This window comes from Gossypium raimondii, chromosome 1 (genome assembly GCF_025698545.1).
Source record: "Gossypium raimondii isolate GPD5lz chromosome 1, ASM2569854v1, whole genome shotgun sequence".
NCBI classification, from domain to species: Eukaryota; Viridiplantae; Streptophyta; class Magnoliopsida; order Malvales; family Malvaceae; genus Gossypium; species Gossypium raimondii.
In genome coordinates, this window is record NC_068565.1 from 45181268 (window position 1) to 45325446 (window position 144179).

General features: G+C 33.1%; 9 protein-coding genes and 3 long non-coding RNA genes across 21 annotated transcripts; 9 read left to right on the top strand and 3 right to left on the bottom strand.

Annotated features, from left to right (window-relative positions):
• The first annotated feature begins 7503 nt into the window (after nucleotides 1-7503).
• LOC128039752 (uncharacterized) lies at nucleotides 7504-9375 on the top strand. Its single transcript, XR_008194285.1, has 3 exons — nucleotides 7504-7560; nucleotides 8031-8113; nucleotides 8886-9375. It is a non-coding gene; the product is annotated as an uncharacterized LOC128039752 (long non-coding RNA).
• Nucleotides 9376-15992: 6617 nt separating this feature from the next.
• On the top strand, nucleotides 15993-20797 carry LOC105786023 (protein SUPPRESSOR OF GENE SILENCING 3). Its single transcript, XM_012612268.2, has 6 exons — nucleotides 15993-16127; nucleotides 16950-17943; nucleotides 18153-18447; nucleotides 19102-19346; nucleotides 19662-19816; nucleotides 20257-20797. The coding sequence occupies exons 2-6, from the start codon at nucleotides 16984-16986 to the stop codon at nucleotides 20534-20536; spliced, it is 1935 nt and encodes a 644-aa protein (XP_012467722.2). The 5' UTR covers nucleotides 15993-16127; nucleotides 16950-16983; the 3' UTR covers nucleotides 20537-20797.
• Nucleotides 20798-21814: 1017 nt separating this feature from the next.
• LOC105786024 (basic blue protein) lies at nucleotides 21815-22652 on the top strand. The gene is made up of 2 exons (XM_012612269.2): nucleotides 21815-22067; nucleotides 22198-22652. Exons 1-2 carry the CDS (start codon nucleotides 21896-21898, stop codon nucleotides 22395-22397), a joined length of 372 nt encoding a protein of 123 aa, XP_012467723.2. The 5' UTR covers nucleotides 21815-21895; the 3' UTR covers nucleotides 22398-22652.
• Nucleotides 22653-34771: 12119 nt separating this feature from the next.
• LOC128039753 (uncharacterized) lies at nucleotides 34772-36172 on the bottom strand. The gene is made up of 2 exons (XR_008194286.1): nucleotides 35647-36172; nucleotides 34772-35127 (listed from the first exon to the last, which is right to left on the bottom strand). It is a non-coding gene; the product is annotated as an uncharacterized LOC128039753 (long non-coding RNA).
• A 2993-nt stretch (nucleotides 36173-39165) lies between these two features.
• LOC105786025 (probable plastid-lipid-associated protein 4, chloroplastic) lies at nucleotides 39166-41684 on the top strand. The gene is made up of 6 exons (XM_012612270.2): nucleotides 39166-39537; nucleotides 39660-39773; nucleotides 39847-39942; nucleotides 40187-40261; nucleotides 41092-41159; nucleotides 41406-41684. Exons 1-6 carry the CDS (start codon nucleotides 39226-39228, stop codon nucleotides 41476-41478), a joined length of 738 nt encoding a protein of 245 aa, XP_012467724.1. The 5' UTR covers nucleotides 39166-39225; the 3' UTR covers nucleotides 41479-41684.
• A 489-nt stretch (nucleotides 41685-42173) lies between these two features.
• Nucleotides 42174-48129, top strand: LOC105786026 (uncharacterized). Its single transcript, XM_012612271.2, has 11 exons — nucleotides 42174-42717; nucleotides 43009-43237; nucleotides 43395-43542; nucleotides 43997-44104; nucleotides 44268-44425; nucleotides 45013-45178; nucleotides 45609-45745; nucleotides 45901-46585; nucleotides 46680-46792; nucleotides 47066-47321; nucleotides 47437-48129. Exons 1-11 carry the CDS (start codon nucleotides 42543-42545, stop codon nucleotides 47737-47739), a joined length of 2478 nt encoding a protein of 825 aa, XP_012467725.2. The 5' UTR covers nucleotides 42174-42542; the 3' UTR covers nucleotides 47740-48129.
• Nucleotides 48130-48310: 181 nt separating this feature from the next.
• LOC105786027 (elongation of fatty acids protein 3-like) lies at nucleotides 48311-49588 on the bottom strand. Its single transcript, XM_052634312.1, has one exon. The coding sequence runs from the start codon at nucleotides 49333-49335 to the stop codon at nucleotides 48511-48513; it is 825 nt and encodes a 274-aa protein (XP_052490272.1). The 5' UTR covers nucleotides 49336-49588; the 3' UTR covers nucleotides 48311-48510.
• Nucleotides 49589-53715: 4127 nt separating this feature from the next.
• LOC105786035 (prefoldin subunit 5) lies at nucleotides 53716-61064 on the top strand. Of its 2 annotated transcripts, XM_012612283.2 has the most exons (4): nucleotides 53733-54479; nucleotides 58050-58153; nucleotides 58267-58344; nucleotides 60816-61064. In XM_012612283.2, the coding sequence occupies exons 2-4, from the start codon at nucleotides 58058-58060 to the stop codon at nucleotides 60882-60884; spliced, it is 243 nt and encodes an 80-aa protein (XP_012467737.1). In that variant the 5' UTR covers nucleotides 53733-54479; nucleotides 58050-58057; the 3' UTR covers nucleotides 60885-61064. The 2 variants fall into 2 exon arrangements, 1 of the variants encoding a protein (XP_012467737.1); XR_001131302.2 differs by lacking the exons at nucleotides 58050-58153; nucleotides 58267-58344; nucleotides 60816-61064 and adding an exon at nucleotides 54906-55112 and having other exon boundaries at nucleotides 53716-54479.
• An 11781-nt stretch (nucleotides 61065-72845) lies between these two features.
• LOC128034924 (transcription factor KUA1-like) lies at nucleotides 72846-74102 on the top strand. Its single transcript, XM_052624358.1, has 3 exons — nucleotides 72846-73044; nucleotides 73368-73639; nucleotides 73722-74102. The coding sequence occupies exons 1-3, from the start codon at nucleotides 72846-72848 to the stop codon at nucleotides 73995-73997; spliced, it is 747 nt and encodes a 248-aa protein (XP_052480318.1). The 3' UTR covers nucleotides 73998-74102.
• Nucleotides 74103-74551: 449 nt separating this feature from the next.
• LOC105786028 (RHOMBOID-like protein 10, chloroplastic) lies at nucleotides 74552-77151 on the top strand. The gene is made up of 9 exons (XM_012612274.2): nucleotides 74552-74938; nucleotides 75055-75320; nucleotides 75398-75452; nucleotides 75569-75649; nucleotides 75735-75831; nucleotides 75918-75985; nucleotides 76132-76230; nucleotides 76479-76520; nucleotides 76679-77151. The coding sequence occupies exons 1-9, from the start codon at nucleotides 74783-74785 to the stop codon at nucleotides 76820-76822; spliced, it is 1008 nt and encodes a 335-aa protein (XP_012467728.1). The 5' UTR covers nucleotides 74552-74782; the 3' UTR covers nucleotides 76823-77151.
• Nucleotides 77152-80041: 2890 nt separating this feature from the next.
• Nucleotides 80042-83213, bottom strand: LOC105786031 (RHOMBOID-like protein 10, chloroplastic). The gene is made up of 12 exons (XM_052624396.1): nucleotides 83144-83213; nucleotides 82723-83065; nucleotides 82591-82645; nucleotides 82394-82474; nucleotides 82227-82323; nucleotides 82073-82140; nucleotides 81829-81927; nucleotides 81603-81644; nucleotides 81269-81501; nucleotides 80970-81036; nucleotides 80421-80708; nucleotides 80042-80185 (listed from the first exon to the last, which is right to left on the bottom strand). The coding sequence occupies exons 1-9, from the start codon at nucleotides 83211-83213 to the stop codon at nucleotides 81355-81357; spliced, it is 1002 nt and encodes a 333-aa protein (XP_052480356.1). The 3' UTR covers nucleotides 80042-80185; nucleotides 80421-80708; nucleotides 80970-81036; nucleotides 81269-81354.
• A 19997-nt stretch (nucleotides 83214-103210) lies between these two features.
• On the top strand, nucleotides 103211-109115 carry LOC105786033 (uncharacterized). Of its 9 annotated transcripts, none has more exons than XR_008198488.1 (10): nucleotides 103223-103407; nucleotides 103951-104047; nucleotides 104322-104363; nucleotides 104522-105607; nucleotides 105693-105789; nucleotides 106085-106148; nucleotides 106619-106772; nucleotides 106851-106911; nucleotides 108236-108281; nucleotides 108357-109115. It is a non-coding gene; the product is annotated as an uncharacterized LOC105786033 (long non-coding RNA). The 9 variants fall into 9 exon arrangements; XR_008198489.1 differs by having other exon boundaries at nucleotides 106860-106911; XR_008198484.1 differs by having other exon boundaries at nucleotides 103211-103407; nucleotides 104522-104673; nucleotides 105378-105607; nucleotides 106619-108281.
• The last annotated feature ends 35064 nt before the right edge of the window (nucleotides 109116-144179 follow it).

Sequence of the window (144179 nt, forward strand, 5' to 3'; positions counted from 1 at the left end):
GACACCAACTATGTATTTTCATTATTGACCTTTAAACTTTAAAATTTTACAATTCAATCTCACTATATTGTATTACATAGATAGGTCCGTGTAGAAATCAAAAAATTTAATATGTTTGATTTTATATATGATTTAATGATAAAGAATTGAGTTTTTGTTATTTAAAGTATTTGTTATTTGTTGGATTTTTGTAGTACCATTTTATTACTCTTGTCCGACAACCGAATTGAGTAAGGGATGTTACACACAGTTTTGATAGAACTTTCTCGATCCACTCTATCCGACAAGCATTCATCAAGAAAAAACTCGAGTTCCTGCCTTCTTCGTTCAGTCAGTTGGAGCTTACGCAGGATGGCAAATTAGTCTAGTTGAGCCGGGCAATTACTTCCATCCAATTAAAAAAATCAACAAAAGGCATGGAATAATTTAGAAAAATTAATGAGTAAAAGAGTAATTTACTCAAATTAAAAATAAGTGCTATAGATAGCATATGTGTAAAAAAACTATAATTTGAATATGACTATTTACTTTTTTTTTTTAACCTCATATTGTTATAGTATATATATTAGTTTGTATTCCTATGTGATGCATGGGTCAGTAATGTATATTAAATTTATAATATTTTTACAATTTTAGTTTTTGTTTAAAACTTTTAATGAATTTCTTCAAAAAATCATTAATAAGTTGAAAAATAATGTAATTACAAATTTTTTTAAATTTCACTAATTTAGAGTTAATTATATGAATGTTATTTAATTTTAAAATTGTTTAATATTAAAATAATACAAAAATATAATGATTTGAGTATTAATATTATTATAATATAATTTAAATAATATTATTAATAACTTATTACTTGTTATTTATTTTATTTATATTGTTAGATTAATTTATTTTAATGTTAAAATTGTTAAAATTTGATTTTTTTGTAATTTTATTTTTATCTTTGCTCTCCTTTAATAGCTGAATGTAATTATCTCTTATCATATTTGAAAAATATAAGTTTAATTTGATAAATATTATTAATATGTGTCTTTTTTAACTATATTTTAATAATAATTTAATATTTATTAATTTTAATATTATTTAAAAGTTAATTCAATTAAGTAAAATCTTAAAACAAAGAGATAATTCATTTAAAACTAACTTTATATTTAAAAATAAAAATTATAAAGAAAAATTAAACAAAATATATGGAATAACTTAAAAAATTAAAAGAAAATGAGTAAAAGAGTAACTTATCCAAATCGTAAACAAGTGTTTCAAAGAGTAAAGAGTAATTTTGATAAAAGATGAATATACCATTTTATTATTTATTTTATTTATTTTCTATTTTAATTAAAAATAATCAAAATTAATTACATATTAAAATATTATTAAATTAAATGTATTCGATTTATTTCATAAAAATTATATTTAACTTCAATTAAAATTCAAGTATTTTAAATTTATATTTAATTCAGTTATATAATAACCTTTAAATGAATTCCTTAAATTATTTTATGAAGATTTAATTAATTATCATTAATTATAAAATTTTAATGAAAAATAAATTGATTAAAATATAATAAATTATTAAATATTTAACATGTATTTGCTTAGAAAAATCTTAAAAAGAAAAAAATGTAAAAGATAACACAAAAACAAAACATAATTATTATTTATAACATTTAAAAAAATTTACAATCGATGAGACCTTCGCTTAATAGAATGGTTAACACTTTTGGAACTTTAAGATCTCAAATTTAAGTCTCATTCTGTATAAATCATACGTGGATTCTCATTTCATATTTATTTTGATTTATGTCACATCATGTATGAGTATTTTATAGATATATCTTGATTATTTTTCTAATTGTACTTTATAACAATTAATTCCAATTATAGATATTTAGATATATTCTTTGTAATTACAATTGCCGTTAACTTCAAAAAAAAACTTTTGAAAATATAGTGTTTAATATATAGTTAGATTAGAATATAAATGTAATTTATAATTTAATTTAATAATAATTTAATTAATTTTTATAATTAATTAGATTTTATTATTTTCAATTAAAATTATTGACTATAAATATTGAAAATAAAAATAAATAAAATAATAATTAATTAATAAATGATAAAAATATTTTTATTTAAATTCATTTAGTTAAATTAAGATTTAAGTATTTAATATGTATTTGCATCAAATTTTTTAAATAAACAAAAAGTAAAAGAGAAAATAAACATCATAATTAACAATTTTCTTTTAAAATAAACTTATGGCCAATGAAGCCTTAACTTAATGTCAAGATTAAGACCTTAAAAATTTTAAAATTCTAAGTTTGGGTCTCGCTCTATATAAATCATGCGTAGATTTTTGGTTCATATTTATTTTCGTTTTTCTTCTACTATATTTGGGTCATGTATAGATATATTCTAGTTTAGATCTGGTTATATTCTTGTTATTAGTTTGGTCGCACTTTAAAATACTAACCCGTATCTGTCGACGAATTAGGGTTATGAGGCATTACCGGACAAAACACAACTCAATATAGACGTTCAGTAGAATTCAAGATTTTAACATTTATATGCAAATCGTTTGAATACAGGTTTAAATCAACTATTTCCAAATCAAAATATAAACATTGTTTATATTTATATATATATATATATATATATATAAATTTAAATATATTAAGCTTAGTCAAATTTTAAGTAAGTATAATTATAAATTCTACTTTAACCTTTTAAAACAAAACATAACATTTCAATCCAGTTAAACCATAAGAAAATAAGCTATTTTCATATGGCTATTAATTATATATACAGTACATTAAAGTACGACTTCCAAAACATTATCTAGCCTATACATGCCATAAGTTAAAATTTAAACATTTCAATACCGAGACAGTAGATAGAGTGATGATCTTTGCTGACGATCCCCGAGTCTGCAGCTTAGTTTTTATCTATAAAACAAATGGACGAAAACAAACAAAATAAGCTTTTATAGCTTAGTAAGTCTATAGCATATCTAAAATACATATAAAAGAATCATATAATTCCTTAAGTAAATTTATTGAGATCACAAATATCAAATATAATTACTATTCAAACATTGCTATCTTAAGTTATTTTGTTGATATCTAAAAGAATGTATATTTAACTAATACATATAAACGAACATGTGTATATACATTATATGCATATAACCAAGTTACAAACATAATCATTAACTGCATATCTTGATTGCTTGTGTACTTATCGCTTGCACTTCATTGAATGCATTTATATATATATATATAATTTTTCAAATACATATGCCAAAAGCACATATTTATACTTATCAACTACATGTGCCGAATGCACATATATACTTATAATCCACATATGCCGAATGCATACATATATATCCAAAATTTCATGACAACCAATATATGTACATACTCACTAATCACAAAGATCAGAACGTTTATATGCTCATCAAATACATTGAAACAAATGTTCATATATTTATCCATTACATATAACCAAAATCATATATATATATATATATATATACCCAATGCATATAATCACTTAATTTAAACAGATTCATCGGCACTTAGCCTGCTAGGCTTATAACCTGATTCAGATCATCGGCACTTAGCCTGCTAGGCTTATAGCCTGATTCAAATCACCTGCACTTAGCCTGCTAGGCTTATAACCTGATTCAGTTCACCGGCACTTAGCCTGCTAGGCTTATAGCCTGATTCAGATCATCGGCACTTAACCTGCTAGGCGCTAAGCCTAAAAACCTCAATTTATATAAGTTGTAACTCATATCCGAACTATTTACGTATATGAATTCCATACATCATAATTCAACTCAAAAAAAATTATAACTTATATCTTTGAACCACCTTGGTATATAAAGTTCAATCACAAAATCCATCTCGATAACTCAATGATCCAACCGAATACTTATATATATAACTTTATACTTTAGATCCTACTACTAGTATTATACTATTTTCTTATAACATACCTTAATTAATGTATATTTAACTGCGAATTACTTAAATATATATACATTTCATGGCATCAAATTTAATCCAAAGAAAACATATCCTACATTTGAAGATATTAAAATAATCTAAGCTAATAATTTCATTCCTTTGATTCAATATAAAACTTATACATGTATAACCATACACATTCGAACCTCACATATACATATATAAATTCATATCTAATTTCAATACAAAAATTTATACATGTATATTTATATATATATTCGAGTCTATCATATACATATATAATTACATACTTATAATCAAAACATGAACTTATACTTGTATACTCATACATATTTGAATCTAATATATACATCCCTACTTTCATACTCAACTCCATATAAGGAATCATACATGTATATACATGCTTATTCGATCCACATATATATACAAATATATATATATATATACCTTTGATTAAAACCAAAATTATACATGTATATACCTTAATGTATTCGAACCTTTTATGAACTTATATAAAATTCATACTTCAATTAAGGTCAAGAAGTTATATATATTACACACACACACATATATATATATATATATATATATATATATATTCGTACATTATATATACACAAATATAACATCCAAACTTTTAATTAAATCCAAAAACTTATACATTTTATATATACCTATTCGAACATCTTATATATATAAGATTCACACATCAACTAAAATCAAATTTTATACTTTTAGTTATAGCTCATTAATTATAAAATAGATATACATATTGATAACATGAATTTGCTAATAGACTTACCTCGGACAGTGTAAAATCGAAATCGGACGATTAATCGACGACTTTAGCTTTTCCCCGATCCAACTCTGATTTCTTTGGTTCTTGATCTAAATATATTCAAAATGAGCTAGCTTAAATATTATTACATTCAATTTAATTCAAAAACACATAAATGGGTAAATTATCATTTTTCCCTGACATTAACACTTTTTGCAATTTAGTCCCTATTGCATAAAACACAAAATACACAAAATTTGTCCATACTATACAAGGGAAGAATGTACCTAGTGCTCATACAAGTCCACACATTTCATTTATTTCACATTTTACTCTCTCAAAAATTTAATTTCACAATTTAGCCCTAATTACTCAATTTCACCAAAAATTTAAAGACAAAACATGTTAATTTTTCACATATCTTTCATATTTCATCATCAAGCTCAAGCATTCATCAATGGCATATCTCAAAACCAACACCAAATTCAAAAATTAAAGCATGGGTCTTGTAGTACACAAAGCAACGATCTCAAAAACGTAGAAATTATCAAAAACCGAACAAAAACGAACCTTAATTTAAACTTCCTAATGGCCGAACCCTAGCTTGGATGTTTCTTTGCTTTTATTTTCTCACTTTCGGTTTTGAGGAAGATGATAACATAAGGATTTTTGTTTAATTTAATTATCATATATTATAATATATTTTTATTTACTTAATTAACCTTATTTATCTAATATATAATATTAAAACACTAAGGTTAGTCTTGTCTTCAACCGTCCACTATCTATATAGTGGTTAAATTTCACTTTTAAACCTCCCATTTAAAAAGACATCAACTAATAGATGCTTTTAAATTAAATCCTTAAGTTTTCATTTTACGCGATTAATCCCCTTTTTATCAAATTGAGCACTCAAACGATCAAATTTTTATACGAAATTTTCGCACATAGTAATTCACATACTGTAAATACCATAAATAATTTTAAAATATTTTTCTGATTCAGATTTGTGGTCCCGAAATCATTTTATCCGATTAGGGTCAAAATCAAGCTGTTACAAAAATGATTTTGTATTTGTAACTTCAAAAATAAAAACTTATATATTAATTGAAATATACACTATATTTACATGTGATTATATTAAAAATAATGTAATTTTAATTTAATTTAATAATAATTAAAAAATTATAATTAATTTTTATTTTTATTAAAATTATTGAATATTGAGATTGATAACAATTAGAGTTGTGTGACTCAAGTTCTAAGAGATTGCTTGCAAGTCAAGTTAAATAAAATGTATTTTCTTTCTAGAGGATTTAGTATTTATTAGTATAATATATTTAGCATTTATTAGCATAGTTTATTTGACTTACTAATTTATCCTATAAATAGGTTCTTTTACAACCTTAGAATACAAACCCATTAGAGATTAGAACTCATAGCACATTTAAAGAATTTGTGTTTACGTTTTGAGGGTTCTTTATTTTCAGGTTTTTTGGGGTTTAGTTTTTTATCTCCATTTTTTGTACTCTTCGTTCTTTTGCCATTATAGTAAAATTATCTTTGTCCGTAGTTTTTTATCCTCTTTGGAGGGGTTTTTCCATGTTAAATTTGTGTGTTCAATTTCTCAATTTATTCCGCTATTTTTTGTTATTTGTTGTTTAATCGGGTCGATCCTAATAAGTGGTATCAGAGTCAGGTTCAATTTTCATAGATCAGCCTATTCAAAGATGGCAGCAATAAGGTTTGAAATTGAGAAGTTCGATGGTGAGACAAATTTCAATCTGTGGCAAGTTCGGATGATGGAAATTCTAGTTCAAATCGGATTAAAAAAGGTTGTTACCGGGAAAAAGCTTGAGAACCTAAATCAAATAGAATGAGAATAACTTGATGAAAAGGTCTTGTCTGCAATCCAGTTGTGCCTTGTGAATACAGTATTACAGGAGATATTGATAGAGAAGACCTCATCTGCCTTGTGAAAAATGTTAGAAACTCTTTATGCGACTAAGTCTCTGGCTAACCATTTAGTGTTGAAACAACGTCTATTTATGTTTCGCATGAACGAATGTGAGCTTTTTAGAGATCACATCAGTCAATTAATTACTCTTTTAAATGATTTAAAGAACGTTGAGGTTCATAATGATGATGATGATCAAGCTATGATATTATTGTGCTATTTACCCCCTTCATATAAGTCTTTCAAGGTGACCCTGATTTATGGCAGAGAAAAACTCTTTTTCGAAGATGTGAAGGGTCATTTGTTGAGTAGAGACAAATTTGACAATGAGTTTGGTTTTGTGACAGCCCGATTTCGACCCTAATCGAACATAGTAGTTTCGGGACCACAAATTCAAGTCAAAAAAATATTTTAATATTATTTTATGATTTTATTATGTGTGAATTTGATTGTGTGAAATTTTTGTGTTTAAATTTTGTTGTTTGAGTAACTGATTAAAGAAAAAGGACTTAATCGCGTAAAAATAAAAATTTAGGGTTTAAAGCTAAAAGTATTTAATTGTTGTTGTCTTTTAAATTGGGAGGTTTAAACATGCAATTAGACCACTAAATAGTTAGTGGATGGCTAAGGACAAAACTGACCTTATTATATATATAAGTTATATTTATTTAAATAAGGTTAAATTAGTAATTAACAAATATTATAATATAAGATAGCTAAAAGCATTAAAAAATTATATTATTATCATCTTTCTTAGCCGAAACCAAGAAGGAAGAAAGTCATGAAAGCTTAGTTAAGTTTCGGGCATCTTCAAGCTTAAATTCAAGGTTCGTTTTTGTTTGGTTTTCGATAATTTTTACGTTTTTGAGATCGTTGCTTCGAATACTTCAAAACCCATGCTTTAATTTTGTGAATTTTTGATAATTTTGAAATGTACCATTGATGAATGCTTGAGTTTTGTGATGCTTGATGATGAAATATGAAAAATATGTGAAAGATTAGCATGTTTTGTCTTTGAATTTTTGATGAATTTGAGTAATTAGGGTTAAATTGTAAAAATAAAATTTTTACGGGCTAAAATGTAAAATAAATGAAATGTATGGGCTTGTAAAGACCCTAGGAATATTCGGCCCTAAAGGAGTGTAGTCAAATTTTGTGTATTTTGTGTTTTGAGCAAAAAGGATTAAATTGTAAAAAGTGTGAAATGTTAGGCAAAATTGTAATTGGCTCATTTATGTGTTTTTAGGTTAAATTGAATAGGATGGTGTTTAAACAAGTTTAATTTGAATACGTTTAGATTAAGAATTAAAGAAATCAGTTTTGGATCGGGGAAAGACAAAGGTGGTCGAGTAGCCGATTTAACAGTCGACGACATCCGAGGTAAGTCTCTAAGCATTTAATTGATGTTAAATTTGATAATCTATAAATATCACATTATGAATGAAAATTTTTGTGAATATATTGTGTATGGCCGAATGTGTATTGAATCAGAGAGATGCATTTTTGAGTTCGATTTGATCCGGTTTCTGTATTCAAAAGCCTCGTATGAACCCCAGGAATAGATAGGATACTTATTTCATGACATTGGATTTTCGATATGTGTTTTCGTGTAAGACCACGTCTGGGACGTTGGCATCGACTTGTGTTTACGAGTAAGACCCTGTCTGGGATAGTGGCATCGATTTGTGAATACATGTAAGACCACGTCTGGGATGTTTGCATTGTACGAGCTTTTCGACTATTCCACGTATCCTTTTTAATTCCGTACGGTTCAACGGGCAATGTTAATTAATGACCGAGTGTGGAAACAAATTTAAAAGTTCAGGTATGTATTTATGCCATGCTATGAAGTTAAGGTAAGTTTATATTGAATTGATGATTCAAGATTAATTGATAAATGTATAATGTGTAAGTAGGTTTGTATTTATAAGTGATTTGGATCTATTAGTACAATTATAATTCATGACATGAATAAGATACATGTATTTAAGTATTTATTCATTCGACTTTTATAAAGCTAATTGTATATATAAATATTTTATTTAGTAGCTTGGCAAATTGGTTGATATTAATGTTAACGTGAAAAATATTTGCTTATGACTTACTAAGATGCTAAAGTTTACTGTGTGTATATTTATTCTTTGTTTTATAGATTTTGGAAGTGGTTACGAGCTCGGGGATCGTTAGCAAGACTTATCACATATCGACAGTTTCCTTCGGTACTTTACTAAGTTGATCTTGAGTATATGGCATGTATAGCATAGTTAATATGTTGATTTTGGAACTAATGTGTATGTGTAATTAATGGCCATGTGAAAATGGCTTATCTCTTTTTTGTTTGGGTTTGGTATTGATGCATATGGCAAATTTGGTATTCTTGATTTTTCTTATTTTGTTTATGTTATAAAAAAATTATAAGTTAACTAAAATTACAAATAGGCTTTATGTCCGGTAATATCTCGTAACCCCAATCCGGCAACGGACACGGGTTAGAGGTGTTACAAGTTTGGATAGCAAGGCAGATAGGCAAGCTTCCGTTTTGGTAGCATTAAATAAACATGACAAAAGGTGTCGCTATTGTAAAAAGTTAGGTCATGTCAAAGCAGATTGCTATAAACTATGAAATAAAAGAACTGCTGAGAGTAACGAGGAAGATGTAGCTGGTGCTAATTTGGTAGATGAAAGCGGTGATGATTTCTTGTTAGTGTCAACGAGCGATAACTCCAAGCTCACATCCGAGTGGATCCTAGATTCGGGATGTTCTTTCCACATGTGTCCCAATAGAGAATGGTTCTCCACATACAGTTCGGTTGAAGATGGAGTTGTGCGCATGGGAAACAATTCATCAGTAAGGTAATTGGTATTAGTACTGTTAAAATTAGGGTACACGATGGGACGATTAGGACACTTTCAAATGTCAGGTATGTACCTGATTTACGAAAGAATCTCACCTCATTGAGTATTTTAGGCTTGAAAGGATGCAGAATCAACGTCAAGTCGAGCGACATTAAAGTATCTCGTGGAGCTCTCGTTTTGTTAAAAGGTAAAAAAACGACAGTCTTTATATTCTGGAAGGTTCTATAGTGACCGGTGAAATCGGACATCCCTCGTCCGTTACAGAGTCGAAGTCAACTCGTTTGGAGCGAAGGCAACTTGGTCATAGGAGGGAAAAAGGTATGATCGTTTCGTTGAAGAGAGGTTCTCTTTTAGATGCAGGTTTTGAAAAGTTAGGGCACTGTGTTTGTGAAAATCAGACCCGGGTTAGTTTTGATTTAGCAGTGCACAAGTCGAAGGCTAGAAGTCTTCCAACTTCTAAGCACAGATTTGACTCAGTTAATTCCCTACATAGTTCAAGATAGGCCCATGGTGGGCTTTGGCAAAGATGCCGTTGTAATAATTCGTGTCAAGGTGGAGATTGTTAGAGTTGTGTGACCCAAATTCTAAGAGATTGCTTGCAAGTCAAGTTAAACAAAATATATTTTCTTTCTAGAAGATTTAGTATTTATTAGTGTAATATATTTAACATTTATTAGCATAGTTTATTTGACTTACTAATTTAGCCTATAAATAGGTTCTTTTACAAGCTTAAAATACACACCCATTAGAGATTAGAACTCATAACACATTTAGAGAATTTTGTGTTTACGTTTTGAGGGTTCTTTGTTTTCAAGTTTTTTGGGGTTTAGTTTTTTATCTCCATTTTTTATACTCTTTGTTCTTTTTCCATTATAGTAAAATTATCTTTGTCCGTGGTTTTTTATCCTCTCTGGAGTTTTTCTACGTTAAATTTGTGTGTTCAATTTCTTAATTTATTCTACTATTTTTTGTTACTTGTTGCTTAATCAGTCGATCCTAATCCTTCAAAAAAAGTAGAATAATAAATAATTAATAAATCAATTAAAATTAATTTGATAAAATACATTTTCTATTTAAATTTGATAACTTTATCTTTTGTTATTAAATCAATTCAAGTTATCCTTTTATTTAAAATTGATTTAATAAATAAATTTTGGAGAATTAATGTATTTCTCATTAAACTTTAGTGAATTAGGTGGATATTTTTCAAATTTTAGAGTATAAGTATACTTTTTATTTTTATTTAGATGCAATATTGGAGGTAGGGGATGGGGTAATACAGTTTGAACATGTGTTAAACAGATGTTTGCTAAGAGATTTAACCACCATTTTATACAAGTTAAAGACAAGAATACTTTTTTTATTAAATTTTGAGCTTTTGTTTTAATCTATATTATTATTATTTAAGCTCTTGATCAGTGTTGTTTGAATCAGACCAGACGTTCAAAACAAGAATCGGCTAGGGTACAGTCTAAATAGTGGCATTAAACTAATTAGATCAAGAATCAACATGAACCGGTTGAACCAATTAAAAAATCAATAAAATTGGCGGTTGAATCGACCAAAAAACTAATTGAACTGGTGGTTGAATCGACTAAAAATGATTGAATCGAAATTTTTAAATATTTAATTTTTATAATTTTTTAATTGAACCGGTCGGACCGATCAAACCGATGGCTAGACTAGTTCGATCATCGACCCAATTTAAAAAACATTGCTCCTAACAGAAGTTGGTGTTATGAGTCAATCAGGCACTAACTCGGTTAGAGAAATTACGAAAATATTTTTATGTAATTAAAATAAGTTATATTATTCGAGGATACTTTATTCTTTTTATTTAAAAAATCAATAAAATATGTGTATGATGAGATTTGAACTTATACTAATTACATTAGTAAATCCTTATAACTTACCACTCAACTAAAGCTTTATTTTATTATACATAATTATTACATTCATTAATTATATTCATTTAATATTTTTAGCTTGATATATTTATATGTTAAAAATTTTATTTTACTCACATTTTAATCTTTTATTTATTTTAATATCATAGATATTTAATATGTTATCATTAATGATTTTTTTTTGAAAAATAAGCAAAATCACATCAACTCAATTGTTCAAAAGCATCATAAACTGTACCTTGTTGAATAGTCCCTAATACATCATTGGGAGACACATCGAAAATCTATAGGCTTGACTTCCATGCTAGACAGGGTTTAGCCAAGTGGTTCGGAACTAAGTTTTCCCCTCTAGGAACATATCGAATCCGCCACTACCCTTCAGATTGCATAGTCTTTTGGACCCTTCGAAGCACCGTGATGCCTGAATCTTCCATCCACTTATCCGTTAAGGCCTTAATCATCTCTAAATTATCTGTTTGAATTGTGGCCCATTTAAATCATTAATAAATTTCAAACTATATATTTTTAAATATGTGATTTTTTCATACATTAACTGTTTTAAGATTTGTACTAAAGATTAACTGGCTTACTTTTCTTTAATAAATGTTGAATGGGCGCACTCAAGGGACGACATTGATGAGCCGCTCTTTACATGCCTAATAAATTACTCTAATTATTAATTAAGAACAAAAATCTAAATTATATTTTAACTCCTCTCCCATTTGGATGTCTAATCATATTGCAACATCCTTACTCGCCATAACAATAACCTTATTATAACAGAAAAGTAAAATATATGAAAATTCAATTGAAGTATTGGGTAGAAATAGAGATGTTAGGGATTGAATTTAACTTCTTATGTTATAATCATTATTGATTTGTCGATTGAGTCTTAATTTAGTTTGTATTGACATTATTGTCAGTGCAATAGGACATGAGTTCGAACGTGTTGAAGCGCGTTTATCCTCCTATTTAAGGGTTTAGAAGAACTATGGGTAGTTCTAAGCATTGTATCAACTTCAAAACTTTTAAATACTTTCGCAATTGAATTAGATTATAAAAAAGAAAGCGTTTGTCCACTGAAAGATTATTAACTCTAAATCATGTCATATTCGATATTCGAGTCAAAGAAAATATTTTACTTGAAAAATATAATTTAAATGAATAATATCTTTTTAAAAATAGTTTTGTTAAAAAAGAAAGACTGTTTTTGTGTTAGAAAAATAAATATAAATGATGAGAATAATAAGAAATAAAATAAAGTTGGTAAAATATGATCGCTTTGAGGCGTATAGAACATTTTTAAGACTTTTATATGCCCTCAACATCCTAAGTAGAATAGTGAAAATGATTCGTAGAAAAGTCTTTTATATAGGCATTCAATAAGTGTATCTTTCCACGAGATACCCTTTAATAGGAATATATATTTTAATAAGATACATTTTATAAGATTGTGTTGTTCCACATGATAATTTTACATAAAGTTGTATCTTTATAAGATAAAGATACAAATTTATGAACAAAAGATACATCTTTACAACACAACTATTTGGTCAATAATTATAATTTATTAGACTTTCCTAGATAATACAATATTATTACCTACCAACATTTTAAGGGTAAACTAACCCCATTTCACTAAACTATCAATAAATTTACATTTTGTCACTCAACTTTAAAAAGTTACAAAATAGTTATTAAATTATTTGAAAATTTTCATTTAAGTCATTGAGCAGTTAAAGTTGTTGTTGTATGGACTTCTTTATTCTTACTGCTTACACCAATAGAAAGTTATTTTTCTCATTTTCTTCTACAGTTTAATTCTTTTCATGAATTTTTTTGAAAATGATGAATCTATAAATGCCCTACTCTATTAACTAAGAATTTATAAGAAAATTTGGATTGAAAAAGAAAATAAATTTTAATTAAGTTAGTGTAATTTAATAACATCAATTTTGCTAAATTAGATAAATATTTAATACTTTTTCTTATAATTTTTTTTATGAGTTAGTGTAAGAAAACAAATTGCACGAGTCCCATGGTTGTGCTTTCAACAAGACTTGGAATGTGAGAGCCTTGCCCTTTGGCCCCCACCAATCCAATGATATTTCTCACCTTTTTTGTTTTCCTTTTCACTCACATTCAATCTTCTTCTATGGGCTTCAATCAAATCTTATTTGCTGGAGATTTGTATGACTCAATTTAGGGCTTATATTACTTTCATGCAATATCAATTACGAGGGCTGTTTTCTAAATATAAATTTTAGTAATTTTAAATATATCTTAAATAATTATTTTTAGACCATCTTTAAGCGGGTCGATCTAATTTTAGGTTAACTTAATTTAAATTAAGTCAATTCATAGTTTAAAATTTTGAGTTTAGTTAATTTTGAGTCTGAATCATTTTAAATTTATTATTATTAAAAGAAATTATTTAAGTTGGAGTCACATTTCTGAGTTATTCAATTTGAATTTTCAATTCAAATCGATTTTGTATTTATTTGAATGCTAACCTTGTTTTTTTTTTTGTAATAATTTTTGTTCCCTATATGATAATAAGAGTGAATTTTACCATTTTGAAATTTGAAACAAAGATAGGTTAGAGGGTAAAGTGAAATACACATAGGGATGCTAGGGGCTGACAAGTGACAAGGGCCCGCCCTCCCTAAAATGGAAAATTGTTATTTAGGCTTTTAAATTTTTTCTAAATTTTAAATTAGTAAAGATAAAATTTTACTTTGTCCCCTTAAAATTATAAAAATTTGATTTAATCCTTTAAAAATTATAAATGTATAGACTATAAAAAATTAAAATTTTATTCGGCTCCCCTAAAAAATTGTTCTGGCTTCACCCCTGGAAATGCAAAGGTCAACATTCTATTTATACTATTAAATTAATTGACTTCAATGAGATGTAAGTTAAATTCAACCTTCTTGATTATCAACTTTAGACAATTTGAGAAGATTATTAATTTTTTTACAAGAGCAGATAATATTAAAATTATATATTTATTTAAATTTTTCAATACATAAAGTACGATTATTTTTGTAGTCTTAATTCAATTAGCATGAACATTGTTCCCAATACAAGAGGACGTGAGTTCGAGTATTTATGGGTTGAGGAGGGGGTATAGATAGTTCTAGACATTGTATCAAAAACAAATATAATCAGAACTTATAATGAAATTATTAAAAAAAGAAAAACCATTAGTTTTACCTATTAATTGAATATTCAAATGACTAGTCAATTTATGGCTCAATCCACATTTTGTTTTCTCTTTCTTCTTTAACAAAAGTTTGATCCTATAATTTATAAATCTCAAATTCAACACAACACAAGTCTGTGTTTAAGTTTGAATAAGAATGATTAAATTTAAAATATTATACCTTAGATTCAATCATATTCTAAATAAATTAAATTATGTAATTTTTTTATTTTGAAATACTCACAACGTGAGTAAAAATATAATTATTTAATTTTAAATGATATATAGTTCGTTGACATGGTTGTTATTGTAGTAATTAGAAAGACGCGCTTTCTAGCGCATTTAAGTATGTATCTTCTTTTGCTTTTAAATTTGAGATGTTTGTAGTTAAATGTTTAAGTAAGCAATATATATAAAAGGAATAAGGTTACATTTGGTACTTATACTTTCATAGAATGTTTAATGTAATATTTGTACTTTGAAAATGTTTAATGTGATACTTGAACTATCAATGTGTATTTCATCATTGTTCTTGTACTTTAATAAAATGTCTAATGTGGTATCCGAACTATCAATATGTGCTTTGTGTCATATTTGTTGCAAAGATGGCACGGAAGTCCAAGGGTCATACACTTGAAGAAATACAAGCATCACTTACTACTTCTCCGTAGTCAGAACCAAGTGTAATGAGTTACTTTCCTGTACTAATTATTATGGTACATGGTGTTAACAACATTAGTGAATTGTTAAATAAAATAATAAAAAATTGACACATAATTTCTTTTCCCAAATCATAAGTCCTTACGGACAATATAAAAATTATATGGAAAACTAAATAAAAAAATTAAAGTAAATTAACCATGTTTAGCTCTTTGCTTTTAATTTAATTTAATTCTTTTTTATCTAGTTTTAACGTAATGTTATATTATCTACGAGTAAATGATGATTTGCAAAAAAGTTACGTGTCGAATTTATATTGGTTGGTTTAACAATTCACTAACGATATTAACGTCAAATACTATAATAAAACATATATTGATGGTTTAGAAATTACATAGGAGAATTTCAAAGTAGAGGTACTACATTAGACATTTTATGAAAGTATAAGTAATGTAATAAAATACATAGTGATGGTTCAAGTACCACATTAGACAATTTTTAAAGTACAAGTATCAAATTGAATATTTTAGAAAATTACAGATACCAAATATGATATTACCCTAGATAACAGAAATTCCTCGCGAGGAGTTTTATATTAGGTAAGCTTAATTAGTTAAGATATCCCCATTCTCAACAATGCGCGTGCAACACAAATCTCCTTCTTGCACTCAGCTATTTTTATGGTCCTCACTCTCCATTCACTTCTACACCACTGCCTTTTCTCTGCAGGTATCTCCTTCTCTCTCGTGGCTCTTACGATTATCAGGTAAAAATACCCATTATTCTTTGATTTCTCTTAAAAGTTATAGTGCTTTTAATCTATTTTTCTATTTTAAAGTGTTTTTCTTTTTTAATTTTTTAATCTCTCGCCATGCATGGCTTTATTGTTCTTCCCAGTTTCATAAAAAAAAAAAAATAGAGAACGTTATTTCACGTTATGATTTTGTTTTTTAATGTATTGTTTATCAATTACTTGTGCAAATGTGTACGTTATGTAGTCTGATGGATTCCAGTTATTCGCATTGTTATATTCTGTAATCTTACACTTTGAATTGGTGCTTTATTATTATTTTTTAAAATTTTATTTTCAAGTTTTAAGCTTTTTGAGAAGATCTCTTAAAACCCATATAGTGAACCCCAAAGTGATTGCTGAAATATGGGTTTTACTCATTTATAATTGTTTTAATCTGCAACGGTTAATTTGTTGCTTGTCCTTGCTTATGATCAGCTACAAAGAGATTTATTGAGATAGGTTTAATCTTGGTAAGAACAAAAGATACATTTATCCTGGGGAGATTATTCAGTTTTTACTGTACAATTGGCCTATTTGGATTCCACATTGGTATTTTATTTTTGTTTTAAGTGCTTAAAGAATCCTTGCCTTTTGCTATGATGGGATACAAAAGGAAGGATTTTTCTGAGGAATTCTTACAGTTGGGACGTTTTATTGATAAGCAAATGGGCGGTATTTATAGGTCGTTAGGTCGTTAACTCGTCGCCAACTTGTCATATTAGTTTTGGTTATAACATAGGCTTTTTTGATTGTGGCATCGAATATGAAAATTGACCAATCTTTTCATTCAAACAGTGATCTAGGACTAGAAAGCGTTTGAAAGATCTTAATGGCAGATGCTACTGATTCATTTCCTGACTTGCGGAGTGTGTATAAAAGTTCTGGTCACCAAGTTAATCGCCTAAGTCAGAATGTGGCAAACATGAAGCTAGCTTCTGCGCAAGATGGTGAAAAGGAGAACTCATTGGGATCCAATAACAAAGGTGCTGAAAATGTTGGGTTTCCTCAAGATTCTACCCCTAATGTATGGGGACATCCGAATGTGATTCAGAAACTTAGGATGCAAGGTAATCGTGGTTCAGAAAAGGTTACTCACAAAGCCTGGCCAACTCAAAATGCTGTTTCTAGGACGCAACAAGGTGATAGAACATGGGGAAATAGTAGTATAAAATCTCCATCCTCAGAGTATGGAAGGAATGACCCTGATCAAGCTGGTTTTACTTTCTCTAATAATTCTTGGGATGGTCAAATTAAAACCGACCATGAAGTGGGTGATAAGTTGGATGATGAAATTGGAGATAATGAAAATGTTGATGATGAATATGGTAATGGTGTCTCTAATATTGAGTACGATAGTGATGATATCGATGATTATGTTTCCGGTTCAGATGAAGATGAGAAGAGCCATGAAGCACGCAAGGAGAGCAAGTGGTTCTATTTTTTTTTTGAAAGTTTAGAGAAACTGACAGTTGAGGAGATTCTTTCTCCGGTTCGGCGGTGGCACTGTCCAGCATGTCAAGGTGGGCCAGGAGCCATCAACTGGTACCGAGGTGTGCAACCCTTATTGACTCATTCCATGACTAAAACAACACGGAGAGCTAAGCTGCATCGTGTATTTGCTGGACTTTTGGTTGAGGAGATGCGCAGGAGAGGAGCTTTCATTAAACCAGTCAATGATGCATTTGGCAGGTGGGAAGGGCTGACTGATAGAGTTGCAGATCACGAGATAGTTTGGCCTCCAATGGTTATCATTATGAATACAAGATATGAACAGGATGAAAACGGCAAGGTACTATATGGCTATCATCTTTGTTTTCAGAGATCTTATTTTCCTTATTTTCCCCTGGTTTCAAGCAAAATGTTACCACTTTTTCAGTAAAATATCTTGTAAAAGAAAACCCAAGAAAATGCTACGTAGCATTTATTGCTTTTTTGGTAAAATATCTCTTGTACTCTTGTATTAATATACTCTTAATATCTCTTGTATCATTTCATCAGTGGATTGGAATGGGAAATCAAGAACTTCTCAATTACTTCAGCTCGTATGCTGCAGTAAAAGCAAGACACTCATATGGTCCACAAGGGCATCGGGGGATGAGTCTTCTGATCTTTGAGAGCTCAGCAGCGGGATATTTAGAGACTGCACGCCTGCATAAGCATTTTAAGGAGCAAGGGAGGGATAGGGATGCTTGGGATTGTTCACGGGTTCCATTCTGTCCAGGTGGCAAGCGCCAACTCTATGGCTACATTGCCATGAAAGAAGATCTGGATTTATTTAACCAGCACTCTCAAGGTCAAATCACTCTCTCTCCTCTCAAAATATCGTGTCTATGTGTATACACTTGTGCTTGCATGTGCTAGATAAAGAAATAAAAGGAACTCCATAGTAGCAAGGAATTGAATGCCTATACCTTTATAATTTTTAAAGGATTAAATCACATTTTTATCATTTTTTTTGGGGGGGTGGGGGGTGGGAGTAACTTTGCTATTTGCTAATGGGAATATTATTTAATTTGTTAATATAAAATTTTCAACTTTTGGTGCCATTGCAAACTTAAAAAGATGATTTGTAGTTCCTTTTTCTTTTGGCTTCTTTGCAAAGTTTTGATTACTTTGATAGTCACAGCCTTACTTGATTATGGAGACAGGAGGTAATCCTCAAAAACAACTCTTACCAGTTCGTGACAGTTTGTTCTTGTTTAGGATAAAGCGACATTGCCTTAAATTATACTCTTACTTTAGTAAGAGAAGTAGTTAAAACATGCATTTAAATTTGCCGAATTGGCTGGTGTTTTGTTTCTATAATTTGTTTTAAAATTTAAATATTTCCTTTTCTTGAAAGAAAAAATTTAATGAATGATTGATGGTGGAAGATGCATAATTTAATCTGTATTGGCAATGTAGTTTCCTTTTTCAGTCATGTTTGATACTCTATGCGATCAAGCAGGAAAGTCCAAGCTGAAATTTGAGACGAGGTCATATCAAGAGATGGTTGAGAGTCAGATAAAGAAGATAAATGATGATAGTCAGCAGCTTAACCTACTTAAAAAGAAGGTTGCTCAAGAGCAGCAGCACTCACAAGTCCTTGCAGAGTCTCTAGGACGATTGAGTGAGAAGCTGCGCCAGACGACAGAGGAATATGGTATCATGAGGCAGCAAACTAGATTGCAGCATGAGCAGAACAAAGAAGAGGTAGCATTTTTAAAACTTTGTATTCCTTTACTTTTATTGCCAATCATGGTTGCCAAGTTAGGACAAGAAGGGTGCCCTGGGACCACCTTCTCCATGTTTCACTATTTGGTAAAATGGTGATCATACTCAGTGGATGCTATTACTGTTGTCATGTTGTTTCTTAATAACTTGTAGGGAGGCTGAACTTAAGGTAAATCTAAGAAGTCAATTCAGAGGCATGCTTGTGCTTGACATTGAATCTTCTCCATGTTTTATAAGTATATTTAAGTTGACATCGAATCTTCTAATTTGTTATCTCAATGCATTGATTTGCAGTTGGGCGCCAAAGAACAGTATTTTAAGGAGAAAATTAATGTTATTTACCAAGCCATAAAGTTGAAGGAAGATAATTTTGAGAAGCTGCAGAGGGCAGCGAGGGAGAGAGTTGAGCGGTCAAATGCAACTCTGATAAATAATGAAGATCAGCACAGGTAACAGTTATGATTCAAAATATCTCGTTTTGTCACACATGACCTACTTCATGCTGTAATGAAGATTTTTCTTTTCTGAGATGGAATGTCTATACGATCTGACTACCTTGAGAAGGTTTTTGTTTTCTGCTGACTTGATACTGCTCTGTCCATCAAATAAAATATCTGTCTCTTTATTTTTCCTTTAAGTTTCTGTGTTTGTCTTATGCATATTTAGACATAAAATGAGGTATGATCTTTCGAACATATGCAAAACTTAGAAAAAGATTATTTCTATACCAGTTTTAGATGCCTACTATATCGGACTCTAAACCTCCGACCGTGGGTAATTCAAGGTCACTTGCTGCTACTAGGGTCTTGTTTTGTTGAAACTGAAACTTGTTGACTTTATACTGTAATTATGATCTGATAATAGTTTTCAACAAAATTTGAACATTCAGTGCTACTGAGTTGGAGGAAAACTCAAGGTCCATAACAATCCAGGAGAAGAAGATGGAGGAATTCGAGGCAGAGAGGGAGAAGCTAATGAAAAGTCATCAAGATGGAAGATTGGCAATCACACAGCGGTACTGGGAAGAGCTGATTGAGCTTGAGGAAGGGTTTGAAAAAGAATTGACCCTGCTTATGGGAAAGTACAACCCCGATCGCCTCGAGGAAGAGACTACTGACAGCCTTGAAGGACGAGACAAGAGAGGAGCAAGAGATATTGAAACAGAATAGACAACAATGATCCTATTTGTCGAGGGTAAGAAGCAGCATATTATGTTTTGGGTAAAAGATATACACCAGTTTTATTACCAAAGATACTTCAGTTTTGGATATAGAGGGCTAAAAGTGAAGCCTTTCTGGATCGGTACAAACATTGGAATAATGAAACTTCAAGTGCTTTATTATTATTATTGAACATACATAGCTGAGGATTCTTTTGTGTTTAAGCTGTCTTGCAATGACAATTTTTGCAGTGGCATATATGTTTGATGATTCGATGTCTGAATTTCCATGCAAAAAGAAAACATTTTTGTTTGCTAAGAAATCGACAAAAAAATTGGGGTTTCTGCAGATTTGCTCTCTCTCTCTCTCTAATATTTTTTCAACAAGTTAACTAAATATAGAAATTGGGTTTTGTCCATGCAGAAAACCTGCTAATATTGTGGATTGGGTTCTGCAAGTTATTAACTTTGACTCTTAATTTTAATGGAGTTATAATTTGTTTTTGTTTGAAGTTATGGAATTATAATCAGTTGAGCAACTGTTAAAAAAGGTCAGACAAGTTGCTGTTTTTTTTTTTTAGTTTATTAAAATGGTTGCAGTTGAGATTAGTAAAATGATCTTTGCGAATCTCAGTTTTACTAAGAAGAACCCACTATAAGCATCGAACTCATTATTTTTTTCATAGAAAAGAGAGCTTAAGCCCTAAGAAAGTTCATAACATAGTGTGCACTGTATGCATCCAACTTTGAACAAAAAAATTCTTCAATTTTTTAAAAGAAATTGGGTATCTCTATTTTTTTTATCGGAGGTTCGGATGGTTATGAAATATATTTTATTTATATGAATGAAGATTGAATTTCGATCTCATAATTAAGGGATGAAACGAGTAATTATAATATTATAAAAAAGTATTTTTAATAAAAAAAGTTAATTTAATTTATATATGTATGTGCAGGCAATGCTTCAACCATTCTGTAGTTAATTAGCTTTTTCACCGCCGGGGATCAATTTAATCTAAACCTACCATCTGGCATAAGGTTATGATTTGCTTTGATCACTTTTCTTTTCCGTGTTCTCCTTTTTTGCTATATTTATTTGGTTCTATGAATTCCTTAGAATTTAGGAAACTTTAATTCCACAGCTAGCTTTTTCTTTCTCAATAATATCACACTACCATTTCATTAAAGGTTCTTTTTTTTCCTTAACCGATTTTTATGCCACTGACTTGATCGAAACAATGGGTCCTACTCAAGTCACCCTAAACCAACAACCCCATTATAAGGGTCCAACTTCCCTGGTCTAGCTCCTCCTCACAAGCTCACCCAGTGCACCCCACTCTTATTTTTTCCAAGTTGTAGAGAAATAGGAATGGTTCAGGGAAGATGCAGTGCAGTGGCAGCCACAGTGCTGCTCTGCTGCTTGTTGCTCCACTTTGAGGTGGCTCAATCAGCAAGTTTCACTGTTGGAGGAAGAGGTGGGTGGACCTTTAACGCCGCTGCTTGGCCAAAAGGCAAGCGCTTTAAGGCGGGTGACACTCTCGGTAAGCATTTACACATGCTCCAATCGTTGCTTTCCCCATTAGATTCAGCAGTCTCTATATAAACTGTTTAGCATCATCAGTGATGTTGAACTCCATGAACGTTGGCTAATATCGTGTATGTTATTTGCAGTGTTCAATTACAACCCTTCAATCCACAATGTGGTAGCTGTGAACAGAGCAGGATACAAATCATGCAAAGCACCAAAAGATGCTAAAGTTTTCAAGTCAGGCAAGGATCAGATCAAGCTTAAAAAGGGCCAAAACTTTTTCATCTGCAATTACATTGGCCATTGCCAAGCAGGAATGAAAATAGCAGTCACTGCTGCCTAATCCGAGATTAGGCATTGCCATATGATATCTTCAGTTTGCTTTAAAGTATTAATGTAAGATTTGGTGTCACAAAGTCTACTCTAGTGTTAGATTTGCTTGCTTTGAGTGGGTAGGTGGTGCTCCAAACACTAAATCTATACTATAATAATGATGGGTTTAAGTGGAAATCTTTTGTGTAATGCTTTGTGGCTAAGGTTTTACTTGTACTCCCCTTTTGCAATAAAATATATACAGATGCTTCTACCAGTTTTATTACTTGGGTAACTTCTTGAAAATTAAGCATCATCATTTTGTTGTTCATCTTTCATATTCAAGGGTTTTGCTCATAGAGGAAAAACTGAAACTGAAGTAGGTCACCCATTATCTGCTATGCTTTTGCACTTTTAAACCATGATCCAGCACTCCACAACTTGATTTGTGTGTGAGAGAGAGATAGGTTACAGGCACAGTTGAGTTAAGTTTAAAGCATAACATATATCTAAACCTCATCATAGGCTAGGTCTGTTTGGACCAGGTCGATGTAGAATTTTAGGTTCGCTTTCTAGACCAAAGTCTGACCTGAAAAATAAGTTTAAATTTTATCTAAGTTCGGGCCTATATTAAAAACGCTAAACTCGAGCTCGATTGTAATTATTTTTTAAAATTATTTTTTATATAAAAATAAATTTTAAAATATAATACATCAAATACACTCAAAATATTAAAATAAATATTTCTCAATAAATTGAAAATACAAAAAAAAAATATAGGCATGTGATTCTGGCTGGACCTCGGGCAAAGAAATCTACCTGAGGCCCAACCCATTTAAAAAACGGATCTTAATTTTTTGTCTAAGCCTATTTTTCGAGCCTATATTTTACTTAAACCCTCTTATTTTTTAAGCGAACCTTCAAACTTGATGGATCCGACCCATGATTAAGTCTACATAAATACGAGACAAGATCAAATTGTGCTCTACAATATGAATGAAGATTTCAGGTGAACAAAGTAGACATTACCTAAATTATTCATACTAGTAAAATCAACATGCTTAACACACCAAAGCTACCTAATCACCTAGGAGAAGTTTGAAGACTTCATAAACACTTTCAATAAATTATAATGTATATAAACTTTACATTCTTATAAACCTTATCTATTTTCACTGCTTAACTCTATGAAATGGTCATGCAAAATCTTATAAATATGCCAGCATGAAATCAAATCCGATTTATTTATAAAAAGTAGTAGGGTGTTATTTTTCTTATCAATTTATTATATCCGAATGAGTAATACTAGTTGCAACTTAAAGAGCATTTATAATTTATTTTGTTTGATTGGCTCGTTTGTGACACCTTATATCTGATATGAAAAATAATTAGATGCACGATTTTACATTGTTTATCGAAGTAACCTTAAACTAGGATGATGGATAGAAATAAAAAATAAAAACCTTGAAAATTGTTGAGAATTTTGAGAGAAAAAATTGAGAGTAAAAAGTTGTTCGTGAGAAAGAATGAGACTCAACCATTCAAAAACTACCTAAGGTGGTCCTTGAGAAAATTACCATTCAAAACCTCCTGCGTCTCAAATTCCAACTTTTATTTATTTATACAATTGCCTCAAAAATTTTACAAATCTTACGATTTAGCCCCAATCTCTCATCCCATCAATAAACACTAATTAAAACTTAATAATTACTCTAATTAAATACCCATGACTTAACCCGAAACTAATTTTTGAAAACCTCTCGATTTGGCTTCTCAAAATAGCCCGATATACAAATTTGGCCCCAAATCAACTTTTTCGATAGCGACAAAAAATATGAAATGTTGGATGTTTTGACCAAATTTGTTTATACCTAGAATTATTGTCATTTGAAGATTATTAAAATCTAATTAAAACAAACAGGGATAGGATCCAATCTTGAAGGAGTTAAGAAAAAAAACGTCTCTATTGAATATACACTTTGTTAAACATTTTTTTAGTGCGATTAACAAGCTTTTTATGCTTATATACTTTGCCCCTCCAGAATAGCACGTGTTGGATAAATTGCTTTAAAACCATCTCAAAAACTTTATAACTACTTGGGATCAATTAAAATATTTTGTATAAAACAAAACACTTTTAGAATATGCTTTAGAGTATTTTAAAGCTTTGAAAATGTTTAATGAGATTTTCAATAAATTTTCTACAAAATGACTTAAAATTTATCTTAAATGTGCTTATACTTTTATAAATTAATACTTTCATACTTTTTTTATTGCTAGATTCAAGTGCTTGTATTCTATTTTTTTCAATTTTTCTTTTTTTCTTTAGATCTTAGGATTCCACACCGCCCAATCTATTAAAACAACAGGAAAAAAAAAAGCTTCACTCTTATATTTTTCCCCAGATCTTTTGAGTCTTTTCACAATTCTTTCAACGATTTTTTTAAAAATTATCTTAGAATTTTATGCATGCTCTTTTAACTTTGTTAGGCTATTATTTTTCTGTGTTGATTTATTGATGTTTTTTTTTGTTATTGATACTGTGATGCTTTGTTTATTCAATCAATACATGAATGTATTTTTCTGGCAAAAAAAAACCTTAATGACAAGAAAAGTAAGATACACAAAATGCAATTGAACAAGAACGATGAAAACACAATAAACAAAGATAAGAGGGAAAAATAACAAGATTCAATCAAATAAGAAATCAATTTGATTTAGAAGTGTTACAATTGAGTGACCCGAATCTTTTATTTTATTTTAGAATAAGGTTTTTCAACCTTATTACACTTCATCTATTTGATATTAATTAGAATAAGGTGTTTCAGCCATACTACACTCCTATTAGAATATGGTTTTACAAGCCTATAAATAGACATAGTCTATTTCTCTTGTAATTATTCGAATTCAACATAGTGAATTATTTTCTCCTCTATTCGTGGTTTTTTTCCTGAAAGGGTTTCCACGTAAAAATCCGTGTGTTATTTATTTTTCTTTCTATTTTCTTTGCAATACATTGCCATTATCAACGTTCTATTTTTCACAAATTGGTATCGAAACTTCTAGGTTGTTCATCTCAATCACGGTAATGACATCTTTGAAGTATGAAATTTCGTTGTTGGTTTACAACACCAGATTCGCGTTGTAGCAGATAAGATGTAGGCAATTCTTGCGTAGATAGACTCAAAAGATGCCCTGCCAGGGATAGATAAGATGCCTTCGACATTGGCAGAAGAAGAGAAGACTCATAAAGATCGAAAGGCATTAACACAATTACATTTGCATTTGGCTAACGACATTTTGCAGGATGTGATGAAGGAAAAGACCGTCATTGCATTATGGAAGAAAATGTGTCTTTATGCTTATCGTTTGAAGGAAGGTTTATGATTCTCAGACTTAGAGGCCATGGAGGTTCAGTATGATAAGAAAGATTTAGGGTTGATTCTACTTTATTCGTTGCCCCCATCTTATTCAACCTTTAGAGGCACGATTTTATATAGCCGCGAGTCTCTCACAGTTGATAAGGTTTATGATTCTTTGACCTCATATGATAAGATAAAGTATCTTGTGGTTAAACCTGACTCTAAGGGAGAGGGTCTTATTGTTTGTTGGAGACAAAATCGGAATGCTAATAATGATCGTGGAAGGACACAATAACAGAATCCTCACGGTAAATCTAAGGGTAGATCAAAGTATTCAAACATAGGTAAAACTTGTAACTTCTGTAAGAAGAAATGACACATTAAATCTATGTGCTATAAGCTGCAAAACAAGATCAAAAGGGAGACTGCAAATCAAAAGGGAAAACAATCAGAAAAATTCGGTGAAGCTGATGTTGTAAAAGACTACAGCGATAGTAAACTTCTAGTCGCTTCTATCAACAATTCTAAAGTGAGCGGGGAGTGAATCCTTAATTCGGGCTACACCTTCCACATGAGTCCCAATCTGGATTGGTTTACAACTTACGAAATAGTGTCTGAAGGTGTTGTTTTGATGGGAAATAATGTTTCGTGTAAAATTGTAGATGTTGAAACGATTAAAGTTAAGATATTTGACGGAGTTGTCAGAACACTTAGTGACATGTGACATGTTCTAGAATTGAAGAGATATTTGATTTCATTAAGTACTTTTGATTCAAAAAAGTAAAAATACACAGCTGAAAGTGGGATTTTGAAGATTTCCAAAGGTTCTCTCATTGTGATAAAAAGGCAGAGAAAGACTACCAAGTTATATGTTTTGCAGGATTCTACAGTTATTGGTGGTGCAACTGTCGCTTCCTCTTCCTTATCAGATAATGATGTTACTAGACTTTGGCATATGCGCTTAAGGCATATGAGTGAGAATGACATGGCATAATTGAGCAAAAGATGACTTCTTGATGGGTAAGAAATATGCAAATTGAAGTTTTATGAGCACTTCGTTTTTTGGAAGCAAAAGAGATTTCGATTCAACAGAGGAATCCATAACACGAAAGAAACGTTGGAGTATATTCATTATGATCTGTAGGGGCCATCCAGAGTGCCTTCGAGAGGTAGAGTTAATTATATGCTAACACTTAATAATGATTTTTCCAGAAAAATTTGGGCACTTTTCTTGAAGCAGAAAAACGATGCGTTTTCTGCATTTAAGTCTTAGAAAATTATGATTGAAAAATAAACAGAAAAATAAATAAAACACATCTACACAGACAATGGCTTAAAGCTCTGTTCTGATGAGTTTAATAAACTGTGCAAGTCAAAATAGATTGTGAGACACTTGACAGTTCGTTATACTCCACAGTAAAACAGTATTGTAGAACGAATGAGCAGAACGATCATGGAGAAGGTTTAATGTATGTTATTGAATGCCAACTTACCAAAGTCATTTTGGGCCGAAGTAGTCTCTACTGCATGCTTTTTGATCAACCGATCTCTATCCGTTGTCATTGAGAAAAATACTCCACAAGAGGTAAGATCTGGTAATCTTACTGATTATTCTAATTTAAAGATATTTGGGTGTCCTGCGTATGCTCATGTTAATAATGGAAAATTGGAACCAAAATTCATTAAATGTGTTTTTCTTGGTTATAAAGCTGGTGTAAAAGGGTATAAGTTATGGTGTCCTAAAAATAGAAAAATTGTGATTAGCAAAGATGTTATTTTTTATGAAACTGTTATGCTACCTAACTTATCTCTTAAAGACTCTTCCAATAAAGAACAACAAAAGCAGGTGGAGCATCAAATTAATCTGGAATCTACAACAGAGTCAACTCCTCATGTCAGTACAGAAATTCAGAACAGAGTTGCTTCTCCACCACAATGCTCTATCGCCAAAAATAGAACTAGAAGAGAGATTAAACCTCCAAAGAAGTATGTTGAGGCTGATCTAGTTGGTTATGCTTTAAATGTGGCTGAAGATATAGATGCAAACCAAGAGCCATCTAATTATTCTGAGGCAATTAGCTGTGAAGACTCAGAAAAATAGATGTTTGCTATGCAAGAGGAGATGGGATCACTCTACAAAAACAGAACATAGGATCTTGTGAAATTTTCTAAAGGCAAAAAGGTTGTTCGTTGTAAATGAGTGTTTAAAAAGAAAGAAGGGACTCCAGAAGTTAAAGAACCGAGATATAAAGCAAGGCTTATTGTAAAAGGTTACAGTCAAATTCCAGAAGTGGACTTCACAGATGTATTCTCCTCAGTTGTGAAGCATAGTTCGATTTGAGCTTTACTGTAATACCCCAAAAGTTGCTATAGTAAGAAAGTGAGATATTATCATTGACATAGTAAAATAAAGGAATAAAGTGACAAAAAAGGGAATTTTGAGTTATGTCAACAAAATCTATTTGGGAAGTATATTATGATATATTAATTCAAGAAATGACTAAATTGAAAAAAGTAAGAAAAGTTTTGTGGCCCAAGAGTAAATGCTCAAAATTTGAACGGTTAAAGTGTAAATATGAAAATTTTAAAGGACCAATAGTGCAAATATTTTAAGGGTAGAAGGATCTAAAAACTAAGAAAAATGGATGAATTGGGCCAAATTGAATAAGTGGAAAAAGTATGATGGGTTACATCACAATTTTACTAAAATGAGTGATGAATCAATGGAGGAAATTTGAAGGATCATAAGGGGCAAAATGGTCATTTAGCAAGGAAGATAATTTTTGAAGAGCAATAATGATCTTGGTGATATTTTAGAATAATTAAATAAAAATATTAGTTTATTAATATATTGATTTGACATTTATTTATATTTTATTTAGTATATAAGGAAAGAAAGATTTATCTTCATCTTTCCATGATACTAACATGAAAAGAAGAAAAGAAAGAAAGAAATTTTTTTTCTTTACAATTTGGTCATTTCACCAAAAATTCACCATTTTCACTTAGAAATCAAAAGAATTTTCATAGCCACCAAGAGAGGAAGATAATAAGGAGACTATAGGGAGCTAGAATATCAAGTTAGATTCAAGAAATAGAAGCCAGAGGAGAGAGAAAGTTGCATTAAAGTTTGGTTTCAAGAGAATAAGGTATGGATGTTAAGATTTTATGTTATTTTTAAGTTTAGTAGTGATAGAAAAGCATAAAAATGGGTTGTATTGAAGGCCATGAATATTTAGCTAGCATGAGCTTGTATTAAAAATGGTAAATTTGCATGTTTTAGACTCAGGGACTAAATTAAATAAAATTAAAATTTTAGGGGCAATTTTGTAAAAATGTAAAAATGATCAAATTGCATGAAATGAATTATTTTATTGTCTAAATTAATATATTGTATGAAATTATTAATTTATATCAAGGTTGAGTGGAAAATCGAGGAAAATGGAAAATTTTTAAAATGCCCGTGAATATTGGTAATTCTGCAATTTAACCAAGCAAGTTCGTATGAACTGTATTATGTATAATTTTGATTAAAGTGAATGTTAATTGGTGATTGGTAATATATATATATATATGTTCTATTTTTTAAATTAAATTATTGTTGGAAAAATATTATCGAAATTAATACTCAGTTTGGATTGAACGCAGGATTTGAGTACATTCGGCATTCGATGAATTGACGGCATTGGAGGAAAATGGCAGCAAATTACCCAAGTAAACTGAGGTTCAACATTTGTTGCGAACTTTCATGTTTACTTTTCGTTCAGCTTTTTTGAGCTTCTGTTTAACCCTTATGGGTTTCCACTCAGCTCTTTTGAGCTTCTGTTTAACTCATATGAGTTTCTGTTCAGCTCTTTTGAGCTTTTGTTTAACCCTTATAAGTTTCCGTTCAGCTCTTATGAGCATATGAGTTTCTGTTCAGCTCTTTTGAGCTTTTGTTTAACCCTTATAAGTTTCCGTTCAGCTCTTATGAGCTTCTGTTCAACCCTTATGAGTTTCTGTTTAGCTCTCATGAACTTCTGTTTAGCTTTCGAACTTCTATCAACGATGTACTTAAATTCGTAAGTCGTTTTTGGAAAGGTAAAATATCGAGAGTTGTCTTGAATGATATATGTATATGAAGAAATGGTAAGAGAATGATATGTATTATGATATATATACCAATATCTTGATATGTTGATACATGAAAATCATGTAAGTTGAGATGAGAAATAAACTCAAGTGTAACATATTGAGATAGTAAGGTTATCGATATTGAAATTATATGAAATATATTCAAATACGCTAACAAGTGTTGTTGTTTGATGCTTAGTCAAGTGCCAAGCTATTGGTTGAATGGTAATATGTTTAATTATAAGATGCATTGAAATGGTAAGTGCTCAAATGAAAATATGCTTGTGTTCATGAAAGAGTGGTATGTTTAAAGTTATGCAATTTCTTATGAAATGATTTATTACAAGATTAATTCGAAAAAGATTATGTTTAAATGCATTAGCTTGTGGCTACGATTGAATGATATGTTTATGACTGGTGTGTTGTGTATATGGAATAAATGTAGAAAGTAAAGAAATTCAAATGAAAATAAAGAAACTTAGAAGAGTTAAAGTTAGTTTAAAATCCTACTATGCTAGGGATAATATGTATTAGTGATGTTGTGCATTTATTTACCTTGTGAGTTGATGAATATAGCTACATGAGTATTGTGATATCAATTTTAGATCATTCTTGATATTTATAAATTTCACATTTGAAATGAATGGATATGATTAAAGTATATATGAGCTTACTAAGTATTTATTGCTTACGTATTTGTTTTTCTTTACTTTTCAGAGTATCGAAAGCTCAATTGGGTTGGAAGTTTGTCGGAGTTATATCACACTATCCATCGGTTCTATCAGTACTTTCGAATGTTTTAATTTTGGTTATAATGGCATATATAGGTAACTTGTTTACTGTTGGCCTATATGTAATTTGTTGAGATTAGCCACTTATTTTGGCTTGTTTTGGATGCTTAATTATGGCTTGATGATAAGTATAATGTTGATTGTAGGTTGACACAAAATTGGGTGAGAAATATGGCTTGTAAAATAACCTATTTTTGTCCACACAGGTAGAGACACGAGCGTGTGAGCCACACGGCCTGACCACACAGGCGTGTGTCCCCTGCTCCTTTGAAAAGTTTTGATATTTTCTAAAAAAAATTTTTGAGTTTCCGATTTAGTCCGGATTTATTTCAAATGCTTATTTTGGGCCTCGAGGGCTCATATAAGGGACAATATGATTTATTATGACTGGTTTTCGATATGTATGTTAAATGATATGAAATGTCTGTATATGATCTGAAAAGTCTGGTAATGCTTTATAACCCTGTTCCAACGACAGATAAGGGTTAGGGGTGTTACATTTACTTGGTATTATGGTCATGCATGATTTGGAACTTGAGCAGTTAGATGTAAAAAATTGTATTTTTGCATGGAGAACTTGAGGAGGATATTTACATACAACAACTAGAATGTAATTTTACAGTCTCAGAAAAAGAGGGCTATGTTTGCTTGCTAAAAAAAATCCTTTTTACAGTTTGAAACAGTCACCAAGATAGTGGTACAAAAGGTTTGATTCATTTATAACTTCTCATGATTTCAAAAGAAGCAGTTTTGACAGTTGTGTTTACTTTAAGAAAAACAGTGATGGTTCTTTTGTGTATCTACTCCTCTATGTTGATGACATGTTGATAGCAACGAAAGATAAATCAGATATAAGAAAGGTCAAAGCCCAGCTTAGTGAAGAATTTGAGATGAAAGATTTAGAACCAGCAAAGATAATACTTGGTATGGAGATTCTCAAAGATAGAAAAACAAGTAAATTGTACCTAAGTCAGAAGGGGTACATTGAGAAAGTTTTTTGCAGGTTCAATATGCAGAGTGTTAAGCCTGTTAGTACTCCTTTAGCATCCTATTTCAGGTTTTTATCGATTTTGTCTCCAAAATCAGACAATGAGATTGAATACATGTCACATGTTCTATATTCTAGTGTAGTGGGATCTCTCATGTATGCTATGGTTTGTTAATATTCAGATTTATCATATGCAGTTAGTGTAGTTAGTAGATACATGGCTAATCTCAGTAAAAAACACTGGAAAGTAGTTCAGTGGATTTTAAGATACTTACGAGGTACTACTGATGTTTGCTTACAGTTTGGAAGAACTAGAGATGGAGTCATTGGGTATGTTGATGCTAATCTTGCTAGAGACCTTGATAGCAAAAGATCTCTTACAGGTTATGTCTTTACAATCGGAGGCTGTGCAATTAGTTGGAAAACCACTTTGCAAACTACAGTCGCTTTGTCTACAACTAAATCTGAGTACATGACGATTACTAAGGCTTGTAAAGAAATCATTTGGATGAAGGGACTCTTTAGTAAACTCAATGAATACATTCAAATCAGTATAGTATTTTGTGACAGTCAAAGTGTCATCTTCCTTACAAAAGATCAAATGTTTCATAAGAGAACAAAACACATTGATGTTCGGTATCATTTTTTTCGTGACATTATTGCTCGTGGTGATATTGTTGTGAGAAAAATAGTACTCATGAAAATCCTACAGATATGATGACTAAGTCATTTCCCATAACCAAGTTTGAGCATTGCTTAGACTTGGTTGGTGTTCATTGTTGAAAAATACCCTTTAAAAGGTTTCATGGAAGAGGTGGAGAACTTGTTCGTTGAGAGTTCGTGGTGAAGAACTTATTCATTGAAAATTCATGTCAAGGTGGAGATGGTTAGAATTAAGTGACCCGAATCCTTGTTAAAATAAAATACAATGGTAAAATAAAATAAAAGTAAAATCCATATAAAACTACACTTCTTTTATTTTATTTTAGAACAACCTTATTACACTTCATCTAGTTGATACTGGTTAGAATAAGATGTTTCAACCTTACTACACTCCTATTAGAATATGGTTTTACAAGCCTATAAATAGACATAGTCTACTTCTCTTGTAATCATTCGAATTCGACATAGTAAATTATCTTTTCCTCTGCCCGTGGTTTTTTTCCCGAAAGATTTTCCACGTAAAAATCTGTATGTTCTTTATTTTTCTTTCCCTTTTCTTTGCGATACATTGTCATTATTGATGTTTTATTTTTCACAAGAAGAATATACTACAAGAAAGTAAAATGCATTTCTAGAATGTAAAATGCATTTCTAGAAAAGAAATGCAATTGAACAAGAACGATGAAAACACAATGAACAAAGATAAGAGAAAAAAATGAGCAAGACTTGATCAAATAAGAAATCTATCTTATTTAAAAGAATATAATCCAAGAAAAGCAAGATGCAAAAAAAAAACTAATTTTAAAAATAAATGCAATTGAACAACAACGATGAAAACACAATGAACAAAAATAAGAGGAAAAAAATAAACAAGACTCAATCAAATAAGAAATCTATCTGATTTAGAATAATTCTAAGCTTTGGATACAAATAATGCAAACCTCAAATACCTTTTGTGAAATCCAACAATAATAATTGAAAATCAACTCTTAGGGTCTGTTTGATTGACGGAATTGATTTTCCAGAAAATCATTTCCAACTTTTCCAGCGTTTGATTGGCGGAAAACATTTTCCATTTGGAAAATGAACTCCAAAACAAGGGAAAATGGGTTACATTTTAGGGAAAATGTCTTACCCTTTCAATTTCCGTAAGACATTTTCCGTGCTCTCCTCTCTATCGCCTCCTTCATTCCTTCCTTCATTTCCGGTAGAAAACTGCTTCTATTTATCGATTTTCCAGTAACTTATTTTTTTAATTATTCAATACTTGTTTTTTAACACAATTACAAATAATTTATTTGATATTAGTTTTTTTCAATTTATAACGATTAATATTGTAGCTTAATAATTGAGTATTATTATAAATAAATCATTGCAATATATGTAAAAATAATTTAAAATATAAAATTTATTAATATATATTAATATATGTAAAACAACTTTTTCGAAAATATTTTTCGGGAATCGCATAAGCAATGAGAAAATATTTTACAGATCCAATCAAACACCGAAAATATTTTCCTGTACATCATTTTACAGAAAAGTAAAACATTTTCCAGAAATCATTTTACGGAAAACATTTTACTGGCTATCAAACAGACCCTTAGATTGTCCAAGGATAGGTTTTCAATAACAAGGCTTATAGAGAAATAAAAATTAATAATATTAATTTAACGAAATATAATATTATGAAGAGATTGAAAATTCACAAGGTTTTACCCTTGCAATTGCTAAAGAATAAAAAAGGATTCTTACAAAAAGTGGTTAATGTGAGGGTAAGTTATGCCCAAGGTGATTAAACCATAAATATTAAAAAAATTATAAAATGATCACTGAACTATTCGAAAGTTTTTATTTAAGTCATTGAGCTATTTGAATTATTGTTGTATGGTCTTCTCTATTTATACCTCCTGCATTAATCGAAAGCTCACATTCCCTTTCTCTTCTACGGTTCAATTTTTTTCATAAAACAACTTTAAACATTACTCTATGAATTAAAATCTAAACAACTTTCTTCATTAATCATTGATACTATTTGTTAGATCGACTTGGATCTAATATATGTTCTTCTACTCATCAAATAGGTATTGATCTAGCATACCGATTGTCGCTTGGAGCTCACTACCCAGATTTAAAAAAAAAACTTAATATCTCAATGATTTAAATAAAAGCTTTCTAATAATTTAGCGATTTAAATGAAAACTTTCGAATAGTTTAATAACCATTCGTAACTTTTTGAAATTAAGTGATTAAAATGTAAACTTATTAATAGTTTAATAACTTTAGGTATAATTTAGTGTATTTAAAAATAAAAGTAGGGTATAGACTACAAGTCTAACTTTGTAGATTAAAGTCAAATTAAAAGTTTGGCATTGTTGGAGTGGAAATGGAGCGTGCTCATATAACACCAAAATTAGCGAGGATTCCTTTAGGGCAAAAAAGATCACTTCGGTGAAATTTAGGGTGAGTTTGAATGGGTGGTGAGGTGTGGTGCAGTACAGTGCGTTTAGTTTATTTTTTTGTTTCATGTTACAGTACAACAGTATCTAATAGTACAACAAATAAATATATTGTCCATACAAACCCACCCTTACTCTAATAATTATTTACTTTGAGATTCTTCTGTTGAAGCAAATTATCCTGTCCGTTTTAGCAAAACGGCATGTTTAATTTTCCCAACTCATGATTGTGTGTTTGGTTTAGGGTTTTTTTTATTGCAAACATAAATTAGTTTGAATCATCTGCGAACCCTCAATTACCAGAAGAAAAAAACACTACTTTCACCAAAAATGGAACTCTGGGATTTACGCCACTTTCCAAGATATTGCTTCCGGGAATCCAAAGCTAAAAAAAAAAAAAAACATTCTAAGAGCCATTGACAGTGGAACACATGTTCACTATAAATAATCATGAAAGATACTTTAAAATCGTGAAAGTTATCATCTTTACACCATCATTACATACAATGAAAAAGGTCAGGAGCAAAAACAAAAGTCGAATTTTACGTAGTAAATTTGCCTGCTTTAATTTTTTAGCACTATTGCAGATGGTTGACTTATGTTCATATTATTATTAATCTGAATTTTCTTTATATTTTTATATTATGTATCTGTTTAACATATGTACTTAGACACAAATAGAAAAAAAAAGTATAATGTTTTAAACAATATTAGAAACGGATATGGAAGAATTCTGGAAGCCATTGCCAATTACCAGCCAAAACAAGTGATAAGCATATTATAAAAAAAATACAAGAAGAAGAAGAAAGAAGGGAACATTTTTAAAAGGAAAATTTTTGAATATTTAATGTTCTTCACTCAATTACCTATGCAAGCAATAAGACAAGATAGATATGCGTATTACCTTGTCGGAATTGTATACCTTAAGAGCTTCAGTACGTGCGCAGAAATTCAAGGTTGCACTTGCAGCAGCAAATGGAAAAAAAACGAAAAGACTGATCCTTGCCTCGGCAAACATGAAAGGGTGAAGGGGTATTTCATTAACCTCTCTTAGGGTTTCTCAGAGAGAAATTTACAGAGTCTATTTGACATACTGGCCGCCTCCATTACTTCAAAGACAAATCATTTTATAAGTTGGGTAGGTAAGAAGAAGTACATCAATGGAGGTGGACAGAATGCCAAATTGGCTCTGCAACAAAGCCTCTAAGAACCCCTAGAAAATACCCCCAAAAAGAAAACAGCATGGAAAGACAAGTACTTCAGCTGGAAACTTGAGGGTAAAACTTAAAAAGATAGTTAGGTTTGAGCCTTTGAAAAAAAAGGAAGGGTTTATATGTAGAAAGAGGGTGCATGAGCGTGCATGGTGTTGTACGACTTAATGAATACGGTGGTTGGCGTTTTTGCCTGCAGTTTTTTCCACAAATGGTCAATTATTCAACTAATACTAAATGTTGTCTACCTTGGAAAAGAAGGTTGCCCTAGGCTTTGAGCCTTTGACAATGAAAACCCAACTGTAACCCTAACAAAGAATATATGTATATAACTTTTTTTTATAAAAAAAATCTATATATTTCATTGCAGACGGCAGACAATTTAGTTTCATTGATTATGGGATTTCAATTCATACGTCAGTTTTGGGGTTTGGAAATGCTTTATTATTTGGTCCCTAGGTTCAAGGCAAAGAATGGGTTGTGAGCTGTTATTGTCTTCCACTCAGTACTGTTGCTGGTTAATCACTTTGTCAACTCAGCTTACAATTCAAACTTCCTTTGATTTAGTATTTTGCGAATGATTAGTGTTTTGCTCAACGAATTTAATGGTCATTTCAAGCTTACTATTTAGATGATGCCCGAAAGCCAGATTATTCCTTTCCCATTTCAGTTTTCATAGCCCCCCTCCCTTTTTTGTTGGGGAGGGGAGGGGGTTGGTGGCATGCAGATATGCGCTTTTCAATGCCATGCTGCACTGTAGCGCATGCTGTTATACAAGGGAATCCGTGAAGTGTGTGTTAGATTAGAAAATGAAAAGAGATTTGACATTGAGGAATCAACTTTATACAGCTCTACTTCAAGCTTTCTCATGGGAAGAATGAATGAGCCTTTCTCATTACTACACGCATAATTGAACAGAAGTCAGAACTTGGTTATGTAAAAGACTAGGAATAGCAATGGGTTTAACTTTTTATTTATTTTTTAGTTTTAAAATTATTAGTGTCTCCCAAAATACTTTCATATGAAAAAATATTTTTTAAATAAATTATATTATAATGTTCCTAAAAGTATAGTTTTAGATACCAATAAAATAGTGCTACACCATTAAATTTTAAAGATAATAGAATATTATTATACACTCATCTATATCTAATATCTTCTCCAATTTAATTTAATTTTAATTAAATTACTTAAAATAATTAATTTTTAAATTATAAACAAACATTTTTTCTTCTTTTACAAATTTTAATCATTTTTTGTTAATATTTTTTTATTTTTGTGCAACCAATTTTAAAAAATAGTAATTTTTGTACAATTTTTTCAATGTCATTAATACATAATTTTGGTAATTATTTTACTCTAAACCCGAACCCAGAATCCCAAATCTTGAACTTAAACCCTAAACATTAAACTTTGAAGCCTGAGGTTTACGGGTTGGGATTTAAGCTTTAGTGTTTGGGGTTACGGGTTTGTATTTAGGGTTTTGGATTCTATATTCAGGGTTTAGGGTAAAAAAATTACCAAAATTATGTGTTAATGGCATGGAAAATTTTGTTGGAATGTGATTAAATAGTTGAAAAGGGGTCATGAATAATGTGGTGAGAAAGGTCCATAAAATAATTTCTCTATGGATAAACGTATAATAATAATTTAGTATATTTAAAATTTGATGATGTGGCAAAATTTTATTGGTGCCTAAAAACCTTAATTTTTAGGATTATCCTTATGTATGTGATTCCCTTACTATAAAAATTCGCCTTAGAAGTAATCGTTAATAGTGCAACATATAATTAGAGGTGAATAAAACTCGATTCGATTCGAAAAAAGTTTAGAATTTTGAATTAATAGAATCAAGTTATTTGAATTATTCGATTTTTTTGAGTCAACTCAAATAAGTAATTTGAGTTTTGAGTTCGAGTCGAGTTGAATTTTACAATTCGAATAACATATTGGTGTAAGTACCCCTTTGGTCATTGTCAATTTTGAAAATGAGCAAATTGGTCTCTCTCTCAACAAAAATTACAAAAAAAATTCAAATTTTATATTTTAAAAAATTATATTTTTTTAAATTCTAAAGAATATATAAAGAAAGTTTTTTTTTCTAAAATAATAATTTTAGGGTTTAGTTACATATTAAATTATCTTATTTTTTCTTATTTTGCTTTAAAATTCTTTTCAAATAATATGGTTTTAAATTTACATTCTCTAACATGGAATAAGATTTTAATTTGGCATGTTTAATTTTTTAATTTAACTTGAATAATTTCACTTGATTCGACTCTAAATATTTTTAAATCAAGTTAGGATGATAAAATATGACTTGTTAACTCAACTAACTTGAAAATTTTTCACTCAATTCAACTTGGCTCGATCAAACACTCACCCCATGTATAACTCTATATGAGAAAATATTTGAAAAATATAATCCTATCAAATTTAAAGATTGGCGGTTGCTCTTATTAATTGTTGTAGCAAAGCATGGTTCCAATAGATATTAACTCTAGCATGATATCCAGTAATTAATTTATCTTAACCAATTTTATTTCTCAATAATGTAAATAAGACCAAATAAAGCAATTAAACCTTAATTTATAAAATTGTTTTAGTTAAATTAAACATGTTAAATTAAAATCTTGTTATAGTATAATTAATTTCATGTTAGAGCACATAAATTTGAAACCATGTATATTTGAAAAAAATTCAAAGCAAAATAAGAAAAAAATACTTGATAAACTTGTATCATTAGTTAATTTATTTAGGTCCCCAAATTATTGTTTTAGAAAAAATTAATTTTTTAACTTTCTTTATACATTCTTTAAATTTTTTTAAAATATATAAATTTTGGCATTTTATAAATAGTTTGAATTTTAAAAATTATTTTGAATCTTTTATAATTTTTTTAGAGAGATCAATTTGCTTATTTTAAAATTGACAAGGACCAAAAGGGTATTTACACTAATTTATTATTTGAATTATTCAAATTATTTGAATTGTAAAATTCAACGTTGAATAAAAAATTGAATAATTAAATTTGATTAACTCAAAAAATTAATTTTTCAATTTTTCGAATAGAAACCCTAAGTATTTCGGCTTCTAACTTGAATAGCTGGCTCAAGCATAAGATGGAACTTGAATAGAAGGCCCATACAAATCAAGGTGCAAGGAGAAAGAAACAAAGCCCATGAAGCAGTACAGCAAGCAATGCACGTGTGATGATGGAAAATGTTACGTTTCCAACGCTGGGGAGCCATTGAAGACAGTTGAGTTGAGCCATGGCCTTATCTCCAACCTTCCATACAATTCTCACCACCTCTCTCTCTGCCCCATCCCCTAAGCTTCCCCCTTCTATCTCTTCACCCCAACGCTTTCCCTTCTTAATCAAACCCCTCCACCCCAATGCCTTCAATCTCTCAACATCATCATCTGCTCCTGATCAGAAATGGAGGGTTAACGTTTCTTTCTTCCCAGCCTTTTTAAACAAAGGCAAGGATGCTAAGGTTCTCAAGCAAGACCTTCTTGATTGCATTGCACCACTTGACCGAGGTGCCGATGCCACCCCCGAGGACCAGCAGAGAGTTGATCAGGTGGGTTTTCTTCCCTTTTACCCCCCTCATTTAGAGAGAGTGAAATTCTCAATTTAAACCTGGTTTTTTTCATTGATTTTGTGTTATTGAATTTGAAAGACTTGTGTCTATAATCCTAACAGTTAGCAAGCAAACTTGAAGCAGTTAATCCCACAAAGCAGCCTCTGAAATCTGATTTACTAAATGGAAAATGGGAGCTTATTTACACCACTTCCAAATCTATTTTGCAAACTCAGGTTACTAAACTCACTCTGCTTTCATGTTCTTTTTGCCATTTCTTTAGTTTAATTTGAAGTAATATTTTGACAGAGACCGAAATTCCTAAGATCTTCTACAAACTACCAAGCAATCAATGTGGATACACTTAGGGCCCAAAACATGGAATCTTGGCCTTTCTTCAACCAGGTAATTTTTAAATGGCTCTCATTCCACCATTGGGTTCCAATTTTGTAATGAACTTCTTGTTTGTTGTCTTTTTTTTGGTTACTCATAAATACCTTTTCATGGACTTAGGGGTCTATTCATTGGCATGCCTAGTGATTTTTTTTAATTTAGAGGATATGAAATGATTAAAAAAATAGTAAATTTTGACTTCCTTCTTAAATATCATCTGATTAAATTGTGAAAATCGACTATTATGCTTTTGTAGGTTACAGCAGATTTAACACCTCTGAATGCAAGGAAAGTGGCTGTAAAATTTGATTATTTCAAAATTGGAGGTTTGGTAAGTTGAAATGTTTGAATCAACTCATAGTTTGGTATCTAAAATCTTGTTTCTCTTTATAGTACATATTATCAACTTTGCTTCTCCTTCTGTGTTTTAACCTGGATTTGCTGTTTGTAGCATGAATTCCTATATTGCTGTATTAATTAAGAGTTTTGATATCCATAACAAGATCAGCTTTAACGGTGGAACTTCTTTTCTTTAACATGAAAAGCCTCCAAAATGTATTTTTGGAATTTGGGTGTTTGGGCTAGGGAGCTGTGACAACCCAACCTAACATGCGGGGCATGAGTCTTGTCGTGAGAACATAAGTTTGAATTGTTTTCTTTAGGCCCTCCTAAGGTCTCTCTTGTTGAGGAGTTTACGCATTTGTGTTATGATATAGAGTTCGAATCTCTAGAAGCACACCTGAGGATGACAAAACCTTGAGGGACCTGTAGGGGCTTAAAGAGGATAATTTCGGCTTATGTTCTCACGGTGCAGCCCGTACTCAACGAGCTGGCTAAAGATATTCAAACTCACACCACAACACAAAAGAGTGCACTTTGCAAAACAGATGCTTGCCGATTTCTTTTTGAAGTTTGGATTTTATTAGAACATGTAAATGGCTTGTAAAAGGACCTCTTTTAGTTCCAGTACTTACTTTACAAAGCCATGGACAACATATTGAAGGTGAAATAAACAAAAAATTGCAGAGAGGGCATTTTCTTTGCCTTAACTTATTATTAGCTCTCCTCGTCTCCATTCATTAATTGTAAAGGAACAAGAAGCATAGAATATTGTCTAAAAGCCTATTGTATTGCATGCTTCATATTTATCTTGATTTGCAGATACCTATAAAGGCACCTGGAAGAGCTCGTGGTGAACTAGAGATTACTTATTTGGATGAAGAACTGAGGTGAGTTAACATCCCGAGATCAAAACGAAATTTAAGTATTCCCGAGCCAATATAAACCTATTTTATTCAAACTCGGATAGGTCTCCGACATGGGTATGCTCAACTTTTCCCGAGTTTTTCTCTATATATATGTGCCAAATATGAGTTCCGGAAACGAGTACTTTTAAGTAAAAGGAAAGTCCCGAAACAACAATATGAGTGTTGATTTATAATAGTTAATTGTTGGTGTGTTTAAATTGTGAACAGGATATCAAGAGGTGATTTAGGAAACTTGTTCATCTTGAAAATGATCGATCCTTCTTACCGCGTCCCTGTCTAGTGAAATGCAGCATTAGCATCATCGCTCTGCCATTAAGCTTTACTAGCAATGGATCTACTCTTACAACAGTGGTCTTGTATTTGATACACAGCAGACAGTCATTTTTTATGTTTTATGGCTTTATATATATTTAATGTAAAGATTTGTATTCGATACGCATACACTATATTACAACACATTTTTAATAAATAAATCATATTGACTTATGATTTATGTGCATGTTTTATCAGTATTTTTTTTCCTTACCTTTGTCGACGGTTAATATAAATCGACCAAAACAATCATCAGAAAAACATAAACAAAATATATTTAAGACAGTCTTTTTGACCAATTTAAGACAAAAAGAAAAAAGAAAAGAAAAAGAATAACAAAGATTTAAGACAAGGTGGTCAACTAATGTTTTATGAAAAGGTCATTATCGGATAAAAACCTTGAGAAAAACAAAGTAAAAGTTTTGCCAAAAGAAATGCTGGGAAATCTATGTAAAAGAAATAAAGAACTTTTATTTCAAGGAGTTTGGATTGTGGATTAAGAAAATATTTTTTATTTTCATTTAAAATTCGATTTTAAATTTAATAAAAGTTATTTTTGAGTATCAGATACAGAATGTTGTGTAAAAGGAACGGTTATGATTATAAATATAGTACAAACTTTGGGTAGTAAAATCAATCCAAGGTAAAAATATTTCAAGTTTGTACTTGTTTGTAGCAAGTTCGTTTTTGTCGTGTCCTCAAATTGGCTGGGTAGTAAAAGGAAAGTTATGCCCAGCTCGCTTTCTATATTTTTCTTCTCCTCTCTCTAATTCTCGATTCCTTTGATTTGATTTCCAGTTTTCTTTATTAGAATTCTGTCTCAAAAACAAGTCTTTTGAAACCAAAAGCTAAAGCAATTTTTTTTTTAACTCAACAGCTTGATTTTCTTAAAGTCATCCCCAGCTTATTTTTTTAATTCCATTCTTTAATAATTGTTTGTAACTACTTGTTTGATTGAGTCTACTACTTAATTATGGACCCAATCTTTGAATCTTGAAATCCAAACAAAAAAGAAAAGAAGAAGAAGAAGAAATGTTTGCAAAGTTGCCGGTTACCCACCAAAAAGCTTCAACTTTTGGGTTTAGTCATTTAATTTCCAGCAATAAAGATGTTTCCAAGCTTGGGTATTTCTCAATAAACTCTGCTTCACGCCATAAGCTAAGGTTCAAGTTTGTGGGAGCTCATGGGGATAGATGGAAGCATACCAGTATGTTTGAATTCTTTTTTTTAAGCTATATTATTATTGTTGTTGTCAGGTCTTATCATTTTAGCTAGTAAGATGAGATGCTGTCTAAATTGTTTGGTTTTGCTGATTATAGTTGTCCTAATTGTAGCAGTTTACAGTTAATGGAATTATTCTCAATCCATTGAATTCAGTGCAGATATCTATAATATAGAAAATAGTTAGCAAAACCCAAGACGCTTTCGATACTTTAAAGTGGGATTTCCTTTTTCTTGATTCTTAGTTCTATATTTATACCTTTTGTTGTATTGACAGATGCTGTGCAAGAAAGCATAAATTCGTGGTTGTCAAAAACCCAGCATTTTTTGACTGAGGTAACTTTGCCTCTAGTAAAAACTGGTCAAATTGGAAAGCCTGATCCTGGAAATGAGGTTGACACTCAAGACATGGATGACATATTCTTGGGAGAACAGACTATTACTGGTAGTATGCCTAATGGAAATCTATCAGTTACTGCTATTGTGTCTATTGAGCAGTTTAGCAGGTGAAATTATCTTTTACATCTTATACTACATGTTTCTAAGCATTCTGTGAAATACGGATTTCGACATGAATATTTCAAAATCCAGTGGTTTCAATTAAAAATAAAAGGAAGCAGCTGAAAGCTATTGGATTAGGGTTTGAATCTTTGAAGTTTGCAGGTTGAATGGATTGACTGGACAAAAGATGCAAAACATATTTAAAGCTCTTGTTCCTAAACCTGTGTATGATGATGCTCGTAATTTGGTGGAGTATTGCTGCTTTAGGTTCTTGTCCAGGGATGCCTCCGCTCTTCATCCCTGCCTGAAGGTCTGCACTTTGTACAACTATGATCATATGAAAAATTTATGTTCTTTATTTTTATTTATTATGCTCATCATCGTCATCATTTTCTTCCTAAGATCATACAAGCCAGCTCAATGAATGATATGAGTGAGGATGATCTTATGACCTTTTTTGTAATTTCTGACATTTGTCCTTGTGTTTCGTACTGGTTGCATGTGTTTTGTGTCATCAGTGTATGACTTTTGCAATATTCACTTTTAGTTCTACACATAAAATGTGAAGACAAGAAAGAAAATTGTTTTGATTATTAATAATTTTGAGAACTTGTAAATAGTGTATGATTGGCATTTCCACTACCACTATCACCAGTTTCATGAGCTGCATAATGAGTAGCTTCCCCCTCAGTTCCATCTATGTCTTGGGTGTCATGAAGTTCCTGAGTAGCTGTTTTTTGGAACAAATTTTGTATTATTTACAGGAACCTGCATTCCAGAGACTAATTTTCATCACAATGATTGCTTGGGAGAATCCTTACAGTGGTAAAAATGATTTGCGTGCTCATGCTTCGAGAAAAGCTTCTTTTCAGGTTCCTTTTGCTATCTTTTGAAGTATTCTGAAATTAAATCGCACACCCCCGCCCCTCCTTAAACACAGAGTGAGAGAGAGGGAAAAGTGCCTTTCTTATCATTCAACATGGAGTTGCAAGAGCATGAGTCATGAAATTAATTATTTTCTTGGTGATATTGAAGGGAAAGCTGGTGGGAGAAGAAGCCTTCACTCGGATCGCTCCTGCAATTCCTGGTGTAGCTGATCACCCTACAGTGCATAACCTTTTCAAAGCTCTTGCTGGTGATGAAAAGGGCATCTCATTAAGAGTGTGGCTAACTTATATTCATGAACTTCTCAAGTAAGTTCTGGTTTCGTTCTACTATTTGTTCACATTAAATTTCATGGTCATAGGTGAATCAATATGAGATAAACAATCAGTAATAGCTCAACCTCACAATTTTATAAGCATTACTGAAGGAAAGGGGGAAACCCTACATGACTAATGTAATAATAAGAATATTAATTGAGCTGATCTTGCCTTTTCATGAGTGTTGGCCTGCATTTTTGCATTTGTTCAACTCTTTCCACTCGTAGAACCATCCAAACTCCAATATAAATGGTATGGTGTTAGAACAAACAGATCCAAACTTGCTTAACTAGAAAAGGTCCAGTTTGTTTTTCCCTTATCGTTTGCTCTATGCACTAAATTCTTAGCTTAAGCTTCTAAATGATATCGTTTTGTTTCTGTTTTCGTATTTCTCTTCTATTTCATTATTTCAACACTTGTACATTTAGTAATAATAAAAAGTGTTTAAAATCGTTATATCGGTTGGTAGATTCTGCATACATTTTAATGTGTATCTTTTGTTAGTTAGGCTCATTTCTGTTAATTAATTCTTCTTAAATTCATTATGGTAAGCTTGATTCCTGCTGGTTTTAGTGTAGAGTGCATGAAGCAAGGAAATCATATCAAATCCATGAATATCCTCAGCTCTCAGAGGAAAGAATTTTGTACACTGGTTCTAGCAGGAAACAACCAGTTCTAAAATGGGAGAATAACATGGCATGGCCAGGAAAACTTACTCTAACAGATAAAGCACTGTATTTTGAGGTACTTATCGTCCGCCATAAGGTGTTTATTGATTTTATATTGCAGCTTATAATACCATTTTCATGAGTTGGCTGATGTTGCTAGTTAATAAATGCATAAACATTTTTCCTCTTTGTTTTTTGTTTATTTTACTATCCCTTCCTGCAAATAAATGGGGAGTGAGGACCTTTAGCATACAAAGAAGAACGGGGTGCAGGTATCCTGCTCCATTTAGAAATTTAATTAATTTATTGGTTTCAATCATGAAAATGAGTAACAAGGTTTGAAATTTTTTAGCAAGTTTGTTAGGGAACTTAGAATGATTGTATGATCTATTGGAGCAGTCCTTATATTTGATTTAAGGGTAGAACAGCTGCAGTTCACTATAGAACTGTTCCAATTTTTGGGCATAAAATTGTATTTGATGTCAGTGACTGTCATGTTCTCGCAGGCAGTTGGAATTCAAGGTCCGAAAGAAGCAATAAGACTTGATCTTACAGAGCATGGATTGCAAGTGAAGAAAGTGAAAGTTGGACCTTTCAATTCAGGGGTTTTTGACTCTGGAGTAGCAGTTTCATCTGGCCCAGGGTGAGCTTCTCTAGTCTGGTTTTAGTGGTGGAAAGTACTAAGCTATATGTAAAGTTTCTTTTTTCAGTGATGTAGTTTAATTTAGATCCTTTTTATTTTTCTATTAGAATTACTGCCATATGAATAAATAATTATATATTTGAACTTTTATTCAGGTCAAAGTGGGTGCTGGAGTTTGTTGACTTGGGAGGTGAATTGAGACGAGATGTTTGGCATGCATTTATCAGTGAAATTATTGCTCTACACAAGTTTCTTAGCGAGTATGGACCAGATGATGATGACCAATCGCTATTTCAAGTATTTGGTTCTCACAAAGGGAAGGACAAGGCAACTACAGGTGCCATTAATGGCATTGCCAGGCTTCAAGCACTCCAATCTTTGCGAAAGTTGTTGGATGATCCAATCAAACTTGTCCAGTTCTCCTTTTTGCAAAATGCACCCCGTGGGGATGCTGTTTTCCAAACTCTAGCTGTAAATTATTGGGGTGGTCATTTAGTTGCAGAACTTACAGATGCAGGTTATCCACAAGCTCAAGGAATGAGCCCTTGCACAGAGGAATATGAAATCAGTGATCACGTGTTTGACATAGATGGTAGTGTTTACTTGCGGAAGTGGATGAGATCTCCATCTTGGGGTTCTAGTGCTTCCATTGGTTTTTGGAAGCATTCCTCTGTTAGACAAGCAGTTGTGTTAAATAAAAATCTTGTTATAGCTGATGAGACCCTGGTAGAAAGGGCAGCAACAATCTGCAAACAGAAGTACCAGGCTGCAGAGAGAACTCAAGCCACAATTGATGCTGCAAAACTTCAAGGAATACCCAGTAATATTGACCTTTTCAAGGTTCGGCATATATTTCCCTATGTTTTGTGTTTCTTATTGGTTCCATTGAGTTTATACATATAACCTTACATGTCAGTTGATTTTCTCTATGCAGGAACTTATTCTTCCCTTCGCATTAATTGCTAGGAATTTTGAAAAGCTTAAACGCTGGGAGGAGCCGCACCTGACTCTCTCTTTTCTTGCATTCACTTATACGATTATTTTCAGGTACACACTTTGCATAAATTATTTCTAGGCAAACAATACCAACATTCTAAATGGCTGATATATATATATCATTGGAGCAAGATGATGATTCATTCATGCTTTAAGAACAGAGATGTTACAAAATGTTTACAATGACCAAATTTGTCCATTGCTCTTGAGCTTCGGCTCTCGGGGAACGGAATGGGATGTGATATAAATGCGATTTTGTTGTTTTTCACTCATATTCCTCTATGTTAGCACACTAAGCTGATTGCTTCAACATTTACCCCGTAGGAATCTGCTACCGTATGTGTTTCCCGCAACATTGATTGTTTTAGCCATTGGCATGCTAACCCTTAAAGGGCTCAAGGAGCAAGGTCGTCTGGGTAGATCTTTCGGAAAAGTCACGGTCTGTGATCAGCCACCTTCGAATACTATTCAAAAGATTGTAGCTCTAAAAGATGCGATGCGTGATGTGGAATGCTATCTCCAGAATCTGAATGTTACTCTACTGAAATTACGCACGATTCTCTTAGCAGGTCAGCCTCAGGTATGATGTCATGAGCCTTGAGGGAACTAGTAAAGAGTGCAAATGTACTAAGAACCTTTCGTTCTTTTATGGTCCAAATTTGAATTAAATTATACTGGTTTAATCATTTTAACAGGTAACAACTGAGGTTGCACTGGTGTTGTTATCATCTGCAACCATTCTTCTCATTGTTCCTTTCAAGTATGTTATTGCCTTTCTTCTATGTGATCTCTTCACTCAAGAGCTCAAATTCAGGAGGGAAATGGTTAAAAAGTTCTTAAGTTTCTTGAAGGAGCGTTGGCTCACCGTGCCTGCAGCCCCTGTAATAGTATTACCGTTTGAGGACAGGGAATCTGGAGCTGCGAATCAAAGAAGCCAAATGGATAGGAAAAGCAACCAGAAAGAAGGCAGATCAGTTACGCGGCTAGAAAGTTTTTGACATCCAGTGTAGTTTTATACCGAAAAATCTGTTCAATATTGTATACAGAGAAGGCAAAGTTACATCGAGTTTCTTCCTCCATTTTTGTATAGGCATCATCAGGATGGCCGATGCTGTCACTCTTCCAGGTGGGTGGGGGGGGTGGGGGGGGAGGAGGAATGCGGCCTGGTCCTGGTATGCCCAAGATTCATCTTAGGAGTGCTTACCCTTTGCTTTTCTGTTGTTGCTTGGCCTGTGGTCTCAGTGATGGGACCAATTTTTCTCCATCATGTCTCTATAACAAGCTTTTCATGTAAATTAAGTTATCTGCTAAACGATAATGGAAAGAAGAAAGAGCATAAAGATAAATTTAGTTTTTAACCTATGCTCATTTTCTCACTTTGGTCATAATTTAACTCCCTTTTTTTTATCACTTGGGTTAATTTCTTTGGAACGAAAAAAAAGTTAAAATTTTAGTAGCATTGACAGATTGTTAAAATTGTGTACAATTACTTTTCCAAGAAAATATATTGTACTTAAAAACCGGTGCATCTGAAAGCAATTTCACTCAAAAATACTTTAGAGAAAGCAATGGAAAAACATATCCTTATTGAGCTCATTAACAATGTTCCAATTATACAATAGTTCACATGCTTCTTTATTGAAAAAACAAGTTGACACTTTACAGTAACATAATGCACAATTCAGAATCATTAAAAACAAGTAACTGATGTTAATAGGATAAGAAAATGTGAAGCTTTTTCTCTGATTTATTTACCAATCGTTACAGGATCATGAACGTTTATCCTTATCAACAACAACAGCAACCTTCTTCTGTTTGGCAGCATAACTCTTGCCATGGAAATCAAGAAAAAGAGCCAAAAGAGAGGCATTGAAAACAGCATTGAAGCACCAACCCAACATCCCTGAACAACCCAATCCACTAAAATGGTAGTACAGCATCAAAACAGAAACCATAAAGCTAAACATGAACTGCACAATCTGGCAATTTGTAACCAATCTCTTCCACTTGGGACGAATCCCCATTGCAGACAACAAATAGTAAAAGTACATTATTACATGTACGGTGGCATTGGTGACGAGTGCTACCGGGAACAGCGTCTGGGATGTGCGTAACCAAAGGTAGCACATAACGACAACGGTCCCATGGTGGTAGACGTGGAGAAATGTCAGCCTTTGCTTGGAATTACTTAAGATAATCAGAAGGGTATCGATGAATTCGAGAAGCTTGGAGAGATAGAAGATGTTGGCCCAGAAAAAAAGGGGACCGGTGGGAGGGGTGTTGGGAGGGAAGCAAATGATGTGGGGTAAAGGAGATGGAAGGGATATGATGGAGAGGGTGCATCCAACGGCCATGATGAGGGAAATAAGGAAGAGATTGAGGGAATGAAGGGCTGTGATGGGTTTGAGAATGTTGGGACCAAGGGAAGGGAGCGTTGATCGGGAGAGGAGGAGCGTGAGTGTGAGGTAAGAGAGGACTGTGAGAGCGAGGAAGAGTGGGGTGGAGCCGAGGGTTTGACCTTCCGTCCATTGGAAATGGAGGATTTTGGGGTGGTTCACTAGCCAATACTGGAGAGACGAGTAGATTCGGTCCATGTTGAAGCTCAAGCGCCACCAGTTCTGATGGTAGAGACTGCCGGCTGTGGTGGTTGGACGATGGATGAGGGGGTGGTTCAATGCTCTATTCAATGGTTTCTATGCTATCCTTTCGTTTCACCTTCTTTAATGTCGGGAGACTATTCCTCATTTATTATTTTATTTATTGAATAAACTATATTCATGGTCATATCACTAGCTAAGCAAAAAAAGAAAAGAAAACCAGAAACGGTGCTTTTATCGTCTTGCATTTTTTTTCATCAACAACAAAATCGTATTAGGTTAGGGGCAAATGTATTTAAATATGTTGAAAAAAATAAAAATTGAGAAAGTATATCATTTTTAAAAAAAAAATATTGATCTATGTTATTTTTTGGAGAAGAAAGGAAATCGTTTTTTAGAGGATGTATTTTCACTCAAATAGTAGAGAAAACACGCAACGTAGTTTTTCTCCCATCCTAAAACACGCATTCTATGTGGTGCATTTTATCTGTCAGTTCAGTAAAAACGTGCCCTGTTTTCTCTCCAACGGTAACTTTTTTTAACGACCAGAAACCCTCAAATTCTCATTTTCTCCCAACAACCATTTTTTCCCTATATAAGCCCTCAAATTCTCATTTTTTCACCTCAACTCTCAATTTTCACAATTTGATTCTCAATTTTCTTTTTCTCGATTTGTTATTATTTGTCAATTCTCGATTTTTTTAAGCCAAATTCTCAATTCCAAACTTCTTTTAAAAAAATTTCTTAGTTCTTTGATTTTATTTTATTAATTTTTCGATGGCATATCAGCTTATTCGTTTAGATGACAAGCACATATCCGGCATTCAATTACAAATGGTAATAAAATATTATTTAATTATTTAATTTTAATCCGTTAATTATTATGATGTTAAGAAAATATTATCAAATTATTTAATTTTAAATAGTTACTTATTACGCTGTTCAAATTAATTATTTTTTATGTTTATATACTAAGGCTGAAGATTGAATTTTGAAGACATACATAAACAACTTAAGCGAAGGTGCACCGGAGGTCATTCATGGACACTTGCGAGATGTAGGCTTTTTATACGCGACTCATATACTTAGGGGGATTAAATTGAATCCCCTATTCATTAATGCTTTGGTCGAGAGATGGAGACTGGAGATGCATACGTTCCATCTCCCCTGCGGCGAGTGTACATTTACACTCGATGACGTCAGTTTACAACTTGGTCTACCGATCGATGGGAATGTCATTACGTGGCCAATTATTAGTGTCGGTTGGAGTGCAACATGCGAGCAATTGCTGGGGAAGGTGCCAAGCTGATTTAGGGGTAGTTGGATCGAGATGAGATGGTTGGATGACAACTTTCAGACTATCGAGGCTTTAACAAGCGACGTTGAAAAGGAGCAATCCGCATGCGCATTCATCTTAAGGTTGATGGGGGATCTGCTAACGCCAGATAAATTTCGCAATTTGGTACACTTGAAGTGGCTACTACAACTAATCAACTTGAGAGAAGCAGGACGACTTAGTTGGAGATCAGCGGTGCTGGCGACATTGTACCAAGAAATGTGTCTAGCGACGATACCGAGAAAAACTAAAATAGGCGATTGCATGTTCCTTCTTCAATTGTAGGCATGGTATCGACTGCTATTTTTATACCATCGAATGCAAGTCCCTTATGAATTCCCACGCGTAACATGGTAAAATTTATTTAATAATATTGTCACCGTTTTGGAATTTTCATTGTTGTAATTTTGAAATAACATATTTTTTAAATAGGTGGAACAACCTAGCAAGCCATAGTAGTATACCGACAGAGTTTAAAGGCATCTGACTAGCTTTAGATGAAGAAATCAACGAGGAGGTTAGTTTATTAATTTCATAGTTATCGGTTTTTTATTCTAGCGTTTGAAATTAAATATTAGGCACTTGCTAAAATTTATAAATTCGTACTGTAGTTCATATGGATGCCACACACATATCCGAGGATTTAAGAATGCGTCCCGGAGAAATTTTTGGCCAACCATAGCATCTGGCACGTGAAAGTGTCATTGGTCATTTTTGCAACGGTCGAGATGCACGAATCCGACCGAGTGATGCGGCAGTTTAGGTGTACGTAATGTATTCCGCGACAACCTTAAGAGCTCGGTGACCTACAAAAAGACCGACATGCAAGGGAGACCAGATGAAGATTAACATTCCGCAAGAAGTATATTGAGTTATGGCAGCACAGGTACGATTACTTGCCAACGTGTGAACCGTATCTGACATCAGAGTTGGTGACATCTTCGAATTACATGGATTGGTTCAGGCATTATGGGAAACTATGTCTACTGCTGACTTTAGAAAGGAGTAAGCAATATCTCCGTAAGAGGCCAATACGAGGGCCTATCAATCCCAGGTCAAGAGGACATGTCGCAGACGATTGACATTTGCTCCACATGCACACCCGGACCCAGTTCCCGTGCAACCTCCCAGTCAGTATGGTTCATTTATTCCTGTCACTAACCCATTTTATTTTACACCATCATCACAACACGCACCAATTTATTTTACACTTGCACCACAACACGCGCAATCATTCATTGCACCAACATAGTCAGCACCCTTTTATTTTACACAAGCATCACAACATGCACAATCATTCCCTGCACCAACACAGTCATCACCAATTTATTTTACACAAGCACCACAGCATGCTCAATCATTTCCTACACCGATACCTTCTCTAGTGATATATTTCACACGAACACCACCCCCTACATCGTATTATACGCCTTATGCATCATCGCCCCATGCGACACCATATAGTGGTCTGCTGATAATGTCGCAAACACCCCCAACAACGTTATTCTTCCGAGTTGGGTCATCCTCGCAAACGCCGACTAGGTCAGGGAGGGATGCACTACGACTTCTGGGACATGGTCCCAATCATCCACGGATGGAGGAGATAAGGTCACTGATCAACCCCAACGTGCACATGAAGACGAGGCCGAAGTCCCAATGGAGTCGCCAACTTAAACAATGTAACGAAACCCTAGGCGTACCCGATGTGCACCCGGTTGTGGCATACATTCGGGGGATCGATGATTATGTCCATTTGTAATTTTACGAAATTGTTTACTTTGTTTTACATTCACAATTTACATTTATTTAAAAAATATATATCTTGTTTACTACAATTTGGATGCATATACATAAGTTTTTAAGTTAAGGGTTTTGAATATGTTAGGTCATGCTACAAACATTATAATTCTTGAAGGATTTAAATGAAAATTTAGTAAATTAATGTTGCATATGGTTTGTGTGTCTTTTACGGTGAATTTTTTTTTGGTAAATTCAAATATACCTTAAAACTATAAAAATGTCTATCTTTATAGAAAACGGGACCTACAGGGTGCGTTTTCTTTTCTCCCTCCAAAAACAACATAGATCGATAAATTTTAAAAAAATGCCATACTTTCTCAATTTTTATTCTTTTTCAGCATATTTAAATAAATTTTTCGATTTTAGGCATTTTCTTAAAAATATATTTTTAACTTTTATGAATTTTTACTTTTAATAATTTTTCAGTATAATTATGATTTAAAAAATTTAAGTATAGAAAAATAAATCATGAATTTTCTAACTTTTATTATAGCTTTTTTTTTTATAATTTTAGTTTTTATATTTAATGTTAAAAAATTCTAAAAGAATCAAATTGATATTGTAGTTATAGTTCAATGACCAAATTAGCTATTAAGTTTGAGTTAATGTGTCAGTTCATCAAATCCGTTAATGATTATTTTATAATTTTTCATAGTTAGGTCATCAAAACAAAAACTTACTAATAATTGGATGATTAATGTTTTAGTTTACCCAAATATATTTGAGGAATAATGTCTTAATGACCCACGTTAAGATCCATTAGCGAGTAAGTGATAAAATTGAAATAATTTAGTGATTAAATTGTAACTTTTTACAATTGAGTGATCCAAGTGTAAATTTACTAATAATTGAGTGACCATAGGTATAATTTAACAAAAAAATGATCTATTCGGTTATTTTTCTGGTTTTCAATTTTCAATTGTGATTTTACCTTTGATTAAATTTTCAATTGGTGTCTATCTTTCATAGAAAATGACTGATGAAAAATATTTTGTACTTTCATAAGTTTGTTTCATAGAAAATAGCTTAGTTAATGAAAAATAATTTATTAATGAATAAAAATAAGTAAATTTTTTAAATTTGACTTTTTAAAACCATAAATCATTTTTGAAATGAATCATTTATAAGTTACTTGATTTTTATATAAAAATTTACTTGACTCAAGTTTAAAAATGTTATAGTAATAATAAATTTTTAATTTCAATTTTTTAAAAGGACATTATTTAAAATTGTAAGGAATTTGGGTTATTTTATTAATAATAATAGGAACATAAACAAACCACACAATTTGAAAGAATTCAAAACCAAACAAACAAATAAATAAAATAACGAAACTAAACAAATAAAATAACAACCCAACATTGAGCAGGCATCCACTTTCCCTTTCCATGGGCAATCAGCAACACCATGGAATCCAAAACGGCAACCTATGTTCCTAGCCAACATCATACCGTTCATCTCCCCTGATCTCAACCGAAACCCCCCAAACATTGTCGAACACTCAAAGAATTTAGCAACCCATCACCACCTCAAAAGTAACCCACCGGTCTTCGTACCCCCACCCTAGATAGTAGTAGCCCTCAATACCCTTCCCCCCTTCAAACCCCATTAAAGTTTCTTGCGATGCCATCAGAGAACATCTCCACCATTTCTTCCCCCAACTGTCATTCGCGCCGATCGTTGTCCATCGCATCCCTCGCAAAGTCCAACACACACCCTTCCAGATAAGTGCTCCCACCTCTCATCAACCCCTCTGTTGATAGTATATGTGCAACTCTATTCGCATCCCTGGGAACATGTCTAAATGAGCATCTTGTGAAGCCTTCTATTTTTTTCTTTGCATCGTATATATAAGCCCCTATAACCGGCCCATCTTCATTGCAGGACCTCATCTTTTTTATCACTGACAAGGCGTCCCCTTCTACCATCACCTATTGAATCCCTAAATCTATCCCCAAACTTACTGCCTGAAGACATGCAAGGGCCTCTGCTGCAAAACTCGTAGGTATGCGGCAATTTACTATTGTTTTTGAGCCTACCACTTTACCCTCCCAATTTTTGATAATTACCCCCGAGTATGATCTCCTATCATTCCCTTGAAATGCTGCATCAAAATTTATTTTGAGGAAAGGATCCTTTGGAGGCTTCCAACTTTCATTCTCAACCCTTCGAACATGTAATTTCCTTTGAACCACATCAACATCTCTAATGTAGGACTCAACCCTATGAATTATGTCTTGAGATAATAAGATCGTCCTGTCATGAATTAATCTATTTCTTGTTGACCACATATACCATAGGGTACAAATCACAATTCTTCATATAGTAGTAGAGAATGTGGAAACAATGTAATTAAGCCATTCTTGTAAAGATCCATTAGCAATATCATTAGGCTATTCGAAATCTAACTTTCTCCATATTTCCGCTGTAGAAGGACAGTCTCTAAAAATATGCTCAGAGGTTTCGACATCTCTTGTACACTTCGGGCACATTGTTGAACTTCACAGCCTCTTGTTGTACAAATTATTGTAGTTAGGGATGTAATTTTTATTTTCTCTAGTAAATTGATCTACCAAAGTCTCTTAAAGAAGGTTGTATAATTATTGTTTCTACCAATAGACTCAGCATTCTGAACTAAGATCTTATAGCCACTCTTTACTGAAAATATAATAAATTATTCAAACACACATATTTATATTTAAAAATATAATAAATAATTAATATAATTTATTATCTTAATAAAATTATTTAATGTTCTAATTTTATTTAATAATAAATTTTAACATTAATAATAATTTTAATAGTATCTTTAATATTTTATTAAGTATTTTAATAATAAATACTAGATTATGACACATTTACTATGTGGATGAAAACAAATATAACAAATTTATAAAATATATATATAAAAATCGATTGTAATTTTGGTTGAAATGTTAATGTTGATATTGTGAAGATTTTGATGTCTTGAGTTCAGTTCTCATGTGTATGTTTTTTTTTATAGTTTTTATAAAAGTATAAAAACAAAAATAACCTCAAAATAATATATTTTGCTTTATAAAAATAATAAATTTTGATAATTTCACAATTGAGTTAAGATTCAATTGATTAGTGACATCAATTCAGTTAAATAATTAAATAATAATATAGATATATTATAATTTATAAATATCTAGTAATAAATATTTTAAAGTATAAAATATGAATATTTTAGTAACATAAATAATAGTATCTATTTAAATCATGCTTAGTATTTATCATTTATAGTATCAATGTGCCATTATCCACTCTAATATATGTAAGTTTTAATTAGGGATTAGTTATTATTGAATTTATATAAGATATTAGTTTTTACTCTTGTAATGCAAGTGTTAATTTTATGTATTAATTTAAATACATGAAATTATCTCATAAATAATTATAATTGTTTATTTAAATCAATTATTAAACTGTAACAACATAGTATGAACAGAAGTGACTATGGGAGCGAACACTTCTAATCAAATTGTGACAGCAAAAGTGAAAAATAAATGGACAACAATATTGTTTACGCAATTTGGTTTCTCTACATCTCCAGAGCCTAGCTTAGTGAGATGGGTCTATTATCTTTGAACACAATAAAATAAATGATCTTAAATCTAACACACCCAAGTAAAGAATCCTCACTTTTATAATTCAAAAATTAGACCTCTCACCACTAAATACTTTCCTATGAGAACTTAGCTTGTAAAATCAATCACAAAAAAGCCTTATAGTCAAAATGCACTCTCACAAATAACATTCATTACTAAATAGATAAGTGTCCTCAATAAATCAATACATGAACCTATACAAGTCTCGAAAATCTATCTAACCTACTTAAAAATCAATTACAATCCCTTTTAAAAGGCAGCTAAATACAATATAATATTAATGACCAAATTAATGTGCGTTGTTGGTAGATAAGTCTTTAAGTTTCTCATTCGATCCAATATCCTTGATTTAAGAGATTTGGTACAATTGATCCGATATAATCCTCAATATACGTTTTTTCAAGTGAATTGATTTTCATTGATGGGCTTGAATCATTCCATGATATCAACACAACTCAAAGATTTGCTTCAATAAATTACCAATCTAATATTTGTTTCAATAAATTCTCAATATTTCAAATATGGTAACGTGTTGTTTGTCGCAGTGGTGATGGAAGTGGACACTTCCATTAGCACATTGCAGCAACTTCAAATATTTTAAGAATAAATATAAGAGTAAAGTACATCATTAATCACTAAATTATTGGTAAATTTTTGTTTTAATTATTTAACTAAAAAAGTTACAATTTTGTCACTAAACTATTTGAAAGTTTTCATTTAAGTTACTAAACTATTCAAAAGTTTTTATTTAAGTCACTAGATTGTCAAGTTTTTTTTTCAAAGTTTCGCCAATGAGCTCCAAGCAACGGTTGGACGATCAGTATGGTGGATCATTACTCATCGACGAGTAGAAGAACGTACCTAAATCCAAGTCGATCTGACAATCAATGTCGAAGATTAAAAAAAATTGTTTGAATTTTGGTTCGCAGATTTCTGACAACCAAAGTTGTTTATGGAAAAAAAAACTGAACTGTATAAAAAAAGGGGAAAGAAAGCTTTCAATTGGTGCTAACAAAGAAAGCCATATGGTATCAATTTTAATAGGTCAATTACTTAAACGAAATCTTTTGGGTGATCAAATTGTATTTTTTTTAATTAAGTAACCAAAACAAAATCTTATTCATAATTTAATAACTAATGATTTAATTACTCTAAATATAATAAATTATAAAATTATAAAAAAAAATTGAAACTCAATTCAAATTTGACCTTAACTAGACCATATGTAACATATAGCTACCACAACAATTAAACGTTCTAATTTTAATATCCCGTGATTTTTGTTGAAGTTTGCGTCAATGCTGCTAAACCTTGAACCACAAAAGGTTAATTGACTAAATTTATTGAGGAAAAGAGCGGAGTACAAAATAAATTTAATAGTGTTGAAGAACAAAAAAACATTATAGAGAAATGAATCGACGATTACCTTCAATCTCTTTGCCAAGTATCATATTAAAGAAAACTATAAAAGAAACGAAAAAACAAATTGAAGATGATTTATCATTTTTATAATTTGTATATTCCTAGTGTTCTTGCATTAAATATGATAATTTTTTATCTCTACTTATACCACATTAAATTTACTTATATAAACACTCTTATTAGATGAATAATTTAAAATTTAAGTATAGATTAATTTAATTTTTATCTGTTTTAAAAATATCACATTTTAACAATTAATTTAAGTAAAATTTTGTGATTGATATTTTAAAACGTTCTTCATTAGTAGTTAAACAAAATTAAGTGATTTAGCTTTAAAATGATTTATTTGATTTAACAGAAATTTGATATTAATTTTTCATTGTACTTATTTTAATAAAAGAAAACTAATTTTAAAATCATTCTGCAATGAGAAATTTGAATCCTATCAATCACCTCTTTCGTTTCCTTATTTTTAGTATTAAAATATCTTAATTGCTATAATTATTATTTTTGGGTTTTAGGGAAGAAAATGTCGGTTCCTCTCACTGCTTCCCTTTATGTTCCTGGCACACTCGATGATGCCGACAAAGTTCTTGCCGATATCCGCACCGGATACTTCGTTGAGGTCCCTATATGAGTTTTCCCTATTTATTGCTTTCTACAACGCTTGCAGTTGCTGCTGGAGTATGATCTAATTTGCCCTCAATTGTTTTGTATTTTGAATTTTTTTTTCTACAGAAAACAATGGATGAAGGCAGAAATTATTGCGAGCGTAAGATCAACTTAGTGAAATCCAATTTCGATCTACTTAATGAGGTACCTTTATCTCCCTCTTCATCTACCTTTAATGGGATGAAACATATAACACTATAAAAAGTTAGATGGGTACTTGTTAGTTCTTGTTTTTGGTAATAAAAAAAAAAAAGATAGGATAAAGGGTTTTGTAGATATTGTGATTTAAATTCGTGACCTGCTAGATAGTGAATGTATGAATTAACTAGGTTTGAGTCTCGGTTCATGAGTTTTTTTGTTTGTTTGTTTACTTAGATTTGATTATTTTAAAGCTTATTTGATTAATATTGTTCGATGGAAAGCCTCATCGTGCAGAAGGAAGGAAGAGTGGCTTTTTCTTCTCATTAATTGATGGTTGTCGAGACTATCAAATATAAATTTCTTATCCTCTAACTAAACTAAACAGTAATATAGAGAAGCAGGGTTGATCTCTCAGGGACTTAGATTTTTAATATCGTTTTTTTACGTGACCAACTTCTAAAGTCGTGGTAGCTGTCATAACGTGCTGAGCGAAATTAAATTAGATAATCAAATGTGTGAATTCTTAACCTTAGGCTCAGAGTATTTCAGGTTCAAGTCGATCCTTAAAATTGATTTTTTCCTTTCAAACGATATGTTGGTTATAGCAATCAAGGAAACTTTAACCCTCAACTCTTCCTTGTGTAGTTGATTTCGATACGCCGTGCAAATCAATCCTTACCGACTATCTAACCATGCAACACGCTTTCGCAATTTAAGATATCAGTAGCCTTGCAATCTAAAAGATCTCAACTCGAATTAACAGTTTCAACTGTGTGGGTCGTTTAAATTCGATCACTATCTTCCTTAATGGAATCCAATTGGCCTTTTTCCACTTGGACACGCCAATTTGTTACCAGGAACCCGAACGCGGCAGATGGCCGTCTCGTTTTCCCAATTGTACGCCAAACTACTCTAACCCAATGTGCATTTTTAAGTTGAAATTGAATTAACTTTAAGGGACAATTGTAATTATTCCATATTTCGGAGAGATAATGAATATCGTGCTGTAAGGTTTTAGTATGGGTTCATTTCTCACGATTCTCGATCGGAATAATAACCGACCTAAAGATAAATAGATATTAGTCGAACATGAATTTAATCATACTTGATAGGACTATGAAAGTGAATTTTAATGAAAAATAATAGGTGAAGAAGGGAGGGAAGGGTGAACTTACACGATACCGCCGAAGGAAAGACTTCGGGGATTTTTAAATTTTACGACCCCAAAGCACTGAACAAGATACGATGAAATTTGATATCACCCAATCCCAGTCTGTAAGAGCATCTCTCTTTTTACCCTCGATACACTTAATTTTCGTGATGTTGTGTTAAATGATTTCGATACTATTAGTTGGAAATCATATGCAAATATTAAATGTGTTGTATTCTTCGAACTCGTATATGAATTTTATGCAATATTTAGTTTCGATATAAATGTCATTAGGACTGTTAAAACTTAATACATCATCTGCTTCTGATTGCTTAGTAATACTTTTAGAATGTCAGTTTCGGATTTTAACATAGCCATGGGCTTCACTGACTCTAATGATGTTCAATCCAACTCATACAATACAACTTTACTTGATATACCTAGCGATTTTGATGTCTATGTCGCTTACTCGGCTCTGATTCACTCTATACACTGCGCTTACAATTCTAAGACTTCTAAAATCTTACCAGTGCATGAACTAGCCCTAAGATACATTCATAGATTTCTTTCTTTTAGTTATTCGAGTCGAAACAAATCTTCGTATACCCTAACAAAGACAAAATTATTTTTCTTATAGTGTATGCACTTCATTTATAGAGTCAATTTATGATATTGGTTTGCGTGAGGTTTCCATGTTCTTTTATGTACTCATCAACCATTCATTCTCGATCCATATATCACGCATTTAGTCATTAAATTTTGGCATTGTTGTCGGGGAACTGGAAAATAATTCTAATTTTCGTTTCTTTTACTTATGACTAGGTCAGAACTAATGATCTTAGAGTTTGAACCGAAAATTTAGAAGTTAGCTAAATTACTGCAAAGAGAAGCTATTCGACGCGAAAAACAACTGTAAGTGAAAGAATCCAAAAATGAAACACTGTCTTACACAAAAAATTAACAATACACTCAGTGAACTAGATAAAATGGCGAATGAAACCATTCGACAGCTCGTTGCGACACTAGATGAGCAATAACTTTTGTGCATAACTTATCCAAAGCGAAAAACATCGTTTAAGTTAAAATCAGACTTAATTCATCTATTACCCACTTTTCGCGATTTGCAAAAGGAGAATCCTTACACTAATCTCAAGGAGTTCCACATGATTTGCTTAAGCATGAAACCTCAAGGAGTAACCGAAGATCAAATTAAACTTCGAGTTTTTCATTTTTCGTTAGCAGACTTTGCTAGAGAGCAACTGTTTTATTTACCTTCAGATTCAGTTAATACATGGTCTAACATGTCTTGCTTGCTTTTTGACAGGTTCTTTCCAGCAACTCGAGCAACCGAATTAAGAAAAGATATTTTCAAAATATGACAAAAGGAGACTGAATATGACTTCTGGGAACGATACAAGAAGTTATGTGCAATCTGCCTACAACACGACCTAACTGAACAATCATTTCTTCAATACTTCTATGACGGGTTACTTTGTATGAAAATGAAGATAATTGATGTCACCAATAGAGGGGCACCTGTTGGCATGACTCCTCAAAGAATAAGGGAATTAATTTCAACCATGGCTACGAATTCCCAACATGACCAACTATTGAACCTACGAGACGAGTTCATGGGCTAAGTACTCTATAATTAGAAGATAAAATTGACAAGCTCACTAATGTAGTTCAAAATATACTTGAAGGAAAAACGAACCTAATTCAATTGTGTAGGATATAATAGTACAAGTAGATGCCATTGAGAACTTCCCGGGGCCACCCTAAAGGCGTTATGATCCACATTCAAATACTTACAACACGAGGTGAAGAGATCACCCAAATATGAGCTATGGATTGAATCCTCGGTACAACTAATTGTATCAACCAAAGCCACCTCCAACTCAACAATTTTAATCCACAGAGCCATCTCTTGAGGCCATAGTGGAGAGATTAGTTGGTAGTACCGAAAATTTTCAATAGAAGATTGAAGCGCACTTACAAGAACTAGATAAGCAAATAAGTAAGTCCCAATGAAAGTTGTCATCTCAAACATAGCCAAATCCACGACAAAATGCAAGTGCTATAACCTTAAGAAGTGGACCAGATTTGGAACCAGCATCTAACATGAATCGTGATCATGACATTGAATGGGAAGAATAGAAACTTGATCCAGCAGCTACTTCGGATTCGGCACAACATAAACTGTTCATGGTACCACCCCTATTCCCTGGAAGGCTCGCCAAATGTAAAAATGAACGAAAAGAGATAAATCCTAAAGACGATCCAAAAAGTTGAAATTAAAATATCCCTGTTATATGCAATAAAACAAATTCTACGCTATGCGCAATTCTTAAAAGAATTATGCACTGGCAAGAAGAAGCTCTTAGGTAACAAAAGGGTAAGTGTAGGAGAAGATGTTTCTGCGGTTTTACAAAAGAAAATTCCGCCTAAGTGTAAGGACCAATGTATGTTTGTTATATCTTGCAAAATAAGTAATGTTGGAATTAAAAAGGCCATGTGTGATTTAAGTGCATCTATTAACGTTATGCCTCTATCTATTTATAAATTACTAAACACGGGTCCATTGAAAGAAACAAGGGTGATCATTCAATTAGCGGATAGGTTAGTTATGTATCCGGAACGGGTGTTGGAAGATGTCCTCGTCAAAGTAAATGAACTAATCTTACTTATAGATTTATACATCATTGACATGAAGGATGACAACTTAATAAATTCTTTCGATATTCTACTAGGGAGATCATTTTTAAGCATCGTGCGAACAAAAATTAATGTTTGGAGTAGAACACTTACTATGAAATTCGACAGTGAAGTGATCAAGTTTAATGTTTATAAGGCCATAGGTCGCCCCAGTGCAATGACGAATGTCTCTAATGTCAATATAATTGAACCATTGACAAAATTACATTTTGAATATCACGAAGAGAATGAATTACAAACAATGTTTTGTAGTTTAGATCTCAATGCTATGGAAAAACTAGAAGAATTATTGACGATCAAAGAAACAATATGTGAAGTTCTCATTTGCATGGAGGCACCATAGTTCCCCAGAAGTCTAGGTAAAAATTATAACGGCACTAAAGACATTCATCATTACACTAAGGCAGCCCACGGCCTCATAAACATTGAATGTGATCACTTCACCATTGAATTCCATAGTGAGTGTTCCACTCCGAATATCAATTTTCGTATGCGCGTGCTTAAAAATGATCTCCCAAGTAGAATATCAAAAACAAATTTTGAGTTTCATCCTCCATGCCAATGATGTATAAATCTGCAAGAAAGATTAGTTTATTTACTTTGCTAAAGACATCTTCCAACATCCGTTCTGGATACACAACTGACCTATCCGCTATTTGAATGATTACCCTTGGTCTTTCAATGAACCCGTGTTTAGTAATTTATAAATAGATAAGAGGCATAACATTAATAAATGCACCTAAATCACACATGGTATTTTTAATGCCAACATTACCTATTTTGTAAGATATAGCAAACATACACTGGTCTTTACACTTAGGTAGAATTTTCTTTTGTAAAACTGTAAAGACGTTTTCTCCTACACTTACCCTTTCGTTACTTGGGAGCTTCTTTTTGCTAGTGCATAATTCCTTTAAGAATTTCGCATAGTGTGGAACTTGCTTTACCGTATCGAGCAAGGGGTATGTTAATTTTAACTTTTTTAGAACGTCTCTAGGATTTCTTTCTCTTACCATTTATTTTTACATTTGGTGAGCCTTTCCAGAAATGGACATGGTACCACGAACGGTTTCTGTGGTCCTGACTTCAAAGTAGCTTCTAGATTAAGTTTTTATTTTTCCCATCCAGTGTCGTGATCATGATTCGTGCCAGATGTTGCTTTTAAATATGTTACACTTCTTAAGGTCCTAGCACATGTATTTTTTCATACATTTGGCCTGTTTGAGACGATAACTTTCATTAGGGTTCCAAATGACTAACCGTAAGTGCAAGTTTACTCATTTGCTTATCTAGTTCTTGTAGGTGCGTTTCAATCTTCTGTTGGAACTTTTTGGTACTACCAAGTAACCTCTCCACTATGTCATCAAGAGATGATGTTGGGGGTTAAAATTGTTGAGTCGGAGGTAGTCTTGACTAAAACGGTTGGTTGTACTGAGAATTTGATCCAAAGCTCAAATTTTGGTGATCTCTCTACCCGCACTATAAGTATTTGAATGTAGATCATAGCGCCTTTAAGGTGGTCCCAGGAAGTTTCCAACGACATCTACTTGTGTCGTACCCTCGTGTAAAATCGAACACGAGTCTGTTGGATGATCAGGCATAACACAAATCCTACACAATCGAGCTGGGTTCGTTTTTCATGCAAGTAAATTTTGAACTACATTATTGAACTTGTCAATTTTATCTTCTAACGATGGAGTACTCAGCCCATGAACCCATCTCGTAGGTTCTATAGTTGGTCGAAATTGTTGGGAATTCTCAGCCATGGTTGAAATTAATTCTCTTGCTCTTCATTTCCATAGGGAGTAACCTTTCTTAGAAATATTGAAGAAGTGATTGTTCAGTTAGGTCGTGTTGTGGGCAGCTTGCACATAACTTTTTCTACTGTTCCCAGTAGTTATAGAGTGATTTGTTCTCCTTTTGTCATATTTCAAAAATATCTTTCCTTAATTCGGTTGCCCGAGTTGCTGGAAAGAACCTGTTAAGAAACAAGCGAGAGATGTTAGACCATGTATTAATTGAATCTGGGGGTAAATAAAACAGTCATTCTCTAGTAGAGTCGGCTAACGAGAAAGGAAAAACTCAAAGTTTAATTTGATCTTCAATTACTTCCTAAGGTTTCATGCTTAAGCAAACCATGTGGAACTCCTTGATATGAGTGTGGGGATTCTCATTTTGCAAATCGCAGAAAATGGGTAATAGATGAATTAAACCTAATTTTAACTCAAACGGTGTTCCTCGCATTGGATAAGTTATGCACAATGGTTGTTGCTCATCCGGTTTCAATGAACTGTTGAATGGTTTGATTCGTCATTTCTTCTGGTTTACTGAGTGTATCGTTAATTTCTTCTATGTAAGACAGTGTTTTGTATTCAGATTATTTCACTTACTGTTTTTTTCATGTTGAATAGCTTCTCTTCGTAGTGACTGGGCTAACTTCTCAATTTCTGGTTCAAACTCAAAGGTCCCTAGTTCTAACTTGGTCATAAGTAAAAGAAAAAAAAATAAAATTATTTTCTAGTTCTTCGACAACGGTGCCAAGATTTGATGGTTGTCGAGGCCACTAAATATAAATTTCCTACGCTTTAACTAAACTAAACTAAACTAAACAGTAGTATAGAGAAGTAGGGTCTATCTTACAAGGACTAGGATTCCTAATATTGTTTCTTACTTGACTAGCTTCCAAAATCATGGCAGCTATCGTACCCACGACTTGCAATGTGCTGAGCTGAAAATAAAACGAATGGGGTTTTAGTTGATCAAGGTTTAAAATATAAATAGAACAAAATAATAATTGAATTATAAATGCAAAATTAAATAACCAAAATTAAATTAGATAATGAAATGTACGAATTCTTAGCCTTAGACTCAGAATATTCCATACTCAAGTCGATCCTTGAAAGTGAATTCTTCTTTCCAAACGATAAGCTAATTATAGTGATCAATGAAGTCTTAACCGGCAACTCTTCTTGTGTAGTTGATTCCGGTATGCCCTACAAATCAACCCTTACTGATTATTTAATCATGCAACATGCGTCTGCAATTTAAGATCTCGACAGCCTTACGATTTAGAAGAGCTCAACTCGAATTAACAACCTCAACTACGTGGGTCGTTTAAATTTGATCATATCTCCATTGACAAAATCCAACTGACATTTTCCCACTTGGACACGCGAATTTGTTCGCGAGAACCAAAATGCGACAGACGACCATCTCGTTTTCCAAACTGTACATAAAAAAAATCTAACACAACGTACGCTTCTTGAGTTGAAATTGAATTAACTTTAAGAGACGATTGTAACTATCTCATATTCCGGAGAGATAATGAATACAATGTTTTAAGGTTTTAGCGTGGGTTCATTTCTCACAATTCTTGATTGGAATGATAACCGGCCTAAAGCTAAACGGAGATTAGTTAAACATGAAATTAATCATACTTGATTGGCTTATAAGAGTGGTTTTTAATAAAAGACAATAGGTGAAGAATGGAGGAGACTAATAGGGTAATTGCACCAAAGTATAAAAAGAGAAAAGAAATGGTAAAATGCTCAAATACTACTGACACAAGAATATGCTAATTTCCTTTTCAATTCAAGTGTTTTCTCATGCCACAATTACAAGCCTTTATATACACCTCTCAAAGAGCCAATTTCACATGATTTACATCTAGGATCATACTTAACAACTAACCACTGAATTAATTTTTTTTCTAAATATAGATTTGCCAAAGTCAAAATTCTAATATTTTTTTCATCCCAAAAATAATTCTGCAATTTTCAATTCAGTCCCAACTTGCTTTTTGTGCCAATTAATCTCGATTTTTGCTTGTTTTTGAACTTCGGCACTCCAATTGCATCCCTGATAAAAATTAAGCAAGAAATCACAAGCTTAGTAGCATTCTAGTAAAAAATTGACAAAAATTAGGTATATTCAACATATAAAATTAATTTGTTAACCAAATATAATTTTTTTACGCTCCAACTAAACTAAGCAGTAGTGTAGAGAAGTAGGGTCGATCTCACAGAGACTAAGATTCCTAATATCTTTTTTTGCGTGACCAGTTTCCAAAGTCATGGCAGCTGTTGTGCCCACGACTTGTAACGCGTTGAGTAAAATTAAAGTAGATAATCTAATGTGCGAATTCTTAGCCTTAGACTCTGAATATTCCAGGCTCAAGTCAATCCTTGAAAGAAAAATTTTCCTTCCAAATGATAAGCTGGTTATAACAATAACGATCAATGACGCCTTAACTGCCAACTCTTTTTTGTGTAGTTGATTTCGGTATACCCTACAAATCAACCCTTACCGACTATCTAACCACGCAACACGCATCCGTAATTTAAAATCTCGACAGCCTTGCAATCTAGAAGAGCCCAACTCGAATTAATGACCTCAACCACGTAGGTTGTTTAAATCCGATCACTATCTCCCTTGACGAAATTCAATTGGTCTTTTCCCACTTGGACACACCAATTTGTTCACAAGAACCCAAACGCAGCAGACGACCGTCTCATTTTCCCAATTGTACACCAAACTACTCCCCTAACGTACACTTTTTGAGTTGAAATTGAATTGACTTTAAGGGACGATTGTAACTATCCTATATTCTAAAGAGATAATGAATATCGTGCTGTAAGGTTTTAGCGCAAATTCATTTCTCACAAATCTTGATCGGAATAATAACCAGCCTAAAGCTAAACAGAGATTAGTCAAGTATGAAATTAATCATACTTGATTGGATTATAAGAGTGGATTTCAATGAAAGATAATAGGTGAAGAAGGGAGTGGACTGAAAGGGCAATTGCACCAAAGTATAAAAAGAGGAATGAAATGAGAGAATGGTTGTTAATTGCCTTTTTCAATTCAAGTGTGTTTTGATGTCACGATTACAAGCTTTAATATATACACCTCTTAAAGAACCAAATTCACATGATTTACTCCTAGAATCATGCTTAACAACTAACCACAATATCAGGTTTTCTAAATATAGAATTTTTCAAAGTCAAAAGTCTGATATTTTTATCAGCCCAAAAATAATTATGCAATTTTCAATTCAATCCCAACTTACTTTTTGTTCCAATTTAGTTTGATTTTGCTTGTTTTTGAACTTCGACACTCTAATTGCGTCCCTGATAAAATTGAAGCAAGAAATCACAAGTTTAGTAGTATTCTATTAAAAAATTTACAAAAATGAGGTACATTAAACACATAAAATTAACTTGCTATCCTTAGTTCTGTTTCGTTCAGGTGCATGTGGATACGTTTTTGTAGTTTCTCATTGCAGGATGATATCCATGTGTTTTAAGAACTTAGGTAACTCATTCATGGAGGGTTTTGACTTATAAGTCAACTCATTTAAAGAAGATGAAGTTGTAGCTTCACCTAAAACGGATCCTTTTTGGTTTAAATTAGTTTTTTATATAAAATATAAAAATGATTTTGAAAATATATGAAAGAAATTAATTATTAATTTTTAACGATTTTGTACTAAAAGATTTTGAAATTTTTAAAGTCGAGAAACTTAACAAGAAACTTTCTAATAGTTGGGTGAGCATTTATGTAGTTTCTCTAAAATTATATGTTTAAAATAATAAAATAATAATTTTATTCAATTAAATGAAACCCAATGAATTAAAAATATTAAAATATTGTTACCAAAAAGTATTAAAATATTTTGTTCAATTCAAATTTTATATTTAATTTTTAATAAAATACTAATAATTTTCTATTAAACTATTAAACTGTGTTATGTATTATTTTAATTAATAAAATTTTGAAAATTTTGATTTCGTTATTATTATTTTGAGACGAAATTTGTATCGCATATATATAGTGAAGAACAACATTATGATATTATGTTAATACCATATAATGAATGAAACAGAAAATATTAAGAGCAAATTTGGAGAAAAAGTTTATTTTAAAAAAATATTTAGGGAAATATACCCTTTGTTCGATATTTATGGAAATAGCCCGATTTTGAAGAGAGAAACAGAAAACACATCCTATAAGAAGTGTTTTCTGCGTGTTAGTAGAAACGCGTCCTATAAGGCGTGCTTTTTGACTTTTTTAACACATTAGCTTCTTTGGTCAGATGGTTAAATGTTAGTGGTTTATCCTTGAGTCCCAGGTTTGATTCTTCTCCTACTCACATTTGTATTTTTATTTCATGTTGCTAATATGTTAAAAACAATAATTAAAAATAAAAGCAAATCTTGAAACAACACGAAATAAAAAGAGGAATCAAACTCGGGACTCAGACAAAACCACTAATATTTAACCATTTGACCAAAGGAGCTAATGTGTCAAAAAAGTCAGAAAGCGCGCTTGTAAGTCGTGTTTTTGTCTTCTCTTGTAACACCCCTGCACCCGGTCCGATTGTACGGACCCAATATAAGACTATTACATTTGGTGCCAAAACGGTTTTGGTTAGATACTGTTTAATTTAAACATTTAAACATTTATACATAGTATTTTAATTTAATTAATCCAAAAATTATTAATATAAATGTGAGGGGGTCATTATTGGATGTTAGAATATGTTTAGAAATGGTTTTAACATTGTTTTTACTCAAAATAGGGGGAAAATATCGATACCAAAACAAAAGGTATCTATACCACTCCACAAAATCAATACCAAAATGACATTCTGAAACTCTGAAACTTCAAATTTTGATAAAGGTATCGATACCTTAGACTTAGGTATCGATACCTAGCCTTCAATATCGATACGATGTTAAAAACAATACCAAAATCATATTCTGTTTTGGAAATTTTGTACTTCAAAGCTTAGGTATCGATACCTATACCCTTGGAACCGATACCTTGTGTAAAATTTGGGAAAAATCAGTTTAAAAGTTCACTAAACCCCAACAATATATATATTCTTCTCAATACTCAAGACCAATTCAAAATGTATTAAAACTACTTAAAACCACTTCAAAATCAATCAATATCTACATATTACCAAACCATATTTGCAAACATACTTATAGTTTCCCTAATTCATTTTATATAGACCAAAATACTTTAAGTAAACCAAAATAGATAGAATTTCAAGAGTTTGCATTTTAGTCCCTAACACATGGGAACACATTTGGTCTACATATGTACATGTCATTTTAATTCAAAATATGGTACCTACTCTTGAAGCTCTTGAGGATGTGATGAGATGAGAGATCTCCTAGCTTGACTCTACCTCTTCGAGTCTAACTGTACCTACACGTTAAAAATAAACGCGTTAAACCGGTGAAGGCTTAGTAAGCACTACAAGAATTAAATAGATAAATGAAACATAACATAATATTTTAAACTTATTCAACTAATACACATTTACACACAAACAAGTTTCTTCAACTATACATTACTTTAATGAAATTTAACTTACCTTTTGTAAGTTATCAAACTTACCTCAACACATTGATGATTCACTTTTGTTCACAACTCATATTCTTAGCCCAAAGTAGACTTTATAGAACACACCGGATATACAGAACAAATACAGAGGTGTATTATTATGCACTATTAAACAAAGAGCACCAAAATGCTATACAGAGAGCACAAATGTGCTAAACGGAGAGCACTAATGTGCTAATAATAGGAGAGCACGCTAGGGTCCCTTAATGGCATGCGACTAATATCCTAGTAGTTCTAATTTTTGTCTACTTGGGCATAAAAGTTGAATTTCATACATTTAAATTCTTTACATAAGTATTTCAGAAAAGATTTCACATTTCTCCATCATCTACAATTTAGTCTCCATTTCACAAATCACAAATATCACATATTTTTCACACATATACTTTTACCACAACATCATTACTTAATGCTCAAACAAATATACCATTTCATATTCTCCATCTATAAATTTTTTACAAATTTCACAATTTCATAATCTAATCCCTTTTATTATCTATTTACAAATATAAATATGTATTCTACATTTTTATTCTAAGTAATTCCATATTACAATATAAGCATTTAAATAAAATAATTTAAAATCTTGTAGTTCTTACAACAAAAGATTGAGATAATGTATTTTCTTCTTCCTTCACTCCTTGATCTTCTCCTTTTCTTTTCCTTCAATTTTAGCCTCTCCTTCTTTTCTTTCTCTTCAATTTTCATATCAAACACATAACATTTATATGTTAAAACTACAATTAAGTGACTTTCCTATACTATTTAATATAAATAAACATGTATAATACGATAATTTGACCATTTCTTACCTTATCTCTTTGAACACCCAAAAACCTAACTCATGCTTTTCTCTCTTTTAACCCATCTATGGAAATTTCTCATGAAATAAAGTTGTTCACTAGCCTTCTTTTTGATTTTTACTGAGGAAATTTCAAAGAAAAATGAAGGTTTGAAGCTTGGATGGTTCAACAATGATGGAAAGACATAAAGGGAATTAAAAGAAAATATCTCACCTTTTTAATTAAAATGGTCAAATTGTTAATAAGTCCTTAAGTCATCCATATTTATACTTTTACCCATCATCATTACATCTAATAAATATCTACCTGGCTAATTACCACTTTGTTCTTCCTCATCTTTCATATTTCCTAGGATAACTCATACCACACTTTGGTTAAATTTCTTTTTAATCCTTCCTTCCTTTCCTCTACTACTATATATCTCCTAACTTAATATTTTTCCTACTTTGGCCACAACAATTTCTTTATTCTTTCAACTAAATCAAAGTATCCATTTTAAAATTTCCTATCTAAAGAGTATATATTTTTAATTTCTTATTGGATCTATATACTTCCTAATTTAATACTCAAAATTCCTATTTATTATATTTCAAAAATTTTATACTAATTCTTGACCCGATCCATCACTGTACCCAACCCCGAGTTAAAACGTGGATATTACATCTCTCTTCAAAATCAATCTATTTCCCTAAATATTACAAAAAACTAGCTCATTTCCCTAATTTTTCTTTAAAATTCGCTTTTTTCATCAAATTTGACCAAAATATTAATTGTGCTTGTCAATTGTAACAAAAGAAATTGTATTTGAGAAAATCAATTTAGAGAGTTTTCAAATATAGAAATAGATTTAGCTTATCGAAACTAAATAAGTAATTTGATCATTCTTCCTTTGGTTGCTTTCCTTCTCTAAATTAAACAATAAATATTAGAGAGTAGACCTAAAAATGATTCGAGTTAATGTAAAATTTTAGGTTTGAGCTTGACTTGAAAATTGAGCCTAAAATTTTGTCCATGTTTGACTTAAATTAAAAAATGTTAAAATCCGAGCTTGACCCACCTATATTAATTTTTTTATATACAAACAAATTTAAAAATATAATACATCAAATACACATAAAACATTAAAATAAATATTTTCCAACAAATTGAAAATACATTACAAAAAAAATACTCAAATAACATTAAGATAGTTGCAACTTAGCAAGCAAATGCATCTAAAATAGTAACAAAATTAATGATAAAGTAACAGTTATACAATATCCAGATAATAATAACAAAATAGTAGCAATATAATAGCAAAATGACAACAAAACAACATCAAAGTGGCAGCAAACACAACAGTAAACAGTAGTGAAAAAAAATTAAGAAAATTCGGGCTGAGCCCAAGCCAAAAAAAAATCTTACCAGAGGCTCGATCCCTTATTTTTTTTATCTAAGCTTATTTTTCGAGTCTATATTTTTGCTTAAACCCTCCCATTTTTCGAATAGACTTTTAAGTTTGAGCGCGTGATCCAACCTATAATCAAGTGTACGAGAGAGTAATTGATTTATAATTTAGATAATATTAATATGTTGCAAATATTGTAAATATGTGAGCCCTTTTGATTGTAATAGATATGTATTATTTCTAAAATTAAAAATTATTTAAAATTTTATTTCTAAACTTACTTATATCATATATATATATAATATACACAAATATCTTGAATCATTAATTATATATACATATTATAATTGTTTTATGTTTCAAAATTTCTTCCTCGTAATTAATAAATATATATAATATTGCAAATATATTATATTTCAAAATTATATTTATATTTTTAATTTATTTATATTATTCAAATATTATTTCATCAATAATTTTAATTATTATTTAAATAATAATTTTATAAAATATATAAGCAAGATATACATCCCAGGAGATAGAAAATTAGTTCCATAATATAATCAAAAACTATAACTAAACCCAAAGTGTTAATAAAGCTTTAATTATCTGTTAAACTTTTTAGTGAGAGAATTATCTTCCATTTAATGTACTCTTAATTAATAATAATTACCGGCGGCTAAATTTGGATATTCGATGAATAAAGTTAAATCATAAAATATATATTTGGGTTGGCAAACGTTATTTATTTTTATTATTAGTTGATAAAATAAAAATAAAATTATCGATAATCTAATATTAACCTTATTTTTCGAATGCATAATGCTTGGAAACCAAGTTTTAATATTAATGAAACTTGTCCTAAAAGAAAACTAGATTAGCTTTGCATATCAAAATCTTGCGACTTTGGAAACAAAATCCTTGCTTTGTGTTTTCAGAGAAAAATAAGACTTATCTTCTTTTCACTTCATACATGGTATATATGTAATGGAAAGTAAAGCAAATTTTCCAGGAAAATTAAGAGAGAGAGATAATGGTGAAAGGAAGAGGGAGAAGGTGTAGCTATTGTGGACATAATGGCCATAATTCGAGAACTTGTAATGGGAAGGGAGATTATGTTAAACTTTTTGGTGTTAATATAGCTGCTATGGGAGAAAGTTTTAGTCATAACAATGGTGCTCAACCACAGATTCATTCTAAGAAACACAATGCAGCCCATAAATTTAAAAGAGGTATTCATCCCTCTGTGTACTTTTTTTTGTTATAATTATTGTATGAGTTTGTACAAGTATTTTTATGATTTTTCACGAGTAAGATCCTAAAACCTTAAATACTATACCTACTGATGAAGCTTTGGTAGTAAAAGCCTGAGGCATTGGAGTTCTTAAGTATTTAGGTTTGAGTCCAACATGTTCAATATGTGTGATTATTATTTGTGGGTCTCGAGTTTCATCTTGCCTAGTTGTTGTGTGATATTTTGTTTCTTTTTCCATTATGTTTTTTATTTGTTTGAATTTAGTTTGTAGTTGTTTAAACATGTATTTATAATTTTATTATTATGGTGTATTATATGTGCAGTCGTCAACTTTTGATTATGAAACAGGGAATCCATGGACAGAAGAGGAGCATAGAATGTTTTTGGAAGGTTTGAGAAAGTTGGGAAAAGGTAACTGGAAAGGAATTTCAGAGAATTATGTAACCAGTAGGACCCCAATTCAAGTTGCAAGCCATGCCCAAAAATATTTTCTCAGGCTGCAGCATGCCAGTAACAATAAGGAGAAACGCAGACCTGATTTTCCAACCTATCAGTCAAGGATTCAACCCATGGTAAGAACCTATCTGCAGTTCATTTCTTACTCTCAGATTACCATTGAGATAAGATAACCTCACGAAATTAATGTTTTAACAGGCAGAAGAAGTAACTCCAAATGTGATGCAATCTCTGCCATTTCTGCATACAATGAATTATGCTGGACCGCGCCATGGTTACATCGGTAAAGCCCATGTAGCCGTCTGTGCGCCAGCTGATCACCCTTCGCCGAGGTTAGTTCAGGACAACATGTTTCGAGCAGGCCCTGGTGCTTCATCAACAGAAAAAGATCTTTTGGAGCTCAAGATTGCTCCCCCTCAATCATCAAATAGCACAACTCTACAATCTCAGCCGTTCATTAGGGTAATTAATTAGAACAAAGTTGCAATGTCGAGTTTAAGACAATAGTTGAGACAACATTGAGCAATAAGGAATGTGTTTCTATGGCTACTCCCATGTAATCGTCAAAAGCGAGAAACATATGGCCAGCAAATAATAAATTTAAAGCCAACAACATAGAAAAACAAACAAACTATTTTTTAACGATTTTATTATAAATTTGATATTTTACATAATACTTAAAAATATACATATCTTCTCTCCAATTCATAAATAATGTACTTGAGCACAATTAAATTCATATTCTCCTATATTGAAAATAATATTTATACCGAGCTAAAACTGAAGTGATACAAATAAACAAATTTAGTTTTGTCAATTTATATTATATATATATATATATTGTTATCATTCAAATTTTTCCATGATTTTGTCGAAAATCCAACTTACTATATTATCCACACAAATGAGATGACATAATCTTTATTTTTTTCCAAATAAAAGCATGTCTTTATTTTAATTTGGGTTGATTCCATCGAAAATCTTCACATTATAACTCATTTTAATTTTTTATATAAATTTAAACATTTCTAATTCATACTATATTAATAGTTTGATGATTCAATTAAAATTTTGAAATTTGGGATGAGTTAAAATTTGTAGCGTAATTAATTTTTTTTCAATTTTATTTAATTTATAAATATAAATATATATTTTTTAAAAAGTGCAAATTATTGCTTACTGCCAAGGCTTTCGGATCACTGGAAGAGCAGTTCAGTTTGGCCGAGACACTGCTCCGCTCTGGTGTGGGTGTTGGGTTGATGGGGTCAACTCTGCCTCAGCCATTCCCCTTCAAGTGGGATTTACCAACTGAAGAACCCACTTTTCATCTCATCACCACTGCCGCTTCTCTCCGCCTCGGCAACCTTCTCCGCCATCAGCTCCACCTAGGGTTCCACCTCCGCTCCTCGTTCAAGGTACTCCCTCAATTACTTTCCATTTCCACAGCTGGGAAAATCCCATTAAACTAATCTTTCAAGAAAACACAAAAAGGGAGTAAAAAGATTGATTTTTTGATTCGTATGTCATACAGAAACTCTGTCATCTATGTAATGTGCCTAGATTGAATCATGTATGGTCTGAAACAATTTCCAACTTCATGGGAATTGGCAATTTTCGGTTTGCAAATGATGTTGTCTGTTCCTCGTGTTCATCTTACTTATGTTTCTTCAATGGGGGAGAACAAAGAAAATATTTTGGAAATGAGGGTAATAGTGGATCATCCAAGATGAATACTTCCAGGAGAAATTCATTCAACACAAGGAAATGGACCAACATCCTTTTAGCTATTAATGTCTTGTAAGTTTTCCATGATGAACAAAACATTGAATTGTTTTTGAAAAAAGAAAATGAAAACTAAATTATACTATTTGCAGAATTTATGTTGCACAACTGGCAACACAAGGGAAGCTCTTGCTTTGGGGAGCTAAGGTGAGATTCTGATCGATTCGTGAAGGAAATTTCGGAGTCGTATCTATTTTAGTTTCATTGTAGTTTTGGAAAATGTGGGTTGATATTTGATTACGGGTTATTCATATTGTATACAGATTAATAGTCTTATTGACAAAGGACAGATTTGGAGGCTGGCCACATATTCTCTTTTGCATGCAAATATAGGGCACCTTATGGTTTGGTTTCAAATTATATGGTTTAGGATTTCTCAACTAGGAAGTTTATTTCTCTATATGATTGATTAGAATTTGTTGTTTTCAGGTCAATTGTTATTCTTTGAATTCTATTGGACCTACTGTGGAGAATTTAAGTGGTCCAAGGAGATTTCTTGCAGTTTACTTGACATCTGCTATTTCAAGTAACAACTCGTAAACTCATTACTGTAGATTATACATTGCTTGCCTGCTAGTACAATTTTGACTCGATCAGTTGAAAGAAATCTAGGTGCCGCTACAAGTTACTGGTTCTGCAAAGCACCCGCAGTTGGTGCATCAGGCGCAATCTTTGGATTGGTAGGTCCTCTCAAACTTATTCACAGAATAAGATAAATGTTCATAAGAAGCTGTTCCATCTAATATTTGTCTGCCTTGGAATACTTAGCTTTTTTTTTTACTCCGAACCTCAATTTTCTCATTTTGTAAATCTTTTGGTTGTCTAGGTTGGTTCTGTTGCTGTGTTTGTCATGAGGCATAGATATATGATCAGAGATGCCAAAGAAGATCTGCAACACATAGCACAAGTTATTTTCCTAAACATGGTATGATTCAAAGCTTTTGCTACTCAATGTATGAGAACCCTAAACCGTATAACAGCCTATTGGAAATCCCGTCTCATACATACCAAATTCAGTCCCTAGAGTTAGATTTAAGTTTCTGCTATTTGCTTTCGAGAAAAAAAAAAGGGTTTCTGCTATGTTACTGCTTGATACAATGATTTCCTTGTAGCATCAAATGCTTTTGCTCTTATTTTTTCCGAGCTCAGTGGTAATGAATGTGGATCATGCAGGTTATTGGACTAATGTCAAGAGGCATTGATAATTGGGGTCATGTAAGTCTTAACTACCATGCCTTCTTACACGTGTACTTGTAGTATACCTGCATTTAAAGTAGCAGTTGTGTATCATAAGAATCTCCGTTTACTTCATCAATACCGACGTTTAAAGTTTTACTTCTGAGATTGTTTAAAATCTTAACTTACAATTTCAGCTAGGAGGCTTGCTTGGAGGAGCAGCAGTGTCTTGGCTTATAGGACCTGCATGGAAGTACGAATCTATGGCCAGTGATGGCCGAAGAATATTCTCAGACCAACCACCACTTTTTTACCTTACTGACAGAAAATGGAAACCTTGATGAACCAGTGTAAGTATTGAAAATTGTGACACAAGCTCTGATTTAAATTAATTCTAGACATACTAGACTATATGCAAAGTATAGTAGGGGGGTTTACAAGGTAGAAGTGAATTCTAATCGAATCAGTGATTTTCCAGAAAATAATCAAAGGGGAAATGGTGATTTCCCTACCTATTTTCTGATACATCACTGGACGCTCAGAGTTCACCACCATTTCTGTATTGCATTTTACCAAAACAATCTATTTTCTGATATCTGTAGTGTAGTGATGTTTGAAGTGAAGATAGCCCTTTTCTTTATAATGAAGCTAGTTGAATCTTGACCGTTCATTTATGTTTCTTACACTTCATCATATCCGTTGAAAAAAAAGGAAAACTAATTAATGCTAACATTTATAAAATGTCCTTATATGGCAGTATGCATATCCACCATCCACCATTAGCCTTGGATTATCCTTTACTGTTGGTAAAACAGAAGTTGCTGTCATCTCTACTAATACAAAAAGATTAACCGAGTTTGATGCACGAGTTAATTGTATGAATTATTTGAGAGTTTGATTCAGTTTACATATAGTTTTAAATCATTTGCCAACGAGGCATTGGTTCTTTGGTTTAATGGCAAGGAAGAGAGTTCAAAATTCGAAATTTTAAGATTTCAAGTTTAAATTTTTTCGGAAGAGAGTTAGAGAACTCTAATGTTTCAAGATCAAATCTTTCTTTGTGGGTAAGTTTGGTTCAAACGTATTTTGATGAGTTATTTTTTGGTTTGTGAGTTGGAACAGTGAACAACTTGAGATAAGCATAAGCAATTCTAAGCTGTCACCATGCCAACCAATAGAATTTCAGTTAAGCTATGTTAGAATATTTTTTTGTTAAATTGTCGAGTTTGGTCTACAATGAACAGGCCTCATTATCACCAAATTTGCCTTCGTTTCTTTGACTGGTTTGGTCTATTTGCAGCGTTGGCATTGACAATGGTTACTCCTATGCTACTTATTGCTTTCTTGTTTTGATCTGTCAATAGTACTTGAACGAGTGAAGGACATGATTGATTTCACCAAATGCCTTCATATACTATAGTTTAGATTTTATAAAAATATTCTTTAAAATTTAAAATATTTTAGTTGAGTTTTCAAATTATTAATATTAATTTAATTTAAGCTGAAATTTAATACTCATAACAAATGATTAAACTGATGAATGACATAATTAATGCGAGATATTGATCATTTATAGTATTTTGAAGTTGAAAAATCAATATGCAATTGAGTTGTTTAGTAGTAGTGCACTAATATTGTTTTCAATGCCATATATTAGCATGTTTCCAAATTGCTGAATCATGATTCAATGGATCTCTTTTGAGATGAGAAGCTGTGAAAGATTACCCATTTCAAATATAATTGTGATATGTAGTTTTCAGGAAATTCTATTTGTTAAAATACTTGATGGGTTTATTATAGAAATTAATTAGTCTCTAGCATTTTAAAATTAATTGAAAAAATAAGCATTTAAATTTATCGATTTATCTTATTTTAAAGTAGTACATAAAAAATTAAAATTTAACATTTTCTAAAATACAGTAATGGAAGGCAGCCATGCTATTGCTGCCATAAATCTCTCCTGCAACAATGTAGATAGGTGTACTGGAAGGGTAACACGTTGCCTTGAGGAACATGGCTGCTTCTCTAGGGGTCATTGGACAACCCTCCTGCCTTCGCCGTTCTTCGCTATCTAGCTTTTTTTCCTTCCAATGTCTAACATTGTATCTCATAACCGTGAGTTCATTGCTCTCTTCTACAGTCAGATTATGGATGCAGCCTGTGAATGCAAGCATATCTTTCTCATACCTAAGCAATCAAGATTATTAGGCTCAGAGTCTTCGTTGAGAGAAATACTACCAGAAACCAAAGAATGATTGTGTACCTTAAGTGTCAAGCAATATATGGGTCATTCTTGCTCTTTAGTCTATCAACTAAAGTACTTCCGAGATCCTCTATCTCTTTTGCATACCAGAGAGCCTTATAATTGGCTTGGCACCTTAGCCTTTGAATGGAGTTTGGAAGGTCATTATTAGCAAGCCTTGAAACTGTATACATGAACTTGAACTTGATCACCTTGTGTAGCTTTAGTAACGGGAGCACTTCCCTCCTGTACCAATTAGTCTGCGAAAGAAGCCATCTAAGCCACCTTTCCAAAAACAATAAACCAAATGGAATATCACCATACATTTAACGCCAAATTTCGATCCTTTCAATACCTTAGACCAGGAAACAGGGGCTTTATTGTTGAGTATTTAACGGGAAGATACTCAACAATATCAATATCATCTTTCAATGCATTAATGAAGTGCCTCCAGTCAAAAATATCATTGAAATCATTGTGCACAACGTATTCAAAACATTAATGAAGAGTCGGCAAAATAGGCTGAGGTGAACTGGTATGCTTGCAAAACTGAACCCCTTTAGCCCTATGGAAAATCTCGTTTGGAATCGATGCTGCGCCACTTGTTCCACTTTATGGGTTGAAAGTGTCTTCCTATCAAATAATTCAAGGTCCATTTATAGAAAGCAAATGCAATTCATTTGACATAAATATAGCAAACACATACATCCTGATTTCACAGATCATAACATTAAAATATCCCTCTAAATTGAGTTTCACTAATCATTTAAATCAAACTCAGTTGATAGAAAATATTTCCAACAATAGTATCTTAGAGGTAGTGCCGGTGTATAACTATACTACCAACATAGATAAGCATGTTTACCTTTTAACAATGGCGATTTTGTGAATCAACAGAGAATCGCTTCCATTGCATGTCTCGCATTTAAGTAAGCCACGAGATCCACAAGGTATTTTTCCTTTTCCATCACATTTTGTGCATCTATGGAGATATAATCAATCATCGGCGAAAAAATGGATCATGTAAAGAACTCATACCTCAACAATATATGTTCAGAAGAAAAGAAATTAACAAAAAACCAAATATAAAACTAATGTTTACAAAGTTCAATATGGGGATCATTAGGCAAAAGTTTCAAACTTAGAACACCCAGATAACAAATTAGGAAGGATAATTACACGCAAATATGGTGTCTTGAAAGAATGCATGGTTGTGAACTACTAGCTCAACCATATTAGTCATATGTTGGAACCAGTAACCAACTATCTTGGATAATAAATATAGGTTTTGTAGAATTAAATAAAGTAGAAACTGCTCACATGGTGTCTGATCCGTCTCTGTGAGCAATTAATCCCCTTCCATAGCAAGCAGGGCACTGGGACATCTGATTTTCCTTGTAAAATCCAGGATCTTTGTCTGCATTGCATGTAGGACATGGAATATCTCCTCGTCCTGCACAATCTGCATATTTTTCTTTATACATTAAATCAAAGCTAAGCACTACTGACCATGAAGGCAGGAATCATATAGGAAATGTAGAACTAATAAAGCACAAAGCATTAGTATAACAGGAAAGAGACATATGAAGGAATTAAAGGATCATCGAAGTGGCAAATAACTTTGTGTTTATAAAAAATTAAGATTTTAAATCCTTCAGTTTTAACCCCATAGACACCAAATGTTTAAGCAGTATTACCTGAACATTTCTCAATGGTCTCACTATGAGGAATCTTGACTCGGGTTTTTTTATACGGCACAAAGAGAACAGGGAATTGTGATCTTAAATCCAATTCCCAAATGTCAAGTTCCCACCAAGGTAAGGTTCTGTTTCTCTTATCACTTCCCTTTCTTCTAAGAAAGTTTCAAGAGTTCCCACATAAACTTTGTAATCTTCAACAGCATGAATCTTCCAGGTACGAGCAGGGCGACTCCCCCAACAGCATCGATGACTGATATGGTTGATGAGCAACTCTTTTATCTCTACCTAATTCAATAAATGCCTACACTTAGATGACACATTTTAATCAATACATGCTAATGCTTGATGCTTTAGAATTCACATTGATAATTCACACTTAGAGGACACATTCTAATCGGTTCAAAAATAGGTGAAACCTTGATTTAGAGACACTTTATATTACTAGTATAGAATGCTGCTGCTATATTTGTCCTAGCTCCTAATTCAAGAACATATGACAACACCGCAAATTAAAGCAAGGGAGTCCCGACTTTCATTGAGCCATACCTCTGAAAATCATTGGAGTATGCGCCATAATCTGCTGCGTGAGGATTTTGGCGAGGAATAGTTTGCTCTGAGACATACAATAGAACCGGTCAACAGTAAAATCTACATTGACAACTCAATTTCAATGCTTAATTACGGAATTAATTTTCTTGCATCCACTAAAAAGACCAAAATTGAAAATTTAAAGCCACTCAAAAAATTCCCAACTATGAACCAAAAAAGTTATAAAACCATTTAACGAAAGAGACTGAAACACTAAATAACCATGTACTAAAAGAAGTGGCTTGTTTTGGAGATACCATTGGGAAGGGCCTCAGGGGAGCTGATCAAAGGAGCATGAATGGACGGCGGGTAAGAAGTAGAAAAAGAAGTGGCTGATCGAATCTCATCGAGGTTTCCGTTTTCTGTCAGTAAGGTGAAAAAGTTGTGGTCGGTCTGAGAATATTCTTGGGCCATCACTGGCCATAGATTCGTACTTCCATGCAGGTCCTACAAGCCAAGACACTGCTGCTCCTCCAAGCAAGCCTCCTAGCTGAAATTGCAAATTAAGATTTTAAGCAATCTCAGAAGTAAAACTTTAAATACAGGTATACTACAAGTACACGTGTAAGGAGGACGGTAGTTAAGACTTACATGACCCCAATTATCAATGCCACTTGACATTAGTCCAATAACCTGCACGATCCGCATTCATTACCACTGAGCTCGGAAAAAATAAGAGCAAAAGCATTTGAAGCTACAATTCCTTCAAGGAAATCATTGTATCAAGCAGTAACATAGCAGAAACTCTTTTTTTTAAAGCATTTGATAGGCTGTTTAGGGTTCTCATACATTGAGTAGCAAAAGCTTTGAATCATACCATGTTTAGGAAAATAACTTGTGCTATGTGTTGCAGATCTTCTTTGGCATCTCTGATCATACCTCTATGTCTCATGACAAACACAGCAACAGAACCAACCTAGACAACCAAAAGATTTACAAAATGAGAAAATTGAGGTTCTGGAGTAAATAAAAGCCAAGTATTTCAAGGCAGACAAATATTAGATGGAACAGCTTCATACGAACATTTATCTTATTCTGTGAATAAGTTTGCGAGGACTTACCAATCCAAAGATTGCGCCTGATGCACCAACTGCGGGTGCTTTGCAGAACCAGTAACTTGTAGCGGCACCTATATTTCTTTCAACTGATTGAGTCAAAATTGTACTAGCAGGCAAGCAGTGTATAATCTACTGTAATGAGTTTACGAGTTGTTACTTGAAATAGCAGATGTCAAGTAAACTGCAAGAAATCTCCTTGGACCACTTAAATTCTCCACAGTAGGTCCAACAGAATTCAAAGAATAACAATTGACCTGAAAACAACAAATTCTAATCAATCATATAGAGAAATAAACTTCCTAGTTGAGAGATCCTAAACCAAACCATAAGGTGCCTTATATTTGCATGCAAAAGAGAATATGTGGCCAGCCTCCAAATCTGTCCTTTCTCAATAAGACTATTAATCTGTATGCAATATGCATAACCAGTAATCAAAGATTAACCCAAATTTTCCAAAACTACAATGAAACCAAAGCAGATACGACTCCGAAATATCCTTCATGAATCGATCCGAATCTCACCTTATCTCCCCAAAGCAAGAGCTTCCCTTGTGTTGCCAGTTGTGCAACATAAAATCTGCAAATAGTATAATTTAGTTTTCATTTTCTTTTTTCAAAAACAATTCAATGTTTTGTTCATCATGGAAAACTTACAAGACATGAATAGCTAAAAGGATGTTGGTCCATTTCCTTGTGTTGAATGCATTTCTCCTGGAAGTATCCATCTTGGATTTGAAGAAACATAAGTAAGATGAACACGAGGAACAGGCAACATCATTTGCAAATAAAAAATTGTCAGTCTCCATGAAGTTGGAAATTGTTTCAGACCATACATGATTCAATCTAGGCACATTACATAGATGACAGATTTTCTGTAGATGATACGAGTTACTGAAGAACAAGGGGCTTCGGGACAAAGTGATCACGTTAACATAAGATGAGCCCAGAACAGGGTAGATGCCGTGGCTTAGCGCTTGATGGCAGAATAGCCAACGTTCTTAAGGTATTAGGTAAATTGGTTAACACAATCAAGCAAATAGGATGTCTTCGGGGGATTAAAATCGGTGATGAATACCATTGGAGGGGTGAGTAGTGTGTCGTTGGGCTTGACTATAACTTTCAGAGAGCAATAGATTATATTTCATCAGTTAAAGGCAAAACCTTGGCGACTAGCATTGTCGACTCCCGCCGATATGACACGGGTATAATAAGTAGAGTTCCTTATCCTAATTTGGCATACACGGGAGAAGGTGAAAATAGAGATGAAAGGATTGAAGATGGAAACCTTGCATTGAAAAATAATTTACCTTACAAAAGAGCTACGAGAGTGATATATAAGTATGACACTGATAATAATGCGAATGCTTCTAAGTACAAGTTTATGTATGAAGGATTGTACCAAGTGAACAGATGTGACAATGAATTTAAATGCTTAAATTGTTTTAAGTATTACTTTAAAATAAGAAAAATTAATAAATTTAAATGTTTGTTTTTTCAATTCATTTTTATAATGTAAGAACTAATTAATTTCTTATAATAAACCCACCAAGTATTTTAACAAATAGAATTTCCTGGAAACCACATGCTAAGTTACGGCATTGAAGTCAATATTAGTGCACTACTACTAAACAACTTAATTGCATATTGATTTTTCAACTTCAAAATGCTATAAAATCTAAACTACAGTATATATTATGGCATTTGGTGAAATCAATTACGTCCTTCCCTCGTTCAAGTACTATTTACAGATCAAAACAAGAAGGCAATTAGTAGCATAGGAGTAACCATTGTCAATGCCAAAGCTGCAATTACTTTATACTACTATTTATAGACCAAATCAGTCAAAGAAAAGAAGGCAATTTTGGTGATGATGATGCCTGCTCATTGTTCAATTGTCGAGTATCAAATGCCAGCTTCATCAAAACTAATGCCTCCAGATTCGTTTCTGCTTCCATTTGGAATCATATTGTTGATGATCCTCCAACATATCAAGTTGGAACTTGTACACAGAAAAACCAGACTCAATTTCTTTGTCAAATCTGGTCACTCGGTACAATCCTTCATACACAAACTTGTATCTAGAAGCATTTGCATTATTATCACTGTTGTACTTACGTATCACCCTCACAGGTTTTTTGTAATGTATATTATTTTTCAATGCAAGGTTTCCACCTTCAAGCATTTGATCTCTATTTTCACCTTCTCCCGTGTATGTCAAATTAGGACAAGGAACTCTACTTATTATACCCCCGTCATATCGGCAGGAATCGACAATGCTAGTCGCCAAGGTTTCGCCTTCAACTGATGAAATATAATCTATTCCTCTCTGGAAGTTATAGTGAAGCCCAAAGACACACAACTCACCCCTCCAATGATATTCATCACCGATTTTAATCCCTGGAAAACATCCTATTTGCTTGATTGTGTTAACCCATTTACCTGATACCTTAAGAATGTTGGCTACTCTGCCATCAAGCGCTAAGCCACGACATCTACCTTGTTCTGGGCTCATCTTATGTTGGTTTGAGAACTTGTCCCGAGACCTCTTGTCTTTCCATAACTTTTTGTAGCATCTCAGAGCATCAATGATATTTCTACGACAGTTATTCCATTCCGAAGTAAAAGTAGTGTCTTCGTCTTCGCTAGCATAAGAAGCCTTAACATTTCGCTTTTTTTTGCCAACAGATCTTGCTTGGTTGGACTTAGATAATGCCCTCCCTTTTACTGGTTTTCGATGCGATGGCACCATGGTTAAGCCTGGTTACACCCCAAAAGAACGTTAAAAAGCAAGGCCATTGCAACACTAAAAAAGTAAAAACAAGGTAAAGTCCATAAAAACAAACATTGAAATCAAGGGAATAAGTTGAAAAAAGAAAGCAAGAATGCCATTGCAGCACTAAAGAAGTAAAAACGAGGCAAAGCCCATAAAAACAAATATGGAAAGCAAGGGAATAAGTTGAAAAAAAGAAAGCAAGAAAATCTAAAACAATGTTAAAAGGAGATAAAAAATGAAAAGTGTGTAAGGAAAATATGAACATGCAAGAAGTGAAACCCAACACAATAAAAACCAGAAACAAGTAAAAGTTCAAGGTTTTCAAAGAAAGGTTCAATGGTAAAATTGTTGGAACTTAGAAAATAGATTGAAGAAATTTTGACAAAAGCTTGAGCTAAAAGGCTCGACATCTTGCTAAACAATCAAGCAAAATCAGACAAAGAACTTGAGTAAAAACCAGAGAATGAAGAAGAATTTTTGAGTGATTTTTATTACATTTGAAATCAGGCATAATGCCAATACATAAACCAAGCATTCAGCTGGTCAAAATGATACAATGTCACCCAATCATCACCTAACTCCACTAATAACATAGTAAATTGATAAACTTAACTTGCACACTTAGTAAAGCTGATTTATCAGCTCAAACATCACCTAATTACATCAAGTACATTACCAACTTAGTTCTAATCTAACTAAAGTACAAAACAAACACTTGAAGTAACAAAATGAAAATTAGCAGCATGAGCTTCAGCTGCAATTGCATGGCTCGGCAGCTTAGTCTTCTTCTTTGCCTGTATGGAGGCCAACTTCAACACTCTTCCTTGGCTTCCATGCTGCAAACTCTCATTTTGGTTCTCAAATCCTTGAACCTTGACACCCAAAAAGGCTTTGTCAAGATATCAGCAAGCTAATCTTCAGAACTGCAATGAATCAGTTTAACTTCTTGAGATTGTTCCATTTCCCTAACAAAATAAAAATTTATCTTGAAATGCTTTGTTCTCCCATGGAATACTAGATTGTTTGCAATTGCAACAGCAGATTGGTTATCAACTTTGATCTCTATTGCTTCCCTTTGGTGTAGATTCAAATCTGCCATGATTTTCCTAAACCAAATTGCTTGGTTAACAACTCCTGCAGCTCCACATACTCAGCCAAAAAATGACTGAACCAAGGGTAAAAAAAAATGGTTGAACCAAGGGTAAATAGATACCCTGAGGTGTTATTCATGTCATCTACCGATCCAGCCCAATCACTATCTGCATAACCAAGTAGCTTCATGCTCTCAACCTTGGTAAACATCATTCCAAAGCTCAGTGTACCTTTGATGTACCTGATAACTCTTTTGCTAGCTTGAAAATGGCTCACATTACAACAATGCACGAACCTGGATAGGAGACTTACAACAAACATGAAGTCTAGTCTTGTGGCTGTCAAGTGGAGCAAACAACCAACCAAACTTCTGTAGGTTAACTCAGCTACTTTCTCGAAATCACCTTGGCTAGTTAGCTTTTCTCCAACAACAACTGGTATGCTTGTTGCTTTACAATTTAGCATGGAGAACTTGTTCAGAATTTTTAAGGCAAATGCCTTTTGACTCAAGAAAATTCCTTGTTGAGTCTGTGACACTTTCATGCCAAGAAAGTAGGACATTTTTCATAAGTCTGAAATCTTAAACATCCTCTCCATCTTGTTTTTAAAATCAGCCAACATGATATTATTTCCTCCAGTTGCCAGCAGATCATCCACATACAAAGAGACTATGAGCTGTGTTTCATCACCTTCCTTCTTCACATACAAGGTTGGCTCATTGATGCTTCTCTCAAACCCCAAGCTAGCTAGGTAGCTGTCGATTCTGTCATACCAGGCTCTTGGTGCTTGTTTTAAGCCATACAAGCCTTTTTCAGCTTATACATATTGTCTTCCTTGCCTGCAACTTTGAAACCTTCAGGCTGTTCAACATAGATTTCCTCATCAAGAAAACCATTGAGAAAAGTAGACTTAACATCAAGTTGATGAATTTTCCATTGCTTTTATGCAGCCAAAGTAACCAATAGGCTAATTGTATTAAGCCTAGCCATTGGTGCAAATGTTTCAAAGTAGTCTATGCCATACTTCTAACTGAATCCCTTCACTACCAGCCTTGCCTCATAGTTCCATCAGTATTGTACTTAACTCGAAACACCCATTTCACTCATATGACCTTCCTGTTGGCTGGCCTTGCAACTAGCTCCCAGGTTTGGTTCTTGTCAATCATGTTCATTTCATCGAGCATGGCATGTTTCCATCCTTGTTGAGCTTTAGCTTCTTCAAAGCAGCTTAGTTCAACAGCAACCATTTTAGCCCCCTTATATATCTCACTTAAAGGTCTGGTTCCCCTAATTAGTTCATGGCCAATGTCCATTTTAGGATCATTTTGATCAGCTTCAGTCTGATCTATCATTAAATCTTCAGGAGCACATTCTGGTTCATTCTTATCCCAGTTCTGGCTCGATTTCTCATTAAATACTACATCTCTTCTTATAAAAACTCTGTTGGATGTAGGATCTAAAATCCTATAGCCTTTCTTCACACTGTTGTAGCCTACTAGGATGCCAGACAGAGCCTTTTTGGCCAGCTTGTCTCTTTTGACTGCAGGTATGTGTGCATAACAAATGCAGCCAAAGACCTTCAAATGAGCAATTGGTGGTTTAAATCCAAACCAGGCCTCAAATGGAGTTTTTTGAACCAAAGCCTTGGTTGGTAGCTTGTTTTGGAGGTAAACTGCAGTGTTAACTACTTCAACCCAAAAAATCTTAGGCAAATTCCTTTCAAACATTAAACATTGAGCCATATCCATCAAGGTTCTATTCTTCCTCTCACTGACACCATTTTGCTGAGGTGTGTAGATGTTTATGAGCTGGTGCTTAATGCCTATCTCATCACAAAAGCCTTGAAACATGGCTGAAGTATACTCTGTGCCATTATCTGACCTTAGTATCTTCAGCTTGCAATCTGATTCTGTTTCTGTTGCAGCCTTGAACTTCCAAAACACTGAGGCCACTTCTGACTTGTGCTTTAGGAAGTAAATCCAGAAAAACCTCGAGAAATCATCAATGAAAAGGATGAAATACCTGTTACCATTCAATGACTGTGTTTTCATAGGGCCACACACATTAGTGTGGACTAGCTGTAACTTTTCTAAGGCTCTCCAGGCCTTGTTTAAAGGAAATGGCTATCTACCTTACTTTCCTAGCTGACACACTTCACAAACATCCTCTTTCTCAACTAACTTTGTGAAGTTTTCAACCAAGTCCCTTTTGGTTAGCCGATCTAGAGACTTGTAGTTGGCATGGCCTAGCCTTTTGCGCCATATCTTAGACTCATCTAAGACAGTTATGTAGGCACTGTCTGAACTTTTGTTACAGTCCACAACAAAACTTCTATCAGTCATGGTCACTGACATGAGTTTGAATCCACTTGGATCACTGATTAGACATTCTTTGCCTTTAAACACAACTGAGTATCCTTTTTCGAGTAACTGAGCAATGGTAAGCAGATTTCTAGCAATGTCAAGTACTAACAAGACATTAGAAACAAGTTTGGTACTTGTAGGGGTGTTAATCAACACATCCCCTTGCCTTCTGCATTGATAAAGTGTTCATTGCCCACTTTTACTCTTGTGTTGAAGCTTCTATTTATGTTCTTGAAGATAGCAGCATCAGGTGTCATGTGGTTTGTGCAACCATTATCAATCAACCACCCTTTTGTGGTCCTTTTTTTGGCAGCTGAGCAGGACACAACAAAGACTTGTTCCTTTTGGTCACAGTCTTCTTCTGCCACTTGAGCCTCAGCTATTGGCTATTGAGGCTGGTTTTGCCTCTGCTTGCCTCTGTTTCTACAAACCTTTTCAACATGGCCCATCTTTTTGCAAACTTTGCACTACACATTAGGCTTGAACCAGTAGTTTGCTTCTAGATGACTGAGCCTTTTATAATGTGGGCAAGGTAGATATCTTCTTCTTACTCCATCTCTTCTAGGCTTGTCTGACCAAATCTTCTCCCCTTTGTAGCCAGAGGAGCTCGATGTTGGTCTGCTCTTGGCTTAGAAGGCACCTTCTTGATGCTCTTCCTGTCTGCTGGCTCTTCTTTGCTCCTAAGCATAAAGAGAATTGATCAGCTCAGTTAAAGAAATGCTTGACAGATCTCTTGAGTCTTCAAGGTATGAAATCTTGGCTTCATATCTCTCAGGAAATGCTGCAATAACCTTTTCCACTATTCTTGCTTCACTAAACTTGTCCCCAAGTAATCTAATGTTATTTACAACAGACATAATCCTGTCTGAGTATTGCTTCACTGTTTCTTCTTCCTTTATCTTCAAATTTTCAAAGTCCCTTCTCAAATTCAAGAGTTGTTGCTGTCTCGTTCTTTCAGTCCCTTGAAACTCCTCCTTGAGCTTATCCTAGGCCTATTTTGGAGACTCACAAGCCATGATCCTTGTGAAAATCACATCAGACACACTATTTTGGATGCATGACAGGGCCCTGTATCTCTTGGCTCTATCATCAGAGTGCTGCCTGATCTGAGCCATTGTGGGATTGGCTCTCAAGGGTGGTGGTTTAATATTCGAGTTGACAACCTCTCACAAGTCAAATGCCTACAGGAAGGTCTTAATTTTCACTACCCAAATGTGGTAGCCTTCACCATTGAACACTGGTGGTGGTGCTGGAGAGAAACCGGATAAAGACATGGTTTTTAGGATTGAAAAAATGACAGGTCCACTAAGAAAATGAGCTATTGATACCAATTGTTGGAACTTAGAAAACAGATTAAAGAAATTTTGGCAGAAGCTTGAGCTAAAAAGCTCGATATCTTGCTAAACAATCAAGCAAAATCAGACAAAGAACTTGAGTAAAAACCAAAGAATGAAGAAAAGTTTTTGAGTGATTTTCATTACATTTGAAATGAGGCATAATGCAAATACATAAACCAAGCATTCAGCTGGTCAAAATGATACAATGTCACCTAATCATCACCTAACTCCACTAATAACCTAGTAAATTGATAAACTTAACTTGCACACTTAATAAAGCTGATTTATCAGCTCAAACATCACCTAATTACATCAAGTAAATCACCAACTTATTTATAATCTAACTAAGTTACAAAACAAACACTTGAAGTAACAAAATGAAAATTAGTAGCATAAGCTTCAGCTGCAATTGCATGGCCCGGCAGCTTGGTCTACTTCTTTGTTTGCATGGAGGCCAACTTCAACAAAAATGCAGTAAAATAAAAGAGAAAAAGAAATGTTACCTGAACAAGCTTTTGCAATAATGGAGAAATGGAGTGAAGCTTCAAATTTCACTCTTAAGCAAGAATTAATAGAAGTGGAATAGTTCAATATGGAGTGGTACTGTTTCTTGGCGCATAAAAGGCGAGATCAAAAAAATCATTAAAGAAATACGAAAAAGGGTCTATTTTTATTTTATAAAAATTAATTAATGTGGGCTTTTGATTTTTTTTAATTTCCAAAAAAGCATTTGATACTAGATCTATTTATGGGTCAGGTTATCTGTCCAGTTCTGAAGGTTTATCCAAAATTTGAAAAGATTTAAGTAAAAATATCAGGCTCGAAAAATGAATTTAGGCAAAAATTTATGCCCTTTTAAAATATAGGTCGGGCTCAGGCTTGAACATTGAATGCCCGAGTTTGACCTAGCTCGATTTTAAGTTTATAATTTGTTGTGTAACTTATAACACCTAAAAAATAAATCGATACTAAATATATAATACTACTATAATTTAAAATAATGTTAAAGTGACCATATAAAAAAGTCAATAAATAAAAATTATTAAATATTAAATTAAAATCATATAAATATTTTTTAAAAATAAAAAATTAATATGAGCATGCCTAAAATAAGCTTGGGTTACTCTTTTACAAATATTGGTGGACTTAAATAAATTTTTTTACTTTTATTTCGGGTTGACCGAAGCTTGAACAAGCATAAAGTATATTACTATCATACTTAGACTTGACCCGAAACCTATCCAACCCATTAACACCACTATTTCACACTGCAAAACAAATAAACTAAAATACAAAGACATAGCAAAAAAACCCTGCTTCTCTATGGTGTTGCACTGTTGTTGTAGTGTTGCTTGGTTGATTGCTATTGCTCCCCACTCCTTGTATTTGTAGCTTGCTTACCATCTTTTGCTCTGGACCATTTAGCTGACTTCTTTCAATAAACGTGTTCTCTCCTTTCCATATTTGTCTTTCAAGGCCATTCTCTTACACTTTTGTTGTACAAATAATCTCAGTTCCTAAAGTGAATTCTTCTCTTATTATTTTGTTGTCCCCACCAAAAGTTGATTACGATTTTGCTCATTTGATCACATATAGAAAATGGAACTTTAAAACACGACATTTGTTAAATAGAGATGCTGGCTGACGTGAACTTTATCAATGTTTGTCATCCCCTTCCAAGTTTACAGTCTCTCTTTCGTATTAGTAACTTTTTCCTTGCTTTCATGTATTATAGTTGAAAGCCAAGATACTTCCTAATTACTGTCAAATACATATAAACTTCACCAAATTCATGTTACTGTCATAATTAGAAGCCAAATGCATTGCACTGAAAACCCCACTCCATAAAATTTTCTCCCTTAATTGCATTGTCCAATCAAAGTTTAAATTTCGACACCCTGTTTGGTAATTTTAAAACAAGTCATGTCTATTCTAAAAACAAAAAAAAAATACATTTATGCAAGGTTTATGAACTGAAATATCCATCCATTTCAGTCTTTGTATCTTAAAATAAAACAAAAGCAATAGCCAAATTTTAAAATCCATTTAAAAATTCTATCAAGAGGTAATTATTTAAAACAAGAAAATGTGGGGGCATATGTTGAAACTTGTTAAATTGACATATTGTAAGTCTAGTAAGGGGGTTTACAAGGTAGAAGTGAATTTTAATTGAATCAGTGATTTACCAGAAAATAATCAAACCGACAACGGTGATACATCACTGACTGTTCAGAGTTCACCACCATTTCCGTATTGTGGTGATGTTTGAAGTGAAGATAGCCCCTTTTTTAATATTGATGCTTGTTGAATTTTTACCATTCATTTATGATGATTGCGCTCAATCATATCCGTTAAAAAAAGGGAAACTTAATTAATGCTAACATTTATAATAATAAAAAATCCTTATATGGTAATATGCATATCCACCACCTATCTCTTTACATTATCATTTCGTGTTAGTGAAATAGAAGTTGATGTTTATCTTCACTAACAAAAAAAAAAAAGTTAAGCAATCCAATTTAGACTCATCCAAAACTTTTTTTCTCACATGGAGATCGAAACTAATTCAAAAATCTCATTGGTCTAGTTTCATCAAAGGAGCTTGGCATTTTACTAAGATTAGGGAATATGAGCTTTTTTTTTTTAGAAATATTATAAAATTGTAATTAATTACGAAAATGGATTGTTTTCAACCGCATCCATTGCTATCGCTTAACACATTGGCCGTACCACTTTCTTCACCCTTTAATCATCACTCAATCATTAGATTTTTTTTAAAAGATTTTCTTTTTGGTGCCACCATTGTATCAGGCAATACCTGTATGTATTTTTTGAAATACCCGTGAAAAATACGGATATTCATGGTGTAGAAAAAAAGGAAAAAAAATATTTTTAATGGGTGTCGATGTGTCAAGCGGCACCGATCAATTAAAAAAATAGTTGAAAAAAAAAACAAAAGCTGAAAAGAAACGGTTGAAATAGAAAAAAGAAAAAAAAACCAAAAAAATAAAGGGGGACTCATGACTGATGCTTGCTTCATAAGTGGTTCAAAAAATAAAAGGGGACCCATGACCGATGTTTGCTTCATAAGTGGTTCTTGTATTCTTGACTTGCCAGTACCACCACCAGTGGATTGTAAAACTCAAGAAAAGAAAATTAAACACAAAACGGAAATTGAATATGAATATGATGAATTTTGAAAAACTCGAGAAAGGAAATATGAAAAAGAAAAGCGTGTGGTGTTGGTACAATTACATTTATGGGGCACCTTTAGAGATTGAAATTTGAAGGCACTATCAAATATTGTTATGCTAGGAGATTGAAGATATGGAATGTAACACCCCTAACCCGTATTCATCGCCGGAACAGGGTTACGGAGCATTATCGGAATAAACAGATCAAATACAGACATTTCATATTATTTAACATTCATGTCAGATATTATTCATAAAATCCTTTATATGAACCATCGAGGCCCAAAACATACATTAGAAACAAATCGGGACTAAACCGGGTACTTAGAGAAATTTTCGCGAAATTTCAATTTTTTTCTTAGGTGAAGGGTACACACGCCCGTGTGGTCAAGCCGTGTGAGCCACACGGCCAAGAGACATGCTCGTGTCTCAGGCTGTGTGGGCATTCGAAATGGGCACACGATTGTGACCCAGCCCATGTCTGTACCCGTGTAACTCTCTGACTTGGGTCACACGGCTAAGTCAGACGCTTGGGTGCTAGGCCGTGTGTAGGTGCAGAGGTCACACGGCCAAGCCACACGCCCGTGTGCCAAGCCGTGTGATCAATTCTGAGTATTCTGTTTTGAAATTTTAAATATGCAGGGAACACACGGCCAAAACACATGCCCATGTGTTAGGGCGTGTGTTACACACGGCTGAGACACACTCTCGGGTCTCTGCCTGTGTGGACAAAATAAGGCCATTTCCAAGCCTTATTTCTCACCCAAACTTGTCTTCCACCTATGTTAACACTTAAACACATTCCCAATCCAATATAAAACATTTGAATCAAGCTATAACCAAGTCTTATGCATATCATATCATCTTATATAATCAAGTATCCATGCTTAACAATTTGATCACTTACATATATATATATATTCATATCTATACCAACTATACCAACTCAAGCCATGTTGCAATTTGCCTAGTAGTTAACCATCAATCAATTATACCAAAACATATATCAACCATGATAAGGCCATATACTTATATATATCAAAATGTATCAAACATAAGCCATTCAAATGACTAATCACAACAAAACATTTACATGACATCAATGGCCAAATTAACCTATACATGACATTATACTAAAGTTGATTTAATAAATATACCGAAAAAGGGCGATTGATAGTGTGATGTGACTTTGACCAACTTCCAACCTTAACGAGCTTCCGGGTTACTATAAAACAGAGGAAATAAAACAAAGTAAGCATTTAATACTAAGTAAGTTCGTATAATAGGAAATTAACTTACCATTTATTTCACATTTAAGGTAAGCTAACTAAACATGCTCAAACCAATTTGGCCAATTGTCTAAACACATATCCTCATCAAGCATGTTAGTCATGTAATTCACATAAATACCAAGAAACATGAATGAGCTCATCAATATTCAATTTCTACATACATGTATTTATCACTTCAAGTATCCGTGAATATGTACATATCATATCTTTGTACTTCAAATATTTCTCATAGTAATTCATCTTTAATTCATTTAATCTCATATCGAAACTTTACCCATTGAATCATTTAAAATATTGATGGATATAAGGGTAGTACACATGAAGTGTACGAATTTGAAATCTGTCAATTCATATTCAGGGGTGCTCATTAGAGCACATAATCGGGAAACCCTCTCTCAAGCCATATAACAGGAAGCTCCTAAGAGCCATTAACGAGAAACTTATCCGGGTTGTATAACGAGAAGCTCATAAGAGCCATAGTCAGAAAGCTCATGCGAGCCAATAACGGGTAGCTCCGAAGAGCCATTAATCGGGAAGCTCCGGATAGCCATATATCGGGAAGTTCAAGTGAGCCATATCAGGTAGCTCCGAAGAGCCATTAATCGGGAAACTCACAAAGAGCCTTTAATCGGGAAGCTCATGAAGAGCCATATAACAGGACGCTTATAAGAGCCGCGGTGTGCCCACAACACATGTAGGATCACGACCGATCGGGATGCTCAGAAGAGCTATTAACGGGAAGCTCGCAAGAATCATATAATGGGAAGCTCAAGAGGACTAATAACGAGACGCTCTTTCGAGCTATAGTGTGTTCGCAACATATGCAGGACCACAACCAATTCGGGAACCCTATATCCATCGAATTTTATTTATTCAATCGAGAGTTAATACTTATCAAGCATTATCGGATATGTGACCGATTTTCATACATGTAAATTATACAATACACATACATAACATTCAATTTAAACATATAAATATACACAATTTAGTTACACGGACTTACCTTGACAAGTGTTTGATTTGTTGCCTACTAATCCAACACTTTCTTTTTTCTTCGATCTAATTCTGTATTTTGTCTATCCGGATCTATATGAGTAAATTTAACTCAATTTAATACAATCCATATTCAATTATATTCACATCTTAGGAAAAATTACCATTTTGCCCTTATACTTTTAATTAATGACGATTTCATCCCTAGGCTCAGAAAATGAAATTCATGCAATTTAATCCTTATTCAAGCCTAAATGATTTTTGTACATAACATTAAAAGCCCATGTATTTCATAAAATTTAAAATTTTTCCATGAATTTTACATCTTTACAATTTAGTCCTAAATCACAATTTCATAAAAATTCACTTTACAAAAGTTGTTTATCTATCAACAACCTTTCATTTTATACTATAAATTTCGTAATTCATGCATATTCATCCATGGAAAAACTTTAATACTTTGATAACTTCGCAAATTAATCTCCGAGATAGCTAAATTAAACTATTACGATCTCAGAAACATAAAAATTACTAAAAACGAGACAAGATTACTTACCCAATTAAGCCAAGTAAGCTTGCTTGAGCTCTCTTCTCTTAGCTAGGGTTTCCATGTATTTGATTTTGGAAAAGATGATATAAATGATGATATTTTCTTTTCTTTTATTATTTATCATCTTTATTTTTCATCTTTCCAATTTTATCCTTTTCTTTATTTAATTTTTCATGGATGAATCATCATACTTATCTACTAACGCCTCTTAATGGTCTATTTGCCATATAAGTACCTCCAATTTTGAATTCCATAGCTATTTGATACTTATAGCTACCAGAACTCAACTTTTGCATTTCATGCAATTTGGTCCTTTTATCAATTAAACATGTAATCGGTAAAATTTTCCTAATGAAAGTTTCATACGATATTTCTATCATAATTCAGACCATAAAATAATATTAAAATAATTTTTCTTTTCGGACTCAAATTTGTGGTCCCGAAACCACTGTTCTAATTTCACTGAAAATAGGTTGTTACAAGAAATTTGTTAAGTTGGAATTTGTTAAAGTAGCACAATTTCACAGATAAAAAATACAAAGTTGTGGGGATTTTGTACTACTATAAATAAAGGTTGTGAAGATGAATTCACTGAACATGTTCTTTGTTTCTATTTGTTTACAAATGTGGTGTAGGCAGATTCTAGTCTTAACTATTCACAAGTGAGGGAAGGATTCCGATATTTCCAATTATGACCGAAAGGGATCATTACTTCCTTTTCGGGTTTTGGTTTATTTAGTGCCAAAGCTCTTATAACAACTACTTGTTTGTTTATTTGGAAAGCTAGAAATTAATGTATGGAAAAGAACCTTTATCTATATTTAATACTATCGATTACTCTAATTTGTTACTAGATGACTAAGTAGTTCCTTAAAATAAATAATAATAAAAACGCTTCCAACAAAAAACAAAACCTCTTGTGCAACTACGAAAAAAAATTATTTTTTAGATTTCACATCTAATTGACTTGTGGAAATATAATAATTCCCTTCATGAATTATTACAAACCAACTTGTTGGATTCACAGGTAGATCTAATGTCATATTTTCAAATCAAAATCGGGTGGATCTTTACTTGGAATAAAGCATAAACCTAAAAAAATTGAATAAAAAAATGATGAAACCCATTCAGGAACAAGAAAATGACATTGTAATTTGGATTGAATCCCAAGGAAAAAGAAATAGATCAATGAAAAGTTTGTGCGATAAGTTTAGCAAATTTTTTCTATATTATAGATTATAGGAAAGCAGGCCAAAACTCATCTTTCTTTAATTTTATTTTGAATTTCATTTTATTTAAAAAATGTAAGAAAAAGCCCCTTCGTTAGAAATTAGAAGTTAGAAAAGGCACACTAGAAAAAACGAAGGATGGCTGGAATCTACACATTGACTTTTTTTTTTACAATTTTTGTTAAACCGTATGCATCAAAAGGTGCATGTATGGCTACTAAGGGATACAATTTTATCCTAATCAATTGACTTTATCGAGAAAGATTATTTTTTTAGGCCAAGAGGTTGATAGCGAGATCTCGAATCAACTTATTGGTCTTATGGTACATCTCAGTATAGCGAATGATACCAAAGGTCTGTATTTGTTTATAAACTCTCCTGACGGATTGGTAATACCCGGAGTAGCTATTTATGATACTATGTAATTTGTGCAACCAGATGTGTATACAATATGCATGGGATTGGCTACTTCAATAGGATCTTTTCTCCTAGCCAGAGGAGAAATTACCAAACGTCTAGCATTCCCTCACGCTCGACGCCAATGAGGTTTTTTTATTTGATGGAAAGAAAAAAGAAGACTATGTCTTCACCATATGAAATATGAATTAGTAAGCCATGACACTTCGAATTTGATATGAACTTTTTTCTTTCAAAATATTAGATTATGTATCGAAAGAGTAGTACGAGGGAAATAACATTTCCAATTTTATCTTAGCTATCGTGAGCCTATCTTAGCCTCACAAACTTTTTTTCTTTTCACACCAAAGGTTATTAACAAATTTATGTTATAAAATAAAAGAGTACGAAAAAAATACTATTTTTTCGTTTTTTTTAAAAAAGAAACTTTAGGATTGTTGAATCACAAACAAAATAAATATATAAAGCAACGAAGCCATCATAGTATTTTTGAACTTTTCAAAAAAAAAAAGGGGTGATAATTGGATTATTTAGTGATCTGGGTCTAATAGACACTCTCTATATTTTATCTTTTTCTTTTTTCGATGAAAGAAAAAAGAGAATTCCATTGTAAAGCCATATGTAATGCACAAAAAATGCTTGTACGGTTGTTCAATTCTATCTCTTTTTTTTCTTATTATTCTTTAGCTATTTTTAGCTATTCTTCTCGCCTCATTATGTGAGTTAAAAGAACCTTTTATTATGTTTTATCATTAGGGTATTGATCCATCAACTTGCTAGTTCTTTTTATGAGGCACAAACAGGAGAATTTATCTTGGAAGCGAAAGAACTATTGAAACTTCGCGAAAGCCTCACAAGGGTTTATGTGCAAAGAACAGGCAATCCCCTATGGGTTGTATTCGAAGACATGGAAAGAGATGTTTTTATGTCAGCAACAGAAGCCCAAGCTCATGGAATTTTGGATCTTGTAACGGTTAAATAAGCTAAATAACAAATAGCAATAGCAACGATTTAACACCAATCCACAATTTAATTAAGATTGATTTAATCCCTCTTTTTCCTTTCCTTCTTAACTTAAGCCTAAGGGGTTAATATTTTATTAATCTATTAAATATAAAAAAGAAATAATTCGTTATCATCTGGTTAGGATTGATCTAAACTAGTTTATTATGTAAATGATTCAGTATGCCAACTATTAAACAACTTATTAGAAATCCAAGACAACCAATTAGAAATGTCACGAAATTCATTGCTCTTGGGGGATGTCCTCATCGCCGAGGAACATGTACTAGGGTGTATGTACGACTTGTTCAGATCATGGGCTGAGAAAAAAGAAACAACCTTTTCAATATCAATGATCCGTACCAGTGAATAGAATGGAGTTCGCCCATTCACTTTCTAAAAAAGATAGATCTACCATATCCTTCTATTGTGTATGAAATTTATGGTTTCCATTGGCGCAAATCCAATCTTGGAATTTAAAATGAGAAAAAATTCCCCATTGGTGGCAAATGCTTATCCATTAAGTAGGGAAAATCCTATTTAAAAAGCAAAAATATTATGCTTCGACTCTTGTAAAGAACGAACTAACAGAGTTAGCTGCCCAAGTAATCCTCATCCTTACATACTGTTACTGTATAAGATAGATATTGTTGTGAAAGATCTATTATTGGAAAATTTATTAGTAGAGCCTGTAATACCTCCTAACCCAAATCCGTCGCTGGGACAGGGTTAAGGAGCATTATCGAAATTTACAAATTAATTATAAGACATTTCATTTTATCTAACATTCATATTTGAAACCAATAGCTTGACACTCGCCTAAGCATCAAGCAACAACACTGGTTAGCGTACTTGCACATATTACATATAAATTCAACTTTGATAATCTTATTTTCTCGACATGTCACGCTTGAGTTTATTATTCGTCTTAACATACATAATTTCCTTATCAGATTCAATATAATCAATAAACACACTTCCTTTGAATCAATAGCAATATTAATCTATAAATCTTTCATTTCAATCACATAAGTCTCTTACCATTTCTTACTGAATCGAAGAACGGCTTATGAATATGAGCACATCGTTCTTTTTGTTCCATAGTGCAACTATGGTCTTATCCGTCAATTCATCATTTGCCATAGAACATTGTACTCAATCCCGAGTTCAATCCATATTGAGTATTAAATTCGATAATATATTTCCAATAATAATTCAATTTCAACAATAAAACATATATATAAAATATGTATCATTTACCAAACTAATTCATATTTAATTGTCATTTCTCAATATCTACAATACAATTTGGCTTTCATTAGTTAATATCATATACTATCACATTGAGCCATTATTTATCTCACGAACATTTAGTTCATGCTTTCTATTCGCATTTTCATATTCAATTCACATTTTTAAATTATATTCCACAATCACGTTTCTTTTCAATGGCTCAACTGATTCATTTCGTTCGATTTAATTTTTCAATTAATTACCCCTATTAACAGACTCAGACTTTGGTAGATACATGGATTCCAACCAAACACACCAGTACAGCACATTGTGCCTAAAACGGTACTCAGTACCTGATCAATATATCAGAAGCAGTATACAACACATAAAGTGCCTGAAACGACACACGTGGTGCCCAATACGACACATATAGTGCCTGATCGGCAAGGTCGATAAATTTTCGTACTCTTCCAATCCTATGGCATGCCAACTATATTCGACTAAGCCCGATTAGTTAATAGGGTATTCAAATCACTTTCTCAATTTCAATTGCACTTTCAATGTACAATTTACTTTCAATATCAAAGTCGTTTTTCATTCACTAATCAAAATTCAATTCAATACTAACACATATTTCTCATTCAATTAAATTTTCAGGCTAAAATTGCAGAAATACCAAGATACAGGAGCATTTTAATAATTTTTCATTTCCCTCGATTTTCCACTCGATCTTGATCTAACTTAATATTTCATTCAATTTATTAATTTAGATAATAAAACAATTTATTTCATGCAATTTGGTAATTTTGACATTTTACAAAATTACCCTTAAAATTTTTACTTTTATTCAATTTAGTCTCTAAACTCAAAACATACAAATTAGCCATTTTAATGAAAACTCATGCTAGTTTAATATTCATATATTTTCCTCCTCCTCCTCTCCATTCCACATCCTTAATGTATATAACATGCTTATATGTGACATTATCTATAATTCCACTATTTATTTATATGTTCATTCAAAGTGTCCACTTGAGTCATAGTCACTAAATTATTTATATCTTGAGCTACAAAATTATAAATTAAGAACCGCTTGATGTTTTTGAAACTAGACTCAAATATATTTCTACCATAAAATTTTTAAAATTTATAGTTTAGCCAATAAGTACACTAAAATCTTCAAATTTATCCCTGTTCTGCTATTTGGCAGCTTTGACCTTTGCTTACTAAAAATTAATTATCTTTTAGTACGGGGTCGGATGATGTTTCCGTTTGTTTCTATTGAAAACAGACTCATCAAGATTTTAAACAAATTTAAGCCCCTAATTATTTTTTTACAATTTTTAATGATTTTCAAAAGTCAAAACAAGGGAACCCGAAATCAATCTGACTCTGTCTCACAAAAATTCATATATCTCATAATATGAAATTCTTTTGCTTACATCGTTTCTTCTATGTAAAACTAGACTAAATAGGCTTTAATTTAATACTTTAATTAACCTATAATTAAATCTCTACTACTTTTGGTGATTTTTCAAAGTCAGACTACTGCTGCTGTCTCAAAATTGTTTTAGTGTAAAATGTTGATAACTAAATTTATAACACCCTCCTTTCCTTTCTCTACAATATTTCCCATCACTTCATCTTATTTCCCTTCACTAACATATCAAGAACATAGAACCTTATATAATAAAACTCTACATTAACATCAATTTCATACTTTTTCAACAATATCAAACTCAAAAATATATTGAAATCTTGATGTTCTTACCTTGTCCTATTGATTTCAATCTTTAACTTGATTTTCTCTCTCCTTCAGCTTCTATTTCTTGAATCTAACTTGATATTCTAGCTCCCCATACTCTCCTTATCAATTTTCTCTCTTGGTGGCTACAGAATTTTTTTTTATTTCTAAGTGAAAATGGTGAATTTTTGGTGAAAGGACCAAATTGTAAAGAAAAGAAATTTTCTTTCTTTCTTTCTTTCTTTTCTCACGTTGGAGACATGCATGAAAGATGATGATAAATTATCTTCATCTTCCCTCCCTTTTATATTAATCATTTAATAATAAAATAATACTAAAATCTTAATAAAATATTAATTAAATAATATTGATCTAATTAATTAATTAAAAATATCACCAACATCATCATTACCTTCTAGAGTTCTCTCTCTTTCTAATTGACCATTTGCCATTTATGATCTTTTAAAATTCCATCCTTAGTCATCACTTAATTTGGTAAAATTATGATTTAGTCCCTCATAATTCTTCACCTATTCAAGTTGGTCCTAATTCATCCATTTTCCTTAGTTTCTAGATTATTCCACCCTTAAAATATTTTCACTATTTGTCCTTTAAATTTTTCATATTTACACTTTAACCCCTCAAATTTTGAGTACTTACTCTTGGACAACAAAGCTTTTCTCACTTTTGCGATTTAATCATTTCTTGAATTAATATGTCATAATATACTTCCCAATGTTGACATAACTCAAAATTTCCCTTTTTGCCGCTTTATTTCCTTATTTTACTATATCAAAGATACCTACTTTCTTACTGTAGTAATTTTCGGGGTATTACAGAGCCGAAGAGTGTGAACTGTACAAGTTACTAATTAAATGAAGGAATGAGCTCCGGTGTATAGAGAGGACCTCACTGTTTAAGAAGTAACCATATAAACGATGGAACCCACTATTTATTTATTTATTTGTCCATTTTTATTTACTCCTTTATTTTAGTTAATATGTTTTTTTTAAACCTAGCATCAATACAATTTCTTATTTCAAGGCAAAATGAAATGCCTTAAAAAAAAGAAAAAATCGTGGTCGGGACGATTAGAGCAGCAAAAGCCATTGGAATTTTAATTTGATACATTGGAAGAATCTGTTTTGTTATTAATAGACTAAAAAAAAATCACTGAAAGAAAGAATTAGTTATTCATCAAAATTTCTTTTATTCAATGACTAGAATTAAACAGGGATAAATAACTCGTAGACGTCGAACACAAATTAGTTTATTTGCATCAAGCTTTTGAGGGGATTATTCAAGACTTACTCGAACTATTACTCAACAAAGAATAAGAGCTTTGGTTTTGGCTCATCGGGATAGAGATAGAGATAGGAAAGAAAGAGATTTTTGTCGTTTGTGGATCACTCGAATAAATGCAGTAATTCGCAGAGTGGGGATATCCTATAGTTATAGTAAATTAATACACAATCTGTACAAGAAACAGTTGCTTCTAAATCGTAAAATATTTGCACAAATAGCTATCTCAAATAAGAATTGTATTTATATGATTTCCAATGAAATTAAAAAAAAAAGAGATCAAAAGGAATCTGATAAAATACTTAAAATGAAATGGGGTTCCTTTGAGAATAAAATGAAATGGGGTTCCTTTAAGAATGAACTCGAGAAAGGTAGAGTGAAAATTAATACGATAAAAATTCTGATTCTGATAAGTTGATCAAAACAAGATGAGCGAAGACGTTCAATAAAAAGTAAAAATAATATTAAAACCTAAATTTTGAAACTTAAAAAGTAGAAATTAAATTTCTAAAAATACAAATAGAAGGACTAAATTCTTAATTTTTTAAAAGTACAGGGATTATAGGCACATTTTAACCAAAAAAACTACTTTGCAGGTTAATTTTTAAATTGAATTTAGAGTTTAAAAATAAATACGAAAATTAAAAAAAGTACTGCAAAATTATTGCTTTCTACCAAGGTTTTTCGATTACTCAAAGGGCAGTTTGGTTTCGCCAAGACACTGTTCTTCTTTGGTGTTGGTGTTGTTCGGTTGATGGGTTCAGCTGTGCCATATCACCACAGCTGCTTCTCCCGGCCACCAGCTCCGCCTTCAAGGTACCCCCATCTATTACTTTCCATTTCCCAGCTGAGAAATCCCATCAAATTTATCTTTAAGGGCAAGAGAGAGAGAGAGAGAGAGAGAGAGAGAGAGAGAGAGAGAGAGAGAGAGAGAGAGGGAGGGAGGAGGGGAGAGAGAGAGAGAGAGAGAGAGAGAGAGAGAGAGAGAGAGAGAGAGAGAGAGAGAGAGAGAGCACAACTGGCAACACAAGGGAAGCTCTTGCTTTTGTTTCATTGTAGTTTTAGAAACTGTGGGTTGATATTTGATTACCGGTTATGCATATTGTATTTGGACTCTGTCAAAGAAAACTAGGTGCTGCTACAAGTTACTGGTTCTTCCAAGCACCCGCAGTTGGTACATCAGGCACAATATTTAGATTAGTAACTCACCTCGAACTTATTCGCAAAATAAGATTAATATTCATAAGAACCTCTTCCAACTAATGAATGTCTGCCTTGAAATTTAGGTTTTCTTTTGAAATAGATTGTTTGCTTTTATTGCCTGTCTTTGTCTCATTTGACATTCTCTTGGTTGTCTAGGCTGGTTCCGTTGCTGTGTTTGTAACGAGATATAGAGGTATGATCAGAGATGCCAAAGAAGATCTGCAACACAGCACAAGTTTTTTCCACAAACCCAGTATGATTCTAAGTTTTCGCTACTCTATGTTTGAGAACCTAAAACCATATAATTAACTATAAACCCGTCTCATACATACCAAATGCAGTCCCTAGAGTTAGATGCCTTCGTAAGTCTAGATTTATTCAAGTTTCTGCCATGTTACCGCTTGATACAATGATTTCCTTGAAGAAAATCGTAGTATCTAGTAATCCTCCAGCCTACTTTCTTAGTGCATCAAGTTCTTTTGCTCTTATATTTCCGAGCTCAGTTGTAATGAATGTTGATCATGCAGGTTATTAGGCTAATGTCAAGAGGCGTCGATAATTGTGGTTATGTAAGTCTCAACTACAATGCCTTCTTGTACGTGTACTTGTAGTATACCCATATTTAAAGTAACGGTTGTGTATCATAAGAATCTCCTTATACTTCATTAATACAGACATTTACAGTTTTACATCCGAGATTGTTTAACATCTTAACTTACAATTTCAGATAGGTGGCTTGATTTTAGGAGCAGCAGTTTACTGGTCTGTATGACCTCCATGGAAGTATGAATCTATGACCAGCAATGGCCAAAGAATATTCTCAGACTGAAAACCATTTTTTACCTTACTGACAGAAAGCTGAAACCTCGATGAACCAGTGTAAGTATTGACAATTGTGACACAGGCTCTGATTTAAATTGGTTGCAGCTATCCTATGTGCAAAGTATAGCAAGGGGTTTGCAAGGTAGAAGTGAATTCTAATCGAACCAGTGATATACCAGAACATAATTGAAGGGATGATGGTGATTTCCCTAGCCATATTCTGATACATCACTGACCGTTCAGAGTTCACCACCATTTCTGTATTGCATTTTAGCAAAACAATCTGTTTTCTGATATCTGTAGTGTAGTGAAGTTTGAAGTGAAGATGGCCCTTTTTTTATATTGAAGCTCGTTGAATCTTGACCATTGATTTATGATTATTACACTTAATCATATCCGTTAAAAAATGGGAAACTTAATTAATGCTAGCATTTATAAAAATTCCTTATATGGCATTATGCATATCCACCACCCACCACTTTAGATTATCATTTAGTGTTAGTGAGATAGAAGTTTCTGTTTATCTTTACTAATACAAAAAAATATATCCGCGTTTGGTGCATGAGTTAATCGTAGACAATAAAATTATGGAATTATAGTAGATTTTTTAGAAAATACAACTAGATCTACATGCAGGGAGGCTCAAGTGGTATCATACTTGCAAGTAGATTGCCTATATAACTTAGGTTGGTGCTTCAAGCCTCCTCACACATAAATGATTTCCATAATTAATGTTAGACACTATAGTGGCACCTCTCCAGTGAGTTTTGCAGGTCATATCTCCGTCAACCGAGGTGCTCTCGACTCTACGAATCCACACCTACGGCAGGCCTCTTAAAGCAGTCGGGCTCTCAGCAATTTCAGAAGGATAAAACTCCGCCACGGGAAAAATGCCTTATATTGTTAGGGGTTCAATTGTCTTATTGACAAAAGAGAGATTTGGAGTTTGGCCACATCTTCTCTTTTGCATGCTAATATCGGAAACCTTATGGTATGGTTTCGAATTAGATGATTTCAAATTTCTTAACTAGGAAGTTTATTTCTATATTTGATTTAATAGAATTTGTTGTTTTCAGGTCAATTGTTATTCTTTGAATTCTGTTTGACCTACTATGGAGAATTTAAGTGGTCCAAGAAGATCCCTTGCAGTTTACTTCACCTCTGCTCTTTCAAGTAAGAACTCTTAAACTCATTAGAGTATCTTATAAATTGCTGGTTGTGCAAAGCACCTGCTATTGGTGCATTAGGTGCAATCTCAGGATTAGTAAGTCATCTCGAACTTATCCGCAAAATAAGATTAATGTTGATAAGAACCTGTTCCAACTAATGATTGTCCGCTTTTAAAATATAGGGTTTTTTTTTTTTTGCTTGGGAAATTGATTGTTTGCTTTTATCGCTGGTCTTCTTCTCATTTGACAATCTCTTGGCTGTTTAAGTTATTTTTGTTGCTGTGTTTTTCTTGAGACAGAGGTTTGATCAGAGATGCCAAAGAAGATCTGCAGAACATGGCACAAGTTATTTTCCCAAACACGGTATGATTCAAAGCTTTTGCAATTCAATGTTTGAGATTCGGAGGAACCGTAAAAGACATGTCAATAAACCGGGCTCATATATACCAAATGCAGTCCCTAGAGTTGATGCCTTAGTAAGTCTAGATTTATCCAAGTTTCTGTTATGTTACTGGTGTGATAGAATGACTACCCTGAAAAAAGGTGTAGTCTCTACTGCCCTCATGCGTACTTTTCTTAACGCATCAAATGCTTTTGCACATGCATTTCGCATGTTAGTGGTAATGAATGTTTATCATGCTGGTTATTGGGCTAATGTCTACAGGCATTGATAATTGGGGACACATAAGTTTTAACTATTACACGTGTGCTTGTAGTATACCCCTATTTAAAGTAACAGTTATGTACCATAAGAATCACCATACTTCTTCGTTGATACAGGTAGTTACGGTTTTACTTCTGAGATTGATCAAAATCTAATCTTACAATTTCAGCTATGTGGCTTCTTGGAGGAGCAGCAGAGTCCTGGCTTATAGGACCTGCATGGAAGTATGATTTTGACTCAGTCAAAGAAAACTAGGTGCCGCCACAAGTTACCGGTTCTTCAAAGCACCCGCAGTTGGTACATCAGGCGTAATAATTGGATGAGTAAGTCATCTCGAACTTATTCGCAAAATAAGATTAATGTTCATAAGAACCTGTTCCAACTAATGATTGTCTGCCTAGAAAATTTAGGACTTTGGTGAGGAATAGCTTGCTCTGAGACATACAATAGAACCGGTCAACAGTAAGAGTTCATAACTTAAAATCTACATTGACAACTCAATTTCAAGTCTTAATTATGGAATTAATTTTCTCGTGTTTTAGAGAATGATTTATAGGAAGAATTCATTTTTCACGAAACAAACATGTGAAAATAATGAAAATGTTTTTCTAAAAACTTTTTACAAGTAAAGAAACAGATCCTTAATTTCTATTTAAATTGTCTATTTTTATAAGGACTAGTCTCATCCAACACAGCTTAACTGAAATTCTATAGGTTGGCATGGTGACAGCTTAGAATTGCTTATGCTTATCTCAAGTTTGTTACTGTTCCAAGTCACAAACCAAAAAATAACTCATCAAAATATATTTGAACCACAAAACTTTAAGGGTACGTTTGGTTCACTGTAATGGAATAGAGCTGTAATGGAATAAAGCTGTAATCAGTAATTCAATTGTTTGATTGAATGGAATGGAATAGAACTGTAATAGTCTTCTTGTGTTTGGTTGAATGAAATGATGTTGTAATAGCATAAGGAAAAAACTAAAATGACTAGAATACCTATAGTAGAATTTTTTTAGGTAGATGATTATTGTTATTGTTATTAAATTTTAATAAGATTATTATTAAAAGTAATAAATAATTTAATCATATTTTAACATAATTATTATTAAATATAATTTAATAAATTCTTAATATAATTATTATATGAATTAAAAATCGAATATATAATATAATAAAAATAATATATAATCTACTTTATTATTTTTAAACTGCAATACATATTTAATGTGCTAAAATATTATTAGTGAAACAAATAATTTAATCATTCTACAATAAAAACAAAATATTAGAAGTAATAAATAACTTGAGAATTATATTTCACATCCAAACATAATATTCATATATTAACAAAAAGTTACATGATTTCATTAGTTTATCATAATCATATATTATAAAATTTTACAACATTGTAATGACATTCTATCATGTCATTATACCATACAAATATTACAAACACAAAAAGTTACCAAAATATCATCAACACAACCATGCTTTTTAATGGTCAAAAAGTTACCAAAAGGAAATAAGTTCCAAAAGAAGATGCTGCGTTAGTTGCCTGTATGGTCGACTTGCCCAATCTTGAAACTTTTAATGCTGATACGGGATTCAAAGCTGATTATTTAAATGAGTTGGAAAAAATGTTAGAAAAAGTTTTACCCAATGCCATGTTGAAGGCTAAACCTAATCTTAAATCGAGAATTAGGACATTAAAAATGTATTGATCAATCGTTTATGACATGCTTAGTGGAAAACATAATAACGATTTTGGTTGTGATGAGTATAGGCAACTTGTTGTTGCTGAAGATACGGCGTGGAACTCATATATAAATGTAAGAATTATTTTAAGTTTTTATTATCTTATTTTGACCAAACTTATATCTAATATGAATTCCTCATATTTATAGAGTTATAAAGAAGCCTGTCAATTCAAACATCGTAGTTTCCCTTATTATGACCAACTTACTGTTATCTACGCAAAAGATCGAGTCACTGGGAAAGATGCTCAAACAACTGCTGATATTATTGAAGAAATAGATGTTGAGGATGTAGCTACTACAAATATTCATGAACAAAGAAACGATTTTTATTGATGCGAAGCTGATGTTTCTTTGAATGATATGGATGTTTCATCTATACAACCGCAACCAGATAGAAACCAAGGCGATTCCACATTTTCAAAGAAGAAAAAAAATTTCTGATGCAAGTGATCATATTTCTTCTTCATTTCATGATGCTGCCACTTTATTGGCGGAAAACACACGGATCGTTGGCGTTGAAATCAGTAAGAGTATTGCCTTCAAAGTGTTAATTCAACAAAAGTCAGAAATGACCATTCAAGAAAGAGCTCTAAAATTATATCCAACATTATGTGAAGTAGAAGATTTAACTAAAGATGAGCGCTATCGTGCATTGAGCAAAATTCCAGATCATCCAATGCAAATGCTAATTTTCTTTAGTTTACCTTCTTCTGTGCGATTGGAATGGGTCAGAAGATTTCTTGCTGACCATTAAAAACCATGGTTGTGTTGATGATATTTTGGTAACTTTTTGTGTTTGTAATATTTGTATGGTATAATGACATGATAGAATGTCATTACAATGTTGTAAAATTTTATAACATATGGATTATGATAAACTAATGAAATCATGTAATTTTTTGTTAATATATGAATATTATGTTTGGATGTAAAATATAATTCTCAAGTTATTTATTACTTCTAATATTTTGTTTTTTATTGTAGAATGGTTAAATTATTTGTTTCACTAATAATATTTTAGCACATTAAATATGTATTGCAATTTAAAAATAATAAAGTAGATTATATATTATTTTTATTGTATTATATATTTTGATTTTTAATTCATATAATAATTATATTAAGAATTTATTAAATTATATTTAACAATAATTATGTTAAAATATGGTTAAATTATTTATTATTTTAATAATAATCTTATTAAAATTTAATAACAATAATAATCTACCTAAAAAATTCTACTAAAGGTATTTTAGTCATTTTAGTTTTTTTTCCTTATGCTATTACAACATCATTTCATTCAACCAAACACAAGAATACTATTACAGTTCTATTCCATTCCATTCCATTCAATCAAACAATTGAATTACTGATTACAGCTTTATTCCATTACAGCTCTATTCAATTATAGTTAACCAAACGTACCTTTAAGGTATCAGGTAAATGGGTAAACACAATCAAGCAAATAGGATGTCTTCCGGGGATTAAAATCGGTGATGAATACCATTGGAGGAGTGAGTTATGTGTCGTTGGGCTTCACTATAACTTTTAGAGAGGAATATATTATTTCATCAGTTAAAAGCAAAACCTTGGCAATTAGCATTGTTGACTCCCGCCGATTTGACAAGGGTATAACAAGTAGAGTTTCTTGTCCTAATTTGACATACATGGGAGAAGTTAAAAAATAGAGATCAAAGGCTTGAAGGTGAAAACCTTGCATTGAAAAATAATTTACGTTACAAAAGACCTACGAGGGTGATATGTAAGTACGACAGTGATAATAATGTGAATGCTTCTGGGTACAAGTTTATGTATGAAGGATTGTACCAAGTGAGCAAATGTGACAATAAATTTAAATGTTTAAATTGTTTATGTATTACTTTAAAATGAGATAAATCAATAAATTTAAATACTTATTTTTTTTCAATTCATTTTTATAATGGAAGACACTAATTCATTTCTTATGATAAACCTACCAAGTATTTAACAAAAAAGAATTTCCTGGAAACTACATGCTAATGTCACGGATTTAGAATTTTCGCCTCACAATCCGTGCAGCCTTAGGCAGTTTCTTGCTTCAAAAATGCCTAAGTCAACCTAACTCCCACAATTTGAGGATTCAATAGAATTCCCCTTTAAAAACTAACACAAATGAAAACAACTCAAAGATCAAACAAAGGTGAACGAAGAACAAAATAAGAACAAGCCTCCGAATATCAAGAACACAAGAGAGAGAAGTTTGAGTGAATACTCTCAAGAATTCTTGTTACTCTTCAAAACTCAAGTGCTTTACAAAGAGGGGAGAGACCTCTATTTATAGTAGAGCCTTCCCAAATTTAACGGTACAGATCAAATACATTAACGGCTAAGATTTAAAGGTATCTACAAATCAAATCTCTAAGATTACAAAATCATATCTCTAAGATTACAAAATCATATCTTCTAAGATTACATATTATATCTAGGATTTCATATCCTTAAAGATTATGTTTCCATATCTGTAGATGGGCCTTCAATCTCTTCAAAAAATGGGCCAGTCCGATCGGGCCAAATGACCTCCTTCCCACATGATGGATTGCACAAATGTGTCATGGTTGCGAGCTCCCATGCACAACCCATGACATTTTCCCCCACCGATTCTAGCGGCACCCTTATCGCGTCTTCCGCATGGTACTGATCTATCCTATCTTGGAATTGCCATAAGGCTTCAGCGGGTTCCCAACTTGTCTTACTATCGGGAAATCCATTCCATCGGACTTAGTATTCATGTCGCGGTCGATAGTACTTTCGTCTGATGACGCGATCTGCCTCAATGTTTTCAACCTCTCTATCATAGGCAACTTTTACTCCCATTGGTGCTCATTTGGACTCATTTCGTTTTGGGTCTTCTCCATCTTCATGGAATGGCTTCAGCATACTCACATGAAACACTGGATGGAGTTTGAGTTTTTCAGGCAACTTAAGCTTGTAGGCTACCTTGCCTACCTTCTTCACAACTCGAAATGGCCCCTCATATCGTCGCACAAGCCCCTTGTGCAACCCATTGTGTCGCAAAATCAATTGTAGTTTAGCAAGGACTAAGTCACCAACCTGATATTGCACATCCCTTTGATTTTGATCCGCCCACTTTTTATTGCGTTTGCCTGCCCTATGTAAACAAGCTCTAGCTAAATTGTTTTGCTCTTGCCAATCTTTCACAAACCAATAAGCTGCTGGGTTTGGTCCCACATAACGAGTTGCAACAACATTGAGTGTAAGTGGTTGTTGCCCCGTCACTATCTCGAACGAACTCTGGTTTGTTGCCCCATTCCTTTGCAAGTTTTACGAAAATTGCGCCACATCTAACAACTTTGACCAATCCCTTTGTGTGGCACTCACATAGTGCCGAAGATACATCTCCAATATTGCATTCACTCGTTCGGTTTGCCCATCAGTTTGTGGATGTATACTGGTTGAAAAGTTCAAGTCTGAACCCATTAACTTAAACAATTTCGTCCAGAACCGTCCCGTAAATCGTCCATCTTGATCACTGATGATAGACTGTGGTATTCCCCAATATTTCACCACATGTCTGAGGAACAAGTGACCTGCCTCCTCAGCAGGACACTCCTTGGTTACGGGGATAAAAGTTGCATACTTCGAGAACCTATCCACCACAACATAAATGCTTGCAAATTCATCAGATTTAGGTAAACCCACATGAAGTCTATAGATAAACTCTCCCATGGGCGCTCCGGAATAGGCAAAGGTTGTAGCAAACCAGTAGGAGCCTTTAACTCGATCTTATCTTGTTGGCTTACCAAACAAGTTTTTACATAAGTCTCCACATCATCACCCATGTGAGGCCAATAAAACTGATCCTCTAAGAGAGCCAAGGTCCGATGCATACCTGGATGGCCAGCCCATCTTGAATCATGACATTCTTTCATGACTTCTTTTCACAAATTCCCATATTGAGGCACATATAGGCGTTGTTCTTGAGTGTATAACAGTTCTTCCTCGAGCCAAAATCGCCCCGTTTTTGCATCTTTGACAAGCTCAATCAAATTCTTGGCTGTAGCATCATGGGACAACACTTCTCGAATACGTTCCAATTAGGGACTATTGGGTTGGCTTATCGTTGCAAACTCTATTTTTCGGCTTAGTGCATCACCCACCGTGTTGGCACTCCCCGGCTTGTATTCCATGCTGAAATCAAACTCTGCTAGGAAAACCTGCAAACGAGCCTTCTTGGGCGATAACTTTTTCTGGGTTAGGAAATAACTATTTGTAACATTATCAGTGAATACCATGAACCTAGAACCCAGCAAATAATGTCTCAATGTACGCAAACAATGCACCATAGCAGTCATATCTTTTTCTTGGACCGTGTATCTTCATTCCGTCTCATTAAGCTTTCGACTCTCGAAAGCAATTGGATGTCCATCTTGCATCAATACTCCCCCAATTGTATAATCAGAAGCATCCGTGCGTACCTCATATTCCTTCGAAAAGTTCAGTAAAGTAAGTACAAGTTCACTCATCATTGCTTGCTTCACTTGGTCGAAGGCTTTTTCGCATTGAGAGTCCCAGTCTCATACTTTACCCTTTTTCAACAAGTCTGTCAAGGGTGCAGTGATCTTGGAGTAGCCTTCAATGAAACGTCGGTAGTAATTCGCTAACCCAATAAATGACCACAACTCCGTCACCTTGGTTGATGGCTCCCAATCAGCAATTGCTCGAACTTTGCTTGCATCCATTCGGATCATACCACCGCCCACAATATGGCCTAAAAAGGGCACTTCTCGTTGGGAAAACGAGCATTTTTCCTGCTTGACATATAGCTCATTTTCCCGTAGAACTTGGAACACCTCCCTCAAATGTCCCACGTGTTCCTCAAGCGTCTTACTATACACCACAATGTCATCAAGATAAACAACCACAAAATGATCTAAGAAGGGTTGCAATACCTTATTCATCAGGGTGCAAAACGTGGCTGGAGCATTTGTCAACCCGAACAGCATTACAAGGAATTCAAAAGACCCGTATCGAGTCACACGGGCTGTCTTGGGCTCATCCCCTTCGACTACTCTCACTTGATAGTACCCCGATCGTAAATCCAACTTAGTAAACTATCTTGCGTTACCAAGTTGGTCGAACAAATCTGCAATAAGAGGAATGAGATACATGTTCTTCACAGTGATCTTGTTTAAGGCCCTATAGTCGATGCACAATCTTAAGGACCCATCATGCTTTTTTTGGAACAACACTGGCGCACCAAAGGGAGCTTTGGAAGGTCTATGAACCCAGCATCTAAAAGCTCTCTCAACTGCTTCCTCAATTCATCCAACTCGGGTGGAGACATTCGATATGGTGCCCTTGCTGGCGGTTCAATATTGGGCAATAACTCAATTTTGTGATCCACCTCCCTCTTAGGTGGCAACGTTTTGGGCAGCTCCATGGGCATTACATCTTCAAATGACTTCAACAATTGCTTCACTTCCTTCGGAATTTCTCCCTCGAATTTCTCCTCCACATTGTCCATCAAGGTGGCTAAATAGGAAACTTCATTCCTACGTACTCCTTTGGCAAATTGGATTGCCGACAGCGTTTTTTCTTCCATGCTTCCTCTTCTTTTCATTCGTACCATATATCAATAGTTCGAATCGGAGATTGTCATGTAATTCGTACCACCTCCCTCTTAGGTGGCAAGCTTCAAAGATTCAAAATCTAAGAAAAGTCTGAAGTAAAATCATGCCTTATACTTGAATTTGAAGGAAAATAATGGAAGCAAATTTTTTTTTTCTTTCCCCCTTTTTGTTTGACGTGAAAAAGAAAGAAAGATGAGAAAAACGTTATCTTTCTCTCTTTTTCTTTTTTATATATTATAATATTAATTATTAACATATTATTGCTTAATAAAAAATCATTTAAAAGCCATTATGAAACCATTGATTTTTTTAAGTAATGGTAAAATTGCCATTAAGTCATTTCCATCAAAATTAAATAGCATAATTGCACTTTAGTCTTCATACTTTTCTAACTTATTCAATTTAATCCACGAACTCGATACCTAATTTTTATCTTAACCACATGCTCCTACTAATAATCCTCTGTGTTTTCATGTCTAATAGTTTTATCTAAAACGATCACAATTTCTAATACTACTATTTATTTATAGATCACTTTTCAAGGGCTTCTACCATAAATATCCTTCTTCACTCTTTTTTCTTCTTAAAAGTGAGGATGTTACAACATAACAATAATATTATTCATTATTCATTTGATAAATCAACTCATACAATGACATTATTCATTTCCATTTTCAATCCATGAGTTTATCAATCATAACTTGTCAATATTCACAACAAAATCTACCATTTCATATTTCATTTCACATCTCATTTTAATTTTTCATCCTTTGTTATTTCAATATCTAGCTCATCGATTGTTATCATTTATTTTCCCCTATTAACGTGACTCGAATTTAGACGGATATACGGATCTAACCAACACACCAGTTTGACACCCAGAGCCTCATCGGATAAATCCGAAATAATTACGCTCAGCGCTATAATAGATTGGCACCCAGTGTCTCATCAGTTAAACCGAAGCAAATTGGCACCTAGTGCCTCATCAACTCGAAGTCGAAGAAACCCCTGAACTCTTCCTGTCCTATGGATGTCATCTATACTTGACTTAACCCGAAACAGTTAATAGGGTTTCATTTCACTTTTCAAAATAACCAATGTCTCATTTTCATATATGTACATTCTCACGTATAAACATATATTCAATTTGATAGCAAGCAACTTTTCTCAATACACATATTCCATTCAATATTCATAAAAACATTACATTTCTTAATATTCATAATTAATTCATTTAATAATCAATCGATCCAATTCAACCCAAAGTACAAGAATGCTCACCTCAAATACTTATCATATGCAAACAATTCAATATGCAATAATTTATAATTTGTTTCGGATTATAGAAATACAAACTATATATTTTAAGCTATTCAATGTCGACCTTGTCTTTCCCCTTCTTACTCGAGGATTCTGAAACGACATTCGTTACGAAATAAAATAATTAAAATATATCAATAATATACAACTAAATTTTCATTAAATTTCAAATTTTATACTACATTTTGCTTAATCTTCAATTTAGTCCCTAAATCGAGAGTAATTAAATCTTCACATTTAACCTTCAATTTTTATGCTAATTTCACTCTAAGCTAAATTTAACTCCCTATTTTCAATTCTACCCATCGATTTCAAAATTTTCACAATTTAGTCCTTATTGCTCAAAATCAACAATTAATTTCACTATTTAGTCCTTTTTTCACTTCTAGCTTTAAAATATATCAAATTAACCCTTGAAACTCTAACAAATCAACAATGGTAACATCACCAATCCTAAACAATACTAAAAATTATAATATGGGTCGACTAGCTTTAAGTACCAGAATTCCAAAAAAGTAAAAATTACAAGAAAATGAACTAAAATGACTAACCAATTGAAGGCTTAAAAACCCTTATGGTCGTCCAAGCTTTCTTTCTTCTCCCTATGGTTTCGAAATGCATGAGAATGAGAATGAAATTCTCTTTCATTCCACTATCACCTATGTTTCTTTCATTTTGTTTTAATTTTATTTGTTAGTATAACATATACATATTAAGTTAACATAAAATATATATCATAAATGCTACATTATGATCGTCCTTTTAGAAAGAAACAAGGGTATAATTGCTACTTTAGTCCCTTTAATTAATTTTAATCTATAATTCAACTTTTAACACTTACGTGATTTTGTCATTGTACCTTAGTAACTCTTAATTTCACAAAAATTACTTATCCAAAATTTAATTTGCCTTTAATATAACTCCGTAAATATTTACGAGTTCGGTTTATAGAAACGGAGTCTCAGAAATACACTTCCCGACACAACTGACTTTTGGGTCGTTACATTTATGAACTGAAATATCCATCCCTTTCTTTCTTTGTATCTTAAAATAAAACAAAAGCAATAGCCAAATTTTAAAATCCATTTAAAAATTCTATCAAGAGGTAATTATTTAAAACAAGAAAATGTGGGGGCATAAGCTGAAACTCGTTAGATTTGACATACTGTAAGTCTAGTAAGGGGGTTTACAAGGTAGAAGTGAATTCTAATTGAACCATTGATTTACCAGAAAATAATCAAAGGGACAATGATGATTTCGCTACCTATTTTCTGATACGTCACTGATTGTTCAGAGTTCACTACCATTTCTATATTGCATTTTACCAAAACAATCTATTTCCTGATATTTGTAGCTTGATAGCGCGTTTGTTTTGGGTACAAAATGTAACGGGTTCAAATCCTGTCATCGCTACCTATTACTTCTCCTTTGAGCAGTAACGAGGGAGTCATTTTAGATTGATTAAAATTAAGCATACATAATCTATCATTTTCTCATATTATATATGATATATGATAGTATAGGTGTGCTCGATGTATTAGGGTTATAAAATAAAAGAATCCTCTTTTTTACAGTATTATTTATTATGATAAAAAAGCGCTTTTAGTTTCATTCGGTAGAACGTGGGTCTCCAAATCCAATATCGTAGGTTCAAATCCTACAGAGCATAATTCCATTCTTGTTAGGTCGGAAATTACACCGAACTGAAAAAATTGAACAGCAATTCGAATTTGACCTCCTTAAATTAAATTATTAAATTAAAATTATTAAATAAATTAAATTAAAATTAAAGAATTAAAGGGGTCAGTAAAAAAAAGGTATGTTAATTAATCAAAGGTTCAACTGATCATTACATCTGTATTGTAAATATGTGGTTACGAATAATCCAACCAAAGTAATAGGAATTAGACCTAAGACGATTCCAAATATAAAACTTCAATCATTTCAATTTATTTGAAATGAGAAAAAAAAGGTAATATCTATCCTAAACATTAATTTCTATTGCCCATGAAAATCAATACCTAATAATTGATAATTAACCCAATAAGGAGCTATAGAATATATGGAATAAGACAAAATTTGTTTTTATGAATTGTTCGTTCATTGAACTAATTTTGAAATAAGTCGATATCTTACTTAGACCAATAAATAAAGTGAGGTGATAATCAAAGCCGTTAGTAAAAAGTGAAATAACTAGTTATAGTAGGCATGAATTAGCTAAATAAAATATTTTCTTTTTATATATGTATTTATAAAGCACTTACCTAAGTTTTAATTTTTAATGAGAGGGGGATAAGCAAAAATACCAATTGAAATAATAAGTTCAATTGAAATTTTTTGCTTCATCAATCATTATAAACGGTATTACAAAAATAGAGTGGCAGGACAAGAGTAGAAAAGAAAAAAAATCGATTCATCATCTTTGTAGTTAGGTCAAGAAAAAACTTTTAGATCTAATACAAAAATACAAGAAAGGACGTCTCACAAATATTAATTAGTAGATTTTTTTTATTCCTTGCTCTTTTTTTATCTATATCTAATACTATCGATTACTGTAACAATTCGTTTTCAGTGAATTGGAATAGTAGTTTCGGGCATAAATCCGAGTCTAATAATAAAAATATTTTAATATTATTTCATGGTTTGAATTATGATAGAAATATAGTATGAAAATTTTGTTGGGAAATTTTTAACGATTACATGTTTAATTGATAAAGGACCAAATTGCATGAAATGCAAAAGTTGAGTTCTACTAGATATAAGTATCAAATAGCTATGAAATTCAAAATGGGAGGTCCTAATATGGCAAATAGACCATTAAGAGTGATTAGTAGATAAGTATGATGATTCATTCATGGAAAATTAAATAAAGAAAATGATAAAATTAGAAAGATGAAAAATAAATATGATAAATAATAAATAAAATAAAATATCATCATTTGTATCATCTTTTCCAAAATTAAATACATGGAAACCCTAGCTAAGAGAAGAGAACTCAAGCAAGCTTACTTGGCTTAATTTGACCCGGATAGACAAAATACGGAATTAAATCGAGGAAAAGAGAAATTGTCGGATTAGTAGGCAACAAATCAACGAACACTTGTCAAGGTAAGTTCGTATAATTAAGTTGTATATTTATATGTTTTAAATTGAATGTTGTGTCTGTGTATTGTATAATTGACATGTATAAAAATCGGTCACATATCCGATAATGCTCGATAAGTATTAAGTCTTGATTGAATAAATGAAATTCGATGGATACAAGATTCTTGAATTGGTTGTGGTCTTGCATATGTTGCGAACACCCCATAGCATGAAAGAGCGTCCTGTTATTAGCCCTCTCGAGCTTCCCGTTAATAGCTGTTCCGAGCATCCCAGTCGGTCGTGATCCTGCATGTGTTGTGGGCACACTGCAGCTCTTATAAGCGTCCTGTTATATGGCTCTTCATGAGCTTCCTAATTAAAGGCTCTTTGTGAGCTTCCTGATTAATGGCTCTCCGGAGCTACCTGATATGGCTTGCTTGAACTTCTCGATATATGGCTACCCGGAGCTTCCCGATTAATGGCTCTTTGGAGCTACTCGTTATTGGCTCGCATCAGCTTCCTGATTATGGTTCTTATGGGCTTCCCGTCATACAGCCCAGATAAGCTTCTCGTTAATAGCTCTCAGGAGCTTCATGTTATATGGATCGAAAGAGGGCTTTCCGATTATGTTCTTTAATGAGCACCTTCGAACATGAATTGACGGACTTCAGATTTGTACACTTCATGTGTACTACCCTTGTATCCATCAATATTTTAAATGATTCAACAGGTAAAGTTTCGATATGAGATGAAATGAATTCAAAATGAATTACTATGAGAAATATTTGAAGTACAAAGATATGATATGTACATGTTCACGGATATTTGAAGTGATAAATACATATATGTGGAAATTGAATATTGATGAGCTCATTCATGTTTCTTGGTATTTATGTGAATTACATGTCTAACATGCTTGATAAGGATATGTGTTTAGACAATTAGCTAAATTGGTTTGAGCATGTTTAGTTAGTTTACCTTAAATGTGAAATAAATGGTAAGTTAATTTCCTATTATACGAACTTACTAAGCATTAAATGCTTACTTTGTTTTATTTCTTCTGTTTTATAGTAACCCGGAAGCTCGTTAAGGTTGGAAGTTGGTAGGAGCCACATCACACTATCAATCGCCCTTTTTCGGTATACTTATTAAATCAACTTTGGTATAATGTCATGTATAGGTTAATTTGGCCATTGATGGCATGTAAATGTTTTGTTGTGATTAGCCATTTGAATGGCTTATGTTTGATACATTTTGATATATATAAGTATATGGATTTATCATGGTTGATATGTGTTTTGGTATAATTGATTGATGGTTAACTAATAGGTAAATTGTAACATGGCTTGAGTTGGTATAGTTGGTATAAATATGAATATATATATATATATGTAAGTGATCAAATTGTTAAGTATGGATACTTGATTATATAAGATGATATTTATGCATAAGACTTGGTTATGGCTTGATTCAAATATTTTTATATTGGATTGGGAATGTGTTTAAGTGTTAATGTAGGTGGAAGAACAGTTTGGGTGAGAAATAAGGCTTGGAAATGACCTTATTTTGTCCACACTAGCAGAGACACGGACGTGTGTCTCAGCCGTGTGTAACACATGACCTAGCATATGAGCGTGTGTTTCAGCCGTGTGTCCTTTACATCTTTAAAATTTCAAAACAGAATGCTCAGAATTGATCCCACAGCCAGGAACACGAGCATGTCGCTTGGCTGTGTGACCCCTGCACCTATTTAATGCAAATTTTTATGTTCACACGGCCTAGCACACGGGCGTGTGACTTGGCCGTGTGACCCAAGTTAGAGAGTTACACGAGTACAGACACTGGCTGGGACACAGGTGTGTGTCCTTTACACTTAGGAAAAATTTTAAATTTCGCGAAAAATCCTCTGAGTACCCGGTTTAGTCCCGACTTGTTTTTAATGCATGTTTTGGGCCTCGAGGGCTCATATAAGGGACTTTATGAATAATATTTGACATGAATGTTAAATAATATGAAATGTCTGTATTTGATCTGTTTATTCCAGTAATGTTCTGTAACCCTATTCCGGTGACGGATACGGGGTAGAGGTGTTACAATTACTCTTACTTGTTACTGGACGACTAAGTAGTTCCTTAAAAAAAAGGCTTTCAACAAAAAAGCAAAACCTCTTGTGCAACTAGGAAAACAAGTCAATTTTAAATTTCACATCTAATTGACTTGCCGAAATATAATAATTTCCTTCATAAATTATTATAAACCACCTCGTTGGATTCATAGGCAGATCTAATGTCATATTTCAAATCAAAATCGAGCGGATTGAAACCCATCCAAGAACAAGAAAATGACATTGTGATTTAGATTGAATCCCAATGAAAAAAAATAGATCAATGAAAAGTTTCAGCGATAAATTTAGTGAATTTTTTTCTATATTATAAATTATAGGAAAATGGGCCAAAACTAAACGGGCTAAAAAATCTCATTCATTAGAAATTAGAGGTTAGAAAAGGCACACTAGAAAAAACGAATAAAGGCTGGAATCTACACATTGATTTTTTTGTAATTTTTGTTAAACCGTATGCATCAAAAGGTGCTTGCACGACTACTTAGGGATACAATTTTATCCTAATCAACCAACTTTATCAAGAAAGATTACTTTTTTTAGGCCAAGAGGTTGATAGCGATATCTCGAATCAACTTATTGGTCTTATGGTATATCTCAGTACAGAGAATGATACCAAAGGTCTGTATTTGTTTATAAACTCTCGTGGCGAATGGGTAATACCCGAAGTATCTATTTATGATACTATACAATTTGTGCAACCAGATGTGCATAAATATGCATGGGATTGACTACTACAATAAGATCTTGTAACATCCTTAACATGTATCCGTCACCGGAATAGGGTTACAGAGCATTACCAGAATTTACTGTAACAAATAAACAAATATTTCATATCATATAGCATTCATATCAGAAACCAATCGAAATCAAGCATAATGTCCCTTATGTGAGCCCACGAGGCCCAAAAAACACATTAGAAACAAGTCAAGACTAATTCGGGTACTCAAAGAATTTTCGGAAAACATTAAAATTTTTTAAAGGTGTAGGGGACACACGCCTATGTGGCCAGGCCGTGTGTCTCACACAGTCAAGAGACACGCCCGTATCTCAGGCCATGTGGGCATTCGAAATAGGGATAAACGGTCGTGTCCCAGCCCGTGCCCATACCTGTGTAACCCTCTAACTTGGGTCACACGGCCAAGTCATACACCCGTGTGCTAAGCCGTGTTGAATATACTGACTTGCGCAATTTAAAAGATACAGGGGAGACACAGCCTTGTCACCTAGCCATGTGTGACACACAACTAAGACACACGTCCATGTCTCTGCCCGTGTACACAAAAATAGGTTGTAACGCCCTAAAATTTTAAATTTGGGTATTGTGAATGTGTGACACAAACATCAGTCAGCTTTAGTGGTTATGTGTTCTGGGAGTGTTTGGGAGGTCCCAAGTTCAAGCCAGGACTTGGGCAAGTTTTGGTATTTTTATAAATAAGCCCTCTCATTGGTCAGTAGGCTTTTAAGTAAAAATTGGAAAATAATTAATAGAATGGGTCAGCTAGTCTGGTGGATAAGTGAAGTGTTAGTGTGAAGGAGGTCATGGGTTCGAGTCTTTGGGACGGCAAAGGTTGTATTTTTACTCCTAATTTCAGCAATAGTTGTGCTGAACTGGGTTTCTAATTGGTGGATGTGTAGTACGAAGTGAGGGAGTGAGTTAGGAGATTGAGGGGGAGAATATCCAAAATCTAATCACTTTTTCCTTTTTCGAAAAAAAAAGAGAAAGTTGTTTTTCTCTCCATATTTCTGACATTTTCTCTCTCCCACCTCTATCGAATTTTTCTTTTCTTCTTTGCTTCTTACTTGATTATCTTTTCTTTTCTTTCCACTACTGCCGAAATTCCCTTGTTCCCCCTAAACCATTCTTTCCTCTTGATTACGTAGCGTTAAGCAGCACTTGTGCAAATTCAGTAAGTTGTTGGGTATCATTTTAAGAGATTATTTTGTGTTCAGTAGTCTAATTCCGGGGTGTTGGCAGCAGTATTTCGTGACAATTAAGGTTCTCCTCGTGATTTTCATAAATGAATCGATTTGAATTTTTTACGTATTTAGAGTTTGGGAACAGTTTTAGCATCAGACAAAACTAGATGTGTACCCGAAACACAAAAATTAGGGATTTGACGAAAAGTCGAAATTGCTTACTATTTGGACAGCAGCAGTAGGCTAACTTTGAAAAATCACCATAAATTGTGGAAATTGAATTAGACGATGAAAAAAAATATGGGATTAAAGATATTTGAGTCTAGTTTCTCATAAAAGAACCGAAGTAAGTAAAAGAATTTCATATTATGAGATATTTGAATTTAGTTAGACAGGGTCAGAATGATTTTGGAATCCCCTATCTTGAATATTAAAAATTATTAAAAATTGTATAAAAATAATTATGGGTTAAAATTTATATGTTTAAAATCCTTAATAAGTCTACTTTCAAGAGAAACAAACGGTAACATCATCCAAATTCTGTACGAGAAGATAATTAATTTTTAGTGCAGAAAGGTCGAAAGTGTCAGACAGCAGAATAGGGGAAACTTTAAAGAATAAATTGTACTTATTGGCTAAACCAATAATTCTGAAAATTTTATAGTAAGAAGATATGTGAGTCTGGTTCCAGGGAAAATTTGCGGATCTTAATTCAAAATTCTGTAGCTTAAGATACAAATAATTTAGTAACAGTGACTCAAGTAGACAGCTTTGAAAGATCATATGAGTAAATAGTGGAAACACATTTGAATAATTAACTAGTATGGGTTACATTAAAATGGATCACGAGGCCAAGGCCAATTTGGGTCATGTGGGCCACACGACCGAACATCATGGGCTTGTAGGCCCATTTTTACTATTTGACTGATAAGGTTGCACGGGTCACCCAAGTCCCTAATTGACTAAAATGACTATATGACTGATATGATTAAGCCCAATGGTGTCTCACTGATTTGATATTGTATGTCCTATTTACATGCATGATATTATGTTATACCATGTCATATCTGTATATTGCATTGCATTGGGTTGGGGGATTATAACGTTTAGAGGAAGTATACTGAAAAGCCTCGAGCCCAATTTACTGGCAGCTCAACTGCAAACTACTGTCTAGTACTGCATTCGGTACTACTTGGAGTATAGGGATGAGTGGGTTGATTATATCCCCACATGGAGTATAGGGTTGGACGGAAATGATATGTAAAGGCTGGATGGGTAGGATTTTTGTAACTGTATATTTGTTACTGCTACTGATACTGTGATGGGCTAAAGCCCTACTGCATGACTGTTTTTGTACTGAGATGGGCTAAGGCTCAAACTGGACTGATAGTGATACTGAAAAGGGCTTAAGCCCAAACTGTGATTATCTGTTTACTGTCTGTTCATTTGTATAGGGATTACACACTGAGTTTATGTAAACTCGCCTATTCTATTTAATCTGTACAGGTAATCCTCATATTTAGGCTGATCGATGCGGCGAAGGACGCAGTGGTGGCCACACGACTTCTTTTATACTGTTTATTACCTATTTATGATTTTACTTTTATTTGGGAGTATTTTTCTATAATTATGGCCTTTATGGATTTTGGTTTAAATTTGGTTTTTTATACGGTTTTATGATTTAAATCTGCTAGTGTTAGGTAAAACTCGGGTTTTCAAATGAAATTAATGTTTTATCAAAAATACCACGACTACGCAAACTGTTTAAAAGCTTTCGCAAATAAGAAAATGTTTTGAAATTGAATAACGATTTGTAAATGAATAATACTTTAGAAACGAACGACATTATTTGAAATTAACATAAGATAATGAAAAATGGTTAAATAGAAAAGGGGATTTAGCAACGACATATTTTTCAAAAAGCACTACCTTGTGACACTGCCAGATTCGACCATAACGTCTAGGCTGGGTCTGAGGTGTTACATTTAGTGGTATCAGAGCTGGGTTACAAAACTCAGCTGTGGATGTGGGTTTTTAAGACGTGATTTCTGAGAACTGATTTTTAAATATTTTTACTGAAAGTGTGGTATATCGATTCTCCGACGCTGATCCAGTAAGTTTTCTGAAACTGTGAATTGTTTAAACTGAAACTAAAACTGTCTTTGATAGTATATCCTGAAACTACTATAGGTAGTATATACTGAGACTACTATAGATAGACTATACTGAAAACACTTAAAATAGTGTACACTGAGACTATAGTAAAAGTGATAGACATTGATTGACACTGCGATGGATGAAACAAACTTAACACTTCTGATATTGTTTTCATAAAATGTCTGTTAATAAACACTGGAACTATAAACTGATGCATAAAAATATTAATACCAATAAAATGCAATTAGACAATAAGCACCAGATGTACTCGCGGACAGGGTACAAGAGGCCGTAGTAAAGGCCGTAGAGGTGCTCAAGCTGGATCTTCGTCATTTGGAAATCTACCAAATTTGGATACGAGTGAGATGCTAGTGTCGCCTGCTACTGAGACTGGGTCTCAAGATCGCATGGCTGGGGACGATGCATTGTGTCAGGCTATGCTAAAGATTTTGGAGAGGGTCGTTGGACCTAATACTGGATTGGGGGTTGAGGGTCAGTTACGGAACGACTCTGGTCCAATAGAGCTTAGCTCTTCAAGGGTGTCACTGGGTCACCTCTAGTGTGGCCGAGTACTGGATTGAGGCCACGGAGAGGATCATGGACAATCTAGATTGCACCCCTATGTAGAAATTAAATGGTACAGTCTCACTATTATGGGACGGGGCTCATCAGTGGTGGCTGACTGTTAAGGAGGGCACTCAGCCTGAAGGTCTGACCTAGGAGTTCTTTAAGACCGCCTTCCAGGGGAAATATGTCAGAGATAGTTATGTGGATGCTCATAAGAGGGAGTTTCTGAATCTTACACAAGGGGATCGATCAGTGGCCGAGTACGAGGTTGAGTTTCTGAGACTGAGCCGCTATGCACGATGTATGGTGGCATCTGAGTATGAGCGATGTGCCCGCTTTGAGGATGGCCTCAGAAATAATTTAAGAGTTCTAATAGCCCCGCAGGGGGAGTGAGATCTTTTTACCCTAGTTGAAAAGGCAAAAATTACTGAGGAGGATATGGAGATAGTCATGATCGGAGAACATCAGAACTACTTATCTAATATTATCTCTGCACTGGTGGCGGAGAATTTGGTTCGTAAGGGATGTGAGGCATTCTTGGCCTATATAAGTGTTTCAGATTCTAGGCACTCTACAATTAAGGATATCAGAACGGTAAAGGATGTTTCAGATGTCTTTTCTGATGAGCTATCGAGTTTACCTCCGAATTATGAAGTGGAGTTTGGGATAGAGCTCTTTTCTGGAATCGCTCTGGTGTCCATCGCTCCCTATAGAATAGCATTGAAGGAGCTTGTGGAGCTTAAGGCTCAGATTCAAGAGTTACTGGATCATGGATTCATCCGTCCTAGTGTGTCTCCGTGGGAAGCACCAGTATTTTTTGTGAAAAAGAAGTACAAATCCATGCGTATGTGTATTGACTATTGTCAACTGAACAAGCTGACCATTGAGAACAAGTACCCTCTACCGAGGATAAATTATCTTTTTGACCAGTTTTGAGGGGCTTTAGTTTTCTCTAAGATTGATCTATAGTCAGGGTATTACCAGTTGAGAGTTAAGAGGCTGACATGCATAAGACAACATTTAGGACTCGCTATGGTCACTACGAGTTCCTAGTGATGCCATTTGGACTGATGAATGCACCGACAGCTTTTATGAATTTGATGAACCGAGTGTTCCAGCCCTATTTAGATCGGTTCGTAGTGGTATTTATTGATGATATACTGGTGTGTTCGAAAATTGAAGATGAACACGATGAACACCTTAGAGTGGTTCTACAGATTCTGCGAGAGAAACAACTGTACGCCAAGTTCAATAAATGTGAGTTCTGGTTACTTGAAGTAACGTTTTTGGGTCATGTGGTTTCTGCTGAGGGGATTAGAGTTGATCCTCGAAAGATTAAGGCTGTATTAGATTGGAAGCAGTCTAAGACTGTACCTGAGATCCGTATTTTTTTTGGACTGGCAGGGCATTATCGACGATTTATGGAGGGGTTTTCTTTGATTATCGCACCCTTGACTAAGCTGCTACGTAAGGGTGTGCTGTTTAACTGGACTGATGTGCAGCAATAGAGCTTTGAGAAGCTCAAGACTATATTAACTGAGGCCCCTATTCTAATTCAGCCAGAGTCTGGAAAGGAGTTTACTGTTTACAGCGACGCATCACATGTCAGTTTAGTATGTGTGTTGATATAAGAGGGTAAAGTGGTAGCGTACGCATCTCGTCAGCTTAAGACTCATGAGGCGAATTATCCAACGCATGACTTGGAGTTGGCTGCAATGGTGTTCGTACTGAAAATCTGGAGGCATTACTTGTATGGTAAGAAGTGTATCATTTACACTGATCACAAAAGCCTCAAGTATCTCCTCACTCAGAAGGAGCTTAATCTTAGGCAGCGCAGAAGGATTGAGCTACTTAAAAACTATGACTGCACCATTAGGTACCACCTTGGTAAGGCCAATGTGTTGGTTGATGCACTGAGCCGTAGGGCTATGACTAATTTGAGGGCAATCATTGCCCGCCTAAGTTTATTTGATGATGGTAGTTTATTAGCTGAGCTTCAGGTTAAGCTGTCATGAATTGAGCAGATTAAGGGTAAGCAGTTAGAGGATAAGTCATTGGGTCTTCGATTCCAGCAGATTGAAGGTGGTAGTATTATGAATTTTGGACTGAACAATGATGGGGTACTCTGTTTCTATGGGAGAATCTGTGTTCCGAATGATACTGATTTGAGACAGGTCATGCTGAGAGAGGTGCATAGTAGCCCTTATGCTATGCATCCTGGCAGAAATAAGATGTACCGAGACCTTTGTGAGTTATATTGGTAGCCAGGGTTGAAACGTGAGGTTACTGATTTTGTGGGCAGACATCTGACTTGCCAGTAAGATAAAGCTGAGCATCTGTTACCTTCAGGTTTGCTGCAGTCGGTTAAAATTCCTCTTTGGAAATGGGAGCGCGCAACTATGGATTTTGTTAATGGGATGCCTCTAACACCCACTAAGAAGGATTCAATATGGGTCATCAAGGATCGATTGACTAAGTCCACCCACTTCATACCGATTCGTACTGATTATTCTTTACAGAAGCTGGCGACGCTTTATATTTCTAAGATAGTGAGACTCATAGAGTACTGGTTTCGATCACCTCTGGTAGGGATCCTTGTTTCGCATCTCAATTTTAGAGGAAGTTACATGAGGCTCTAGGTTCAAGGTTGGACTTCAGTACTGCATTCCATCCTTAGACCGATGGTTAGTCTGAGAGAATTCAGATATTGGAGGACATGTTAAGGCGCTACCACTCTGATCCTACTCATATTGTCCCTGTTGAAGAGATCGAGGTTAGGCCAGATTTGACCTTTAAGGGAGAGCCGATTCAGATTTTGGATCATGACGTTAAGGTTCTGAGAAGGAAATCCATTTTATTGGTAAAGGTCCTATGGCATAATCATAACACTGAGGAGGCTACATGGGAGCCTGAGGATGCGATGTGTCAACAATGTCCTATCTATTCTAATCAGGTAAATTTCGATGACGAAATTTTCTTTAGGGGTAGAATTGTAACGCCCCAAAATTTTAATTTTAGGTATTGTGAATGTGTGACACAAACATCTGTTAGCTTTAGTGGTTGTATGTTCTGAGGGTGTTTGGGAGGTACCAAATTCAAGCTAGGACTTGGGCAAATTTTGGTATTTTTATGAATAAGCTCTATCTTTGGTTAGTTTGCTTTTAAGTAAAAGTTGGCAAATAATTAACAAAATGAGTCTGCTGGTCTGGTGGATAAGTGAAGTGTTGGTGTGAGGGAGGTCATGGGTTCGAATCTTTGGGACGGCAAAGGTTGTATTTTTGCTTCTAATTTCGGTAAGAGTTGTGCTGAACTAGGTTTCTAAGTGGTGGATGTATAGTGGGAAGTGAGGGAGCGATTTTAAGAGTGAATTAGAGGATTATGGGGGAGAATATCCAAAATTTGATCACTTTTTCCTTTAAAAAAAAAAGAGTTGTTTTTCTCTCCATCTTTCTGACATTTGCTCTCCCCCATCTCTACCGAATTTATTTTTTTTCTTTGCTTCTTACTCCATTATCTTTCCTTTTCTTTCCTCTGCAGCCAAAATTCCCTTGTTCCCCCTAAACCATTCTTTCCTCTTGATTTTGTAGTGTTAAGCAGCACTTGTGCAAATTCAGTAAATTGTTGGGTATCATTTTAAAAGATTATTTTGTGTTCAATAGTCAAATTCTAGGGTGTTGGCAGTAGCATTTCGCGAGGATTAAGGCTCTCCTCGTGATTTTTGTAAACGTACCGATTTGAATTTTTTGCAACTTTAGAGTGCTCAGGGACTGTTTTAGCATCAAACAAAATCAGGTTTGTACCCGAAACACAAAAATAAGGGATTTGGAGAAAAGCTGAAATTGCTTCCTGTTTGGACAGCAGCAGTAGGCTAACTTTAAAAAATCACCATAAATTATGAAAATCGAATTAGAGGATGAAAAAAAATAGGATTAAATATATTTTAGTCTAGTTTCTCATAGAAGAAACGAAGTAAGCAAAAGAATTTCATATTATGAGATATTTAAATTTTAGTGAGACAGGGTCAGAATGATTTTGCAATCCTCTGTCCTGATTTTGGAAAATTATTAAGAATTGTATAAAAATAATTATGGGTTAGAATTTATATGTTTAAAATACTGAATGAGTCTACTTTCAAGAGAAATAAACGGTAACATCATTCGAAATTTAACAAGAAGATAATTAATTTTTAGTTCAGAAAGGTCAAAACTGTCAGACAGCAGAACATGGGAAACTTTAAAGAATAAACTGTACTTATTGGCTAAACCAATATTTCTTAAAATTTTATGGTAAGAAGATATGTGAGTCTGGTTTCAGGAAAAATTTGCGGATATTAATTCAGAACTCTGTAGCTTAAGATACAAATAATTTAGTAACAGTGACTCAAGTAGACAGCTTTGAAGGATCATATGAGTAAATAGTGGAAACATATATAAATAATTAACTAGTACAAGTTACATTAAAATGGATCACGATACCAAGAAAAATTTGGGTCATGTGGGCCACACGAGTGTGTAGGCCCACATGGGCGAACATCATGGGCTTGTAGGCCCATTTTTACTATTTGACTGATAAGGTTGCACGGGTTGCCCAAGTCGACTGTGAACTTACTGTAGGGTCGGTAAGCTTACCTAAACCCCTAATTGACTGAAATGACTGCATGATTGATATGATTAAGCTTGATGATGTCCCACTGATTTAATACTGTATGCCCTGTTTACATGCATGATATTATGTTATAGCATGTCATATATGTATATTGCATTGCATTGGGTTGGGGGATTATAATGTTCAGAGGAAGTATACTGAAAGGCCTCGAGTCTAATTTACTGGCAGCTCAACTGCAAACTACTGTCTAGTACTGCATTCGATACTACTTGGAGTGTAGGGATGGGTGGGTTGATTATATCCCCGCATAGAGTGCAGGGTTGGACGGAGATGGTGTGTAGAGACTGGATGGGTAGGATTTTGTGATTTGCATATCATATCTACTCGACGATCTTGTGATAGGCTAAAGCCCTCTTGCATGATTGTTTTGTCTTGAGATGGGCTAAGGCCCAAATCGGGTCGACATCGACTTGAAAAGGGCTTAAGCCCAAACTGTGATTATCTGTTTACTATCTGTTCATTTGTATGGGATTACACACTGAGTTTACGTAAGCTCACCCATTCTATTTAATCTGTACAGGTAATCCTCAGATTTAGACGGGTCGGTGCTGCAGAGGACTTAGTGGTGGCCACATGACTTCTTTTACACTGTTTATTACCTATTTATGATTTTACTTTTATTTGGGAGTATTTTGCTATAATTATGGCCTTTACGGATTTTGGTTTAAATTTGGTTTTTATACGGTTTTATGATTTAAATCAGCTAGTGTTAGGTAAAACTCGTCTTTTCAAATGAAATTAATGTTTTATCAAAAATACCATAAATACGCAAACTGTTTAAAAGTTTCCACAATTAAAAAACGTTTTGAAATTGAATAACGATTTGTAAATGAATAATGTTTTGGAAACAAATAACATGAATTGAAATTAACATAAGATAATAAAAAAATGGTTAAATAGAAAAGGGGATTTAGCGACGACATATTTTTCGAAAAGCACTACCTTGTGACATCGTCAGATTCGGCCATAACGTCTAGGCTGGGTCTGGGGTGTTACATACGTCATTTTCAAACCACATTTCTCACCCCATTTATCATCAACCTAACACAACACTTTAGCACAATATCAAGCCATAACAAGGCATTCAAATCAAGCCAAAAACAAGTTTTATACATAACATAGCACCACATATATCCAAGTATTCAAACTTACCAAATTGACCAAATACACACGTATGCATATTTTTACCAAATATAATATCTCATACCAATCATCAATATGTTTATAAATTATCTCTCATTCAACCACCTCAAGCACATATCAAACATGATAGGGCTACAAGTATATATACATCAAAATATACCAAATACAAGTCATACAAATGGCTAATCTCAATAAAATATTTGTATGCCATCATTGGTCAAATTAACCTATACATGTCATTACAACCAAAATTAGTATACTATATGTACCGAAAAGACCGATAGATAGTATTAGTAGCTCCAACCAACTTCCAACTAAATCGAGTTTTCAAATTACTATAAAACATGGAAAATAAAACAGAGTAAGCATTTAAGCTTAGTAAGTTCGTATAACATGGAATTTAACTTACCATTTATTCACATTTAAGGTAAGCATTCATAACATATCCAAACTAATTTAGCCAAAAGCCTATACACATATCCTCATCATGTTAGCCATGTGATTCTCATGTAATATTCCATAAACATGGGTGAACATAATCATCAAGCAAGTTCCATATACATGTATCATCCCATTTCATGTTTCAATATATCATGTAAGATCATTTCCATGTATTTCACATAAATTCCAGTAACAGTTCATGTCATTCTCATATAATCTCGTAACAGAACTGTGCCCGTTGAAACATTTAAAATATTGTTGGATACACGGGAAGTATACACAAATTGTAAAAAACTGTAATCCATTAATTCATATTCAGGAATGCTCATACGAGCATGTAAACGGAAGCTCTTTCGAGCCATATAACGGGAAACTCATGTGAGCTGTATAACGGGAAGCTCTTACGAGCCATTTATTGGGAAGCTCAAGAGAACCAAATATCGGAATGCTCATAAGAGCTAAATAACGGGAAGCTTGTGAGAGTTGTGGTGTATCCGCAACACATGCAGGACAACAACCAATCGAGAACCCTTAATGACATGTCATTTGTATCCATCGAATTTCTAATGTTCAAACGGGACTCGGTACTTGTCGGATATGTGATCAGTATTTTACATGGAAATTACAAATTTCACACACATAACAATATTCAATTCAAAACATACAAATATACAATTTAGTTACACGAACTTACCTCGACAAGTATATGTAAATTTGTAAGCTACTAATCCGATTCTTTTCCTCAATCCAATTCTATACTAGGTCTATCCGGATGTATACGAATAAATTTAACTCAATTTAATACAATTCATATTTAATTCAATCCAACACACATATTTTGGAAAAATTTCTATTTTGCCCTATTCTTTTAATTAATTACAATTTAGTCCCTAGGCTCGAAAAATAAAATTCATACAATTTAATCCTTATCCAAGCCTAGCTGAATTTTCATACATATCAATAACAGCCCATGTATTTCACAAAAATTTAGAATTCTTCCATAAATTTATCATCTTTTCATTTTAGTCCCTAATTCATAATTTCATCAAAATTCTTTTTACAAAAGTTGTTTATCTAACAACAACCTTTCATTTTCTACCATAAAACTTCAAAATTCAACTATACTCATCCATAGAAAAACCCTAATACTTTAACAGTTTTGCAAATTAATCCTCGAGATAGCTAGATTAAGCTATTACGATCTCGAAAACATAAAAATCATTAAAAACGAGACAAGAATACTCACCTAATTAAGCAAATTAAGTTTTTCTATCTTCAAGCTTCCATGGATAGGATTTACATGTTTTATTTTAGGAAAGATGATGAAAATGATGAAAATTTGTTTTATTTTATTTATTTATCATCATTTTGTCATTTACTTTCCAAAATTAACCTTAATAATTTACTAAATTCTAATGATGAATAATCATCCTTATCTACTAACTCCTCTAAATGGTTTATTTGTCATATAAGGAACTCCAATTTTAAATTCCATAGCTATTTGATACATTTAGCTACTAGAATTCAACTTTTGCACTTTATGCAATCTAGTCCTTTTGATCAGATTAGACAGGTAATCAGTAAAATTTCTTAACAAAATTTTCATACGATATTCCTATCATACTGTAGACCATAAAATAATATTAAAATAAATTTTCTTTCGACTTTGGATTTGTGGTCTCAAAACCACTGTTCTGATTTCACTGAAAACTGGTTGTTACAGATCTTTTCTCCTGGTCGGAGGAGAAATTACCAAAAGTCTAGCACTCCCTCACGCCCGATGCTAATGAGTTTTTTATTTGATGGAAAGAAAAAAGAATATTATGCCTTCACCATATGAAATATGAATTAGTAAGTAATAATAGCATAACACTTCAAATTCGATACGAAATTTTTTTATTTCTTTTTTTTTTTCAAAATATTAGATTATGTATCGAAAGAGTAGTATGAGAGAAAGAGCATTTCTAGTTTTATCTTAGCTGTCGTGGGCCCATCTCAGCGTCACAAACCTTTTTTTTCTTTTCACACGAGAGGCTATTAACAATATTTATGTTATAAAATAAAAGAGTACAAAAAAAGACTATTTTTTATTTCTTTTTTTTCAAAAAGAAAAGAAACTTTGGGATTGCTAAATCACAGATGAAATAAATATATAAAGCAACGAAGCCATCATAGTATTTTTAAACTTTTCCGAAAAAAAAAAGGTGGTAATTGGATTTTTTAGTGACTTGGGTATAATAGATGCTCTCTATATTTTCTCTTTTTCTTTTTTTGATGAAAGAAAAAATAGAATTCCATTGTAAAGTCGTATGCAATGCATAAAAAATGCCTGTACGATTGTTTAGTTCTATCTTCTTCTTTTTTTCTTATTTCTATTCTTTAGCTATTTTTAGCTATTCTTCTCACCTCATTATGTAAGTTAGAAGAACCTTTTATTATGTTATATCATTAGGGTAATGATCCATCAACCTGTTAGTTCTTTTTACGAGGTACAAACAAGAGAATTTATCTTGGAAGCGAAAGAACTATTGAAACTTTGCAAAAGCCTCGCAAGGGTTTATGCACAAAGAACGGGCAAGCTCCTATGGGTTGTATCCAAAGACATGGAAAGAGATGTTTCTATGTCAGCAACAGAAGCCCAAGCTCATAGAATTGTGGATCTTATAGCGGTTAAATAAGTTAAATAACAAATAGCAATAACAACGATTTAACACCAATCCACAATTTAATTAAGATTGATTTAATCCCTCTTCTTCCTTTCCTTCTTAACTTAAGCTTAAGGGGTTAATATTTTATTAATCTATTAAATAGAAAAAGAAGTAATTCAGAATCATCTGGTTAAGATCGATCTAAACCAGTCTATTATGTATATGATTTAGTATGCCAACTATTAAACAACTTATTAAAAATGCAAGACAACCAATTAGAAATGTCATGAAATCCCCTGCTCTTGGGGGATGTCATCAGCCCCAAGGAACATGTACTAGGGTGTATGTGCGACTTGTTTAGATCATGGATTGAGAAAAAAGAAACAACCTTTTCAGTATCAACGATCCGTAGCAGTGAATAGAATGGGGTTTGTCCGTTCATTTTCTAAAAAAGATAGATCTACCATAACCTTCTATTGTGTATGAAATTTATGGTTTCCATTGGCACAAATCCAATCTTGGAATTTAAGAGGAGAAAAAATTCCTCATTGGTAGCAAATGCTTATCCATTGAGTGGGGAAAATCCTATTTAAAAAGCAAAAAGATTATGCTTCGACTCTTGTAAAGAATGGACTAACAGGGTTAGCTGCTCAAGTAATCCTCATCCTTACATACCGTTACTGTATAAGATAGATCTCGTTGTGAAAGATCTATTACTTAAAAATTTATCAGTAGAGCCGAAGAGTGTGAACTGCACAAGTTACTAATTAAATGAAGGAATGAGCTCCGATGTATAGAAAGGACCTCACCGTTTAAAAAGTAACCATAGAAACAATGGAACCCACTATTTATTTATTTATCCATTTCAATTTACTCCTTTATTTTAGTTAATATGCTTTTTTTATACCTAGTATCAATAAAATTTCGTATTTCAAGGGGAAATGAAATGCCTAGAAAGAAGGAAAAATCGTGGTCGGGACGGTTAGAGTAGCAAAAGCCATTGGAATTTTAATTTTATACATTAGAAGAATCCATTTTGTTATTAATAGACTAGAAAAGAATAACTAATTAACTGAAAGAAATAATTAGTTATTCATCAAAATTTCTTTTATTCAATGACCAGAATTAAACGGGGACGTTGAACAAAAATTAGTTTATTTGCTTTAAGCTTTTGAGGGGCTTATTCAAGACTTACTCGAATTATTACTCAACAAAGAATAAGAGCTTAGATTTTGGCTCATCAGGATAGAGATAGAGATAGGAAAGAAAGGGATTTTCTTTGTTTGTGGATCACTCGAATAAATGTAATAATTTGCGGAGTGGGGGTATCCTAGAGTTAATAGTTGATTAATACACAATCTGTACAAGAAACATTTGCTTCTGAATTGTAAAATACGTGCACAAATAGCTATCTCAAATATGAATTTCTTTATATGATTTCCAATGAGATTAGAAAATAAGGAGATCGGAAGGAATCCAACGAAATGCTTTAAATGAAATGGGGTTCCCTCGAGAATGAACTTGGAGAAGGTAGAGTAGAAATTAATACGATAAAAAGTTCTGATTTTGATAAGGTCATCAAAATAAGATGAGCGAAGACACTCAATAAAAAAAGATTTTTTTCTTCCCCAACCGGATTCGATTCTTTTATTTATTTTTTTCTTACAACACTACTATTTTGATTATTGAATTTTTTGACAAAAGCACCAGTCTAAGTTTGATAATTTTGAATTAATTGAAGGGATAAGCCTTTTTTTTTGTTCTAAGGGTAGTAGTTCTAGTAGTCGACTCACTTCTTTGAAATTGTTTCTCATTATTAAGAAAGGGTAACAAAGATAAAATACGGGCTTTTTTTATTAATCGTTGTTGTTTTAAGGTCAATCTATTTACTCTCCTAGATAATATTTTTCCTTGTTCACTAATAAAGCGACTAATTAAACTCATGTTTCTATAATCAATTCGATCTCCCGATTGGATCGGGGGCAAACGCTTATGAAAAGATCACTTGGATTTAAAAAAAGTGTCGCTTGGATTTATCCATAATTTCTTTATTCCTTATTTCTAAACAAAATCCTATCCCTATCACTATTTCATTTTGAAAATTTAAAATATAGAATTAATATAATAAATAAGATTTGGTTTGTTTATTTTATTATTATTTATCATTTAAATATATAATTTAAATATATTAATAATATAGAATAATATATAAATAAATATATAAAGAAAATATGTGTTATATATAACTAATTACATACTTATAATTAATATATTATACTTAATATAACTAATTATAACTAATTATTATTTATCAAGTGAGTAGTTTTTATTTCAAATTGTCACGGAAAAAAACTAAAAACAAAAATAATATTAACAGTTGAACTTAACTTAAAAAGTAGAGAATTAAATTTCTAAAAATACAAGTACATATACAAAGACTAAATTCTTGATTTTTGAAAAGTATGGGGATTATAGGCACATTTCAACCAAAAAAAACTAGTAGTATATGAACCTTTTTCTTTTTCAATTTTACTCATTTTTGCAGGTTAATTTTTAAATTGAATTTAGAGTTTAAAAAAAATACGAAATTTCAAAAAAAGTACTGCAAAATTATTGCTTTCTACCAACGTTTTTCGATTACTCAAAGGGCAGTTTGGTTTCACCAAGACACTGTTCTTCTCTGGTGTTGGTGTTGTTGGGTTGATGGGTTCAGCTGTGCCACATCACCACAGCTGCTTCTCCCCGCCACCAGCTCCGCCTTCAAGGTACCCCCAACTATTACTTTCCATTTCCCAGCTGAGAAATCCCATCAAATTTATCTTTAAGGGCAAAAAAAAACGAGGGAATAAAAAGATTGATTCTTTGGTTCTTATGTCATTCAGAAACTCTGCCATCTATGTAATGTGTCTAGATTGAATCATGTATGGCCTGAAACAACTTCCAAACTCATGACAACTGGCAATTTTCGATTTGCAAATGATGATGTCTGTCCTTCGTGTTCATCTTACTTATTCTTCAATGCAGAAGAACAAAGAAAAGAGTTTGGAAATGCGGGTAATAGTGGATCATCCAAGATAGATACTTACAGGAGAAATTCATTTAACACAAGGAAATTGCCCAACACCCTTATAGATGTTAATGTGTTATAAGTTGTCGCTTGTGAAAACAATTACATGTTCATTCAACAAAAGATTGAATTGTTTGTATAAAAACGAAAAGTAAATTATATAATATTCAGAATTTATGTTGCACAATTGGCAACACGAGGGAAGCTCTTGCTTTGGTTTCATTGTAGTTTTAGAAACTGTGAATTGATATTTGATTACCGGTTATGCATATTGTATTTTGACTATGTCAAAGAAAACTAGGTGCCGCTACAAGTTACTGGTTCTTCCAAGCACCCGCAGTTGGTACATCAGGCACAATATTTAGATTAGTAAGTCACCTCGAACTTATTCGCAAAATAAGATTAATGTTCATACGAACCTCTTCCAACTAATGAATGTCTGCCTTGAAAATTTAGGTTTTCGTTTTTCTTTTTCTTTTTTTAAATAGATTGTTTGCTTTTATTGCCTGTCTTTCTCTCATTTGACGTTCTCTTGGTTGTCTAGGTTGGTTCTGTTTCTGTGTTTGTAACGAGATATAGAGGTATGATCAGAGATGCCGAAGAAGATATGCAACACAGCACAAGTTATTTCCACAAACCCAGTATGATTCTAAGGTTTCGCTGCTCTATGTTGGAGAACCTAAAACCATATAATTACCTATCAAAAAACCCGTCTCATACATACCAAATGCAGTCCCTAGAGTTAGATGCCTTCGTAAGTCTAGATTTATTCAAGTTTCTGCTATGATACTGCTTGATACAATGATTTCCTTGAAGAAAATCATAGTATCTAGTAATCCTCCAGCCTACTTTCCTAGCGCATCAAGTGCTTTTGCTCTTAAGTTTCCGAGTTCGGTGCTAATGAATGTTGATCATGTCAGTAGTATACCTGTATTTAAAGTAACGTTTGTGTATCATAAGAATCTCCTTATACTTCATTAATACAGACATTTACAGTTTAACTTCCAAGATTGTTTCATATCTTAACTTACAATTCCAGATAGGAGGCTTGATTTGAGGAGCCGCAGTTTACTGGTCTGTAGGACCTGCATGGAAGTATGAATCTATGGCCAGCAATGGCCAAAGAATATTCTCAGACTGAAAACCATTTTTTACCTTACTGACAGAAAGCTGAAACCTCGATGAACCAGTGTAAGTATTGACAATTGTGACACAAGCTCTGATTTAAATTGGTTGCAGCTATACTATATGCAAAGTATAGCAAGGGATTTGCAAGGTAGAAGTGAATTCTAATCGAACCAGTGATTTACCAGAAAATAATCGAAGGGATGATGGTGATTTCCCTAGCTATATTCTGATACATCACTGACCGTTCAGAGTTCACCACCATTTCTGTATTGCAATTTAGCAAAACAATCTGTTTTCTGATATCTTTAGTGTAGTGAAGTTTGAAGTGAAGATGGCCCTTTTTTTATATTGAAGCTCATTGAATCTTGACCATTGATTTATGATTATTACACTTAATCCTATCCATTAAAAAATGGGAAACTTAATTAATGCTAACTTTTATAAAAATTCCTTATATGGCATTATGCATATCCACCACCTACCACTTCAGATTATCAAGTGTTAGTGAAATGGAAGTTGCTGTTTATCTTTGCTAATACAAAAAAATATAACCGCGTTTGGTGCATGAGTTAATCGTACACAATAAAATTATGAAATTATATTAGATTTTTGAGAAAATACCACTTGAACTACATGCAGGGAGGCTCAAGTGGTATCATACTTGCAATTAGGTTGTCTATATGCCTTAGGTTGGTGCTTCAGGCCTCCTCACACGTAAATGATTTCCATATTTAATGTTACACACTATATTGACAACTCTCCAGTGAGTTTTACAGTTCATATCTCCGTCAACCGTGGTGCTCTCGACTCTGCGAGCCCATGCCTACGGCAGACATCTTAAAGCAGTTGGGCTTTCAGCAAATTCAGAAGGATAAAACTCTGCCACGGGAAGAATACCTTGCTTTTGTTAGGGTTTCAATTGTCTTATTTACAAAAGAGAGATTTGGAGGTTGGCCACATATTCTCTTTTGCATGCTAATATTGGAAGCCTTATGGTATGATTTCCAATTAGATGGTTTCAAATTTCTCAACCAGGAAGTTTATTTCTATATTTGATTTAATAGACTTTATTGTTTTCAGGTCAATTGTTATTCTTTGAATTCTGTTGGACCTACTATGGAGAATCTAAGCGGTCCAAGGAGATTCCTTGTAGTTTACTTCACCTCTGCTCTTTCAAGTAACAACTCTTAAACTCATTACAGTATCTTATAGATTGCTGGTTGTGCAAAGCACCTGCTATTGGTGCATTAGGTGCAATCTCTGGATTAGTAAGTCATCTCGAACTTATTCACAAAATAAGATTAACGTTCATAAGAACCTGTTCCAACTACTGATTGTCCGCTTCTAAAATCTAGGTTTTCTTTCTTTTTCTTTTCTTTTCTTTTCTTTTTTCTGCTTAGGAAATCAATTGTTTGCTTTTATCGCCAGTCTTTTTCTCATTTGACAATCTCTTGGCTGTTTAAGTTGGTTTTGTTGTAGTGTTTGTCTTGAGACAGAGGTTTGATCAGAGATGCCAAAGAAGATCTGCAGCACATGGCACAAGTTATTTTCCCAAACACGGTATGATTCAAAGCTTTTGCAATTCAATGTTTGAGATTCGGAGGAACCGTAAAAGACATGTCAATAAACCGTGCTCATAGATACCAAATGCAGTCCCTAGAGTTGATGCCTTAGTAAGTCTAGATTTATCCAAGTTTCTGTTTTGTTACTGGTGTGATAGAATGACTACCCTGAAAAAAGGTGTAGTCTCTACTGTCCTCACGTGGACTTTTCTTAACGCATCAAATGCTTTTGCACATGCATTTCGGAGGTTAGTGGTAATGAATGTTGATCATGCACGTTATTGGGCTAATGTCAAGAGGCATTGATAATTGGGGACACATAAGTTTTAACTATTACATGTGTGCTTGTAGTATACCACTATTTAAAGTAACGGTTATGTACCATAAGAATCACCATACTTCTTCATTGATACAGACAGTTACGGTTTTACTTCTGAGATTGATCAAAATCTAATCTTACGATTTCAGCTATGTGGCTTCTTGGAGTAGCAGCAGTGTCCTAGCTTATAGGACCTGCATGGAGGTACGATTTTGACTCAGTCAAAGAAAACTAGGTGCCGCTACAAGTTACTGGTTCTTCAAAGCACATGCAGTTGGTACATCAGGAGCAATAAGTCATCTCGAACTTATTCGCAAAATAAGATTAATGTTCATAAGATCCTGTTCCAACTAATGATTGTCTGCCTTGAAAATTTAGGTTTTCTTTCTTCTTCTTCTTCTTCTTCTTCTTCTTCTTCTTCTTGTGAAATCAATTGTTTTCTTTTATTGCCAGTCTTTGTTTCATTTGACATTCTCTTGGTTGTCTAGGTTGTTTCTGTTGCTGTGTTTGTATTGAGACATAAAGGTATGATCAGAGATGCCAAAGAAGATATGCAACACATAGCACATGTTTTTTCCCCAAACATGGTGAAAAAACTCAGAGGAAAAAATTCTGTTTATTTTTCTACTGCTTTAGTTTATAGATTATAAAGAGAGGAATAATCATTTTAAAGGAAACAAATCCTAATTTCCTAAGAATCAGTAACTGAGATTAGTTTCTATTTACAAGGGAGGTAAGATTTTCCAACAGATTTCTATCCTTAATTATAGGGATTCCAACACTCCCCCTCAAGCTGGAGTGTAGATGTTAATCAAACCCGACTTGCCAATAAGTTCTTCAAACATGTTTCATTCAAACTTTTAGTTAACATGTCGCAACTTGTTGTCTAGTAGGTAGGTAGGTGATGCATACTTCTCCGAGTGTATTTTTCTTTTATAAAGTGACAATCTATTTCCACATGTTTGGTCCGATCATGATGCATGAGGATTATGTGCTATCTTGACAATGACTTTGGTTGTCACAAGACTTCTTCATAGGTGCGGTATAAGACACTTTTAGTTCTCCCATAAGTCTTTGTATCCAAACTCCTTCGCATATACCATGAGATAGTGCTCGATACTCGCCTCTGCCGCTGCTGCGTGCTACCACAGACTTTTTTTGCTCCTCCACGTCACGAGATTACCCCAAACATAACTACAATAGCCGCTTGTAGGCGTCTATCATTAATGAACACCTTGATCAGCATCGATGTAGACTTCCACGCTTCGGTTGATGTCTTCTTGAAGTACAAGCCTTTACCAGAGTTCCTTTTAGATATCTTAGTATTCTATATGCGACTTCGGTGCTTCTCCCTCGGGCATGCATATCTTGACTAATAACACTCACATGAAGGCTATGTGCGGGCGTGTGTGAGATAGGTAGATGAGTCTTCCTACTAGACGTTGATATCTCCCCATCGATTTCTTCTCCATCCTCATTAGTTCCCAATTTAAGGTTAAACTCCATAGGAGTTTTACCGGTTTCTTGCCCATCAAACCAACTTCCGACAAGAGATCAAGAACATATTTCCTTTGGGAAATGAAGATACCTTTTTTCGATCTTGCTACCTCCATACCAAGAAAATATTTAAGACTCTTCAAGTCTTTAAGTTCAAACTCTGTACCAAGAAATTCTTTCAATCTCAAAATTTCACTCGAGTCATTTCCTGTTAATATTATATCATCGACATAAACGATAAGGATGCAGCATTTACCCTCTTCCGAGTGCTTGTAGAACATGGTGTTGTCTGCCTGTCCTTGAATGTAATTTCTGCTAGTCATAGCTTTTGCAAATCGGCTGAATCACGCTCGTGGAGATTGTTTCAACCCATACAAGGACTTCTTCAACTTACACACTTGGTCCTTGTTTTCTTCAAACCCGGGTGGGAAATCCATGTACACCTCCTCATTTAATTCCCCGTTGAGAAAAGCATTTTTTACATCCAATTGAGTCAAGTGCCAATCAAGGTTGGCAGCAAGAGATAGCAGGACCCGAACGGTGTTTAGCTTGGCAACCGGTGCAAACGTCTCGTTGTAGTCGAGACCATAAGTTTGGGTGAATCCCTTAGCCACAAGTCGAGCTTTGTATCGGTCAATACGGCCATCGGGTTTAAATTTCGTAGTGAAAATCTATTTGAACCCTACGGTTTTTTTCCCTTTAGGTAGATTCGAGACTTCCCATGTTTCATTGTTTTTGAGGGGCTTCATTTCTTCCATCACAGCTTGTCTCCACTCAGCTGATTCAAGAGCCTCTTCTATATTTTTTGGAGTTTTTACAGAATCAACATTAGTCACAAAAGCTTTGTAAGACTTAGATAAATTTCCATAGGATACAAACCGAGAAATAGGATGTTGAGTGCAGCTCCTTGTACCCTTTCGAACTGCAATTGGAAGATAGATGGATGGTGACGGAGGTGGGACTTCTGTTTCAGAACAGTCCTCGGTTGGAGGTGTAATTGGCACTGCTGTATCAGCTTCAGGAGAACGATTCTGTCGGGAGTAAACCTGTATTTGTTGTTTTCCTTGATCAGGTGGCTGTTGTACTTCGGTGGAGATATTGTTATTGGGAAGGACGGTGTTAAATTCTTGCTGCACAGGGGAAACAGCAACTAAATCTGGGATAGGTTTGTTTGTGATAGCAGTAGTAGGATCAGGAGGTATAATGAGGAGAGTATTAAATGTCTCATCTTCATTAAAAATCTCCCCCTGAAGATGAGATGCTACAAAGTATGGTTCATTTTCAAAGAAGGTAACATCCCGAGAAACAAACATTCGGCGCAATGTTGGTGAGTAACACTTATAGCCTTTTTGTGTAGGGGAATATCCAATGAAGATGTAAGTGTGGGCTCGAGGATCAAGTTTGGATTGATTTGGTTGATGGTTATGGACAAAAGCTTTACAGCCGAATATTTTGGCTGGAAGATTAGGAACATGAAATAGAGGGAAGGCCTTTAAAAGAGTATTTAGAGGTGTTTGGAAATTGAGGATCTTTGATGGCATTCGGTTTATGAGATAACAGCGGTGAGGATGACTTCTCCCACAAGTATTTTGGAACATTCATGGTGAACATTATGGCTCGAGCCACATCAAGGAGATGACGATTTTTTCTCTCAGAGATCCCGTTTTGTTGAGGAGTGTCAAGACAAGAGCTTTGGTGTATAATGCATTGGTCAGAAAGGTATGGACTTAAGACAGAGTTGAAGTATTCTCTCCCATTGTCAGTACGGAGGGTATGTATGGTAGAGTTGAATTGGGTTCGAACCATTGAGTGAAAATTTTGGAATACTTTGGGTGTTTCAAATTTTTCTTTGAGTAGATAGACCCAACAGACCCTAGTATGATCATCAATGAATGTTATAAATCATCTAGCCCCTGTAATATTTTTCACTCGGCTGGCTCCCCATAAGTCACTATGGATTAGCGAAAAAGGTTGGGACTGAATATGTGGTTTTAATGGGTATGGCACACGGGTATGTTTAGATAATTGGCAAATTTCACACTTCAAGGAATTAATACTTTTATTTCGAAATAACAGCGGAAAATGTTTTTTCAAATAACAAAGTTTGGATGTCCTAACCTACGGTGCCATAACATAATAGTGTCCTCTTTTGAAGTGGATAGAGCCAATCCCCCTTGTGTACTGTTTTTATTCCAAATATATAGTCCATCATCAACTTTAGCAGTGCCAATCATCCTCCCCGATTTCTGTTCCTGTATCACACAACCAATTGCAGAAAATTCAGCAAGAACTTTTTCATCCTTAGTAAGTTTACTAATTGAAAGTAAATTACAGGACAAGTTTGGGACATGTAGGACTTTATCGAGAGAAAACTCTCGTCATTTGTACTTCTCCTATTCCATACGGTGAGTAAGAACCGTCACTATGCGGATTCGGATTTGTTATGACAAGGAGTGTAGGTGTGAAACAACGTGGAGTCACCTGTCATGTGATCGAAGGCGCCCGAATCAAGTATCCAAGGAGATTGATTATTAGATTCAAAAGCAATGTTGAGGGCAGTACCTTGAGTGGCTAGAGATCCATGAGTAGTGGGAGTACCAAGTATCTTATGGAGAGTCTCAAGTTATGTTTTGGTTAAGCAAACATCAAGAACATCATCAACAATAGTGGAGGATAACATGGCAGTTTTATTATCCTTCTGTT

What these genes read in the sequence shown, in the direction of transcription:
- LOC105786023 (XM_012612268.2), top strand. Translation starts at nt 16,984, where the DNA reads ATGGCAGATGCTACTGATTCATTTCCTGACTTGCGGAGTGTGTATAAA. An exon ending in ATGAGCAGAACAAAGAAGAG is followed by an intron (nt 19,347 to 19,661) that starts GTAGCATTTTTA and finishes ATTGATTTGCAG; the next exon opens with TTGGGCGCCAAAGAACAGTA. An exon ending in AATAATGAAGATCAGCACAG is followed by an intron (nt 19,817 to 20,256) that starts GTAACAGTTATG and finishes TTGAACATTCAG; the next exon opens with TGCTACTGAGTTGGAGGAAA.
- LOC105786027 (XM_052634312.1), bottom strand. Translation starts at nt 49,335, where the DNA reads ATGGACCGAATCTACTCGTCTCTCCAGTATTGGCTAGTGAACCACCCC.
- LOC105786028 (XM_012612274.2), top strand. Translation starts at nt 74,783, where the DNA reads ATGGGGTCAACTCTGCCTCAGCCATTCCCCTTCAAGTGGGATTTACCA. An exon ending in CTTTTAGCTATTAATGTCTT is followed by an intron (nt 75,321 to 75,397) that starts GTAAGTTTTCCA and finishes TACTATTTGCAG; the next exon opens with AATTTATGTTGCACAACTGG. An exon ending in CAAATATAGGGCACCTTATG is followed by an intron (nt 75,650 to 75,734) that starts GTTTGGTTTCAA and finishes TGTTGTTTTCAG; the next exon opens with GTCAATTGTTATTCTTTGAA.
- LOC105786035 (XM_012612283.2), top strand. Translation starts at nt 58,058, where the DNA reads ATGTCGGTTCCTCTCACTGCTTCCCTTTATGTTCCTGGCACACTCGAT. An exon ending in GCACCGGATACTTCGTTGAG is followed by an intron (nt 58,154 to 58,266) that starts GTCCCTATATGA and finishes TTTTTTCTACAG; the next exon opens with AAAACAATGGATGAAGGCAG. An exon ending in ATTTCGATCTACTTAATGAG is followed by an intron (nt 58,345 to 60,815) that starts GTACCTTTATCT and finishes GCTTTTTGACAG; the next exon opens with GTTCTTTCCAGCAACTCGAG.
- LOC105786026 (XM_012612271.2), top strand. Translation starts at nt 42,543, where the DNA reads ATGTTTGCAAAGTTGCCGGTTACCCACCAAAAAGCTTCAACTTTTGGG. An exon ending in GCAGTTTCATCTGGCCCAGG is followed by an intron (nt 45,746 to 45,900) that starts GTGAGCTTCTCT and finishes ACTTTTATTCAG; the next exon opens with GTCAAAGTGGGTGCTGGAGT. An exon ending in ACTTATACGATTATTTTCAG is followed by an intron (nt 46,793 to 47,065) that starts GTACACACTTTG and finishes TTTACCCCGTAG; the next exon opens with GAATCTGCTACCGTATGTGT.
- LOC105786024 (XM_012612269.2), top strand. Translation starts at nt 21,896, where the DNA reads ATGGTTCAGGGAAGATGCAGTGCAGTGGCAGCCACAGTGCTGCTCTGC. An exon ending in TAAGGCGGGTGACACTCTCG is followed by an intron (nt 22,068 to 22,197) that starts GTAAGCATTTAC and finishes TGTTATTTGCAG; the next exon opens with TGTTCAATTACAACCCTTCA.
- LOC105786025 (XM_012612270.2), top strand. Translation starts at nt 39,226, where the DNA reads ATGGCCTTATCTCCAACCTTCCATACAATTCTCACCACCTCTCTCTCT. An exon ending in AATCTATTTTGCAAACTCAG is followed by an intron (nt 39,774 to 39,846) that starts GTTACTAAACTC and finishes ATATTTTGACAG; the next exon opens with AGACCGAAATTCCTAAGATC. An exon ending in ATTTCAAAATTGGAGGTTTG is followed by an intron (nt 40,262 to 41,091) that starts GTAAGTTGAAAT and finishes CTTGATTTGCAG; the next exon opens with ATACCTATAAAGGCACCTGG.
- LOC128034924 (XM_052624358.1), top strand. Translation starts at nt 72,846, where the DNA reads ATGGTGAAAGGAAGAGGGAGAAGGTGTAGCTATTGTGGACATAATGGC. An exon ending in AGCCCATAAATTTAAAAGAG is followed by an intron (nt 73,045 to 73,367) that starts GTATTCATCCCT and finishes TATAATTTTATT; the next exon opens with ATTATGGTGTATTATATGTG. An exon ending in AGTCAAGGATTCAACCCATG is followed by an intron (nt 73,640 to 73,721) that starts GTAAGAACCTAT and finishes ATGTTTTAACAG; the next exon opens with GCAGAAGAAGTAACTCCAAA.
- LOC105786031 (XM_052624396.1), bottom strand. Translation starts at nt 83,213, where the DNA reads ATGAAATATAATCTATTGCTCTCTGAAAGTTATAGTCAAGCCCAACGA. An exon ending in CTTGACATCTGCTATTTCAA is followed by an intron (nt 82,141 to 82,226) that starts GTAACAACTCGT and finishes AAAGAAATATAG; the next exon opens with GTGCCGCTACAAGTTACTGG. An exon ending in AAGTTATTTTCCTAAACATG is followed by an intron (nt 81,645 to 81,828) that starts GTATGATTCAAA and finishes CGGATCGTGCAG; the next exon opens with GTTATTGGACTAATGTCAAG.